Genomic DNA, 140675 nt, shown 5'->3' with positions numbered 1-140675 from the left:
TATATTTTTTTTTCAAGAAATATCCCCCTCTCAAAAATGCTCCTGTGTTTGCAATACAACAGAAAAATCAATAAAATGAACCTCCATCTCAAAGGTTAAGCAAAACAAACATGTCTGGTACTGTACAAAAAGGAGTGACCCAGACAGAGTCAGCACATTCAAGTGAAAGCAGAGTCCAGAACATAATGGCTCTTCCTGATATAAAAGTTTGGTTTTGTCTGGGACTTGCTGTCGTACTAACAGGTATGATATGACCGGGGAAAGTTGTGTGATCTGCTTGGTGGAAGAAATCTCTCAGACTGGTGGACTGGTGGTTGTTGTTCTTGTGTTTCTTGTCGGTCAGGTGTGGGGCGATCCGCATACGTTGGGAAGAGCCACAGCACAGGAAGAGATGATCCGGTGCTGCAGTATGTAGTTAACAACTCGCTGAGGGAGCATCCAGTCCTCACCAAACTCAGACTGGTAAGTAAGCCAAAGTCTCATTTCGAGATAACGCTGAAAAACTTAATTTTTAGTAACTAAACACTTTGATTATTGTTAATTTGTTTGTGTTTGTCAAGTCAGCTCAACCACAAGATCTCATGTCACATCCAGGCTGATAGCTTTGAAATTTGTTCCATATGAAATTCAGTTCAAGATTCTTTTGATCACCTTTAGTTTAGCATGGGAAGGCATGTTCTCACATCAATCTACATGCTGAAGCCACCAGCAGTCAGATGAAGGCTGGTTGGTCATCCAGTGCTCCAGGCTAAGGAAAGATGATTGCACCTTTGAAGTTGTTCCTTCTAAAACTTGGGTTTTACCATCGTTGGATTTAACACATGTGGCACACTGTGATAGTTTTTCTGTTTTTGTGTGACATTTTCTTGATATTTTATGCATTTTCTTTGTATACAACAACAATTACAGTTAACTGTGAAGAATTACCACAATGCCAGTTCAGTACAAATATTGACCACTAGAGGGCAGCACAGTGTTAGAGAACACCACAGAGCCAGTTGCAGCCTAAAAAGAAAACCATGCTGTTTATCCAGCAACTCACACAATGTAAAGATAAAGATTAAATGATTTTATATTTTCATTTCAGAGAACTCTTGAGGACCCCTGGAGTAGAATGATGGTTGCCATTGAACAAGCCCAGTTAATGGCAAATCTCATTAGACTGATCAATGGAACTAAAGCCATTGAAATTGGTGAGACTCTATTAGGCCCACAAACATTACACTGAATAAGAGACTACGGAGGCACAGAAATGTCAAAATGATTGGATTTTTTCAAAACAACTATTTAAGTGCCCTATAGACTGAATATTTAAAAGGGTTTAAAACTGTGCACAATAAAGAAATCAAACTACAACTAACACTGATCTCTACTGAGATCTATTGACTTTATGAAATTAACTCATCTTACTAGAGCCATGTATTGATAGTAGTAGAAGTTTTCTTTAATCTTAGTGTCTGAATTAATGTGTCAATTTTAAGCAACCGCCTTGAATGTAATTCTAAATTCAAATTCACCAACTAGAATGCCACTCTTCCAATACTGAACATGTGAAAATAAAACTTTGTTTTAAGGTTTTTGGAAGTGCACACAACCTGAAATTGTAGTAATTTTGACTTTAGAATTTCAAACCAATGTAATTTTGACTGATTTGTGTTTCTAAGAATTCAACAATATTCAAATCTCAGCATTAAGTAGGGTATTTACATCAGGCTTTTCTTTGCCCCCACAGCAGAAACGTTGTTTTGAAAGGACGACAAATATAATTGAATGACAATGCAGCTAACATTGGATTTGTTTTGCAGGGATGTACACAGGGTACAATGCACTAAGCATGGCTCTAGCTATGCCAGAGAATGGACATGTGGTGGCTTGTGAAATAGAGGAAAACTATGTGAACATTGCCAAACCATTTTTCAAAGAGGTGAGAAAATTTCTTATTGCATGTCTTAAAATGCTGTCTACACAAAGTAAAAGCAAATTGATACCAAAGTAGGATTTGTTAATACTAACCTTAATCTTAATTCCTAGTAGAACAGGCATAATGTCCATGTCCTGGCACGAGTGCAACATTTGGATGTGGCATTCTGCAAGTGTAGTAAGGCTAATTGTTGCCACTGTCAGAGCAAAATTGTGCAGCAGACAGCACACTGTGCATCTACCTTCTGTCAGTGGGTCTTCACAAACTGCTGCAGGCTGGAGGGGAAAAGGTGTCCACTCAGGAGACTGTGTCACATAAAGATGCAAAGCCAAGCAGCAAAATCAATTCCTGTTTAAACCTGCCTTAATATTCTGTTTGAAAAATAATTAAAGAAGTTTGAAACCGTGTACAATTAATTCATTCAATGTAACATTTTCCATAGGCTGGAGTTGAGAATAAGATAGATATACGGCATCAAACAGCCATGATGACACTGAGTATGTTTTTTTTATATATATATATATATATTTTTTTTTAAATCTCAGTCATGATTTCTGTGAAAATTTCTTAGTTGCTTTAGCATTGATCTCTGTCTCATCAGATGACCTGATAGCAGCTGGGGAAGTTGGGACATATGACTTTGTGTTCATTGATGCTGATAAAATCAACTACGACGGATACTATGAGAAATCCCTTGAGCTCATACGAAAAAGGGGAATCATTGCATTTGACAATGTAAGTACACCTTACACAAGCAGGTTGAGCTTCAGATTGCATGGGGAGTACAGGGAAGTGTGACATGTTTTCACTGTGAATGATTGTAACTGCTCTGTACTGTATTTGTAGGTGCTGTGGAGTGGAAAGGTGGTGAGTCCTGCTCCCGACGACATCACCTCCCAGACTCTGGATGCTCTCAATAAGAAGCTGCACAAGGACCAGAGGATTGATATTAGCATGCTTACTGTGGGTGATGGGTTGACCCTTGCCATTAAACGTTAAACTCACAAAAAGTTAGCCATATTGCATTGCTTTTTATATTAAATATAAGCATAGGCCTACTGTAAGACATGTGGGATACATTGCCTTCTGTACTTTGCTTCAGTCCTTTAAGCAGTGGGCGAGACTTATTAGTCACAAAAGCGTTAACTAAGACAAATACAATGTGTAATCTGTATATAAAGACACATGTGCTACACCTTAGGTTCAGGCAAATACAAAAAATCTATAAATATTTGTTTCTTTTCTTCATATCTTTAAACATATATGTGGATGTGATGAGCTCTATTCATGACTACACAAAGTACTAAATATACACAACTTAAGTCTGAAACTTTTTAAAGAAGCTACATTTAAGCATATGATTTGGTATTTTCAAATGTTAATTAATGCAAAGTGTTTGTCAGCACTTATCTTCTCCAATCAAGACGGAATTTGTTTTACCAGTTAGAACTTTTTTTTTTTTTTTTTTTTTTTTTTAAAACTATATCATGTGTTATCAAGCACATTTATTCTGCATAATGGCTTTTACTATTGAGATATTTTGATGCTAACATTAACACATTTCTACATGAGGGAAAATGTGAGTGCACGACTTTCATTTGTAAGGGAAGGTATTTCCTACATGTTGGTTTTGCTACCTAGAGGCCAAGTAAAGATTGGAGTGTTTCTACCACTGCTGATGAAATGAGAACATTTTCCTCCAAAATAATGTGGGAATGTACCTAAATGTAACAGGCTACTTCTTCTGTTTTCCTGGATATGAATACCAGTCATCAATTAAGACACAGCCAAGAAGGTGCGAGTTTAAATCTGTCTGTCACGTGGTCTGTCAGTGACGTCATCTGCTCAAAGCTGTGGAGCAGGTTGATCGCAACAATAATAATAATTCATGATAACAATAACACTAATAATAGCCTTAAGGTAATAAATTAATAATAGTAAAAGTGATGGCGTTGGTGATGATGGTGATCAAATGTTTTGGTTCAGTTGATCTACGTCACGGGCTCACTGCGACAAAATAGTGAAGCCCTCATCATTAAACTATCAGCTGATGCTTCACCTTTCAGCACCGCGGACAGCTCCGTTCTGCAGACCGTGCAGATGGCGACGGTTATAAAAGCGCGCGCGGAGTGTCTCTGCACCGTAGACCCACGCGGACAGACAACATGAGTCGCAGTACGCAGCGCAGGATGGCTCAGTATGAGTATTTACAAGACAAACTAAGACGCTCGGGCTTGAGGGGGACGTCGTCCGCAGACATGGATTTCACCGAGCCGCTATGTGGAAAGTTGAACGAGAAAGAACTGATGCACGGCCTGAATGATCGGCTTGCAGGATTCATAGATAAGGTGCACCAGCTGGAGCACCAGAATCATCTGCTGGAGAGAGAGATCCAGGAGATAAGAGGGAAAGCGAAGCCCGCATCTTGCCTGGAGGAGGAATATGGACCAGAGCTCAGGAGACTGAGGCAGATGGTCCAGGATATTACCCATCAGAAGCATCAGATCGAAATCGAGCATGAGAATTTAGAGGAAGAACTATCCAACCTGAGAAGACAACATGAACGGGAGGCGTGTAGTAGATCAGATGCCGAGAGCCAGATTCTGGTCCTGAAGAAGGACATCAGTGACGCCTATCAGGCTAAACTACAGCTGGACAAGAAAGCGCAGTCCCTCGTGGATGAGATCCACTTCCTAAAGAGAAACCATGAAGCCGAGGTGTCGGAGATGTCCGAACAAATCCAGGATCTGCAGGTGACCGTCAAGACGCATGACTTTGGCAACCCCGGTGTCACTGCGGCACTCCGAGACATCAGAGCACAGCTGGAAGGTCATGCGATGACAGACGTCCAGCAGGTAGGAGAAACTTTCCGATCTCAGTTTGCCAGATTAACAGAGGCAGCTGAGTCCAAGAGGGAGGCTTTAAAAGCGACCCAGCAAGAGATTCAGGAACACCGGAGGCGGCTGCAGGCCAAAAACATCGAACTGGACTGCGCTAAAGGCACCAGGGAAGCGCTGGAGAAGCAGCTGCATGACATCGAGGACCGCCACAAGGAGGAAATTATCCACTATCAGGTAAGAGGTTTTTGTAGGTGAACCAGAGGACTAGTCAATATACGTGCTTGTTCTAGCACAGATGTTATCCAGTTCTAACAAATATTCTCCCCTTTCTTGCTCCAGAACACAATCAAAGAACTTGAAAATGAGCTCATAAATTGCAAATTTGACATGTCGGGTTACCTGCGGGAGTACCAGGACCTTTTGAATGTGAAGATGGCTTTGGATGTGGAGATACTGTCTTACAGGTAAGCTGTGCTGAATCTATAAACTCACAGCACTGCAAACATATGGCTGAAAAAAATATTTTCTATAACTTTATTTATCATCCGCACTTGGCTCATTGACATTAATGTCACACAATACTGCTTATGCGAACTATCAGTGTTGAACTAATTGGACTCACACTATTACAAAGGTCAATAACAAATCAGTCTCTAATTGAAGACAACAATCACATTTCATTCATGTTAAGACAACCCCTTTGTATTTGTCAAGGCATTTACAGTCTTTTCAAGCATCAGTTGTGTTCAGACAGCATCTGTGTCTCCTTTCCTGGCAGGAAACTTCTCTGTGGTGAGGAAGCTCGGCTTTCCAGCGTCACAGACACCAACATGTCTCTGCCCTACATCTACCACCAGTCCCCTGTGTACCCCCTCCCCTGCCTCAGCCGGCCAGGAGGTCCTCACAGGAGAGCAGAGCCCCAGTACAAGTTTGTGGAGGAGATCATAACAGAGACCACCAGGGAAATTGAGATGTCAGAATTTGAGGAGACAGGATCAGAGGAGACAGAGGTAGGAAAGGACGAGCAGGAGTGTACCAAAAGGGACAGGCGGGGCTGTGAGGAGGAAGAGGAGGAGCATAATAAAGACAGTGGAGAGGAAGGAAGTGAGCAGATGTCTGATAGTCAGCAGAATCAAGTAGAGACAGTGAATGGAGGTGATGATGGGGATGGAGGGAGTCCTGGTGAAGTGGAAGATGATAGAAAAGTGGAAGACGAGTCCGATGTAGTCGATGCTGACGGAGACAGTGGCTTCGATAAAAGTAGTCAAAGCAACGTTTTACTATGTGAGGAACCTGATGAGAAGGAAAATGAGCAACAGGATGAAGCAGCTGAAAGTACAAAAGAAGAGAGAGATGCAGCGCTGAAAGATCTCTCTACAAAAGCAGATGATTTAAAACCAGAGGTCACTGTGGAGAGTGAATCTGTGAATGTTAAAAAAGAAGATGTTCAGAAAGAAAGCTGTATTTCAGTTCAAGTGAAGCCAGTTGATGAGACCTCAGCCCAAGTGTCGAAAGAGTCAGAGAAAACCCAAGAGTTAAGTAGTGCTGTTCAAGTCACAGATAAGAAAACCACTGATTTTACAAAGAGTCCTCTTTCCAAAGAGACAGGAGAGCTTTCAGAAAAGGCTCAAGTAACTTCAAGTACAACACAAAAGAGTGAGGAAAAGGAAAACAACCATGCAGAGCACAAGGAAAACAATACATCTGAAGCTGCAAAAGCTGAAGTAGTGAACAGTACTAAAGATGTGCAACATGATAGCAATAAAAGCCAAGATGAAGAGTTTCCCCTGAAATCTAATGCAGCAGTGAGTAGTCTCCCCGAAGGGACGGATCAGAAAGCAGAGAGTGCTATGTTGCCAAATGAAAAGACAAATGCCAATGCAGAAATCAAAGAGTTAGATCACAAGGCAGCAGGGAGCAGCCAGGCTCAGAAACCAGAGCTGGCCAAAGGCTCAGAGGAAACAAATGATCCTCAAAGTAAACCTGAGAATGTAGAGACCAGAAAGTCAGACAAATAAACCAAACAACAAACAGAAGTGATATCTGAGACAGCAATGATAAGATAAGTCCACCTTCAATACAACAAGCCAGCAGTTCATATGCAAATATCAGGGTTACACTGAAAATTGAGAATGGCTTTGGTGATGCAAATTCAAGGCCCAACCTGAGCCAAGCAAAGAGAGAGAAGACACCTGTGACGTCTCTTCAAACAGAGAGAGAGCATGATTCTTCTGTTTGCAACAGATTTGCCTTTGGACTTTAAATCAGCTTGGGATGTATTAAAATCTTTTGACTCACCTTACAAATATAATTATGAATGTAAATGATGCAAGGTGAATATTCAATTTGCATTGATCTTCATCTGCTTTGATATGCGCTGACATAATAAATGCAATATGAAAAAAACAACAACCTGCGAATCCAAATTATTTTGTCAATTAATTATTGTGTCTTTGCAAAGTACAACTGAAGTCAAATGTTACTATGTGTTAATATTGGTCCACTTACTACAATTCTGCTTTAATATATTTTGTAGTCCAACTGACAGATTGTCCTTTAAACAAACTCTGGATCGCAATCAGAACATTGATCACTGTGATGATCATTTTACACATAGACCACAGGCAGCACCAAAAACATTGATGAGGACAGACTGATACTACACACTTGGTTGATTTACTTCCTGTTTCTGTGTATTGTCTCTTTGGTCTCCTCAGTCCCAGTGAAGGACTGTTTGCTCACAGCAGCTTGTTTAATGTCACGTGTTGACTCTAATACCGTAGTTGTTTTGTATTAACTTTTTGATGCTTTGTAAGACAATGGCATTTCTCAAAAAACAAAACAAAAAAAACGGAATAGTTTGAATATAAACTGATCAGGCATAACATTATGACCATTGACAGGTGAAGCGAACAACACTGAATAACATTTCATTTTGACACCTGTTACTGGGTGGCATATACAGTACTCACAAAGAATAAGGGATATTTGGCTTTTGGATGAAATTTCAGAATGCACTATAATGCACTAAAACCTTTACAGGTAAACTTAATTTGAAACTTTTCAATGTTGTAGTACTCATAACACGTGTCTGATCCATGAATCGACCACTAGGTTCAATGACAGTTTGTATTCAAAGAGTCCTTTTCATCGTGCTGTTCACATTTTGACATCATGAGACCAAGATGACACTTAGTCGATCAATAGTACCTGGCCATTGCGAGGCTTCAAGCAGGATGTTCTCAGAGGGAAGTTGTCACAGAGTGTCATAAGCAGGTTGCAACAGGAACAGAGGCTGGAAGAGTCACAGAAAGGCAAAGAGCACGTCCTTTGGCCACATGACAGAGACATGTTTTGTTGTGGTATACCCACCACTGTTAACGGTTGTTTCAATACATTGAGATGAAGAAATGACCATCACTGTCGCAATACGTTTTTACATTTTCCATAAATATCACCCCAAACTTTCTGTGAGTAGTCTATTAGGCAACAAATTAATATTCTGTCCTCAAACTTGATGTGTTACAAGCAGGAAAAATGGGCAAGATGAACAATTTGAGCGAGTTTGACAAGGACCAAATTGTGACTGCGTCAGAGCATCTCAAAAACTGCAGGTCTTGTGGGGTGTTCCTGGTCTGCAGGGGTCAGTATCTATCAAAAGTGGTCCCAGGCAGGAACGGTGGTGAACTGGCGACAAGAGTCATGGATTCATTGATACACATGGGAAGGCTGTCCTGTGTGGTCCAATTCAACAGAAGAGCTACTGTTGCTCAAATTGCAAATGCTGGTTCTGATATAAAAGTGTCAGAATACACAGTGCATCACAGTTTGTTGCATATTTGGCAGAAAAAGGGGACCAACACAATATTAGGCAGGTGGTCATAATGTTATGTCTGATCGGTATGACTGGTATGAGAAGGGTGAGGATTTCACAAATGTGTTTTTCCATCTTTGGATGCAAGGTGCAGATGCAAAAATAAACTTTGACAGGGAAAATTAATTTACATGACAAATTTCTGAAGCTACTCTAAGGTATGACATTAACCAACCAAGCTAGTTTGAGTTGCTATTAGTTAAACCTCAATATCACATATTGAATCCACCTGTGGAGTTCAAAGACTTTATTGAAAACTTATACATACACATAAGGACCTCCAAGACTTCCTGTGGGCTCTGTCTCTGCCCAGTACAGAGAAGCACTTGCCAAGAGTGCATGCGTGTGACTGAGTTACACCTCTTTCGGACAATGATAATTTGGCATTATTGTGAACATTTATTATGTGCCCCCCAGTTGTCTGTTAGTACAGAATAAACAAAAACTAGTTTTGCTTGGTCAGCCAAGTGAACAGGTTTCTCTCAAATGTACAGACCCAACTTAACGCAACCCAAAAACTGCCTTGTTTAAGGGACGATCACGTGTGCAGCTGTAACAGAACATCACAAACCCCTGATGGCCGACGCAAAACAAAACATTACAGAGCTTTAGTTTGTCCTTGTGTGCATGAACAGGAAGGGTGCAGGGATATTTAAATAATAGCAGAAAAAGCCTAGTGTACTTAACAAGGTTTGCAAATGATGACAAAGGAATATCAGATGGTCATGATTGTAAGATCAGAAGGTATGACATCGCTCACACACAAAACCGTTACCTGATGGTCTCACAAAACGGAGTGTCTGGGATTATCACAATAAAGTCACACACAGTAGATGACAGGCAAAGGGATTGTATTGGATTTCATAATTATGGCAGTGCTGGACAGGAACAATGACATGACTTATAAATAGTACGCCACCAACTGTCTCTTGAATGGATGCAGCTACAAAGTAAAAAGCAACAAAGGTAAAATGACAGAAGCACCAACTTGAAGTCAAGTTAGAGTTTGTTGTCGTAGCCTTTGAATCATTCTCTCCCAAGATATTCCCTTGCTGGTTTGAGTTGGACATACATTTAAGGCCAGATTCTTCTGATATTCCCTAGTCCCTTGCAGTATAAGGAAAGTTTAGGCTTCCAGTTCCAAGCCCAGACCCAGCTTGTGGCCTCCTGCGTTGATGTTCTTTCCGTCGACCAGGGTAGACAGGGTGAGTTTCACACCTGCAGACAACAAGAACCAACATTAGCAAATGACATGCGCAAACAAAATTCTTAAGTGTTCAACTCAAGACTTATTTTTAGTGCACATGCTGCATCACATTCAAGGCTTCATGTCCATGAACCTGTAGGAAACCAACTTACCTGGTCTAAGGGTCTGGGTGTACCCAACGCCGACAAGGCTGTTGTTGTTCACTTTAGCCTATGGAGGGGAAAATAAATAAGTCAGCTCGAGATTTTTTGGCTTCAGTCATCTCATTCTGAAAGACTTTCCTGTACTACTTACACTGATGGAGGCATCCTTGTCCAGCTGGTATTTGGCTGCAATACCGAAGCGTGTGCTGTTGCTGCCAGCGGTCCAGGACAGGTTGACGGCTGTCTCCAGCTTGTCGCTCACCTTCTGGTAGATGGAGCCTCCAAACTCAGCCCCATCATTGCTTTAAAAATTGGCAAGAGAAAGAGAGATCTCATGCTACAGGAACCACAATTGTTCTATTGTTGGCATTAGTGGATTGCTGCAACAGGACTGTTGTGTTGAAAATAGATATCATAGTAAGGTAACGGCATAATTGTATCGAGTTCAGAGAACATTTTTCGGTCATAGCTTCAGCTTTGGCTGAAAGTTGATGCTCAATGTTTGTTGGCAATGTGCCATCATCCTCCCTGTGACATAAGACTGAGTTTTCCAACCATACACCCTTTGAAGGGGCTTATGTGTTTCATCAATTTATAACAACATTGATATAATTGGTGCTTTTTCCTACTCTTGTCATATGAGTTATACGGGTCAAAAGGGTTTTGCAAAAGTAAACAAAATTTCACTTCATTGCTGGGTTAAACATAAAAAAAAACTGGCTGTTAAAAGAAGACTGTTAAAAGCTCCTTAAGTTGCATGGTTGTTGTGTCACCTAGCACACTTCAGTTGGTTGTGTGGTTTGCTTAGCCCTAGATCTTTTGAACGTTCATTTTTCATTCTTTTTGCAGCCATTTCTTTATTTTTCATTCTGTGGGTGATCAGTCCCAATATACCAAAAAAACAAAACTGAAATGTTTTCAACTTACACATTGGTGTGCAGCTGGAAATCTCCTGTCTTGTAACCAATGGCAAAGTTGTTCTGGGTCATCTTGGATTTGGCAGTGTCAAAGCTCATCTGGTAACCAGCGAGCCACCCCTCGTAGCCAACGACAGCAGCTCCATGGATGGTGGGGCCGGCGAAGTCAAAGTCCACATCACAGCCCAAGTTGACGAACTCACGCTTGTAGGCGGTCTTAACTTTGCCGCTCTTCTTGCTGTAGATGAGAAACATGGCTTTGGTCAACCTCAAACTGAAATCCCAGTCCATTCAAAATAGTATTGGTACAATGCGTTTACTGCAGTATTAGCGCAGGCTACATTTAGAACTGCAAAGCCTTGATGTTTACAAATCTTGATAGCTCACCTCAGCATTTTTTAAATTAAATAAATCATACATGAAGGATTGCACACTATACAATTGAAGTTATAGCATTGCTTCAAATTTCAACACAAAGAATATTGACTGCATGCAATTCATTCAGTGTGAGACAACAAACATAAGTATCGGATGGCAATACAACATTACAAGCTTCAAACCCTGTTTAACCATGGCACACTATAGGAACTTCTGACATTTATATTTAGTCTTCTGTTTTCAAAAACATTTAACATGTACAAATGTTAAAATGCACGAATGAACACATTTTGGGGCACCAATGGTTCACCTGCAAGGTGACCCAGTGTGCAGAGACAATTTGGGATTGGACTGCCATATATTTACGGTTCCTCACAGAAAAGTCTACACCTTGGCCCAGTGCCAGCTGTCATCTTATATAGCAAGTTGGATTACAAATTGACTTTGCTTCAATGAGAACATTTCCGAAAATATGAAAAAACAAAAGATCAAAACTGAAATAAGGGTGACACAAAAGTATAAATGTGCCAGACTCCATAACGTTCAACTGAGCAGCTTTGTCACTACTGGTTTTCATTTACCCATGTGAGAATGACACTATACTTTAGAACATGCTGTCTCAGAGCCACAACACAACTCCACCCTCAACAACTGTCTTACACTAAATATGAAAGAGGACACATCCTCTGGGCCATGTGTCATATTTCTTATGTGATTCCTGATGGGTACACTGGTACAACTTGTTTTTTTGTTTGTTTTTTTTTACTTCCTCCCTGAACAACAAACTGCAATGCATTATTTAAGCAAACAAATGTGCACAACCCAACAGCCAATCACAGTTTGGTGCTAAAACAGACTAATTACATACTGAGGCTGGGGTCACATGGGCGCAAACTACACTTGTCAGAAGCATGTGCACAGATCAGGTTGCTCGTCATAAGTCTGGTGAGGCAATACACAGAGCAGGCGACACTTGTTCAGAGTTCAAAATAAAATTCACATGAAACCAACTTCAAATTAATAAATTATCACAGTGATCTTACCCGGTGTTTGGTGAGAAGGTTGTGTCAAAAGTCAGCTTCAGTCCCTTGGCGATCTGTGAGAAACAGCACAAAGCCAGTTTGACATTTAAAGCACTGAACATGGTCCTGTCACGTGGAATGTGTGAACACTTTGACACCTGTTGTTGAATAACAGGTGTAGGAAATGTGAAAATCTTTTCCTAACCTGATCCTCAACGGTGATTTCTGTTCCCAAGGTGTTGTCAGTGTTCCACTTCTCGGTAAAGGTCAGGCCGTATTCTGACCTCTTGTATTTGGTTTCCAGGCTACCTGCAACTTTGCTGGTATCAGTGTTGGAGGAACCGGATGTTTTGAATTCCTGCAAGGGACAGTTTTAAAGAGACGACAATCATTAAAAAATATAACTAAAACACATTTATAATGACAAGCAACTCTAATATATCAATAAATGAAATGAGACTTATTCAATGACTGAATTACATTTGGCAGTCAGATAAACTTTATTACCTTTATAACCTTATCTTAATTATAGAAGAGTTATCTAGGGTCACTTAAAGAAAGGACATAACTTCTGAGATTTGATTCAGTGATTCAAGAAACCACAGTCAAAGGTTATAACTTCTCTAATGTGGCTGTGAAACTCTGTTTGGTAACACTGTATGTGTGTTTATATTGGCCTTAGGTCTGAGAAAACAAACAATGTACTGCTGCCTTGGGCTTCAGGAAATTCAAACTGTAAAATAGATGAAGTCTTGTTAATAAAAATAATCCTTATTCGAGGTCCTAGTAAATTACATTGCTGAATGTTAAAATTAAGACGGGCACATTCATGTGGATGGACTTGATTATTTTATGGCTGTTGTTGCCATTAAAGTCTTTCCAAAGAACAGTCAAGAAATGTCATAAAGTTAGTTCTAGTTATCTATTCTGAAAACTAAAACAAAACAAAAAAATGACCTTACCACTCCACTGGCTGACTTTGTCTTGACATCGAGCTTCACCAGGCCAAATCCTGAAGAGGAGAATTGACAAGTTCAGACATTTCGGAGTTTCTATGGTGTCTACAAAAGGAAAATAAACAACACCACAGTGTGTGTAGTTATTGCGTGAGACCATACCATAGCCTTTGTTGAAGATGTCTTTGGCAGACTTGCCCAGGTCAGCGTATGTGGGAGGCACGGCCATTTTTTCTGTGGAAAGAAGCAAATTAAAATCAGAAAATTATTCTCAATTAGAGTACATTACCTGTAAAAAACAAACAACGGGTTTTACAATTCACCTTAATCTAGACTATATGAGTAATGTTGATCTTAAACCAGCAAATGCTAGCTGTCAGTGAAACTATTAAGTAACTAGCTTCTGGTCAAGTGTTTTGTTTGTATTGTACTGTGAGGTTAGACTAAACAAAAAACAGTGACACTGTGAGAGAAATGTTTGTGCACAGTGTGAATTTGTTTGCTATATACTAATCTAGAGATATGATGAACATATGCTCATATAGAAAGACATCTGTTGAGTGGGACTCTTCAACAGGCCTTGCATCAGTGGGTTTGACATAACCCACGGCTCTCTGCTATCCTGCTGATAACCAGATAGTCTTCCAGTCTTCCTAGCAGCACATGCTGATCAGCTCTTACTGTACAAAACTGTGAACTACCGCTCTTTAAAAACCCCTATATCTGAAATGGGAGCAGTTTTATTTTACCAAGCTGAGGCTGCCAAGTGCTGATGTGCACGCGTGGCAAATAGATCATATCATAATGTTAATTTCACTTTTCATTTTAGCACCCACAGTGTGACAGTGCTGCAGGTAGTCCCTGACGGGACAAGGGACTGACAGCCGGTGGACAAGGTTACCGAGTGAAACAGGAGCCATTTTGCCGCACTGGTGTGTGTGTGTCCAGCTTAGGCCTGGCTCTTATAAAAACTACTCCTTCACGTGAACTGGCAGTCACCGTTAGGCGTGGCGGGGGCACATGCCGGTGCCAATTAGCAAGATGTGTTAATCAACCGGTTCACTGGCATTACCAGCTTACAGTTGCTAACTAGGCCTTGGGCAGGCTGAATAAAAGCTCGCTAATAATGTAGAATTTAGTGGTAGATATTTTCTTTAAGTAGCTTAATTAAACACATTATGTCCTCTCAACAGCAAATACCATGTTATATAATGTACAGTTCCTCTGTTTAAACTTGATGTGAGAGGCGCGGCGTGCTGACTACAGCTAGCTTAGCTACCTGTGGTAGCCTGCAGAGTACCGGCGTGTGTAACGCAGGCTCCAACAGCGGCTCTTACATGTTATTAAGTGCATTAACGGTGTCAGGTTGAATAAATGGTTGTCTTACCAGGAGGAGACGGGGCTAACGGTACACTAAAGTGACTTTAAGAGCGATGTTCCTCACACCACACGGCCGAGGGAGGCTTCACCGGTTGGAGGGCGAGCTGAAGGAGACTGCACTGCAACGAAAGCCAGAGCTATCACACCCCCGGCGCAGGACCCCGGACGGACGTCCTCCACTGTGCCTGACTAGAAATGTCCTTACGTCATGTCGTGGTTGCGTGCGTCACGGTCATAGTGCTGGTTGTCGGGGTAACAGTCAGGCGATTAATTAGGATTAAAAAAAGTGGAAAATCTGTGCACGATTGTGACAAAGTAGCCTATGTGAGGAGAACGAAATTATTATTAAAAATAAGCCCATAGCCTAAAATTGCTTGCTTTGGATAAAATGTGAGTTTCGTAGCAAAATGATGTTTATTAACCCTCACAGGTCAGAGGAGCCGCCGCAGTAAAAGGCTCATCTCCCTGACCTGCAGAACTGAAAGATTTAAGAGATCATTTGTTCCTGCTGCAATCGTTTTATATAGGCCTAACACTTGTTAAAAAAAAAATTGTGTTCATCTTTTTTGTGTCATTGTTGTGTGAGCTACTGGACTACCTTGAATTTCCCTGCTAGGGATGAATAAAGTATTCTCTATCTATCTATCTATCTATCTATCTATCTATCTATCTATCTATCTATCTATCTATCTATCTATCTATCTATCTATCTATCTATCTATCTATCTATCTATCTATCTATCTATCTATCTATTGCTATATTCACGACTACCCTTTACATTTAGGCTACATGTATAAGAGAAGATAAGCAGGTATGTAGGTATGTAGGTATGTTGTTTAATTAGTTGGTGTGTGAAGACCAAATATTTGTATGGAAAAGAGCAACTTCCAAGTAGGCTACCAACATATCCATCCCCTGTGGACAGGGTAGGCCTATGCCCTAGACAGGGTGCCAGTCTACCACAGGGCCAAATATAAAGACAAACCAATAATTATGTTGTGAAAAAATTAATGTTTTATTAAAACCACATAATCGCCTAAATGTAGGCTAACTCAAGATTGCAGTTTTAATGCAAGCACACTAATAGGCTACACAACAAAAAACATCTTCATCAAACACATGCACTAGCCTACTCCATAGCTCAAGACATACAAAGGTCATGTAGCCTACAGTGCACTGACTGTGACAAGTAACATGTTTTGCATTGCTTCAGTACACTGGTGCAGGGGTGGATATAAAAGAATGGATATGGCAACACCCTTATATTTTCATCCTGTTGAAGAAACAAAGGGAAGAACAAAGTAACTACGCAAGACAAAAGTGATGCAAGTTTAAACATTTTTTTTTTTTACATCATCCATTTGAACTGTAGGTAAGAAAAAATAAACAGATAGGTTTCTGCTTTCTATTGAACCCAAATATGTTAGCAGCGTGGAAGCTCATATATGAAATAACATTTGAATATGTGTGCTTGAAGATTTACCTTTGTACTGTAGGCCTACACAGCAGTACCAGGTCTCATGTTCTCTTCAGCCTGTGTTGAAGGATCAAAGAAAATATAATTTACTATGGAACGCAGTGATATTTGGGTGGCTGATATAAATGTTTTGAACAGCAAAAAGCCACATTGACAAGAAAGTATTTCAACAAGCATTTTATATTCATACCATATTTATTTTCACTGCTACACTGTAGGCCTACTTTTGCTATAGGCCTACTCTTCCACACAGGGACTTCTCTTGATACCACTAAGATAAGCAGACTACCTTGACAGCACATCTTCAGTTGTGTGAGAATAGACTGAGAAAACTTCATTGAAAATGAATTATCTTACCGGAGAATCCGCTTTGTTGTTCCGCTCTAAACATGATATAGTAGAAAACAACAACAAAAAGAGACATTAGAGTAGGCTATGACCAGCATGTCTGAAAATAGGATGTATAATTTTTATTAACACTTACTGGATCTTTTGAACATAAGCCAGATGGACAAGGCCACAATGGCAATGATGAAGGTCAACAAGCTCAGGCGGATTATAAAACTCTTCAGGTGAATGGAAAGACTGCTGCATATATTTAAAGCAGACAATGCATTAGAATGAAAACAAACCTGTTACTGTCAACAGCCTATCAGTGTTAAATTGGTTCACCTTGCTTAGATGTTTACAGAAAATACTGTGCCTTTAAAAAGAGATTACCTCACATTTTCTGTTTGTTTGCTTCTTCTATATCATAGAATTGCACTGTTTTAGATGTTGTGTGTAAGGCTTCTAACCTGTGGTGGTCTGAAGGTTGAATTGTGGGTTCAAAAAGTCACATTGATTCCCAGAGGAATATCATGAAAATAAACATTGATTTAATTAAATTAAGAGTTTGACTTTATTTCTTATGGCAATATTTACAAATGGTTGTGATATAGTTAATAATACTTACGAGAAGGTCTCTCAGTAACTGTGACATGCACAGGCATCTGCAACTTTCCTTGAGCACAATAATACCAACCACTGCTGTTTGTTGTCAGTCCACTCATATTCACAGTGAAAACATGGTCTGTCTGATCACTGATGATCTCACAGTCTCCACCCAACCTGCACCATTTCATTTCATTTGTAGAGTTACCAGAGGTGCAGTTGATGGATACACTCTCTCCATTATACCCTGTGATCTCCTGATGGTCCACATAAAGGCCTGGGGTCCCTTTTGAGAAAACAAAATGTATTTCTTAGAAAACTGTGGGAAACTGCTGTTTTAAAGATACACATTTTACATATACAGTTATATCCAATGATTACTTAAGACCGCACATTAACTGTCTCGACTTTCAATTTACAAAAAACTGTGTCTTTACAGAAAAATGAACCCCTCAGTGTGTTTCCTTAAAGTTGTTCAAATTCCAGAAATTATTTGAAATGTGCTTAAAGTTGCCTTAAGAGCTCTTACCTCTGGTGACTGATAGGTGAAAATACTGTCCAACATCTGTCTCTCCATTCATTTCCACATTACACCAGTAATCAGTGTCTGTAATCCTCAGATTATTTATAGTCACATTGAAGATTCTTTGGTTTTTGTCATCAGAGATAGAAAACCTTCCTGAGCTACGTCCATTTGTTTTAACTTGATATGAGCAGGTGTTCCAATAATATCCTTTACACAAGTATTTCACATTATTCCTGTACTTTAAGTCATAGAGACATGGGATAGTGATTGAACCATTGACCTTTACTGACACTTCACTGACTGTGGTTATGCTGTTAACTCCTGCAACAAGAGCACAATACAGTATTTTAACACATACATTAACAACAACCTTCCTTATATTTGCCCCTACATTTTATTAATCAACAGAGAGATATAGACTTTTACAATGCTCATTTAATAACAGCATTTTTCATCTAACATGAGGTGAACAATAAAGATTAGAAAACGCCGGTGACTGACCTGTGAGTCCAGTGAGGATGAGAAGAATTGTGAGATGAGTAGCCATGTCTGGGACGGTCACGGAGCAAAGTCAGACAAAATGAACCAGTGCCATAGCCGGCTGATTTCGTACTTCCTAATTCCCCTCAACACATTATTTCATCTGTTACAAAGTGTCTTCCTCTTATGTGAACATTATTATGTAAGTTGTCTGAGGAAGTGAACACCCCATTTAGCCACATGGTGGTCTTTGTATTTAATTATAAGTGAAACTAAAAGTGTTTCATCCACCCATGATAGTGACTTGGTTGTTGTCTTACTGCAACTACTAACAACCTCTGCAAGATCTGTCAACATACTTATGTGAACACTGACAGGTGCTTATGATTACTGATTAAAAATGCCAATCATCAGGAAAAGTGGGAAAATGTAGAGTTTTATGATCAAAACTGGTGCATTAAGTTATTTAGCAACTCTAAAGTGCCCATAAGTGTGACTTTGTGTCTGTTTCATGTCATAAAATGTTAATATTGTCATCATCATATCAGCTGGGATTGGGTCCTGTCCCTCCTGCAACATGCACCACATGTATGTAATAGGCTACAACCAGTGGATGGTTTTGATGGTATTTCAGTGAAATCTTGGTTCCAAAGATTGGAGACATGGAATTAAAAAAAACAAAAACAAAACTGAATCAACAGATTTCCTTTTTAGCCATAAATAACAAAGTCTGGAGTGGTTATGATTGTTATTTTAAAAATATTTACTGACAATTTAACACCTTTTCGAACATTTTCCAAAACATGTCCTTAAAGATATCATTATGGCAATGGTATGAAAATAGTTATAGTTATGAATGAACATTTACAGGTTTTTGCTGGGATTTAGCCACTGTGCTATACACTGCAGATGCAGTGGCCTCTTCAACCTGCTGGAGAAGAGTAGAGAAAAGAAAGAACGAAGATCAACTGTAAAGCAATAGTCACAATGGTGCTTTGAGCTTAATATTACAGTAACTTTAGCATGCTGATGCACTGATGTTTTTGCAGGTATGTAGTCAAAACATCAAAATTGCTTTGATGCAGGCTGTACCTCAGAGCTGTATATCACTTCCACATTGCCCTTTGCATCTGACATCTGGGTGACAAATAAGCAACAGATTTGAAACAGAAATCCGTTCAACAGTTCAACCTGTTTTTCTTTATCTTATAAGAGAAAGAAAGAAAGAAAAGAAAAGAAAAGAAAATAGTGTACTGTATTAGACATTTGTGTATATTATTTGCTCCTCATCCTGATGAAAAGGCAAAGCAGATGTTATTACCAGTAAGGCTTTATATTATTTTACTGGAATATATCACATTACATCAACACGATCATCTTTTGTAAAATATTAATAATGAACTGTTTCAATTAAGGGAACACATTGCCGGTATTTGCAATAATGGTGACTTGACTTCTGGTAATGGTTTGTTTTTCTCTTCAACATTGCGCGAGATGTAAGACATTTCGGGCCCTAGTTTGGTGGCGCAGCGCAGGTGGCGCGAGGTAGCGCAGCCGGTGTATATATATCTATGGTGGTTGCGTGTGTCACGGTCATAGTGCTGGTTGTCAGGGTAACCGTCAGGCGATTAATTAGGATAAAAAAGTGGAAAATCTGTGCACGATTGTGACAAAGTAGCCTATGTGGGAGGAGAACGAAAGTAGAATAAGAAAAAATAAGCCTTTGGATAAAATGTGAGTGATACACCATACATTTAGGCTACCTGTATAAGAGAAGATAAGCAGGTATAAAGGTTTGTTTTAGTTGGTGTGAAGACCAAATATTTGTATGGAAAAGAGCAGCTTCCAAGTAGGCTACCAACATGGCAATAGTGACAGTTAATTGAAAAGATCCATCCATCCCCTGTGGACAGGGTAGGGGTACGCCCTGGACAGGGTGCCAGTCTACCACAGGGCCAAATATAAAGACAAGCCAATAATTATGTTGTGAAGAAATAATGTTTTATTAAAACCACATAATCGCCTAAATGTAGGCTTAGCCTTCTCAAGATTGCAGCTTCAATGCAAGCACACGAATACACAACAAATTCAGAAAACATCTTCATCAAACACATGCACTACTCCATATACAAAGGTCATGTAGCCTACATAACTTTACAGTGCACTGACTGTGACAAGTAGCCTAACATGTTTTGCATTGCTTCAGTACACTGGTGCAGGGGTGGATATAAAAGAATGGCTATGGCAACACCCTTATATTTTCATCCTGTTGAAGAAACAAAACAATTGGGAAGTAAGAGAACAAAGTAACTACGCAAGACAAAAGTGATACAAGTTTTAATTTTTTTTTTTTTTTACATCATCCATTTGAACTGTAGGTAAGAAAAGATAAGCACATAGGTTTCTGCTTTCTAGTATTGAACCCAAATTGTTAGCAGCGTGGAAGCTCATATATGAAATAACATTTGAATATGTGTGCTTTAAGATTTACCTTTGTACTGTACACAGCAGTACCGGGTCTCATGTTCTCTTCAGCCTGTGTTGAAGGAGCAAAGAAAATATAATTTACTATGGAACACAGTCATATTTGGGTGGCTGATATTTATGTTTTAAACAGCAAAAAGCCACATGGACAAAAAAAATATTTCAACAAGCATTTTATATTCATACCATATTAATTTTCACTGCTACACTGTAGGCCTACTTTTGCTATAGGCCTACTCTTCCACACAGGGAATTCTCTTGATACCACTAAGATAAGCAGACTACCTTGACAGCACATCTTCAGTTGTGTGAGAATAGACTGAGAAAACTTCATTGAAAATGAATTATCTTACCGGAGAATCCGCTTTGTTGTTCCGCTCTAAACATGACATAGTAGAAAACAAGAACAAAAAGATACATTAGTATGAGTATGAGTATGATCAGCATGTCTGAAAATAGGATGTATATTTTTTATTAACACTTACTGGATCTTTTGAACATAAGCCAGATGGAGAAGGCCACAATAGCAATGATGAAGGTCAACAAGCTCAGGCGGATTATAAAACTCTTCAGGTGAATGGAAAGACTGCTGCATATAGTATATTGAAAGCAGACAATGCATTATAATGAAAACAAACATAGTGTTATTGTTACTGTCAACAGCCTATCAGTGTTAAATTGGTTCACCGCTTAGATGTTTACGGAAAATACTGTGCCTTTTTTACAATTTCTATCAACACCTTATCATCTAATGTCTTTTAAAAAGAGATTACCTCACATTTTCTGTTTGTTTGCTTCTTCTATATCATAGAATTGAACTGTTTTAGATGCTGTATGTAAGGCTTCTAACCTGTGGTGGTCTGAAGGTTGAACTGTGGGAGGATCACTGACTGACTCAAGAGTGGGCGATATGTTTGTCCCTGCAATGCCTGTAATTAAAAAATAAAAACAAAAGTCACATTGATTCCCAAAGGAATATCATGAAAATAAACATTGATTTAATTAAATTAAAGCAGAAGTAAGTGGTCCGGTCGTTTTCGCTAATGCTGCGTTCCAGGCAGGCTTTTGAAATCGTAAATTACACCTTCAAGTCACAACTTACGACTTTGTAGCGTTTCAGGCAACCCACTCGTGTTTTTCCGACCTGTTTTACCGGTGAAAGTCACTATAACAGCCACTCGTAACTTCCGACCGGTGAACTCGTACCAGATCGAACTGGTACCACTTCACGGTCGGAAAAATACGAGTTTCCTTGAACGCACCATAACAGTCCTCGTCCCTACGTCGCCACATTCACGGCGTTCCTTGGCTGCACACACAGCCCTTCATGCCGTTCTCTCTCCTCATTGGATAAAAACTGTAGGATACGATAAATGTTTTCTCTTCGGCTCAGAGCAGAGCAGAGGGACTGACAGACCCGTTTTTCAGACCAAACACTCTATGTAAGTGATTGCTGTCGGAAGATATAACTATTTAAGACTTATATTAACACAAATATATCACTTACTTCTGCTTTAAGAGTTTGACTTTAATTCTTATGGCAATATTTGCAAATGGTTGTGACATAATAGTTAACCCTCTATGGTACGCATTATGATCCCAGTTGGTAAAAAAATGTTTTGGGTGTTTTTTTGTCTTAAAATAGACCAATTAAACATAATCAAGAGAAATTTTCAAAAAATATTATTTTTTTAGTAGTTTTTAGGGTTCGTTGCCATACGGCAACACCGTACGATAGTGGAAAGTAATGAAAATAATAGTTTTGTCTAAAATAGTAATAACATTTATTTTAAAACTCATGTTATAGTCTCAACAATCCCCAATAGCCTGAACAGTTAAGAATGCATCTCATTTGAAAGTAAAAACCATTTAAAAAGACATTTTTCACTGCACTTTACCCTCACTATCCTCGCTGTCCTCACCATCTCCACTGTCCTCATTGTCTCCACTGCCCTCTCTGTCTCCACTGTCCTCATTCTCTGGCTCATAGCCTTCATCATTCTCACTGTCTTCATCTTTCACTCTGTCCTTGCTATGTTGCCAGCTGCTCATATTCTTCAACACTGAATGCAATTGCTGTTAACTTTACTACAACAGTCAAATGTGTATCTGTCAAATTGATGGACCTGAAAAAATAACTAAATGATTCTACATGGTTGTGGAGCCTGAGTCCATAAAGTTTACAATATTATTTTGAAGAATTTAGGCCTATAACTAAATACAAAATGTTATCAACATGCCAGGCTAGCAATTCATAATGGTACGGTGTTGCCATATGGCAACATACACATTTTAACAATTTTCTAATATTTAATGATCAAGTACAGTGCAATAAACTACAGAATAATGAACTTAACTAATCTATTATTGAGTATATATTTTTTTCCCAGTTGAAAAATGTCATTAAAACACTTTTTTAGATCATTTTTGAGGGGTCAAATGGCGAGGCTCCTCCCTGTGAAGACGTCTGCAGAAAAGGGCTTCAAAATGGCCTCCAGTGGGTCATGTAATATATTTAAACACTGCTATTGGTTTACTTAGAACCCCACCTCTCTTTTAATGCATTGCAACATAACTGGGGATGTATTGTCTGTGTGTAGAAGGCTTAAAATGGGTTTGTTGCCATATGGCAACGCCGTACCATATAATACTTAGGTCTCTCAGTAACTGTGACATGCACAGGTAGTAGTAGTAGTTTTTATTAGACGCGGTGTCTTGCACCATAGGTGCCCAGCCCTCATGGGCTTACAAGACACACCAAACTCAAAACAAACACCGGCACACACAGGAGGATAAGGAATACATGCTCACACATCTACATATTTTTATACAGTACATATCCACACATGCGCACACATACACACACGCATGCATGTATGCATGCACGTACGCATGCATGCTCACACATCTACATATTTTTATACAGTACATATCCGCACATGCGCACACACACACACACACACACACACTCACACACAGAGCAAAAACAATTGCCAGAACTGAAAAAACTTCAAACATACAACACATCTTTACGCTGCTTAAATGCCTCCAAAATAAACTTCGCCAATGGGAACACCTTTTCTACAAATAAATACACATCAAGATCACACAGACAGCATTTTCGTTCCTCCTCTGAGATCGAGTGGAAGCGCCCAGTTTCTAGAGCCAGAGGCAGGATGCCACACCTCAGCTGAGCACAAATTGACCGCTGAGCTCTAGGTAGGTTGAGTGTGACATAGTTCTCCGGGCCATAATTATCCTTAATTAACCTATATGTTCTTAATTTTGGTTTGTGTTGAACTTCTTCTAACCATTTTTTTTTGTAATTTTCAAATAATAATTCTTTGATTTGATTAACAGAACACGGTAACTTATTTCTATATACATATTGAAGGTCAACCATACTAAATATTTTTTCAAGCTGCCTTGCCCAAGAATAATTGTTTAAAAGATCCCATAGAAAAATGTGTTTAGTAAGCCTGTTGTCGGGCATATTAATCAATCTATTCCACAGACATGCCACCTCCATGCCGTACCTCACATGGCTCCCAGCCCATGTCACCACATATTGCAAGTAGTGGGGCCAATTTGTGTACACCCAAAAAACAACGTATAGCTCTGTTTTGTACTGCTTCACATTTAGTATGTTTACCATAGCCCCAAACCCCTGCTCCATAGTCCAAAATGGGACAAACACAAGATTTAAACAGCTGGGTATACGTTTTGTAACCAAGATCCCTGCAGAATTTTACTTTGTTGAGAACCGCTCCCAAAGCCCTACCCGCAGAGTCTGACAGAACATTCACCCCTTCATTAAATGTAAGATGATCATCTAGGGTAAACCCCAGATATTTATATGACTTAGTATAAGATAAGGATACTGAGCCACAGGAGAAGACAAAATCAGATTGTGACTGTCCCTTCTTCCTAAAATGCATGACCTGGGTTTTGTCTTCGTTTATCCTCAACCTCCATCTTCCACACCAGTTATACACAATATCTAATAACATTTGAAGTTCATTTTCAGCATTTTAACAATTCTAATATCAATATTTACAAATGGTTGTGACATATGTTTACAATCACTAGGAATACTTACGAGGGTAAGTAGAAGGTCTCTCAGTAACTGTGACATGCACAGGCATCTGCAACTTTCCTTGGGCACAATAATACCAACCACTGTCCTCTGTTGTCAGCCCACTCATATTCACAGTGAAAACACCGTCTCTCTGATCACTGATGATCTCACAGTTTCCACCCAACCTGCACCATTTCATTTTATCCATAGAGTTACCAGAGGTGCAGTTGATGGATACACTCTCTCCATTAAACCCTGTGATCTCCTGATGGTCCACATAAAGGCCTGGGGTCCCTTTTGAGAAAACAAAATGCATTTCTTAGAAAGCTGTGGGAAACTGCTTAAGTTTTAAAGATATTTCACATATACAGTAGTTATATCCAATGATTACTTAAGACTGCAACTGTCTCTTGACTTTCAATTTACAAAAAACTGTATTTACAGAAAAATGAACCCCTCAGTGTGTTTCCTTAAACTTGTTCAAATTCCAGAAATGATTTGAAATGTGCTTAAAGTTGCCTTAAGAGCTCTTACCTGTGGTGACTGATAGGTGAAAATACTGTCCAAAATCTGAGCCTCCATTAATTTCCACAATACACCAGTAATCAGTGTCTGTATTCATCAGATCCTTTATAGTCACATTGAAGATTCTTTGGTTTTTGTCATCAGAGATAGAAAACTTTCCTGAGCTGGGTCCATTTGTTTTAACTTGATATGAGCAGGAGTTCCAATAGTATCCTTTACACAAGGATTTCACATTATTCCTGTACTTTGAGTCATAGAGACATGGGATAGTGATTGAATCTTTGATCTTCACTGACACGTCACTGACTGTGGTTATGCTGTTAACTCCTGCAACAAGAGCACAATACAGCATTTTAACACATACATTAACAACAACCTTCCTTATACCCCTACATTTTATTAATCAACAGAGAGATATAGACTATTACAATGCTCATTTAATAACAGCAATTTTCATCTGACATGAGGTGAACAATAAAGATTAGAAAACATATACAAACATTTTTAGCATCGACCCGGTGAATGACCTGTGAGTCCAGTGAGGATGAGAAGAATTGTGAGATAAGTAGCCATGTCTGGGACGGTCACGAAGCAAAGTCAGACAAAATTATATGAACCAGTGTCATAGATTTTGTACTATTTCCCCTCAACACACTATTTCATCTGTTACAAAGTGTCTTCCTCTTATGTTAAAATTATTATGTAAGTTGTCTGAGTAAGGGAACACCCCATTTAGCCACATGGTGGTCTTTGTATTTAATTATAAGTGAAACTAAAAGTGTTTCATCCACCCATGATAGTGACTTGGTGGTTGTCCTACTGGAACTACTAACAACCTCTGCAAGATCTGTCAACATACTTATGTGAACACTGACAGGTGCTTATGATTACTGATTAAAAATGCCAATCATCAGGAAAAGTGGGAAAATGTAGAGTTTTATGATAAAAACTGGTGCATTAAGTTAACTAGCAACTCTAAAGTGCCCAGAAGTGTGACTTTGTGTGTTTCAGGTCTTAAAATGTTAATATTGTCTCTATGTCAACTAGGATTGGGTCCTGTCCCTCCTGCAACATGCACCACATGTATATAGTACAACCAGTGGATGGTTTTGATGGTATTTCAATGAAATCTTGGTTTCAAAGATTGGGGACATGGAATTAAAAAAACAAAAAACAAAACTGGATCAACAAATTTCCTATTTAGCCATTAATAACAAAGTCTGGAGTGGTTATGATTGTTATTTTTAAAATATTTACTGACAATTTAACACCTTTTTGAACATTTTCCAAAACATGTCCTTAAAGATGTCATTACCGCAATGGTCTGAAAAAAAAATATAGGTGATAGTGTGTATGTATATACATTGGTATATTTTATATTTTATTTTATTCTTATACTGCTGCTACATCTGTCTGCATTAGCTAATTATTTTCTTTCAGAATATTTGGAGCAGCTGACAGATGAATTTCCTTCGGGATTAATAGAATAGAATAGAGAATACTTTATTCATCCCTAGCAGGGAAATTCAAGTTAGTCCAGTAGCTCACACAACAATGACACAAAAAAGATGAACACAAAAAACAATAAAGTATCTATCTATCTATCTATCTATCTATCTATCTATCTATCTATCTATCTATCTATCTATCTATCTATCTATCTATCTATCTATCTATCTATCTATCTATCTATCTATCTATCTATCTATCTATCTATCTATCTATCTATCTATGATATATTACAGTAATGCCGTATTCGTTTGTTACTGATTGACCTGATAGGCTTGCCGTACTTTAGTAGTTGTCTGCGCATGCTCAGTAAGGGTTCTTCTGAGAATACACACGTGCTACCTGTGTTGTTGTACTGTTTGCTCCGAGCTGCTAGTAAAGTTATTGAACGTGTGCAGCTGCCTCGTTATTGAAATACACCACACCAAGACCATTCGGAAAGCAAACAATTTTCACATTTTTAAAAATGGATTATTAATAGTCATACATATATTTTCAAAATGATTTGGTAAATTTTAAAGCATTTGATGTAGGCCTACATATTGGGGTCTATTATTGACAAAAAGCAGAAATTTAATGACAACACTGACATGCTTTGTAAAAAGGGGCAGCAGTACTTGTTTTGTTTGAGGAAGCTGTCATCCTTTCATGTGGACAGGTCCCTCATGACCTTGTTTTATAAATCTTGTGTGGAGTCTGTACTTACTTTTTCTATAATGTGCTGGTATGGGAACCTCAATGTCAAGTCCAAAAATGCACTCACGAAAATAGTCAAGTTGAGTGGCAAGATTCTATATAATGGTGACTTGACTTCTGGTAATGGTTTGTTTTTCTCTTCAACATTGCGCAAGATGTAAGACATTATATTTCATGTTCATCCACAATGGTGTTTTGCAGCCCATATTACTGTACTAACACTATCTTTTTTTTTTTGCTGCAAGAGATTGTTTCCAGACAGGCTTTAAAATCATAAACATTCATGAAGATTTGGATTTTATTTCAGCTATCCCTTGCAAGATTGAAAGGATTGTCTAGTAATTAACAGGGGAAACAGGCTGTAAGCCTATCAGTGATGTATCATATCATATCATATCATTTGTATCTTAGAAGTATCTTTTTCACACAGTTTTGCAACAAGCTTGCAGTGCTATCTCCCTTCTCTATCATTTGTGAAAGCACAACCACAGTAATGTTGAACGTGTTATTAGACTCATGAGCCTTTCACATGAAACATGGAGCTGACATTTCACTTCTGATGTGTGTATTTGTGGCTACTTTTCACACCACTATGCTAAAGTTCATAAGGCAGTAGTGCATCTTAAATAGTTTTCAAAGAAACTTTAAAGAGGTTTCTTTAAAGAAGATTTACTGTAAGAAAAAAACAAAACATTACTGGGTCTTGCTTACAGTAATAACAAACGTGATAGTATTGTTCATACTGGTTATTACCTGGTTTACTCTTGTGCTTCACTATGTATTTCACTTCCTCTACATCTCTAAATCTGGGCTATCTTCAACAGAAATCTTACAAAAAAGCCTTTGCCTGTAGTCGTGATACACTGGACAATAAAATAAGAAATGAAATTCACTTTCAATCACATCAAGATCACACAGACAGCATTTTCGTTCCTCCTCTGAGATCGAGTGGAAGCGCCCAGTTTCTAGAGCCAGAGGCAGGATGCCACACCTCAGCTGAGCACAAATTGACCGCTGAGCTCTAGGTAGGTTGAGTGTGACATAGTTCTCCTGGCCATAATTATCCTTAATTAACCTATATGTTCTTAATTTTGGTTTGTGTTGAACTTCTTCTAACCATTTTTTTTTTGTAATTTTCAAATAATAATTCTTTGATTTGATTAACAGAACACGGTAACTTATTTCTATATACATATTGAAGGTCAACCATACAAATGGTTGTGACTTTACAATCACTAGGAATACTTACGAGGGTAAGTAGAAGGTCTCTCAGTAACTGTGACATGCACAGGTATCTGCAATTTTCCTTGGGCACAATAATACCAACCACTGTCCTCTGTTGTCAGTCCACTCATATTCACAGTGAAAACACCGTCTCTCTGATCACTGATGGTCTCACAATTTCCACCCAACCTGCACCATTTCATTTTATTGGTAGAGTTACCAGAGGTGCAGTTGATGGATACACTCTCTCCATTAAACCCTGTGATCTCCTGATGGTCCACATAAAGGTCTGGGGTCCCTTTTGAGAAAACAAAATGTATTTCTCAGGATACTGTGGGAAACTGCTTAAGTTTTAAAGATACACATTTCACATACAGTCCAATGATTAATGTGCTTAAAGTTGCCTTAAGAGCTCTTACCTCTGGTGACTGATAGGTGAAAATACTGTCCAACCTCTGACTCTCCATTCATTTCCACAATACACCAGTAATCAGTGTCTGTAATCCTCAGATCCTTTATAGTCACATTGAAGATTCTTTGGTTTTTGTCATCAGAGATAGAAAACCTTCCTGAGCTACGTCCATTTGTTTTAACTTGATATGAGCAGGAGTCCCAATAATATCCTTTACACAAGTATTTCACATTATTCCTGTACTTTGAGTCATAGAGACATGGGATTGTGATTGAATCGTTGACCTTCACTGACACTTCACTGACTGTGGTTACGCTGTTAACTCCTGCAACAAGAGCACAATACAGCATTTTAACACATAGCCTATACACATTAACAACAACCTTCCTTATACCCCTTTTTATTAATCAACAGAGAGATATAGACTATTACAATGCTCATTTAATAACAGCATTTTTCATCTGACATGAGGTGAACAATAAAGATTAGAAAACATATACAAACATTTTAAGCATCAACCCGGTGACTGACCTGTGAGTCCAGTGAGGATGAGAAGAATTGTGAGATAAGTAGCCATGTCTGGGACGGTCACGAAGCAAAGTCAGACAAAATTATATGAACCAGTGCCATAGATTTTGTACTTCCTAATTCCCCTCAACACACTATTTCATCTGTTACAAAGTGTCTTCCTCTTATGTTAAAATTATTATGTAAGTTGTCTGAGGAAGTGAACACCCCATTTAGCCACATGGTGGTCTTTGTATTTAATTATAAGTGAAACTAAAAGTGTTTCATCCACCCATGATAGTGACTTGGTTGTTGTCTTACTGCAACTACTAACAACCTCTGCAAGATCTGTCAACATACTTATGTGAACACTGACAGGTGCTTATGATTACTGATTAAAAATGCCAATCATCAGGAAAAGTGGGAAAATGTAGAGTTTTATGATCAAAACTGGTGCATTAAGTTAACTAGCAACTCTAAAGTGCCCAGAAGTGTGACTTTGTGTGTTTCAGGTCTTAAAATGTTAATATCGTCTCTATGTCAACTAGGATTGGGTCCTGTCCCTCCTGCAACATGCACCACATGTATGTAATAGGCTACAACCAGTGGATGGTTTTGATGATATTTCAATGAAATCTTGGTTCCAAAGATTGGAGACATGGAATTAAAAACAAAAAAAACAAAACTGGATCAACAAATTTCCTTTTTAGCCATAAATAACAAAGTCTGGAGTGGTTATGATTGTTATTTTAAAAATATTTACTGACAATTTAACACCTTTTTTAAAAACATTTTCCAAAACATGTCCTTAAAGATATCATTACGGCAATGGTCTGAAAATAGTTATAGTTATCAATGAACATTTACAGGTTTTTGCTGGGATTTAGCCACTGTGCTGAAATTTGTGTAAAGCTCCCCTGGTGTGATCAACAGAAGTGTATATTATTTGCTCCTCATCCTGATGAAAGGGCAAAGCAGATGTTAATACCAGTAAGGCTTTATATCATTTTACTGGAATGTATCACATTACATCCACACCAACACGACCATCTTTTGTAAAATATTAATAATGAACTGTTTCAATTAAGGGAACATCATCGGAGAAATTGCTAGTATTTGCAATAATGGTGACTTGACTTCTGGTAATGGTTTGTTTTTCTCTTCAACATTGCGTGAGATGTAAGACATATATGTTCATCCACAATGGTTTTGCAGCCCATATTAACAGTATCTTTTTTTTTGCTGCAAGAGATTGTTTCCAGACAGGCTTTAGAAATCATAAAAATTCATGAAAATGTGTATTTTATTTCAGTCATCCCTTGCAAGATTGAAAGGATTGTCAAGTAATTAACAGGGGAAACAGGCTGTAAGCTGTGCTGTATCATATCATATCATTTGTATCTTAGAAGTATCTTTTGGTAACACTTTATTTTAAGGGGTCCTTGTTCCTGTGTATCTACCTAATTAATTACAGTGTAATTACCTATGTAACCAGGAACAAGGACCCCTTAAAATAAAGTGTTACCTATCTTTTTCACACAGTTTTGCAACAAGCTTGCAGTGCTATCTCCCTTTTTGTACTATTTGTGTGGACGTTTCTTAAAATTACACTGCTTGCTTTGGATAAAATGTGAGTGATAAATCTTAGCCACAGTTTCGTAGCTTTAATCACGACTACCCTTTACATTTATATGTATAAGAGGAGATAAGCAGGTATAAAGGTTTGAAGACCAAATATTAAGAGCAGCTTCAAGTACCAACATATGGCAGTCGTAACAGTTAGATACATTCGAAAAGATCCATCCATCCCCTGGACAGGGTAGGCCTACACCCTGCACAGGTCGCCAGTCTACTACAGGGCCAAATATAAAGACAAACCAATAATTATGTTGTGATAGAATAAGAAATAATGTTTTATTAAAATCACTCTCCTGTAGCCTAATGGTAACTCAATATTGCAGCTTCAATGCAAGCACACTAATACACAACAAATTCAGAAAACATCTTCATCAATTTGAAAACACATGCACCACTCAAGGTTTACAAATGTTGTCTACATAACTTTACAGTGCACTGACCGTGACATGCAGGCTACATGTTGTTTTGCATTGCTTCAGTACACTGACACAGGGGTGGATATAAACGAATGGCTGAATAGCAACCAACACCCTTATCTTTTCATCCTGTTGAAGAAACAAAACAATGGGGAAGGAAGAACAAAGTAACTACGCAAGAAAGGTGATGCAAGTTTAAAGACTTTTTTCCTCAAATTTGTTAGCAGTGTGGAAGCTCATATGAAATATGTGTGCTTGAAGATTTAGCTACCTTGTATTGTAGGCTACTGTACAGCAGTAGTACCGGGTCTCATGTTCTCTTCAGCCTGTGTTGAAGGAGCAAAGAAAATATAATTGACTATGGAACGCAGTCAGATTTGGGTGGCTGATATTAATGTTCTGAACAGCAAAAAGCCACATAGACAAAAAAGTATTTCAACAAGCATTTTATATGATATATTCATACTGTATTCATTTTCACTGCTACGCTGTATTTTCGCTATATAGGCTACTCTTTCACACAGGGAATTCTCTTGACACCACTAAGATAAGCAAACTACCATGACAGCACAGCACATCTTCAGTTGTGTGAGAACAGCCTTGTGAAAAACTTCATTGAAAATGAATTATCTTACCGGAGAATCTGCTTTGTTGTTCCACTCTAAACATGAAATAGTAGAAAACAACAACAAAAAGATTAGAGTAACCAGAGTGACCGGTGTGTGTCTGAAAATATGATTTATAATTTGTATTAACACTTACTGGATCTTTTGAACATAAGCCAGATGGACAAGGCCACAATGGCAATGATGAAGGTCAACAAGCTCAGGCGGATTATAAAACTCTTCAGGTGAATGGAAAGACTGCTGCATAAATTTAAAGCAGACAATGCATTACAATGAAAACAATAGTGTTATTGTTACTGTCAACAGCCTATCAGTGTTAAAACAATTCACCTTGCTTAGATGTTTACAGAAAATACTGGGCCTTTTTTTTTTTTTTTTTTTTTTACAATTTCTATCAACACCTTATATCATCTAATGTCTTTAAAAAAAAGATTTCCTCACATTTGTTTGTTTGCTTCTTCTATATCATAAAATCGCACTGTTCTAGATGTTGTATGTATGTAAGGCTTCCAACCTGTGCTGGTCTGAAGGTTGAACTGTGGGAGGATCTTTGGGCTGATATGCAGTGACTGACTCACTGATTGACTCAAGAGTGGGCGATAGGCCTATGTTTTTCCCTGCAATTAAGAAATAAAAGTCACATTGATTCCCAGAGGAATATCATGAAAATAAACATTGATTGAATTAAATCAAGAGTTTTACTTCTTATGGCTAAGTGCAGAATTAAATCGAAACATGTAAACATGGTTTTGACAAGTTGCTTTTTTCTTTTTCAGGACAAAGTGGTTTTTTCATACCTTGTTGATGGTTTAGGCGTTTTTTCTTCCGCCTTCCTCAGAACTCGTGAAGAAAAAACGCCGAAACCATCAACAAGGTATGAAAAAAACACTTTGTCCTGAAAAAGAAAAAAGCAACTTATCTATTCCATACGGACATAATGAACTTTCATAGTATAGTTTTGACAAGTTTATTAACAGCACTTACTAGTGATTGGTCTCTCAGTAACTGTGACGTGCACCGGCATCTGGAAGTTTCCTTTAACACAGTAATACCAGCCGCTGCTTTCTGTCCTGAGTCCACTCATTGTCACAGTGAAAACATTGCTGACTGTTGCATTGATGGTCACACTTGTTCCACCTATGGATCCCGTGGACCGTTTTACACAGGTTCCACCCAACCTGCACCACTTCCCTTCTCTAGAGTTGCTAAAGAAACAGCTGATGGATATACTCTCTCCAATAAATCCTGTTATCTCCTGATGATCCACATAGAGATGTGGCATACCTTCTGGAGAAAAACAAATTCAAGACAAAATTGTGGAAATTTTTACGACAATCAATCTCCGTGGCAAACAAACAAATCTTCCTTAGTGCTTTTCCTCCAAATTATTCATATTCCGTACATGAGTTCAAATGTACTTAAAGCTGTTTTAATAGCTCTTACCTGTGGTGACTGACAGGTGAAAAGACTTTCCAGCATCTGACCCTCCATCTATATTCACAGCACACCAGTAATCAATGTCTGTGTCCGTCAGATCTTTTATAGTCACAGTGAAGATTCTTTGCTTTTTGTCATCAGAGAGTGAAAACCTTTCTGAGCTACGTTGTTGATTTGTATCCACTTCATATGAGCAGGAGGACCAATAATATCCTTTACACAAGTATTTAAGATTGGTCCTGTACTCTGGGTCATAGAGACATGGGATAGTGATTGAATCTCCAGCCTTTACAGACACTTTACTGACTGTGGTCACACCACGAGCTCCTGCAACAAGAACACAATACAGCATTTTATTACATAATTCTTCGTCTTGTGTTAGCTTTCTACTGCCATCTATGGTGTTCGGGTCAGTTTTGACCCGTGTTTTAAATCAGCTGTAAAATACATTAAAAACATTTTTTTTTCATCCAATCTGTTTTTCTTCTCTTGGTTACATTGTGAGGCTTCCTTATCCATGAAAATTTTGGATTTAATATTTTTTGGTGTGGGCCTGTGGGCCTTTTTTGTCAGTATACCCCTTGGCTTCAATTGAACCTTCCTCTTGTCAGCTTTATGCTACCATGCTGTTCGGGTCAGTTTTGACCCGAGTTTTAAATCAGCTGTAAAACACACTAAAACAATTATTTATCATCCCATGTGTTTCTCATCTCTTAATACATTGTTAGGCTTCCTTATCTATGAAAAGTTATTGTTCTTATCGTAATAATCGGGTCAAAATTGACCCAAACACCACAAATGTCACAATTTTAACCAGAGCATTTTAAAAATTTGTGAAAAATTTTTTTTTTGCTTAATTTTGTTTAAATAAAGGTTCCTGACAAAGTCAAAAAGCCTTGATGCTATAAACAAATTTATGTGGTATTTATATGCATTTAAAACCTAAAAACGGGTCACTGGTGACCCGAACACAAGAGGAAGGATAGGTAAATCATCTATAATATAACCTATCTATTGAAAATGATTGCTTGTTTTAGATCATACATAATTATTTTCAAATGCAATTCAATTTAAAAAGAAGTTTGTGCATACTTATTTGACAAATGACAAAAAATAGGTTACTTACTCAAATGTGACAATGACTGATTAATGAGTCCGATAAGGAGTAGAAGACAGCTGAGATGAACAGCCATGTCGGTGAGGAGTGTCAAAAAAAATAAGACAGCTAAAACAGTTACAGACTGATGCTCTTCTTCCTGGTTATTCTGAATGTTGCAACTTTTTAATCTCCACCTTTTGACGCAGTCCGATGAATTTGGTTTCATGATGATGCACACACTCACAGTTACTTCATACTTTGAGCATGTGAACATTGTACACAGTAATCAATAAAATGTTTTGAAAGTTTTAAAGAAAATCCATTGGATTAAATATCGAGATGTATGTTTTAACATTGTCAGATTTTATTTGTACAGTAATAAAAATACAGTCACATTTGTTTTTCCAAAGAAGCATTATTATCATATCACGCAATGCGTCACGTGCAAACTGTTTATCTGCAAACTGTTCTGAATATAACAGTCCTCAGTTCAGTGATGATGAATATAAAGAAGTGGAACTGTATTGGTTATGGAGCATAAATATCCATGCAGTAAAACTTGGGTTTCAGGTTTCATTTCTGGATGCAAGAAAAGATGAGCACCCCAAAATATATTAATTTGTTTAAAACATGCCTGTAGCAGTAATTATAACCTTTTAGCCCACATGTATAAACAATACTAATAGAAATCGCAAAGCATTTTAATCATGTTGTGGGCTTTTCAACAATTTTGACTTTGATGAGCATTTTTCATTTGCAAATGATTTACAGTGTGGCTAAGCTGTTACCTTACAATATCCCAAGTTAGTCTCCTTCAGTTAATGATGATTTATTCTCTTATCATGTGATATCAGCAAATAGCTAGACATTAAGTAGGCTATGGAGACAGTTACAATTTCGAAAAATAAACAAGTCTATCTGCACAAAGCAACCCAACACTAGTATCCTTATTGTATATGATGTCATTAACCATTTAAACCAGTATGTCAATGGTCTTCAAAGTCAAAACTGACAAAGGAAGAACATAGATGATAACTAAAGTAAAGACACATGACAACAACATTTAAAAAAGTAGCATATGATGACAGATGAGTAATAGTTATGAATGAACATTTACAGGTTTTGCTGGGATTATGCAGTTGCTTCTTTAACCTGTTGGAGAAGAGTAGAGAAAAAGACAATTAGAAAGAAATAACGAAGATCAACCATGTATTGCACATTGTCACAATGGTGCTTTGAGCTGAATATTACAGTAACTTTAGCATGCTGATGCACTGATGTTTTTGCAGGTATGTAGTCAAAACATCAAAATTGCTTGATGATGGCTCTATGAAATCATCGGCATCTGGAGTGCCTGTATCATAGCAATCCAGTTGCTAGTTGTAATGAGATGGACCAAAAGTGACTGAGAGACCAACTGATGTTGCCACCAAAGAGCCATGATGCTACTGCTAGTGTTGCTGAAAATTGGGCCAAAAAAGTTTGACTATGTATAAGGATGGGATTGGATCTCTTAAAATTGACGCTCTGTACCGCTTATTGTACCACAGTGCTGTATATCACTTCCACGTTGCCCTTTGCATCTGAGTCCTGGGGGACAAAGAGGCAACAGATTTGAAACAGAAATCAGTCCAACAGTTCAACCTGTTTTCCTTCATATTTTCATAAATAGGCCTTTGCATGGTAAAAAATAAATAAAATAAAATAGTGTACTGTATCATATACAATTAGAAATTCAAAGGTTATGGCTACCTTGTGTAAAGCTCCCCTGGTGTGATCAACAGAAGTGTATATTATTTGCTCCTCATCCTGACGAGCAAAGCAGATGTAATCAACAGTAAGGCTTTATATAATTTTACTGAAATGTATCACATTACATCAACAAGACCACATTTTGTAAGATAGTAATAATGAACTGTTTCAATTAAGGGAACACGTCATCAGAATTGCCGGTATTTGAAATAATGGTGACTTGACTTCTGGTAATGGTTTGTATTTCTCTTCAACAGGAATTTACAACATCAGAGTTGCGCAAGATGTAAGACGTATACGGTATTTCATGTTCATCCACAATGGTGTAGTGTTATGCAGCCCATATTAACAGCAGATCTTTTTTTTTTTTACTGCAAGAGATTATTTCCAGACCTCAGTACAGGCTCAAATCATAATAAAATTCATGAAGAGTCATTGTCAAGTAATTAACATCAGGCAACAGACCATAAGCTGTTATCAGTGATGTATCATATCTTTTGTATCTTACAGTAGAATTATCTTTTTCACACAGTTTTGCAACAAGCTTGCAGTGCTATCTCCCTTTTGTACTATTTGTACAAGCACAACCACAGTAATGTTGAACGTGTCATTAGACTCATGAGCCTTTCACATGAAACATGGGAGCACTTCTGATGTGTGTATTTGTGGCTATTATTCACACCACTATGCTGAAGTTCATAAGGCAGTAGTGCATCTTAAATGGTTTTCAAGTGGATAATTAATTAATGATAATAGTTAACAATGTCAGGTGTCAGCATACAGTGTTGCAAGTTTCTTTAAAGATGATCTATTGTAAAAAAACAAACAAACAAAAAAATTGCTTAATTGTTATTGCTTAATAACAGAAGTGATAGTGGTTTTCATACTGGTTATTACCTTGTCTGGTCTACTCTTGTGCTTCACACTACTGTATTTCACTTCCTCTACAGCCTGTGTTGAAAAAAAAAATGAAAGGCAGAATTCAGAAGAAACACTTTTGAATCAAAAACCATAACTGGTTCATTCAGTAGTTGTAATCCTGCAGCTTCAAAAGGAGAGTCTGGTTATTTGTATAACAAAAAAAAAAATCATATTTAGAAATGATTCAGCATATCTTACTGTGCCTGTTGGTGATGATATTGCATCAGTCTGTGCTAAAAGTAAAGCAATAAAAGTTCCTTTAACTTCACATTTAAAGGATGAATAGAGAACTACTCGTGAATAGCAAATAGTTCGAGCATTGTTGGTTTTAGCACATACTTACTGTTGGTCTTTTTACACATAAACCAGATGAACAGGATCACCATGACAAGGATGATCAACACACATAATGGGATGATAAACCTCTTTTGGTCAACTGCAATGCTGCAGCATACCTTCAAACTACACAATATATTAACAAATTAAAATCAACATAAAGCTTTTGTTTAAAAAGTTCAACATTGTATCGTAAAGTCAACTCATTATTGTGATCAAATATGGCAGATAAAAACTGAATAAAGAGTTTTTACAAAATGGTCTCAGCTTTCTAAATGCTGCATGGTTATGCAAAGACTTCTGACCTGGTGGGTGAAACAGAAGTGATGCTGACAGGTTCAGAAGTTGGAGTTGGGGCGTGATAGTGAGTGGTAATGGGTGATAATGAAGAAGCTACAAGAACAAGAGCAAACGATTAATGCAATAACATGACAATAATGAAAATCTAGTCTCTATCAAATAATATCACATATAAATATTAAGTATACGCTTGATACTTGAAACTGTAGTACTTACTAGTGGTTGGTCTCTCCGTAACTGTGACGTGCACCGGCATCTGGAGGTTTCCTTTAACACAGTAATACCAGCCGCTGCTTTCTGGCCTGAGTCCACTCATTGTCACAGTGAAAACATTGCTGACTGTTGCATTGATGGTCACATTTGTTCCACCTATGGATCCCGTGGACCTTTTTACACAGGTTCCACCCAACCTGCACCACTTCCCTTCTCCAGAGTTGCTAAAGAAACAGCTGATGGATATACTCTCTCCAATAAATCCTGTTATCTCCTGATGATCCACATAGAGATGTGGCATACCTTCAGGAGAAAAACAAATTGTAGAAATCCTTAAGGGAATCAATTTATAAGCAAACAAACTGTTCATATTTCACAAAAGGATTTGCTACTTAAAGTCTCTTACCTGCGGTGACTGACAGTTGAAAATACACCCCAACATCTGGCCCTTTATCAACCTCTGCAATACACCGGTAATGAGCATCTTCATATGTCAGAGCTTTAATAGTCACAGTGAAGATTCTTTGTTTTTTGTCGTCAGAGATTGAAAACTTTTCCCCATTTAATTCATTTGTTTTAACCTTCGATGTGCAGAAGTCCCATAAATAGCCTCTACATAAGTATTTCACATTGTCAGTGTACTTTGAGCCATGAAGACATGGGACAGTGATTGAACCTCCAACCTTCACAGACACTTCACTGACTGTGGTTAAGCCGTCTTTACTGACTCTACTGGTTGCACTGTGAGCTCCTGCAACAAGAACAAATCCCATTTAATGAATATACTGTATACTGTAACACTAAAGACTATTCTTCCTCTTTTGTATTACATATTACACAATTTTTGTCTTCAAAATCTATGAATAACAAAACTGCAGGCTATAATACTTGTGTATGCAGCATGTATTATTATCATCTTCTGACATAAAATGTACACAATATTAAAATGAATCTTGTGACTGACCTGTGAGTCTAGTAAGGATGAAAAGTAAGCTGAGAGGAACAGCCATGCTGGTGAATGGGCTGATCTGATGGCTGAACTGATCTACTACTTCCTTCCCAACTTTACTAATAGAGCAGTTCTGTCTTCCACGAGGAAGTTACATGCATAGCATACTTTTAGTAAAGAGTGTGTAGTAGACTGTAAAATGACATGGGCACTACAGATGAATTGAATTAAATAGGTTCATTTATTTAAACCAGTTTACATAACAAAGTAAGGAATAACCAAGTTGTACAGATCCAGTGTATGTTAAAGGTAATATATATATATATATTTGAGTTCAAAACTACTTTTAATAGGTTTTTTGTTTTGGTGCATTACAATGACTCATTTTCTGAAAAAGACCCTCAGTGTGACTGCTGAGAACAAAGAGTAATCCACAAAGGAATATGAAGTGGAAGACGTGAGGGTGAAAATCTCTACAGCACTGTAGTCTCAACTGTTTTCTTGCTCTTCTTTTATTGTTACATTGATTAACAGTCTTAGCAATGCAAGCTTGTTCTTTTAGCCACAGTTAGTTGCATTGTATTATCACTGAATAAATATTTAAATTAACATCAATGATTATTAAAATACTCTCTAAGTAGTCAGCTTTGCACCTAATATATAGTATATTGAAGCCAAGTTACTAATGGTCTTACTGAGGACTTGGCTCTAGCAGGTCAATAGTTCTTTGTAATGTTGTGCAGCTTCCAGAGGAAATGAAGAAAGAAACAAGGAAGTAGCAAGAGCACAACCAAACAGTCCCCTGGTTGAGAGATTAAGCATATTTAAATATTTTGATGGATCTGAGCCAATGTACTGTATGTAACACCATTTTCTTGTGCTTCAACCTATTGAAGAACAGAAAAAAAAATCACAATCTGGAAGGAAGAAAAGTATTTGAAATCACAGACATAAGGATCACTGTGGTTGAGATAATTTGCTTTAATACTTGCCCGTCTCGCTGCTTTTTCTTTTGTTGTAACCACAGAGCTGTATGTGAGATCCATATCATTATCAGCATGTGCCTTTCTCACTGGTTGTTTTTTTGTAACTACAGAGCTGTAGGTCACGTCCAGGTCATTTTCAACATGTGCCTTTCGTGGTGATTGTTTTTTTGTAACCACAGAGCTGTAGGTCACATCCAGGTCATTTTCAGCATGTGGTCTCTGTGTGGGGAAGAGACATTAAACAGAGAATGGAATACTTTCAGTTTCTTGAAGTTGGCTTTTGTGTGTCTTTGAGTGTAGGCTACTTGTATTATTTAATACCGGCTTGGAAGTTTTTCTTGTGCACCCAACATTACAGTATGCTGCATCCTCTTCAGCCTGTGTTGGAAGGGGCAAGCCTAATGTCAGGATTTTCTCAAAATGTATTTTACAGTTTCAGGCACATGGATGAGTACATGACCACGGTACATGAAAAAAAAAAATGAATGTAGGCCTATTTATGTATGTATGATAAAATTGTTGGCGAGGTACTGCACCCCCCCCAAAAAGCAGATCTATGTAAGAACATACACTATCTGTATTTATAGTAGAGTCTAAATGGCTCAGCTTACCCTGGCTGTGGTTGATGGTGTCGTGTGGCTTTGCTCTAAAAGAGGAAAGTAAAAATTCCTGTTACTGACTCAACATTTTGTGATGAAAATACTCAAGAATTATGAACATATTTGCGGTTGGTGTAGACTTACTGTACTTCTTCAACATCAACCAGATGAACAAGGCAACTATTACAGTGAAGATTAACAAACTCAGAGGGATGACAAGGATCTTCAGGAGAAAAGTACTGAAGCAAACAAGGACACGATACAAATTAGTTAGCTATCCTATTCTTGAAAAAATAAATAAATAATCAAATTAAGTTGGATTGATTGATGTTATGGTTTTATATGCAAATTACTACTATTAAACATTAAATATTCATATAAACAACAAACACATAGCCTATAAAGAGTCCCTTTTGAGGATGGTTTTATTTGACCATTGAGTGGCCACTGTTTAAATGCTGCATGTAAATGTATAGACTTCTAACCTGTTTCCTGCATTTTCAATGTTGTGATCAGCGGTTGGTATGGTGGTTGAAAATGTTGTTGCTATAATGGAAAAAATAAATTAGAAGAGTACTATAACAATTCTAATATCAATATTTACAAATGGTTGTGACATACAGTATATTTACAATCACTAGGAATACTTACGAGAGTAAGTAGGTCTCTCAGTAACTGTGACATGCACAGGCATCTGCAACTTTCCTTGAGCACAATAATACCAACCACTCCTCTCTGTTGTCAGTCCACTCATATTCACAGTGAAAACACCGTCTCTCTGATCACTGATGATCTTACAGTCTCCACCCAACCTGCACCATTTCATTTTATCCATAGAGTTACCAGAGGTGCAGTTGATGGATACACTCTCTCCATTAAACCCTGTGATCTCCTGATGGTCCACATAAAGGCCTGGTTTCCCTTTTGAGAAAACAAAATGCATTTTTTGGAAAGCTGTGGGAAACTGCTTAAGTTTTAAAGATAAACATTTTACACATACAGTAGTATGAGCAATATCCAATGATTACTTGTACACATTAACTGCCTTGACTTTCAATTTACAAAAAACTGTTGTCTTTACAGAAAAATGAACCCCTCAGTGTGTTTCCTTAAAGTTGTTCAAATTCCAGAAATGATTTGAAATGTGCTTAAAGTTGCCTTAAGAGCTCTTACCTGTGGTGACTGATAGGTGAAAATACTGTCCAACATCTGAGCCTCCATTAATTTCCACAATACACCAGTAATCAGTGTCTGTGTTCATCAGATCCTTTATAGTCACATTGAAGATTCTTTGGTTTTTGTCATCAGAGATAGAAAACCTTCCTGAGCTACGTCCATTTGTTTTAACTTGATATGAGCAGGTGTTCCAATGATATCCTTTACACAAGTATTTCACATTATTCCTGTACTTTAAGTCATAGAGACATGGGATAGTGATTGAATCTTTGATCTTCACTGACACGTCACTGACTGTGGTTACGCTGTTAACTCCTGCAACAAGAGCACAATACAGCATTTTAACACATATACACATTAACAACAACCTTCCTTATATTTGCCCCTACATTTTATTAATCAACAGAGAGATATAGACTATTACAATGCTCTTTTAATAACAGCAATTTTCATCTGACATGAGGTGAACAATAAAGATTAGAAAACAAATATACAAACATTTTTAGCATCAACCCGGTGACTGACCTGTGAGTCCAGTGAGGATGAGAAGAATTGTGAGATGAGTAGCCATGTCTGGGACGGTCACGGAGCAAAGTCAGACAAAATGAACCAGTGCCATAGCCGGCTGATTTTGTACTTCCTAATTCCCCTCAACACACTATTTCATCTGTTACAAAGTGTCTTCCTCTTATGTTAAAATTATTATGTAAGTTGTCTGAGGAAGTTACCACCCCATTTAGCCACATGGTGGTCTTTGTATATAATTATAAGTGAGCAGTGTAAACTAAAAGTGTTTCATCCACCCATGATAGTGACTTGGTGGTTGTCCTACTGTCAATGGCTCTGTTCCATGTCCCAGTAGGTCACGGCAGAGTGACAGTGAGCTCGCATGAATGATACCACAGTTCTGAAACTGAAGCAGCAAGACAGAAATGAGCCATCGTCACTGCCGTTTGGTGCTATTGAATTGTCCCTTTAATGTCATATAATTTTTTTTCAAATCACCAGTCAGAAACAAAGAGCAAAAAATCCCTCAGATAAAAATAAAAGCTAAGAACATATAAAAATATGTCTGGTTTTATTTGTACAGTAATGAAAAAGAGGCAAAACATGTGTCATGTTGTTAGTACAAAGAAATATATAATGTCTGAAACAGTTATTGAATTTGATATTCATATACAGTATGGTTTCAACCTTGTAGTCACAGTCAGTCAGTTTTAGTGGCTCATGGTTCAGGTTCAGGCTTGCTCTGCTTTGATTCAATGAATCAAAATAACAGTAACAAATTCCCAACATCACAGATTTAACTGAGTCTCCCACTCTTCCCATTTTGAATAATCAATGATACTGTGACTGAAAGTCATCAGATTGCAATACAGAATGGAAGGCACACTTAGTAATTTAAATCATTTAAGTGAACATCAGAACAAATTCATCAGTGTCATTGTACTTGCAGAAATAATGTTCTCTCATGTATTGTTCAATATCATTTCCATCAGCCTGAAAAGCAAAAAGAGCCTGAATAATTATAATGCATCTGAGTTAACAGCTGACATACTAAAAAGCTTAAATTTAGTAACATACCATTTAATCCACACTATTTTTTACAATGGTGCTGTATATCACACTTTCCTCAGGAATGGGGTCCAGCTGGACAAGACACAGAGTCACAGTGATACATTTGGGGAATGGGGTCAAGTAGATGCGTATGCTTTTGGACACTCAAAACTACATCATCTCACCTGTTTTACCGTCTTCCAGGGTGCTACATGTTGATAGTGAACCGTGGCATAGAGCAGTTCAGGATCACTGCCAGTTTGTGAGGCCTAAGATAGATAGAAATAGAAATTTAACGATTATTGAAATAGGACAGTGGTTCTCAAACTTTTTACAACAAGTACCACCCCAGAAAATACTTGCCCCCACCTGAGGATGTAGGCTATTTATGCCAAATGAATAACTCATGGTTTTATCTTACCACAGTGATGTCAGGCTCCTCGGGTTTGGTCTTTTCTAAAACACATATTCAAAGAAGATGTTTTAAAATAACTGCTAATTTATTTCAGAATTTGCTGAAGAAGAGTTCGCAAAAGACTTACTATGTCTTATCATTCTCCATCCAAAAAAGGCAGCAGGAATGACCAACAGCTGGAAGACCAGGGTAGTGATGATAATGGTCACCCTGGTGAGACTGGAAGATAAATGTGGATTAAATGTACATTTGGGCAGGCAGAAATATTGGTTACATTGTTGAAGGAAAATAAAGATAAGGATACAGACCACTTGGGTTCATTCTTTTGACTCTCTCTGCCTGGTGGTGTGGTGGGACGAGCAGTTTGTGGCTCAGTACTCATGGACAAGGAGGAATGCTTGTAAGTGGTGGATTGAGTCCCTGGGAAGTCTAATGTGAAAAGTAATGTCAATGTGATGTCATTCTTCTTATATGATTTGCAGTATAGCCTTTTTTCTTTTGAAAAATTAAACAGATAAATGCCACATCAACGTATGCTCTCATGGTATTTCGTACACAGCATTATGGATTATAGCAACAGACTGTTTAATGACAGGAATAGACTTTATAGGCTACTACAATACTTTGTATGTTACCTTTGTAACTTTAATGGTTAAGATCTTACTTGTTGTATTGGGGATCATTGTAGCTGTAGGAGTTGAGGTTAATTCATAAACAGTTAGATGCACTGGCACCTGTAAGCCTCCACTGGTGCACCAATACCAGCCACTGCTCTCTGTCCTCAGCTCATTCATAGTCACACTGAAAACATTTGGGATACTTGTGTTGATAGTCACTGGTGTTCCATTGATCAGTCTGTTCTGATCCGTCACACAGTCGCTGCCCAGTCTGCACCACTGCTTTGTCTCTTTTGGATATTTATAGTGGCACATAACAGTCACACTTCCTCCTTCAAATGCTGTAAGTTTCTGTTGGTCCACATATAGACTTGAAACACCTTGAAACAAACAAAACAACGTGAAGTTGAAGAGACATTTTTTTCTCTCACAAAATAGTTCACAGAGAGGATTTCAAATGTGTTGTAAATTTAAAGGACAATTCCGGGCGAATTCAACTCTGGGGTGTATTTTCATATCATTTTAGGTCTAAAAGAATGAATCTGAAGATTTTCAGTTTAATCGCTCCTGTTTTGCGGTAGTTGCGTCTGTCCCCGCGTCCCCACGGCAGCAATGAATGGGAGTGGATGTAAGTTCCGCTGTTTAGGCTGTTTCCAGCCCTCAAAGCCGCAATTTTTTTCCACAGACAGCGTCAGATGGCGACTCAAACATGCACCGAGAAGTTTATTTACTTCAAGCAAGCCGACATGTTTGTAAAACTAGATCTAATTCAAAGTCTCCCGGAGTCTCGCGCGAGACCCAGTTGCCGTGCGCGGTGTGTTCACATGCAGTGGGAAAAGCTACCGTTTGTGTCATAAACACAGGAATATCAACTCTTTACTTGCTTCAAGTAAAAAAAACTTCTCGGCGCATCTTTGAGTAGCCACCTGACGCTGTCTGTGGAAAAAAATGTACACTTGAAGCAAGTAAAGAGTTGATATTCCTGTGTTTATGACACAAGCGGTAGCTCCGACTGCGCCTGAATACACCAGCACTGCAACTTCGGGCTCGCGCGAGACTCCGGGAGACTTTGAATTAGATCTAGTTTTACAAACATGTCGGCTTGCTTGAAGTAAATAAACTTCTCGGTGCATGTTTGAGTAGCCATCTGACGCTGTCTGTGGAAAAAAATTGCGGCTTTGAGGGATGTAAACAGCCTAAACAGCGGAACTTACATCCACTCCCATTCATTGCTGCCGTGGGGACGCGGGGACAGACGCAGCTACCGCAAAACAGGAGCAATTAAACTGAAAATCTTCAGATTCATTCTTTTAGACCTAAAATGATATGAAAATACACCCCAGAGTTGAATTCGCCCGGAATTGTCCTTTAAGGGGTTTTACCGTTAGTGACTGACAGATGAAAATATTCTTGGTCATATTTCTTTTGACCAATCCTCACAGCACACCAGTAATAAGAGTCCTCACTCGTCGTCAGATCATTAATTGATATAGTGAAGATACTTTGGTCTGTGTCATCACAGATTGAAAACTTTTCCGAGATGTTTCTTGGTTGGTCTGTTCCCACTACTGTTTTACTTAATACACGATACTCTCCTTTCCACAAGTATTTCACATGGTTTCTGTGGTGAGTCTCATACAGACATGGGATAGAGATGTAGCCGCCAGTCTGGACTGACACTTCACGCACTGTTATAATTCTACTGTGAATTCCTGACAAAACAACAGCAAACAGTCATCATACTAAATAACACAGGTTTAAGTCATAATCAGGAATTAACTTTATGAATGATTAATACTAGTGGTGCTAGTGGACTCAAATGTTATAAACAATCATATATATATCATTTATTAAAAAATATCATATAATTCAGATTAAAACTTAGCTGACTTACCCATGAATCCAGCAAGTATTATAAGGTGAAGAATATATGGCAAAGTCATACTGGCATCAGTATGCGTGAACACTAGTGCGAGTTTAACACTCATTTAAAAAGAGTTCCTTCCTCATTTCTGACACAGTTCTTTTGGTCCTGCCAGGTGCAGACTGAAATAGATGGCTCTATCACATGCCATTAGCCTACTTAAAAATCACCCGATAGACGCTAATTTTGTAGCAACCCTACTAAAGGAAAGTTATCCAAATTACAAAAGTACAAAAGTTAAGGGCTGAACATGCTTTTAAACCTTTTTTTCACAACTGCATGATCTTGAATGAGAAAGTGATGGCCACATAGCAGAAAAGCTACAATACAGCTAACAAAACGTTATGTGAGTTTTCCCACGTGCTCTCTCTCCCTCTGAAAAAAACCATGCCACTGTTTTATGGTTACAAATCTAAACTTCTTGATAACAAAATTAAATCAGTCCGTCATTGATTGATTATCAAAGGGAACACATTGTTGGAAGATTGAGCTGGCAGTAGCTATACTGTACATAAGAAAAGCAAGTTGGATTTATACATGACAATATAGGCTACAGGGTGGGAATAAAAAATTTAATTTAAGGAAGAAGTAGCCTACGTTCTTCAATAAGTATGTTCTTAACTATCTTTGTGAGGGACATAGTTCTGTACATAAATAAAATAAAATAGGGGTAAAATAGAACATTTTAATATTTGGACCGATGCCATTATCCGTGTGTTTGGGGCAGTTCTGGGGCAGTTTTTGGGCAAGAAGTCTCTGCATTTGCCTCGAAAACAACTGTCTCGTAACGTTCTGTTATTATCTCATAGCGTGGTGATTGTGTATTTGATAAGTTTGATGAGGGAAACCAAGAAATCCCATTAGCCTCTGTTGTGTAGCTCTGAGCAGCTCACGGCTCGGCCCCGCCGTTCTAAAAACATCTTACAACGAACCTACTCCTAACCATAGGCCAATTTGCCAAAATGTTGAACTATCCCTTTAACACAACTAGTTTTCCAGAAATGTTTTGTTGTGATTAGAAATTGACTTACTTACCAGGTTCTTGCCATTTTCGTTTTGGTACACTAAGTGTCCAACTTGAACTCCGCAGGCTACATACCTTAAAATTTAAACATTGTTTTACAAGGTAGCTTCCTTAAACAAATGTGTATTACTAGCAGTTAGCATTGATTCACATAGCCATAGATATAGAAACGTTTCTATATGGTTATGGCGGGTAAAGGACCTCACTCGACCTCACCCATGGATGTATTAGACCTCACCACTATGGCCGACGTAATGGCCTCAGCGGGATGTTTGTCGACTTTTGATGACGTTTTTATGTAACTTCGGGGATCCGCGCCAATAGAAAGCGACAGGAAGGGACCCGTTCATGTTTCGGCGGCGGCCCGTTCAACCTGAATATCTTTGGTTCAACTTCAGTAAGCATCCCCGGCCGAGGACGAGGTCCGTCGTTCTCGCTGACCGACCCTCTTGGACTGATGGATTATGGAAAAGAGAGAGTGGTGGCCTTAGTGGACATGGACTGTTTTTACGTGCAGGTGGAGCAGAGGCTAAATCCGGCGCTGAAGAACACCTCCTGTGTGGTGGCACAGTACAAGACGTGGAAAGGGGGCAGGTGAGTTTCTGACACAGAGACACTTGTTTATGATTAATGCGACTGAAGAGACACCAGACACAAGGTCGTTAAGACTGACACCAAATAGCAGCATTACATTGCTCAGCCACCCCTGGCTCGCCAGTCGCCCCTCAGTATAAGGTAAAGCAAAATCATGTCCCAAGTTTTATTCAGTGCTGTTTTGTGGTTATTGAGAGTCTACTTTGTAAAAAGCACCCCGAACAAAAGACAGAAGGTGCTTACATACTGAAATACAACAACTTTTTGATAAATAACTGACTTTCAAATCTGAACTCAAGCTCCACTTACTGCCATAGCAGTCAAATGTCATCACGTTTCCTAGTCATGATATCCTCGGGGGACATATCAACTCAATTCAAGGGTTATTTCTGGCATTGGATGTAAATTGTGTTGTTAATTTGGCGGTGTACTGATTCTTGGTCAGTGATCTTAACCTACCAGATGATAAAATGACCTGGCAGCATGAGTGTGCAGCTGTTAATACTCCTCTGCTCAGTACACATTGTTTTAACACTGCTCTCAGCTTGTGTCTGTTCATTTGCATTACTATTTAAACTGCTGTCTCTGTGTTGGCAACTCATCCGCCCCCATTCTTTCACAGATAAATAGTATGGACTCACACCATAGACTGTAAAAAAAAGACTCACACTCACTATTAATATGCTGTTAACGGTTTGTAGAAATGATTTGATGCAGTTCTCACTTAAATATCATCCTCTGTTAGTATCATAGCTGTGAGCTACGAGGCCAGGGCCCATGGTGTCACAAGGAACATGTGGGTAGATGATGCAAAGAAACTTTGCTCAGACCTCCAGGTGGCACGTGTGCGTGAATCTCACGGCAAGGCAGACCTCACACAGTAAGTGCTATGTACTGTTTAACTCCTGTACCCCCAGTCTTCCTTTCTTTGATAGCATGAATGGTAAATAAGTTATTATAATACATCCATTCCTGTAACGGTTTCAAGATAAGTAAGCTACTCACTCCTTGTGTAGTTACAGGGATGCAAGTGTTGAGGTGATTGAGGTCATGTCTCGCTTCGCTGTGATCGAAAGAGCCAGCATTGATGAGGCCTACATGGACCTGACTGCTGCAGTCCAGCAGCGGCTGAAATCCATGACACAAATAGACCCTCACCTGCTGAAGACCACCTACATCCAGGGCTACCCACAGAGTTCAGAGGAAGAGGAGCCATCTGCAGAGGGTGTTGTCTTGGATAAAGGTACTGTAGGTTATTACCAAAACTAACTGATTACTCAAGTAATAATAACACACCACAGACACTCTGATAGAACAGGTGCTACCAACAGTGTCATGTTTGTCTACAGAGGAGCGGAGGTCCAGAGGTCTCCAGCAATGGCTGGCATCCTTACCTGTCCCTCTGTCAGGGGATCAGAGCTCTACAGATCTGCAGCTAACAGTGGGGGCGCTCATTGTTGAGGAGATGAGAGCAGCTGTGGAGAAACACACAGGTTTCCGTTGTTCAGCAGGGATTTCACACAATAAGGTATGAAAACCTCACTTTGTTCCCTTGTTATAAATGTGTTTGTTGTACTGTATGTTAGCTTGCTGTGGTTACAGATAACTGTCTGTTTCTCTAGGTTCTGGCCAAACTTGCCTGTGGACTGAACAAACCGAACCGACAAACTGTTCTGCCTCTGGACTCTGTAACAGAACTTTTCGGCTCTCTACCCATCAGCAAGATGTGAGTTCTATGTGTTACTACAATGACTGTGTTCATCACAAGATATTTTACATAATCTGATTTACAGATGTAAGTGATGCACTCAACTCATTTCCTTCATGCAGCCGTAACCTGGGGGGTAAGATGGGTGCCTCCATCACAGAAACTCTAGGAGTAGAGAACATGGGAGACTTGACTCGCTTCTCTCAAGCCCAGCTGGGGCAGCACTTTGGAGAAAAAACAGGGTAAGATGATCCTCCACATATTCCGCATAATGTTGATGGGCAAACGGAAGTCCTGCTCATTCTTCCTCTTGCATGCATGGTACGTAACCCTATGCATCATTTAACATAAACCTGGGGAAAGGTTTTCTTTTTTCTCAAGACCTGTTTCAAAAAAGTCCACCACAAATAAACTGGACTTAGTATTTTCTTTATACCTGATTAACATGTGCATGTATCTCTATGAATGTCTTTGCCTTGCAGTCAGTGGCTGTATGATTTGTGTCGAGGGATTGAGTTTGAAGCAGTAAAACCGAGACAGCTTCCTAAGTCCATTGGCTGCAGTAAAAACTTCCCTGGGAAGACATCGCTGGCTACAAAAGAGCAGGTATGAACCTTCAATCTCTGCTAATCCAGTGGTACATCAGGGCTGGAAACGTATTATCAGTAATCTATGATTTTGTTGCTCAATTTGCTTAAAATCTAGAAAAAGATATTAAATTTTTCATGTCTTTATCTGTGTAGGTACAGCACTGGCTACATCAGCTGGCTCTTGAGCTGGAAGAGAGGCTAACCAAGGACAGAGAAGTGGTGAGAAAAATAAGTACTGTGGTGCTTAGATTTTCCATCATTACAGCATGTTTAACTACCGGTACTTCCTCTGCTGAGTTCCACATTAGTGACAGTAATTTCTCCCAACATTACAGAATGGCCGAGTGGCTAAGTTGTTGACAGTTGGTGTACGTCAGCTTGGGGATAAGAGGCCGAGCAGCTTCTCTCGATGTTGTGCGTTAGTGCGCTATGAAGCTGCCAAATTATCCAGCGACAGCTTTGCCATTATCAAGAGTCTCAACACAGCAGGAAGCCACCAGGCTACATGGTAATAATAATATAACGATTCAATATTTCATTTGATGAAGGAATTCTGTGACTTATTACTTTTTTTTTTTTTGCAACGTGTCCGCAGGACCCCGCCCCTCACCCTATTACACCTCTCAGCCAGCAAATTTAGCGATGCTCCATCAGCAGGAGGGATAGCTGGTTTCCTTTCCAGTGATGTCACTGCAACTCAGAACGTTTGCTCCACCACACAGCCGCCCTCTGAACTGACACGTGACTCAACATGCAAACAGCCTGGCACTATTCAGTCTTTCTTTCAAAAGGCAGCTGGTAAACAAAGACAGAAAGTACGAGACGATGATGATGAGGAGGATGAAGAAAGAAGCTCCTCAGGAATTCACCCATGTGGCTTTACCCCTGCAGCTGGAAGTCAAGTGGAGTCAGATACCAGGTCAGGTACGAGCTCTGTTTCTTCAGTCACGCCCTCCTCTTACTCTAAAAACGGTTCATCCAGCCCCCGGCCAGGTATTTCCTCTTTCTTCCACAAGAAGAGTCTAGAGAGAAGCTCACAAGCCTCAGTATCAACACTTGGCGAACCTGAAATGGGGCACAGAACTGGGACTGTGAATGAAAAAGAAGTCTCAGAGGACACTGTCGCTGTTGGGTCAGGCCTGCTGGATAAGCCTACCTCAGAGTTTACACCTAACCAAACACCATGTGAAGAGTTAAAGGACGAACTCAATATTGATCCACAGGAAAATCCCCATCCTCCCAATGTGGCCACAGAAGACCTGTTGAAGTGTGAACGCTGTGGCCAGGAGGTGTCAGTGTGGGAAATGCCTGAACACAACGACTACCACTTTGCCCTGGACCTCCAGAATTCTCTCTCTTCATCTGCGAGTTCAGCAGCTGTTTCTGCCTCCTCCTCCTCTTCCTCCTCTGCATCTCCTCTCAGAGTGGGAGCAGCAGGCACAGCCCAGTCCTCCAGGGGAAAGACAAAGACAAGAGGCCACTCAGGACCCCAACCAAAAAGACACTGCTTTCAAGGAAGCAGCGCAGGCACTCTGGATTCTTTTTTCAAGAGGAAATGAAGATGTGCTCTAGAGTGGCACCTTTAACTAAGTATAATACAAATTTAAGATAATAGTATATTTCACAGATGCGTAAATAAATGAAAAGTGTGATTGTAACAGGTTACACTAGGACTTATTGAAGTTTGTGAGCTTTATACTAATTTATGCATATTAAAGACAGTGTTTATGGAATTTATTTTTAACATGTTTTTTATTTTATCGATAATGGTGGTATTTTTAGGAAAACACTTTGTCAGATTGTGTGTATCATCATGTAATATTCTGATGTACCAGCAGGTGCCACTAGTCGGCTAAATGTAGAGCAGAGTTACGCAGTTAAACTACAAAGTTTTCAGGTGAACCAGAGAAATACAGAAAATGTTTTGTAAGACAAGAGGATGTATATTAAAAATTATGTTTACTGCAAATTACACTTGTGTATCCTTAGGGATCCAAATAAAAGTGAGTATAATTTCTTCATTCTGTTTATGCTTGTTGCAAGGCACCAAAGCTAATCAGACACACACAGAACACCAGCCCCACTGATAAGGCTGTCCCAATTTACTCTCGCACAGACTGACATTTTAATAAAATTAGTACAACATGGTAAATGTCAACCTCACATTTTACCATAAAAAAACCACTAAACATCATAGGGGAAATAACTAATAAGAGTAAATGTAATATGAAGGCATCTGCATTCTTTTATGATTTAATAACATACCTTATGTAGACCCAGGGTGTTTGATGTGACTATTAATGTGACTGTCAGTAGGATGTGTCGTTTTGTTTACACTTCTTTACAGCAGTGAGCCTATTGTCCTGCAGTGTATGAACATCGACAGACGGCTAAATAAGTAAAGTACTCTTGCATCATCTTGCGTCAGCTGGACTAGAGAACAGAAGAGGAGGAGCTGTTGTAGGAAAATAAAACTTAATTGTGTCATGAGTCATGGCTCTGTGATGTGAGCTTATAGAAAAAAACACTGGATGTATGACATGGTTTAAAACATTATGTAACTTTGTTTAAAAGACAACAAGGAAACACCGATTAAAGAGACAATAAAGGTTTTATTCATGTACATCATGATACACAAATTTGATCTGTACATAAATATTGCATTTCACCCAAAAAAAAAGATCAAAATTCAGTTAAAAGGAACACAGGTCTTAAACGTGCTTTCAAAAAGTGAAGCTGCGTTGGTAATTAAGAGGACTGCAGTGAAAAGAAAGTGAAAAAGGTGTTTGGATGACTGTAAAATTCAGAACTACTAGAAATCTATAAAATACTTCTCAGATGCTTTAAAACAAACTTAAACCCCTGATATAACTTCATAAATGCTATAAAATATTTTGGTTGAAATGCTTTCTAAATTTTCCTATCTTTGAATGCACAAAAACTGTGCACAACAACGTGGGTGTAACAAAACGGGGCAAACATCTCAGTTGTCCTCTGTATCACTGATGTAAGTGGGACAACAATATGTGTATAAATCACATCAACATGCAATGATAAAACAGACTGAAGGGCTAACAGCAGCCTCAAACAGAGTAGCAATTAACATTCATTTTCAAAGTTGTCTTTTTATATCAAAAACTGTTTCTAGTAGTAGCACCGACTTAAATAGATGTTACTGTTTTATTTACTAAGTTGTAAAACTTCGGGGTACAATGGAAGGCTACTAAACAGTAGCCCCATTAGGCACTGTGTTAAACCCCTTTAAAGTTAGTGACATCAGTAACTCAAGCCAAGAGACAACGTCAAGTACCTCAAACAGAATTGCTTTTAAACAAAGCTGCATTAGTTGGCAGCTTCACATACTATATAATGCATAATCAAACACATCTCTTTGGGAGACACCTCTCTCCCCCAAGTCAGCAACAGAAACATTCGCTGGAGAACTTCTGTGTGAGTGGAATGCTGTCTAATACAATATTGACACTGACCTGAGTAACTAAAGCACTTAAAAGATAGGCAGTGAGATCATCACCATCTCACTGTGCTATCGTGAGGCATTATTTGTGAATTTAACAAAACAAAACAGAATTCTCATAGACAGATGTGACAGTTATAAGGTAATTGCCAATGTGAGTTAGCTTGGCAGGCAGACATACAAACAGGGTCAAGTTCTACCTTTGCATACCTCGCAGTGCCCTCCTTCACCTTCATAAAGTGCCTGTGTCAGTAATATAGCTTGAAGCAAGTTGGTTAAGCTTATATACGACTGACAAGATGTGTCTGAGAACCACGAATGCAACTTGTTGCTTTTAAAATTATCTCACAATTCATTAGTAGTTCTTAAGAAACAGATATGATGTGAGAGTTTTCAAATATAGATGAGATCAGAGGCTTGTCCCTATTAGTCAGGCACTGTGCTGGTATCACAGACAAGCTGCTGTGGGATGATGACAACAATGACACTGGTGATACAGGTTATACCTTGATGTCCGAGCATTTCATACTTGCAGTTGTTGAGTTTGTAAACGGTTATCTGCCAAAGATATGTCAACACTGGCATTTATGTTTCAGTGCAAGTGTGTGTGCATCTTTTTTGAAGTGTGTTAGGTCGTGCATTCAGGTGTAAACTGTGCAGGCAGCGCACTTCAACATTGGTGTTCCTAGTTGCCACTTATTGATCTGTGCGTTGCAACTATGTGGTCTTGACACTCAATATCACTTTGGTAGATGTTGCTTTGAATATTAAATTTTCCTTTCATCAGTGCCATGAAAAGCAACACTCTTTGAACCTCAACCAGAAAACAGATTTAAGGTATTTAAAAGGCTGAAGAGGACATATGATCAAGACGGTGGCAAGAAGGCGTTTGGAAAAGGGTGGTAACACAACAAAATCTGGTGGAAGGCGTTTACTGTGCAGAGAACAGGGCAGAGAGGCCTTTGGAGAAAGCAGGAGGGGTTTATAGAGCACCTTGTTTGGGGTGGGACGGTGTTTTCTGTTGTGGTTGTCTGAGAAACTTCAGGCTTCCTCATCCTCGCTTTGAGATGGCTGGTACTGGCCAATGGGCAGCAACTTGGTTACGTGGCCGATACCTTTCGTCACGCCCTCTCTAAACAGCACCTTAGCTCCAACCTTCAGGTATTCTGGGTGCTTGATGAACTTAAAGAGGACCACTGCTTTCTCTCCTGTCCTCAGCTCCGCCTGTGTACAGTGACGTATCATAAACACATCTAAGAATAGTCGGACATAATCTGCTCAAGGCAACTAAGTGGGATAAAACAAGCACAGATTTTAGAAACAGAAGACAATTTCCAGACAGCTGTATCCTGGTGGATGAACTTACCTTGTCATACACAGCTGCCACAGTGGCTGTCTGTCTCACATTGCCAATGTGCACAGTAACCTGGAAGCCCTTGTGGAAGGTCTTAGCATGGAAGAGCAGGACAATCTCAGCCTCAAACATCCAACAGATGGTTGGATCCATCTCTGGACTCACCATCACCATACCCTGAGTGAGTGCAAAAGACATGATTGTATACATTAGATTACAATTCAGTGTGTGACATGTTCTTTTGTTATAATGACATAAATGTCAATTGATTAAATTATCTAATGCCGATTACTTGCATGATTTCCATAGTTAAAGCAGAAGTAAGTGGTCCGGTCATTTTCGCTAATGCTGCGTTCCAGGCAGGCTTTTGAAATCGTAAATTACAGCTTCAAGTCACAACTTACGACTTTGTAGCGTTCCAGGCAACCCACTCGTGTTTTTCCGACCTGTTTTACCGGTGAAAGTCACTATAACGGCCACTCGTAACTTCCGACCGGTGAACTGGTACCAGATCGAACTGGTACCACTTCACGGTCGGAAAAATACGAGTTTCCTTGAACGCACCATAACAGTCCTCGTCCCTACGTCGCCACATTCACGGCGTCCCTTGGCTGCACACACAGCCCTGCATGCCGTTCTCTCTCCTCATTGGATAAAAACTGTAGGATACGATAAATGTTTTCTCCTCGGCTCAGAGCAGAGCAGAGTGACTGACAGACCCGTATTTCGGTCCAAACACTCTATGTAAGTGATTGCTGTCGGAAGATATAACTATTTAAGACTTATATTAACACAAATATATCACTTACTTCTGCTTTAACTGGAAAAATATGTTTGCTTATGCAAACGTATGTTTATTGTTATTGCAACAATCTGAAACAAGGACAAATACTGTCCAGTGTATTCTCTAGAATAACATCTGATGCTGCTGGTCTTTCAAAGGGGGGAAACTCATTTTCGGCCTTCATCATAAAACTCTCCAGTTATGTATAATATATAGTATTAGTGGCATTTAAAGTAATTTTGCATTTACTTATTATCGCGTCAACTTTGGCAGCCCTAATTAAAAGTATACAGAAAAAATGTTTTGAGTTCCTGTCTGCTACATTGACGATAACGGCTCATGCTAATTACTCTGGTCTGTTTTCTCCATATGAATAAGAGAACAGTGATCCAGACATTTATTTTCATGAACACACTTCCCATAGATAGAGCAGTCTAACCTTGCGTAGTAATGAGCGGTCAAAGTCCCCCAAGGCGAGTGTGGCAGCCTGGCCGGCCCTGAGTACCCTGCATGCCGAGCGGTTCCTCTGGATGCTCCCGATGGTCAACTTGTGGAAATGGCCTGAGTCTGTGGGCCCTACTACAAGATGATCTCCCTCACGGCAAATACCACTGCACAATCAAAGAGAACAGCGGCTCAAAGAGAGTCCATGCCAAACAAACCAAATAATACAAACTGAATAGATGATCATGAAGAAAGCATTTCAATACACTGACCTGTAAAGAGTCCCTCCCACCACAGTCCCCACCTCTGGCACTGTGTAGATCTCATCCACCTGTAATAGGATGTTCACTCTTGTCAAACTCATTGTCAAAGGCAGAATATACAGGAGCTATCTGATCACTTATGTGCCAACACATGCTTCATCTCAGACCTACCTGAAACTCAGTTAGTTGTTGCATAAGCTCCTCCTGCTCTTTGCTGTTGCTGAGAGGAGGAATGATGTTGAAGAAAACCTTAAGCAAGTCTAAACTCTCTCCAGACACACTGGACAGGGTGAAGATGGGTGTGATGCTGCCAGAGAGAGCACAAACGCAAAATCAGGGCACACAGAAATCACCGGCTAGTTTCTGCGCTCTCTTGTGATAACATAATCTAGAAAACGTTAAAAATAAATCAGGTTCATATACTTGATCAATTATGTATATGTGGTTCTTTTCATACTTGGGTGACTGGGCGAACTGTTGAGCTGCTGTGACAGCGTCGTCCGTGCTGCTTACAACCATGGGCACCTTGTTGCAGCCCGGCTGTTTCAAGACACGCTCCAACTGCCGCACCGTGCGCTCCACAGTGGCCCGCGTACACAGGTCCACCTTACTGATGACGATGAAGATTGGCACCTTCAGGGCCATGGCGAGCCCAAGATGCTCTCGAGTAGTTCCAGCTAGAAAAGGGTAAGAAGGAGAGGATAAACATTAATAGAAAAAAAGCATTGATGCACAGAATATTGCCTTTGGCAGAATCAAACCTCTCAACCGCCAATGTTCATTTGATGTATAGAGAAATAACATAGCTAGACAGTGCTTCATATAGATAGGATATCAAAAACAATACAATAGAGTCAGGGGCAGAGAAAGGACACTTTTTATGTGTACAAACACAATGCCTGTCCTCAGTCCACAGCTGTGACCTGAGATAATATTGCTTATCTTCAAGCCACCACTTAATGTCTGACTGAGGCTAAAGAAACCACGTAAGTAGACTGATAAGGCCAGGTAGAATTTCCCATGACGTACGATTATTATGGCATCAGAGTACGAAGATACAACAGCATGGAAGAGACTATTCTAATTATGTCACTAATGTTTGGGCTGTCCAGAATGCAAAACAAGACCCTTTCCAAACCAGATGATGGCAGACATGCCTGGTGGATCATATTTCTTTGTAAACAAGTGTCACGTGAGAGAAAGTGATATGTATAGCAGATAATTTTCCAGACATAGGATATACTGTAGGTCTCAACTCAGCCTACTTCATTTAAGAGGTCAAGGGTACTGAGTACTGACCCTTTTAAACACACTTTTAAAGGCTGACAGTGACTCAAAATGCCCTGACCCCTCATCGGCTGAGCTGCAGACTGTTTTCCAAGCTGTGTTATTTCCAGTGCATTCAAGGTAACAGTGCAAATAAAAATTCAAAGTTCTTCATGCACTGTAAATAACGATGAGTGAAGAGGAAGTGTCAAAAATATTAAATAATGCATTACGAAATGATACAAGATGATTTCCCTCCCCTTGGGTTTTTGGCTTGTCACAGATACAACGTAAGACGAGGCCTATGCATTACACGGATCCATTACTCCGTTTCATAATTAAAGCAGGAGCTCTTGGGTTGCAGACGCTATGTCCCCTTTCTGTCACTTGCATAGCTAAGGTGGTTCTCATTCTTGACCCTATTTCCCCTGCATGCCCCATTTTAGAACAGACAACTACAACACAGCAATGTCTACAGTGCAGACAGTACTATGCTGTAGACTTCAAAAGATGTGTAGTATTGCAGATTGTGCTTTATTATAAAATTTCAGATTGTTGTCTTTGAAACCCATTTAAATTCTCCTCTGCACTGCAGTAGATGTTGTTGTTTTTTTGACTGTATATCCATGCAGATGAGGCTAAAAATACTTACACAAGTGTATTTTTTTCTCACATTTTTCAAACATGACGACTGAACAAATATGCTAATTGTAATGTTATAAATATGTTATAATTTTGATTATCAGCTTTCACTCTAATGGACAGTATATTGTCATAGCGGTTATATATGTTTCAGCTGTGCCTTAATAAGCAGTCTGCTGCTTGTTTATATTCTCTACCTTGACTTGGCAGAACTCATCACTTAAGATTCCTTGTTATTAATTTTGATGTGTGAAGAAAACTCAACACTTAAAGATAGCATTGAATAAAAATACAGTTTATCAGAGACTCTTGAACACAGGACTTAGGTCTGTATGCGTGTGTTTGTGTGTTTTCAAAATAACCTTAAAAAGAAGTACTACCAGCCATGCATTAGCAGCAGATTTTAGTTTGCCTAATAACTCCGGCAGGATGTGAGCTGGATTGTTAAATAACCAGTCCTGTCTCCAGGGCGTAGATTTCCGCATTCCTTTTTGCCATTTGAATAAAGTTATTTACAGGTTTTACTTTCAAAAGCACAGCAAAAACAGGTTCTCTTCAGATCAACAGGGGGCTCTTATCTGAGCACATTCACTGCGTCTGTTGAGGCCCCTCCCCCTCCCACAGTCATGAGAGAGAGAGAGAAGAAATAGCTGCATATCTATGTCAGGATGGCCGAGCGGTCTAAGGCGCTGCGTTCAGGTCGCAGTCTCCCCTGGAGGCGTGGGTTCGAATCCCACTTCTGACAATACTTTATTTTCTATACCCCTACAAACTAAATCAAATGCCGTTCCTCTTTCTCATGAACACAAGTACTCAAATAATACGTCTTGACAGGCATAACAAAGCAAAGAAAAGCCCAGCCTGTCACACAAGTTTACAGAGCTCAGGTTTCAGTGTACGTCATTCCTGGATCTCAGTACTGTTGTTCAAGCTTCCTGTACTCTGTTTCACTTCATGTTATCATAAAAGGTCTGGGTGGTGTGGATGGGTGTGATGCTGCTTTAGTAATGGACTATAAGAGAATCTATAATTAGAACAAGCTGTCCAAATACAATGCCCAAGCCAGTCAGATTATAAAATATTAAAATGTGATGAGAAGACCTTGTAAAGTATTCTCAAGACAGGAAACTCAAAACTTGAATGGAATTAAGTCTTGATTCACTTAAGTTTATTTCATTGCAGAGATCAATAAAATAGACTTACTCCTATGCAAAGTTCTGCAAGTGTTTGGGTAATACCTTCAGGTGACTGGCAAGTGCTATATACTGTACATTCTCAAAGGTTAGTGGTGTCGATGTGCACTGTAGCTTGCTGACCCATTTCCAGGTATCAGGTTTACCAAATCTGCTTGAAATCAACCACAGAACTACTTCAAGTGGGTCAGAGGACTCTGACATGAATGGATGGAATTTGAGATATTTTGGGACCAGTAGTGGCGGGCAGGGTCAGTGAGGGGGGTAAAGTGGCTGTGGTTGGGAGGGTGGTGTGTTACATAAGATCAGATATCACATGCTTCCCAAGTGCTAAGCCAGCTGATCAGACCTACTACTACTTTCTGAAGTGTGGTGTACACAAACATAGACGTCCTGTCAGACTGGCCAGGCAAGTGTTTATTACCAGCTCCCTGTCCCTGTGACTGAGCCACTCTCAACTTGTTTAATCTGAGTAGTGACCGGAGTGAGTTACTGGATTAAGTGCACAGAGACAGAATTACATACAATGTAGGACATGTTCTCATCAAACATGTAGAAAATGAAAAGAATCAATCAACACTCACCAATGCCAGTATTTGCGCTCACGACCAGCATAGCGAAATCTGGACAGTAACTGGTGAGGCCAAAGATGGTAGTCTTCAGGTACTTGTGGTGACCCGCCAGATCGATGAATGTGATCATTTTAGAGGCACTCTCGCAAATCTCCTCTGCTGTTCGAGACTCGCTGTAATTCACAACCTACGAGAAAAGAAAGCAAAAGCAAAAGCACCAAAATATTCCTGTTAGAACTAGTAAAGGTATAGGTCAGATATCAGTCACAAACATTTGTTCTCTTTCTTACCTCTCCTTTACTGTTGAAGCCAAGGATCTCGAAGCTGATGCTTGAAGTTCGACCAGTCTGGATCTCATGAAGGTGCCTGAAGAGGTTGAGCCGCGCTCTCCCCCGTCCATTGTCAAGCTCACCCTGTGTCAAAACACCCAACAGAGTGGACTTGCCCGAGTCCACGTTACCCAGTACAGCTACTCGCAAGTCCAAGAACTGTGGGAATAATAACAAGGGACAATTTTTTTATTTTTTTAATTAAAACAAAAACAAATCAGCAACAAAAGAACATCAGCCAGAAAACAGCATGCCTTCACAGTAGGCTCACTAACCTGTTGGTCGTCTGGCACCTTGCGAATGAGAACTTCAGCAATCTTATGAGGCTCATCAGAGTCATAGTCCACCTCTCTCTCTCGGAGGACAGTGATGTCAGCTCCAACTCTGTCGATCACAAAATTTCCACTTGCACGTGACTGACTATTTGGGTTAGGGTTAAGGGGTATATTAAAACTACAGAATGTAAAGCTGGGATAATATCTAGTATGTAACACATACAGTAAATAACACATTTCACTGCGTATTGTAATATGTATAATTGTGTATGTGACAAGTAAATATGACCTCATCTTATCTTAATATGTAACTTAAAAGTAAATAAGGACACTTTCTGAACTCACTTCTCTGCAAGACGATGGAGTGTCTTCAGTGATGCCCTCATGTCTTCCTCTGATAGTCCCACAAGCATGCCATTGTCCTCAACACCTATTTGATAGACAGCCTCGCCTCGGCCCTCCTGCAGTCGCCATTTCATTTGCGTTGCCAGGTGCTCAAAGCGGTATTGTGTTGGGTTCACCAGCTTTAGCTGAAGAAAGGAGAGAATTTAAACATCAGTGTTGAAATTACACCAGCATGATGGAAAATCTAATCAATTATTAAATAACTCTGAGCGATGCAAAAAAAAAGCATTTTAGAGGATTACAGAGGACCTGAGGCAATAAAAAAATCTTCAATAAAGTCTGTGTTAATGTGGTGGGCAATGCAGCTGTCCAAAGACTAAAAAAGATCTTGCTAATCCTATGGGGTGTTGGTTTCATAGATCATGTGAGACCACACTTAAATATTCTGACATTTTACCTACATATTACTGGAAGCTTATTGGTATGATGATTGACCTAGAGAAGCTGTGTTAGGTGAGGCAACTAGCTCACTTTGAAGAAAACCAAAATATCCTTTGAACACAACAAGGTCTTTTGCATGACATGACAGCTAATTTGCTTACCTTGTACTCTATATTTCCCTCTTCAGCCTAAGAGACAGGGAGGGAAAACAAAGAGAGACAGACAGACAGAGAACAGAAACAACAGCTGTCAGACTGCAGAGAAGTGAGACAACAGGCTATTGATTTGTTAAAAGACACAAAGAAAAGCAATCTGACTGAATGAGCAGTCAGTGCTCTACTATGAATAGGTAGTCACTGTGAGCCGTACAAACCAACTAACTGTTTTGCTTGCCTTAATACACAGCTACTTAATGTGATATAGGACAAAATGAAAAGGTAATATACATTTAAAGGTAACTTGTCACTATTCCTACAAGTAAGACAAAATATACAGTTATGATTATTACAGGAGAGTGGAGCTAATTAGCTACATACTAGAGGTCAGCTGAAACAACAACTGAAGCTATGGGATATGTTGAGACATGCCCATTAAAAGGACTCAAGTTTATAACCAAGATGCTAAGTGCTAATATATTTAAAAATGGATGCCTGATATTAGCCATAATAAATAATAAAAACGCAGTCCACCACTTAACCTTTAGGGTTCAGTTCATTAGCTAGAGATTAACCAACACAGTTCAATAATAATCCCATTAACTCTGCGTAGTGTTATAAACCAGATGTGGGAGTAACGTTAACCTTTTGTTACTGTGTAATAACTTGAGTGAATATCTGAGGCAATAATAACATTAGCTCCACGAGTCCAGAGTATACCCCCGCCCCCTCCCCCCTTTGCTAGATATTTACAAACACAGCTGTCCCTCTTTTGCTGTGCTAGCTAGTGAAACACTAGCCTGCTTTAGCCCGCAGCTTGTTACTACTGTACACACATTTAACCTAATGCTGCGGCGAAAACTACTGTGCATACTGTTTAACATCAACTCTTAGCTTGTTTAATGTTAGCCTAAAGGTCTCTGCATCTCATTCATTTTCCGCGGCGTTTCCGACTAGCTACGTGTCACTGCAAGTTTAAATACGATACAAGTCGGGCTGCTGATAGCTAACTCCCCCGCCATGGACAGGAAATGCAACGAAAAATGTACATTATAAGTTATAAACCCCACAACATGCATGTGCAAATACTAATTTATTAAGTTAACGTTGTTATTATTAGAGGACACTATTGTATTGTGTGCGTGTATTTTTCCTGCTTACCTCTGGAGGTAGATACGGGGTGTTATTGCTCGGTTTGAAGGTGCGAGAGAAGCGAGCAGCTTTTGACTTCTTGTTCTTTGCACCAGCTTTTTTGGGGGCTACGCCAAAGCCGTTTCCAGGCTTGACGTTGGAGGCGACACCTGGAGATCCGGAGCCGTGTCCATTTCCTGAGCCGAATAAGTCCGATACCCGCGCATCCATCGGCTTACTCTTGGACCTAAGTTGTTAGCTTACCACTACCTTGGATGTAAAATGATGCTACCGGTATGTTGTTCAACTATATCTCGACTTAGGCAAGCAGGTGGTTTGCATTTGAGTGTTATTAACCTGCCTGTGGTAGCTTACAGCCCCCGAAAGCAGCGCCAGAGCATCGGCCAGCCGCCCCCCAAACTCTTCAAACCGAACAATAACAGCACCGTCCGAGGCTGCAGCTTTGAGTTTACACGGTGTTTACGTCACAGTCCTGCATGTCTGAGGGTGTGCTTGATTTGAATCGCGACAGAGCCCAAGCGGGCGGTTCCGCTTTCTTTTCTAGTTTAAGGGATTTTTTTTTTTTTAGAAACATTATTAAGACATCATGGTGCAATACAATTCAATACACCAACAGAACATCGCCAGGGGGTTTCAATACAGACAATGCAGAGACAAGCTTTCATACAAAAACATTATATAGTGTACATAAATTCAAAGTCTTTATAGCTTTCATGTTGATGGATTTTTTAATAGACTTAATGTATTGTTTGGCTTCATTTTCAAAAATAAGAAAAAGTGGATTTTGATTAGTGTAACGAGTCGACATTTATGAATGTGCCATTTGGCTAATTGTATAATAAGATTGATGATATAGTATTGTTTTTCTTTAGAAGATGGATTGTCAGTGAAGCCAAACAATACATGTTCAAAGCACAGGGAAAAAAGAGGTTCAATCGAAAAACAAATCAGGTTACAAATATCTTCCCATAATTTAGTTGAGAAAGGGCAAGACCAAAATAAATGAAAAACATCTTCAGGGTGTCCTACACAGAAAGAGCAGTTTAAATCTATATCTTTTTTAAATCGTTGTAAAAAAAACTTTTGATGGGTAAACTCTGTGGATTATTTTAAAAGATACTTCTTTTACAGTTTAAGGGATATCGAATGGTGGGTTAAACACCGCCCGCCTCGCTGCCTCGGTCATAACAGCGTACACACACAGACACCAGTTTACAGTTCTTTGCATCAGTCGAAAAAGGAAATAATTACATGCTTGTTGACAAAGACTTTAAAAAGCGTATCGTTTGCAACATCTGATGCAACAAGACAGAAAAATGTGTCACCAACCGAGACGTATAGATCATAGAATAGAATTTGACCTATGAGTTGGCTTTTAATTGCTGTACAGGACAACAACTCTCCAATCGTGTGTTCATATTAATATAGCGCAATAAAAATATCAGTCAAAAGCCACAAAATGATACAAAGCCTGGATCATTAAGGTTTTGCCTAATTCATTTGCCAACAAAAACAATGATTGATAGTTCCTTTAACTCTTTAATAATAAGGACTGAAGTTATTCTCAGAAGTCAGCACTGACTTTATAGGCTACTGAGTTGATAATTCCTATCACACTGTATTAAAGCAAAGTATTACACCATGAAATTCATTCAAAACAGATAACTAATAAATTGTTAACAACATTGACACTTCACACAAGTAACCAACTTATTTGACTTTAATAGTGCAATCTGTTGACCACAGCAAGTGGACAATACTGCCACCAGCTGTTTGGATGGAAATATGACTATATGGGTCCAGTTTTTTTTCAAGTTTTTTTTGTTAAGGTAGCCTATGTAGAGGAGATGGAGGGGATGCAAAAAATAATTCAACAGTTTTTGACACTATTTGAAAGTGGGTCTAACTCCATTAGTCTGACAAATCCTCATTGTGTAGACACTTTTGAAAATGTTAATTCGACTAGGTTTGGTTGCATTTTTTTTTTTTTTGCAAATGTGTGGGTCACATCTGAGCTAGATTTCAAAGTGAGCCAGTTGTCACTAGCAAAGTTAATTCCACTGCATTTGCTTTGTTATATTGTTAATGGTAAAATATTTAAATATAAATATAAATATTTGCACTTCTACACATAGTAATCGATATATTTTTGTTATGGTCTTATGTGTTAGGAGTTATAGAGTTATAGTAGCCTACTGCCTGTTCAAAAAGTGTGGAACTTACTGAGAGCCGCAGAGGCCTGTTGAAAGAGCACCATGCAGTGTTTATACGCTTGAAGTTTACAGAGCTACACAGCTCTCATGAACTGTGACTGCTTGTTTGCAAAGAGACTAAGATTTGAGAAGTTAAAAAAAACAGTCAGCCAACACCCCTGTGGGGAAATGAATAGTTCCAGAGTGAAACTCAACACTGATTGGCCAAGCGACCTCTGATGTAGGGGCTCAGCCCATTCAGTCCTGGCTGAGAGAAGTGTTTTGGAGATTTTTACAGCCTTAAGTTACTTCAAACGTCCACTTTCACATCCACACACACAGACACAACACTCCCTTGGTTCTACTCTTTCAGCCACCATGAGTTATCCCCTTGTGTTTCTGCTATGTGTTGGACTACTACAGCAGACTGCAAGAGCCGTCATCATGGATAAGTTAGCAGACAGCAAGATTTGCGGAGATGCAGAATGCTCACGTAAGTCAGAACATGAAAGATATGAGAGCATGCAGTTCATCTTGAAATGCATTATGTGTTATAATCATGCAGTAAAATTTAATAGGTTTAACTTCTCGAGGATAAATCTTAAATAGTTTTTCTCTTTTCTGTCTGTGTCTTATCAGACGTTCTCTCCATGGCCACAGCCTTGGATGACTTCATTGCTCCTGACTGCAGATTCATCAACATCAGGAAGGGTCAGATGGTGTATGTGTATTCTAAACTCGTACCAGAAGAGGGCGGCGGAGTCTTCTGGTCTGGAAGTGTATGTGCATATTTTTCTCATTATGAGTTATTTAGCAGTGTAGCACCTGCAGTGAGTTACAAAAGGAGTTACAGAGGATGTGCAGCAGCTGGGACAAACACATGTTTAACTGTCTGGTCTTGCTGACAAGAGCAAAATGTCAAATAAAAGAACATTTGGTAAATATTTCATTGTATCTAAAATGAGCAAGCATTTACATTATGCTTATTTCAGTAAGGAAGGTTAAATGCATACAGCATATATAATGTGATGCCTGTTAATTTGTGAGAGAGGCCATATTATTTTCACTGGCAGGTTTACAGTGACCGGTATGTGGACCAGATGGGCATCATTGGATACTTTCCTGCAACTGTGTTGAAGGAGACTCACAAGTTTACGCAAGACACAGTTGTGATTCCCACAAATGTGAGTATTATAGGATTTTTAGTTGCTAAAGTAATAGGTGTTGGTCAACTATTCCAGTATCTCATTTAGTGATTTGTTTTTGTCTTTCTTTCAGAGCATGGACTTCTACTGTGATTAAGACATGACTGAATGAAGCCTCTTTCATCCCAAATTGTGCTTTTAGAAACTCTGGCTTTTATTAAGAATAATATACTGTTCTTCTATTATGCCAGTGTGTCAGACTGTTTGATATTACATCCTGTGGTTTTATCTCCAGCTGAAATGAAAAGCTGGGACACACTTCAGCCACTCATAATCCACAGTCTGACACCACTGCGTGATGAGCTAGTTCCATCTTTGCTTCGTCTTTACAGGTCCTTTTCAATAAACCCTTTCTCACATCAATCCTGTTGTTTCTTTGAAAAGACAACCACTTGCATCCCCACATAAGTACTCTGACTTGTAATGAATGGTTGCATAATATTTACATATTGATTCTCCTTTTGTAGCCTAAATTTATCATCAAATTACATATAGCATTTTTATTTCAGATTTGTTTGATACTGTTCAATAAATTTTTCGTTACAGTTCAAACTGTCTGCATTTCACACTGCAAGTAATGATTAATTCTAAAACAGCAGGCAAAGAAGTCTGCTTATTTTCTTTTGAGTGCAACCTCCAAGAGAAATAATCACATAATAGCACATTTGCTTATGAAATCCATTCAATAGCACAATTAGTCATGCTGACACATTATCAGGTCTTTTTTATTACTATATTCTGTAGCCAATTAATGTGCCCCTGTCCCCTTTCTCTCTGACACTCATTCAAAAACACATGGAGATAATACTGCACTGCACAAACCCTTCTGAACTAAATGATAAATCCAATGAAATGCATTAATACCGGTGAGTTATAGTGATATATTGTACAGGAGCAAAGAAATAAATCTAAGGTAAATGAGATAACTTTTGTGATTAGAGTGACACTGGCAAGACACTCATAAATAAAAAAAAAAAAAGCAAAGGGGCACCCTTTCTCCCTTTTTTACGAGTCTTCATCTGAAAGGAGGTTTAGAGTGATGACAGGTTGTTTTTTCTTTTTTCAGCCAGACTCATGACTCATGTCTCTCTGTCAGTTCATTGACATTACTGTTTCTTAAACATGCATCCAGCTGAAATTACAGCAATCTACACACTGTGTGATTATGTGTGTGCATCTGTTTGTTTAGGATTGACTGTGATTTATGTGTCGAGCAGAGCACCCTGCAGGAGCACACATAGTTTCGTTTTATATTTTCAGTTATTATAGACCTTCAGACCTTAGTTGTGATGAATATATTTAACGTTTATGTCAAGTGTTGTTACGTCATTGCATACATGCCAGCCATTAGTCCTTTGTTTTAAATAAATAAAATATTAGATCATTCGATATGATGACATCATTTGCCCCAATGTCTCTCGGCCTGTCTCACATGTACGGGCGCGCTTACACATATATACACACACACACACATACATGCCTCTTCTCATGCACAAGCAGCTTCCAGTGAGCTGTTATGAATAAACATGGGCTGACGTCCGTCATAGTTAAGACTCTTTCCACGGAATGATTTGAATCTCTTTTTGATTGGTTTTGAATCGTCTGTATGTCTTCTTTATGCATCGCAGCACCCACCCAGATAGAAAGATAGTCTGAATATAACATCTCTATCAAACACTCTCTGATTATTAAACCCAAAGTCCCTTTGTTTGGATAAAGGAAGACTCAGTGATTTGATGTTTTTTCAGAGCTTCCATTCCACTTCTCTGCAATTTCAGGAAGTCTCTCACATGGCTGCTGCATGCATTGATTTGTTTAGACACTGCAAACAGGTCATTTTCATTAGCTTATTTTTCTGTCTGACCTGCAGGCATTCGTAGAAAAGCAGGCTTATGAGGTTAGGAAACAGGTCTGCCACACACTGCGATCAATCCTCTGTCCCATTCTCAGCCCAGATCAATACAAACCTTTTTCAAATGGGGACATCCACCATGAACTGTTGCTCGAGAAATACATGCCTGGCACATATCTGAAGAGGTCTGTTAAAGAGAAGAGAAGAAGAGAGAGAAGGGAATAGAAGATTTCAGTTCAGAACAAATAGCATGATTCAGAATAAATAGCACCAAATTGTAATGGAGCTGGCAGAGGCAGAAGAATTAGTTTCTGAATCCAGTGGCCAACAGTTGTCCCAAAGGTTTGAAACACTTAACTTCTTTTCCTCTGATTGCAAATTGCAAGTTCAGAACTATGTGTAGGGTGAATTCAGGTAATGTGGGACAGTTTTTGGTAGATGCTCCAGTAGACTCATATAAAAACTATTAACTTGCTCCAATGATGTTTCATTGAATCATTTTAGGTCTTATTAACATTTTATGTTTGAATTAAATGGGAATATAATTTTCTTTTAGAAGCTACACAGCTTCAAACACAACATGACACCCTTTTTCGTTCGGACAACATGTTCAGGTAATGTGGGACAGTTTGTTTGGTAAAGTGGGACAGTCATTCTTAGATTAAAAAAGCAGGCAGAACTACTGAAACAGTAAATTAAAACACTAATTCTGGATTGTTGTTGTTACATTCTGAAAACACTGGTAACTCTGACAGATTATTTTTAAATGCGCTCTGTATTTGTGTCGTAACAAAGTAGGGACTGCTTGATAGCTAACACTAGCTAGCTAGCTTGTGTTAGCTAGCTAGTTAAATGATGGAGTAGACCTTGTAGTTCTACAAAGGTCAAAACTTGGTAGAGTTAGGAGATGGTTAGGATTAGGGGTTAGGTGGGTTAGGGTTATAGGGTTATAGGGTTAGGGCCAGTTTTTTTTTTTTTTTTTTTTACCATAAATAAAGCATAAAATGCTGTCCCACTTTACCTGAACGATGCCGTCCCACATTATCTAACATGTTCAGCTAATGTGGGACAGTGACATAAATCATGTTTTTATGAAAACAAAAGATTATTTTAAACTTTTTTCTCCTGCTTTTCAACCAATGTTTAAACTACTTCATTATGAAACAGTAGTATAGATTCTTACCTAATTTAAATTCCATTAAAAGCCTTAACACTGAGAAATAGAAACCAACATGCCACTGAACTTACCAAGTATTTTGACTGTGTTGACCTCCTGTGAAGATAGGCCACGCCCACTCTGATGATGTCAAACCAACTCAAACCATTGTTTAGTGGCAAGAGGTGTTGTAGCAACAATTCAAGATCAGTTTTGACCATTGTATATTAATTTTGACCATATTAAATCATCGCAATGTATAAACGTCCCACATTACCTGATGTCCCACATTACCTGAACTCACCCTATGTGTAGGCCAAAATTCACAATTCACATCAAGTGAATCTAAAGTCAATCTTCCATCAGACAGCTGTTAGCTTTGGGGTGTTACCATAGTGACAAGCAGGGATTGTGTGTCAGAAGAGATTGATGTGTGTGCATGTTTATGTGTGAGCTTAAAGGAGCAGCTGCCAAATGCAGGCTACAGCAGATGCATTTTTTTCCCTTTCCCCCCCCTTCCGGTGTCACACCCACACCTCTACCACCCGGCAGCACAGCGCCCTGTACAGCTGAGAAATCAACAGCCTCAGGTCTGGTTAGCATCTGAGTGTGACATGACTCCTTTTATTTTTTCTTACATCCCCAAAAACTCATGTGTGTATGATGCAACGAGCTGAGATACTGTTGAACAAATGTGGCTGAACAGCTCTTAATCTGAACAGCCAATAACTGCGGCAGATTTGATTTATTTTCTTTAATTTGAAGCAATTATAAAAAGGGAGACAAAATTATAATCAGCAAAAGATCAATTCAATTGTGTGAGAGAGGTTCCTTGATAAGCAAAACACTCCAGAGCAATTTATTGGGAAAATATCTCCGTCTTGTCTGCCTCTGAAAAGCTATATAAACTTAAATTGAGCAGAATTGTGGCGAGAGCGAAAGAAAAACAAAAGAGAATGGGATTGGAAGAACATTTGAGGAGCAATCACAATGGTCATATCGAACATGGGGTGACTCACAGTGAATGTTTTTGATGAAACAGCTAAGTTCTTCTCATGGACAAACAAAGGGGCAGAGAGAGTGAAAAGTCCATGTTTTATCTTCACCTGTGACGTACATGCATGATGAGGGGCTAAGCATGTGTCTATAGCGAGTGACTTAATCGGTAGTGTCTTAAAGGTGCTTGAATGACAGGGTTTGTCGGCACAGATTTTCTTCAAGAGTGTCAGTAAATGCCAGCTCACTGCTTGTTTGAACTAAATCAATCAATCAGTCAGTACAAATCAATCACCACCGTAGCCTGAAGAGCACCAGTGTCCTTCTCATCTGATATCCTATATATTTAAACAAACAATGCACTTTGTCGGTCTAGTTTGTGTCACCAACTGGCCATGTCTTGTCTGATTCTGTCGTACTCCAAAGAAAAGTGATTCATTGAAAGGAAAGTGCAACTTCAACAATATTCTTTCTCTTTCAGTGTGTTTATCCATCTAACCTCTTGTTCACTGTCTGTCTGTGTGTGCGTGTGTGTGTGAATGTGTTATATCTCTGACTCATGTAATTGCACAAGCAAGTGTAATTCCACCCATTTTCTCTGTCACACAAGCACACAAAGAAACCATTGATTTCATTTTTGGTGTGTTCAACCCTGCAAACAGCTCAGCACTCCATTATATCTCTTACTTGAGGGTTACAATGCTCTTCTGTTACAAAAAAAAAAGACATTTGCACATTTGTACCTAGAAACACCATACTACTGTAATACTAGGTAGGTTAATGCTTTGCTCTTTGCCTCAGTCCTCTGTGAAATAGATTCCACAAGATGTTGGAAACATTCCCCTGTGTTTCTGGTCTATACATCCAACTGATGTGTGGGGAGCAGGGGTTACACCCTTAAAAGGTCACCAGTCTCTCACAGGGGTGACATATAGAGACAAACAACCTCACACACTCATATTTGCAATAAGAGCTAACCTAATGTGCAATTACCCTAATGGGATTGCTGCAGGCTCAGGGGGAACATGATGCAAACTCCTCACAGAAAGAGGGTCCAGGGTGTGAATCCCTGTCTGTGAGGAAACCACTGCTAACCACCCCACCACAGGTTTAATGGATCTAATGCATGAGGAATAGCCAATATCAAACCAGTTTGAGATGAATTTAGCTTTGAGATTTGGTGCATTATCTTACTGGAAGTAACACTGGAAGATGGTAAAATGTGGCCATAAAAAGGTGCACATGGTCCGCAACAATACAGAGCTGGGCTGTGGCATTCAAACCATGATCGATTGGTATTAAGGGGTCCAAAATGTGCCGAGAAAACAAAGCTGCCCTGCAACATTACTCCACCAGCAGCAGCCAGGACACATGGTTGTTTCCACTATATTCATGCTGTTGAGGTCAAACTCTGACTCTGCGTACCTCAGTAGAAATCCTGATTCTGTTCTTCATCGACTGGAGTGGTACCCACTGTCTTCTGCTGTGATAGCTTCATTCATGGTGTGAGAGGTTGTGCATTCGGAGATGCGTTTCTTTGTTCACCACAGTTGTAAGAAGTGGTTGTATGAGTTACAGTGGTCAATCTGTCCATTCTCCTCTGAGCTCTCTTACTGTATCAACAAGAAATTTCCATCTGCCGAAATGCTGCTCTCTGAGGGATTTTTTCATTTTTTGGGTCCAGCTGGATTAAAAACTCCAGGGACTGTGTTCAAATCCCAGGAGATCAGTAGCACTTTTCCTGCCAAGCCAATGTTTGATATGGACATAAACTGTAGCTCCTGGCCTGATTATAGTCAGTTCAGGTGCACAGGTGTTTCTAATAAAGTGCTTGTTGAGCACTTTATTAGAAACACTCTTCACTCCTCCAATAAACTGTCTGCTGAGATGTGTCTGTATGTCGTCTGTGTGTTTGTGTTGATAAATTGCCTCAGTGGAGGTGGAGAAGTGGACGATGTCTGATTGAGTTAAAAGTAAAACATTTTCCCAAGTGGAAGTGAATTTGGTTTTGATATTATTCTTCTCTCCCTTGTCTCAGCCGACACCTGAATAAACCTCCTTTTGCAACCTCACCTTCCCCATTCAAGGAAACCCACTTCCTTCCATTCTCCCCCCCCTCTGTGTTTTGTCCATCACCGTAGTTACCAATGATTCAGGGAAAGGTAGGTAAGGGAACTGTGCATGTGCGTGCGTGTGTGTGTTTTCATGATTAGCAGTGTAGAAGACCTTCAACAATGACTCAAGCGGTGGTTTAAGCAATTATCTCTATTCTGCTAATGATGTTCTTGTAAGTCAAAGGTCATAAAGCTAAAAGAAAAAGACAGGAAATGAATAGTGCCATGAGGAAATTAGGTGCAGCCATTAGCCTGTAATTTTTAACAAATGAAAAACAAGAGACCTCATCCTGGGACTAGTTTGATAGATGTGTATGAATTAATATATAATTAAAGGTCCAGCAAATGGCTGGGTGTAATAATAAAATGATAGTGTGTGTCAAAACTGGCTAGAAGAGAAATCATCCAGTCATAAAGTTCATCTAGTTAGTAATTAATTAGCTTTGTTTGGATTATGAAACAACTAGACAATAACTATAATTGCATCCCTAATGGAGCCAGATTTGCTATTGCTACATACAGTAGCCACTGTTGGCATCAAAAGTTAAAGTTGTTTACAAGTCTTATAGGTTCAGCCATTATAGCATTCATAATAAGCTGCAGAGGTTACAATTTAATTCAATGCCAAGTGTTTAAGACAACAAGATAGTCACAAGATACGGAGACAGAGACAAGTTATTTGGATCAACCTGAAAGTTTTGCTCCATGTACACAAATCCTATCAGCCACTGTCTACATGTTTGGGACCAGGATCCGAAAACCTAACACCGAGCTATCAGCTAGCTAGCCAGTTAAGCAAAGAGGTTACATGCTGCTATTCAGACATGCCGCTATTTCGACATTAACATTATTTTTCAAACGTCCCACTATTCCGACATTTTTTTTTTCATTGTCGGAGTAGCGGCACTTTACTATTTTTCAAACGCCCGTTGTCTTCGTTGTCACTTTGTTGTCACTTTGTTGCTGCTCCACAGAGCGCACATGGCTAATATGCACGTGCTGACCATATATGGTTGTGTCTAGGCGTTCCGGGGCGGAGGTGTGTTCAAGTGCGCAACTGCGCACCATTCTTGGATCCAGTTTGATTTATCAAAGAGAAATTGCGGAGAGTTGTGCACGCACAGTTTGATAGATCTGAAAAAGGTGTAAATATTTTGTGTCTTTTCGCCTAAGCAAAAAATTTAGTAGCAGCAGTTGTACACTGCTTACTTACAGTTTTGGTAAATGAGGCCCCAGGCCCTAAGCCCAGAGCCCAGACGCTCACAGCTGCAGCTTCTCCGTGGCGCTGTCCGTGGTGCTGAAGGTGACAGGTTGCTTGACAAACAAACTGCAGCATAGTTCTGTTTGTTTATCATGTGTGTCAGTTTTGTTTGTGACTTGATAGTTTAGTTGTTGAGATTAAGAACATCACTCTCTCATCAAACCGGTGATAGGCATGCTGAAAAGAAAAGAGAGAGAGAGACGCGCCTGGGTATCTCAGCTGAAAAAAAAAAAAAGATGACATGTCGGAATAGCGGTATCAAAAAGTGTCGGACTACCGGCATGTCTAGATAGAGGGATGTCGTAATAGCGGGATGTCTAAATAGAGACATGTCGGAATAGCGGGCGGAGCATAAATCAGTCCGACTGCCCAAAAGAAGCGAAAAAGAGTATCGTGTGGTTCAACTCTAATACTGATTTGGACGTTGACAGACTCTGTTTTCCTGTCAAAACATGCAGGAAAACACACACTACTACACATTAAAACTGATTCAGGAGGAAACGATAAAACACAAAATAATAAATGACAGAAAAAAAACTGTACCTACAATCCTATCTCCACAATTAGGCTACCGAGAAAATAGCAGAAACATGACTGACTCAAAACGATGAAGAAGTTAGCATTTTTGAATGACTGTGTTTAAACTGGCAAATAGCTCCGCCTCTTTTAGACGTTTTCAGAGATCACCCTCTCTTTAACTAGTCAACAAATATTTAATCTAACAGAGAACTTGGTATTTTCTGAGCTTTGTGAAAAGAATATCATTAGATATTGTATGCACATATTTTCCTTCAAGCGCTTCTATGTTTCACAAAGCCTTGAAAAGTTTTATTATGTGTGTATCTTTTAACCTTGTTGAAGAACCTGAAAGTGATGAAGCTGTGACTGATACCTGCCAACAAAAGACCTCCTCTATTTATTCCTGGTTATATGATTGTGACTTGGAGGTCGCGGATAGCTCATAGTTTTCTCTATTCATTTCCTTGTACCATAAATAATACATGTGTTAAGGTAATACATCGCCAGAGGTCTTGGAGAATGCCGTCTGCTGTGTTTGATGCTTACATGTCTTGACATTGTCTACACCTTGCAGAGAAAAACACTTGAAATCTCTGTGGAGTCACGCTTTCCAGTGTGTTGGCTTTATATCAGTGCACCACATGGCACTAATGATACTAATCAAACACAAATGAGACACTGTATTTTGACACAACATTTTCTTCATTTTCTCTCTGTATATAAGCATCAAAAAAGCTATTTACCTTTGCTCAGTAGAGAAAGAGAAAATGCTTTAGTCCCCATTCAATACAAGAGCATATTATCAGGCCTCATATGTAACCAAAAGGTTGGGTGCATTTTGTCCTGAGGAGTATCCTTAGATGAGGCAGATTACTCAGGGAGAAGAAGAAATAATAGGCTATCATTTTATTTCATCATTTAGCTTTTGGAGTCGTGAAAAGCTTCTTTCAGAATTCTTCTATGTCCTGATTCAAACGTTTTTGCAGAGGGGTTTTTGCAAAAGCCTCTGAGCTATGAATAGACTGAGTGTTTGTCATGACAACCAATTACCCATTACAAAAGCAGTGAGGCTAAGTAAGGCAATTAAGTGGTGAAACAAAATTGTGTGTAGTAGGATTTCTCTGTGTGTTCCTGCCCGCATGTGTATATGTGAATATGTGAGAAAAAATGGTCTTGTGTGGAGTTTTATATGAGAACATTTTCCATGTTGTGCTTCACTTCTTTCATCTCCTGGTACTTTAAAAGTAAACTAAACTGTCTACAATTTTAATAGTGGTAGTGTTCATACACTGTTATAAGCAATATATTTACAGTAAATAGGCATTATCACGCGCAAAAAGCAGCAATAAAACCCTTAGCTGACTCATTACATTACAAGACACCATTATGAATTATGATTGATCAACAATAAACTGTATTTTTTTTTTTCTCGCTGTGCAGTCCTGTTGCCAGTGAGAGTAGTAACTTTTGATCATGTAATTATTATTTTCAGTGGGTCTAAGCAAAACAGCTCTTATTTTTTGAATGTCAGATGTTGATGTGTTGTGTCAGTGCTGCATGAGGCTATGCTTCGACCATTAGGTTTTGTCCTGTTTCTTTCAAATTCCATATCTCAGTCTTGCAGCTACCCAGAGCTTGTTGGAAGAGAGTGACATGATATATATATATATATATATATAGTTTTTAAAACTGCTGTAATATAACTGCTTATTATGGAATAAAAATGTCCATGTATCACTTCATTTGTTACAGTAAATGTCAAAACAGTGTGGTATAAACAGGGCACATGCAGCTACATGCATTAGAGGTATTATTGCATGTAACTGGGAGGTTATCTGTATCACGGCACCTGAATGTGAAATGTTCTTGGTCTTAAATGGTAAATGAGTGTCAGAATACAGTGTGTGTCAGAATAAAATGACATCCCGCCTCGTACAAACCACCTGCGTCTGATCCATTACAGGTTGGCAGGCTGTCCCAGAGTACATGTTGTCGCTTTGCAGAGCCTGTGGACAGTTTATAGACGAACCAGGTTTGTTAAGCCTAATGGTCCTTGTATTGATTGGCTGGGGTATCCTTGCAAATCGCAGGGGCAGAATGAACAATGAGGATCTCTAAATGCATTTCAGCTTACCGTTTTATTGACCCTCTTGGAGCGGCCAGAGCAGAGTTTATTTACACACTTTGCTCGCAGCCTGTTTTTACAATGGCAGTATGGATCTGTGAGGAAGGTGTTGGAGGGAGTATTGCACATCATCCACTGCACAGTTGACTGGTTATAATGAAGTGAACAGCTTTTAGTAATATGTAACATAAAGGGGCTATGGTTAGTAAAGTTGTGAAGTGAAAAACAATTAAACTCTATGCAAATGAATTACTTTTACTCGATTAAATAAATGAGGCTACACTAAATAAATTAATCAGCACAGTACAGAACTGCTAATTAGCAGTGCTGGCTTCACAGTCAGTAGGCAGAATGGCAGGCTTATTGCTTTTGCTCCTGTCAACTCGGTGCAGTTGCTCAGCCACAAAGAGACTGTGGCCATCACTAATCTCAGACTGGATCAAACGGTGCAGGTTCACACATCTGTGTTAAGAGTCTAATGAAAGGTGTTGAACTCCCATGTTTCCGTGAGAGTCACTGCTTCTTTCAGCCGAGCGGCATGGAAAAACATGCTCATCCAGGCACACGTACAAAAGGCTGTTTTTCTTTTAGGTTACACAACATTTCTCTGCATCCATTGTAACCTTTGTTCCTACCAACCAGTGCTTAAATGTCAAATGGTCATAATAATGACTTTGTGTCTAGATTCCTGGAAATATTTACTCCTTATCACTGTTTTCCTTCAATAACATTTTCCTTCATTCTTTAGTTGGCTGTTGCTTTGTGTTATTAAAGGATCTGTGTTTTTTCCCCCTTGTATTTAGAATTATTTTAAGCATTGCTAAATCACATGATCTGTTGCTAACTGCTTGGGGCACAGTCATGTTTACTCTGTGCCCTGTGTGTCCTATGAAAAATAGCCATGATTGTTTGCTTTCTTAATGGACTGTGCTCTTTGGCTGCTATAGTGTATAGGGCAGTACTGGAAAGAGGCTTTGGAACCTCTAAGATACCATTACCATTAGCCCTAATGTCCTTTTAAAATGGAAAGAGCATCACAGCCCACACAGAGGGACTGCTGTGTATGCTGTTTGCGTGATGCAGCTCCATTGTCATCATCTCCTGCCAAGGTCACTTGGCCTGTCCCCTTCCTGTAGTCACAGTCAGAAATTAGCCTCTTAGCAAAACAGGGCCATTTCTCCAACTGATGAGCTGATGCCAAGCATTTTACACCCCATTCCCAATATTTAGCTAATTTTAGCTGTGCAGTCATGATACAATCCCTGAGGTTAAGAAGCAATTTAGATTTTTGGGAAAATAAGAATCAAGTGGTTGTTTCCTCTAAGCACACACAGTTTCAAACTGAAGGTTTCTAATGACGGTAACCTGTAACAGAAACAGATGGAAAGGATGGCCTCTCTCACTAAGACATGGAGCTCAACACGGTTGTGCCTCAAAGGTCAGGCTGTCTAATCATACCCTCTAAAAAGTCATGCGACGTTGAACGCGGCATCATCAAACGTCACAGCCCAACAGACGAATGAAGCTGATAATTGCCCAGACATCAGATTGGAGGTGGCTGACTTCACTGACGACCTAATGGGTGTATGAAAGGAAATGGGAAAGTTGGCATGTGCTGTGAGGACTGGGACCAGCTCACGAGGCTTGATTAGAAAAAATTAACTTTGAGGTAATGTTTTCCACAGTGTCCAATCCAAATCATCAGCAGCAAATGTGTCTGAGGTGTTTGATTGTGGCATGTTGGGGGGTACTCAGCATGATACTCTATAATGGCAATTAAACCACTGCAGTCAAGACATCGACATCATTTTTGGATACATGCTGCGCACGAATGCTCGCCTTAGAGATGAGAGCCTGCACATTCACAAACTTACTGTAAACTCTAAAGCACCCGCTGATATCATTTAGCTGATTACTGTTGTGCTTTTGACAAATCATCCCATTATGTGACACAGAGCTGTAGCTGCTGATAGATGAGCTCTGCTCAAAATAAAGCCCAAACAGTATAACACTGCTCTATCTCAGAGTCAAGGTCAAAACACATTTTCCAAACTGCTAGTCTGACGCTACTACTACAACAACAATAACATTATTACATCTTGGTGCTAACACTGTTTGAACATGTTTTATTAGCAGCAAAGAGGGAACTCAAAGACCTTGGAGATGGGGTAGACCTACAGTATGTGCAGACAGAGGAATACATACAGTAAATCCCCATGTTATAATGCAGGTATTAATATTTTCTGGCAGTGCGTGAAAGATGCTGTTTCCTTCAAAGTCAAAGCGAGTTTGTTAATTAATCAAATCAGACTGCATGTTTTTTCATCCTCTCTCTCTCACTGAACATGATTCATCTCTGAAGTTAATTTGCATGTTCTTTTATTCCCTCCTAGGTGGTGCATTCATTAGACAGCACAGCATACTCACCTCGAAATAAGTAACACACAGGGGGAAATAATTATTGTGATTACGCATAATCTTTGCCCGCACAGTTGTTTTTCTTTTCCAATTAAAACAAAATTTATATTCGGAATATGCTCTGTATGAGAAAACAGGTGGTGCCATTCTCTCGCTGCAGCTCGCCACCGATGCTAGTGAGGAAAGATGAGTGCAAGCTGCACTGCTACAGGCTGTGATAGAGGATTGAATCCCAAATACTATTAATAATATAACAACTTTTGCACCTTATAATTTGGCTCATGGTCATTTTGGTATAAACATCATGTTGATTGATATTTTTGATGGTTAATGAAGATTAAGATAACCACTTATTTATTAATCTAATTTATGTTATAGACAGTATTTTAATATTAAAGACAAAGCTACAAAGAGTTAGTAACCAGCTCTGCAGTTCCCCAGAGCACATTTGAGCTTTTTAACTCATCCTTTTGATTTCTCTGCATGCATCTTTAATGTTTTTGTTCACTCCAACTGCTCTCAAAGCAAAAGAGAAACACTCCACTGCACACTGCCTCCTTAGCACCAAACAGCAGCCAGGTAAAGAGAGAGGCTGACTGGCCAACATCATCCAAATGTATGCAAATTCTGTTCAGTAAAGAGGCAATTTTCTGCCAACAACTTAAATGAGAGGCAATAATGTGTCAGTGTTGTGTTTACAGCTAGTTTCCGCCAAGCTGAAATGGGCAAAAAATAAATAAATAGATAGAAATAATTAAATGGAAATTTTAAATATGACACATGCAAACAAATCAGCTCTGGAGAGGAGTTTAATTGCACAATTAATTAGGAAATAAGCACGTGTAGTTTCAGTGCAACACACTGATTTTAGCTTTTACCCTATTTACTTAAGTGTATGACAAGATACATAATGTGCAGGGTAAATGTCTCGTGGTACTTTATGAATAGACTGCCTGAGCTTTCTTAAGCATTATAGTACTTTAGATTTTCTATTGTGGACATGGGCAGTTCAAGGCGAAGCAGAGGCACAGGCAGGAATATCAATAGTGTCCATATTAGTGAGCACCCCCGCCGAGAGAAAAATCAAAACATCACAGCAGTGTTGTACTGGACCTCACAAATAAAAGCTGTGGGTTGTGGTAACATGAATTAAAATGTTACCCAGTCTTTCCTGATGCTGCCTGAGACCTGCAGGGGGGATGTAAACAGTGCTTACATGGCAACACGACAATTTCAGGAGATGGAGGAGAGAGGAAATGTTAAATGATACACTGATTTGCTGAAGAAAAGAGACAGAGTGAGAGGACAAAGGAATATAAAAGCTGTGGATGAGTGAGGTAGAAGATGAGTGATGAGTTCAATTTAATCTTCCTCTCTGCTGGGTTGTGTGGTCCATGACAAATCGAGCCGTGTGTTTCCACCTGAGGTGGCCTTGCTGTCTGCCACACCTCACAGCACATCGAGCATCAGCGTAACCTCATGTCGTCCCTCTGCTCCCTGCTATCTGCCTTTCCAGCTGGCCTGATGGAAGTAATAGATCTGTACAACACTGTGTTACCGCTCCAATCTGTTTATAGGGATGCTGCAATTAAATCCTCCTTCCACAGTGACTTTATTCCAGCAGCATTGTAGACAGATTACTCTTGAATGGGGAGGCTTCATCCAACATCTCCTGTGCACACAACCCAAAACTTGCAATTGACATTACGCCGGTTTACGCAGGAGTTTGTATTGTTGTCCACATCTGATGATTGACTCAAGATTTGCTATATCTGCTCTCATGTGTAGAGGAAGGCGCAGCTAAAGGCAAAAGTGAATGATCTAGAGCGAGTGACACTGGGGTAATGATATGTCATCACTTGTCAGCCTCTCTGACAATATGAGAACCAGTGTTATGTGTGGGTTGTGATAAGCCATCTACCTGTGAAGGCCGGCATCTTATCTCACAGAGCCAGAGACAGGCGGCAGCTTTCTATGATACAGAGAGAGTGGAACAGAGAGGAAGCGACGGAGCGAGAGTGTGAATGAAACCATCAGAGGTGCAGCCCCTGACACTATCCGCACTGCAATCAATGAGGATAAAGTCCCCAACACCCCCCAAAGACACACACACACACACACACACACACACACACACACACACCTCCACCCCCAATCCAGACAGGCATCCCATCCCACAACATCAGCAACGGCACGACTGAGCAGCAGAGTACAGAGCTGCCTCTGAAATGACAGCGTAAATACATGGAGGGATGAGAAAGGCTTTTTGCTTTTGTCTTCTCTCTCTCTCTCTCTCTCTCTCTCTCTCTCTCTGTGCTGCTCTTCATTTCTGTGACACTAATAGAGAAGGAGACTATTACATACAGACTCACAGTTCCATTTCCAAGTCTTTCCTTGAGGTTTCCCAGGTCAGTTTCTACTCACTTGCTCTTTGATATAAAGGCATGAGGGTGGATCAACATCAGAATAAATGGGATCTCTTATAAACCTTTCATGCTGTGCTATATGCATATAATTTAGTTTTATCTATTTATTTTTATATTATTGAAAGTGTTTTTATATTGTATTTTTATGGTATTGCTTGTTTGCACTCTAATTTCATTATACAGAGTATAATGACAAATAAAGGCATTCTATTCTATTCTATTCTATTCTATTCTATTCTATTCTATTCTATTCTATAAAAACAATGTTTTGTTGCTGACTTATCAGGAGTTTCTGGTTTGATCTGATTTCACACTGAAAACTCAACAAAGTCCAGGTGTGAAAGATCAATACCCTCGTCTGTCAGGGCTGATGAACAATTCCACTCTGGTTGAAAGGCTGGTGGCAGAGGTTGCAGGGGCTTTGTCATGTTTGGGGGATCTGTGTGTTTTGGTGTGTGTGTGTGTGTGTGTGTGTGTGTGTGTGTGCTTGATTATCTGCTGAGTATCAGCTTGTACGTAGCTGCCATGGCTAATCTCTCCTGCTGTTTCTGAAACTCATAGCAGAAACACTGACAGGCAGCCTGCTTCCACTCTGGCCTCAGGCGTGTATGAAAAATTAAAGATCTACATTTTTCAGCTCCTCCTCCAAGACTGCTACAGCTGCACATGCAGCTCCGTTTCTGTTATGTCATCCCTGTGCTGCCACATGGGTTGCTTATACTGTATGTTACAAAGCAACACTGTAAGATATCCAATGTCCAAATGCTGCGAAAGCTTAGGCAAATGAGGAGGATGCTGCTGACTCTAATGTCATTACAGACACTGTAAAGCCTCATTAGAATAAAGTGAAATTTGATCATTAAATAAAAGGGAATGGAAACCCCCCCCCCTTCCTCAGACATTACTACTACTAATAAGATAATAATTTGAATGAAAATTTTAATTAAATCTTATTCAAAATCAAATTTGTTTCTTTAGGCGGCCTAAATAGATTTATTAGATATTTCCCAGGACGCCATGTACTTAATTGAAATGTGAAAAAATTGTCTTTGTTCATCTAACTACTGATGTAATACACACTTGTGTTGAGAATTAATCTTTGAAACTGCTATTTTCAAGGGAATGAATGAAACAAACAAACAAAACAAAACAATAATGTCCACATCACTATACAATTACTATGCACAACAATGGGTCTGCTTCTTGTGCAGCAGGAGTCAGCTCATTTCTTTAACCAGCATGTCTCTCTCACAGGAGGTATTCAGGTTAAATATTTTATAATGTTTTAGAAATAATTGGCAAATTAATCTCTGTGCTTTTGCTCCACTTTATTCCAGCTTGGTGTCCCACAGAACTTTACCTCTGCATGACTGAAAACAATACAGGAAAAAACTACGTAGAAATAAGGGAAAGGGTGAACACTTCCCGTTCAGAAATGATCATGAACTTGATATTGCTCTTCATGTTTTGTGTACATTAAAAAAAATGTGTTACAGTTTTTTTCGATTGCTAACAAGCAGTGGTCGAAACTGAAGTCACATGTTCAAAACTCTTACAGTGACACAGCTAGCATTTCCATCAGGCATCTCAGCTAAACAGTTCATCTCTTCCCCAAAACGGTGCCTCACCAACAAAACACTTCATACATGTCTCAAAATAAGCTCATTCAACCACAACACTAGCACATAGTATCACTTTGGAAACAAACACTGTCACTCTTAGCACACTGAACTACAAAACACTAACAACAAAGAACATTACTTAAAATAAATTTGATCTTTAAAGTTTGAATGATTTTTTTTCAAAATCAGTAAATCAGTTTTATTATAAAAATAAATACTGCAATACAGTATCTTTGCACTTTAAGTGTTCTAGATAATATATTGCAACAAGAATGAATCAGGAATGCAGCAATTTACATCAAGAAAATGTATTTTCTCTGTGCCCTTGCATAGGTACTACTGTAAGGGACCTTACAAAAAATAAAAAGTTTACTGTAAACAGAAAAATGCAGAATCACCAGAGGTAGAACACAAAACAGGGGAGATAATGTAACTTCTCTCTCTACCAACCTCAACAAAGAACCAGAAGTGCCCCCCCCCCACACACACATTTTATATGGTTTCTAATGAGGCCAAACACAGATCACCTGGATCGGTTTTGAGCTGGAAACTAACCTCACCTGTGTTTGGAGTTGCATAATTACTGTATTTATGTTATTCAATAAAATATTTTTGATTTGACATTTTATATATTTCAATGTTCCTGCAACAGTTTCGACCACTGCTTGTTAGCAATTGAAAAAAACTGTAATCTTGTTTGTAAAAGGGTCACAGACCATGAAAATTATAGTTTATTAAGGTTAGTTATTCAACATAGTGATGTAAAAGTCAATTACAAAACAAAGAGGAATGATTTGGTAAAACTGCCTTTTAAAAGCTGTGGTCTCTGCATCTCCAAGTAGAATGATGTCATTATTTAACAGACTTATGAAACATGTAATCAGCTTACAGTAATATCAAGTGCAGATGCAATTCTTAAACTTTTTAGACATAACTCAGTGTTAAGGAGGTCCTGAATCATGGCTCCCATCCCACCGTCTTTCACTTGTGTGACTCAATCACCATAATCTTAAAGGCCAACAAATGCCACAACCAGATTCTATATTGCACAACTGTGACATTATTTTCACCATATCAAATTCAGTAAATTTCCTTTTTGTAGAAAATGACAGCATGGAAACACCTGCCAGAAGCAGAGGTGCCATAGTCTTGGAGCATTATACTTGTTACAGTGGGAACAAGGGAACAGCCTGAGAGCCATTTAAACACTAACTCCTCTCACAACTGCTATTGATTTGTCAGGAAACCCCCTCACTGCCTAAAAGCAGCAGATGCTGTGGTTTTTCTTTCCAGGTTTTCTCAGACACAGAGATGATGAAGAGGCTACGGTGTATGTGTGAATCAACAGTCTAAACAGCACTGTGGATCGGTCACGAGGGCCCAGAGCTGAAGAATAGCGTACTGATGGAGAAGGGAAGGATGCTGGCTTGCCCAAGCTAAATAAATAATCTCTGGGCTGCAGGATGGCAGGAGTGTGGGAGGAGGTCTGCAGGGAGCATGGAAACAGTGATTAGTAAAGTGGATCCACTTAAAGAAAATCCACCCTCATTATTTTTCCAGACTTCTGTGATAACTGATTCACATACTAATGCACTCCCTTGTTAGCACAACTTTTTTTTATGTATATAAAAGCAAACATTGCATTTGACAGTACACCATTATAGTGATAGATAAACATCTTTATAAATAAATCCACAGTGACTCAACAGAGATGGACACACAAAACATGGCATATGCATATTTTATTAAGCTGTTCCTATTCCCATCATGTACCGTTTTATCTAATGTTTTACCGAACAAGTGAAGCAATTTACCAGTAAGACCGCAGAGCATGAAAACTAATAATTTCTCATCGCTGAAATCATCATTTAAACTGGTTTTATGAAGCTGTCTCTTGAAATTAATGCAACATTGAATACTTGAAATATGGGAACTAGTGAGAGAAGTGGGATCATTTTTGTAAATCTAATTTTTGCTCTTCAGACCGTTTTGTTGCGACAGCTGGATACTTAAAGCGTGCAACCATGAAAACAGTTTTATGGACAATGTGGGCTCTCAGGGCAGAGCAAATTTACGACAGATATTAACACATCTTATTGTGGTGTTATTCAAAATCAGAAACCTCCCGTTGCACTCAGACTAGATGTTTACATAGATTCCTGGTAAAGGGATGTTTATGTAAGACAGGCCAATGACCTGTCCTATTAGGTGCCTATACTATGATGCTCTCATGGCTGAACTGACAAGAACACAGTAGTAACAACATGCCAGCTGTGCAGCAGTGAGCACCTGTGGCTCTTTTCACTGAACCTTGTCTGAATAAAGCAAATTAGTAGTAACACCCTCACGGGAGCTCATTTCTCCCTCTCGTTCTCTACTTTCTCACATATGCGCATCATTGTTAAATGTGTCCACAGCAGCTCTGGAGCCCATTCATGTACCATATAGCAGCAAGGGAACAGCAGGAAGGCAACCGAGCAGGAGAGCTTTAATGAGCAGCCTTAACAAAGAGCAGGCTTCTGCCTGACAACCTTCCCATCCAAATGAGCAATTACCATCCTTCAGGACAGGTCTTACATTCCACTACACATGGAGGGTCAGGTGGGTCAAAAAGTGAGTGTAAAACCTACAGACCTATTGTAGTATTGTAGTGTACTGTACTGTACTGTATTCCTTTACAATGGCCACCATAACTAATGGCACATTGATCCTTTTTATTTGGGTGAGGCAAGCGGCAAGATGCTGATCAATAAAAACCCTATCAACTCTGAGGATGATGGAAGGGAATTCTGCAAGGTGCGGAAAAGTGTCCCCGAGCTCATCCGGGGGGAGGAAACAACGGGACACACCCGCCGGAGCCCATTGGTACAACGTCACGCGCAGAAACTACCCGAGCGAGGAAGGTAAATGAATTACAGATGAGAGGAGGAGGAGGAGAGATAGAAAGCTGAGGATGCAGGTTTGCTCCCCAACACACAAACCGCACATCAGGAGCGGCTACACTTCGGTGAAATCCAACTTCCAGCGGTCTCAGTCAGCTGACAGCGAGGAGATGCGTCCGCAAAAGCTTTAATTCGACCCCTTAACGTCCTCCTCTTCTTCCTCTCCTCCTCCTCTTCTTCCACCTCCTCCTCCTCCTCCTCCTCCTCCTCCTCCTCCTCCCACCACCACCACCAGCGAGGAGCATCCCGCACACTGATCTCACTCCGACGGGCAGGCAGGCAGGCAGACAGGCGGACTGACACAAGCCAGACACGATGCGTGGATCTCCCCGACATGGGACAGCCGTGGGATTTATAGTGCTGCTGAACGCGCTGCTGCTGCTGCTGCTTGCGACGCAGGCTGCAGAAGGAGCCTTAACGGACCATCTTCTGGTTCAGTTGCATGAGGACGCACAGGATGAGGCGCACCAACTTGCAACACAACATGGGTTCCAGAGTGCCCGAAAGGTAGGGATGCTCGGATCAAGCTGCCATAGCTTTATTTATTTGTTTATTTTTTTAGAATGTTTTTTAAATAAAACCAAACATTAATGAATCATTCATTAGAATTTTCACATTAATCAATGGAATGAATCAAAATGAAATCACTGAAGATACTGTACATGGTGAAACATTTGCAATCTTTCATCATAAATACTCTGTGTTTAGTCACATAGAGAGTCCTGCGGAAAAGATGCTTAGGAAGCTTTTCAGGCTTTTCCATTATTGGCACTTCATTACACTTTTTCTTAATTTGATGACGTCATTCCCACTAAAATGCAGGCTCTAGTAAGCAGGTTGCCCATTGGCTCAAGGCCCATTGGCTGGGGACTCAACTCTACTCAGGCCAAATTCATTTATATTGTTGAAACAATGAAATGATCCCATGCCAGTGTCCTACAGAGCAGAATCATCTGTGAGAGCTGGAGAAAAGAAAAGAAAAGAACAACCTGTTTTCTCTCATAACATGAAGTTGTGGTTTGATGTCACCCTTTAGAATCTGATAGATTTCATCTTTGTGTGTTTAGTCATTCAATCCCATTTTTAAATTGGCGAGAACAAGCGTGTGTTTTTGTTGAATTACTGTGAGTACCTGATGTAACCCCCTTTCTTTTACATTGCCGCTTATCAAAAACAAAACACACCTTGCTCTGAGTATTGTGTTCCTGCTGCTTTTCGTGACATGCATGGCCTCCCCTGCAGACATTTACACACCTGACACAATACGTCTTATTAAAAAGCCTGACAAATACAGCACACATCACAACATGTCAAGAGACGGTAACAAGCTGTTGATGGCAGACCAATAGAAATAATTCACCGACACTGTGTACGCCTTGTCACATGTCAAAATAAATGTGTGGGTGAAATTGGCTGGAGCCATAGTCAGTGAGGCGTAGCAGTATACAGAGAGGTGCTCCAGCTGCTCTGAATGAGGATTTTCTGTTCCTGTTTTTTTTTTTTTTTTTTTTACCTCCACAATGATGATGATAATAATGATGATAATAAACCCTGTTTCAATATGTGTCTCATGATATTGTGATATCTGTGTCGTGGCCGTGCAGCATCACCTGTTCTGTGATTGCTAGTTCCGTTTCTTGTAGGCACTAGACCCCTCCACCCCTCTACCCCCCAACTCACACCCCCATCTCCTGCCTCCCAGGTTATGTAATCTGCAAGCTATATTTGTCATGATGGGATATGCATCATTAAACAATGTCTGTGTTGTTTGAATTATATTCTGTTGTTGCTTAATTAACTAGACCAGGACACCGAACTGCAAGACACGTCCAGATGTGCATAAAAGAGAGAGATGAAAGAGAGAACGGCAATCAGCCAGCATAAGCAACATTAATTTGAAGCATGTTTTTCTTGTCATTTTTGTGTTCATCTATTTTTTTCAAAAGAATTAAAGAACAGTATAAGATAAGAATAATCCTCGTCCTCCCATAAGAATTTCATTTTCACATTAGATCTGACAGCCACATCCAAGAGCATTTATTTTGAGGATTGACCTGTACCCTGACGGTTACTAAAGCATAAGGGGGTCTTTAATCTGTGCACAGAGCCGGAGGGAAAGCTCTGGATCATGCATCTCATTTCTCTGCCCTTGTGATTTATTATGGTTGATTCCGGCACTGTTCCTTAAAATAGACCCTGGGTGAAAGCCAGAGAATCTGTGCCCTTGCTCCCACCTGGAGGATGACCTGCTGTCCTTTTCCTCCTTTTATGACATACTGTATTTTTGATTTATAATAATAATATTTGCCATTTGCCACCATTTGCCATTCAGGCACTTTCTGATTGCTGCCTCTGTGTTTGTTTCTCGTCTCTGCCTCTACTCCTAAGCCATCTTCCTCATCTTTATTTTTACCCAGCTTCCTTTTGGAGAGGGACTCTTTCACTTCTATCCTCAGGACACTTCAAAGAGACGAAGCAAACGGAGCACCCGCAGCAGACAGCGGCTCCAAAAAGACCGCAGGGTAAGCAGACACACACAGAGATAGACACATAAAGGAGCGCACACTGTGTGTTTCATACATATATGTGCCTACAGCAGCATGGTCACGGTTATTCTGAGGGCTGTTTATGTAAAACACAGTGGGGAGTCAAGGCTTATATGTTGGATGCATCTTGCAGAGAGAAACTGCACATTGTGTCATTCCCATATTTCAATCTAATTTTGTGACTGTCTGTGCTACAGACAGTGCTGAGCAAGGATTTACAAATACACATAAAAACAAAACTGTTTTATTTTTTAGAGAGATAGAGAGAGAGAGAGAGAGAACAGTGAACTGTAGGAGTGGTTTCCGTAATTGATGATGTCAGGTGTGCTGGTTGTACAATGTCAAGACGTAACATCAGTTATTGACAGGAAATCATCCCACCAATCTTCAGGGACTAGGTTTCCTTCCACTTGCTTTGAAAATAAAATGAAATATGAACCTCTGTCTAGAAAAAAAAAGTCTCTCAAACACAAATAAATGCATGTGACTTCACAACACAAGTAAAGAAGAACACTGTCAGTGTTGGTCACTGCTGTTGAGATAGATAGGCAGATCACTGCATGGCCTGCATGATCCCTACTGTGCACATTCAGTAATACTATCATAGACCCTTGGTGGCTCTGCTTTTTTCTTTCTGTTTAGTCCAAGCAAAGACAAACTGACTGTGTTCCTCCTATCAGGGCAACTTGAAACCCTGTGGGCTGCTGCTAATTCATTATCCAGCTTTATATCACTCACTGAATATCTCTTAGAGGCTTACCTTTTGCTGATAGTTATCACATAACGCTTTGGATGCGTTTTCAAAGCTTTTTTATGCTCCTCTTTTGTACTTTGTTATGATTTTCAGGGTTTTTACAGTGTCTTTCCTGAAGCATTTTTGATAAGATCCAGGCCAGGGTACAGCTAAAACACAAGGTGTAGCATGGGCACTGTATTTGCATTAGAAATTCAATTAAATAATATAATCAAGCTAGGTTTTTATATGCCATCATGTTACCAAAAAGTGACACCAGCTAGGCCTAAATGGAAATTATAACTATGGACAATTATTCTCTCAGTTAATCATAAATCATTTGGTCTATACTGTACAAGGTAAGAAAATCAATCAGTCAGTACTCAAACAAGGAAAACTGTGGTTTCCCACATTTTTGAGACTCTTGAACTACAAACCTTTAATGATTCATTGATTATGTGGATTTGTTTTATATTGATCCACTTACAATTAAATGGTTCTTACTTGTGTGAAATACATGAGAAAGACTCGCTTTGTCTTATCCAAATAAAAGCTCAGTGTTTAGCTCTGTCCACCGTTGGGGGTGGGGGGTGGTGGTGAAAGTGGAGGTCTTACTGCAGACAATGAACTAACCTCTCTAATTGCGGTTGTGAGAGGTGCTAATGAAAATAAATGTGAGCCACTCCACCGAGCTAATACAGCTAATGGAAGAGAGACAGCACGGACACGGGCAGGTCCACATTCCAGATGCAGGGTTATAATCAGATGCTTGACATGCTCATATGCAACACTGCAGTTATTGATTTCTGCACATCTCTGAAATTGATGAGGTCAGCTAGTCTGATTTAATGTTGCCTGTTTGTCATGCTAAAGTATCCCAACCCCCACCCCCTCACATCTTTCAAGATAATAAGGTGGACATATCTCAGGTTTACACCTGCGGATCTGTCAGTGAGGACGATGAGGCTAGCTTGTTGCATTTGAGCATTTATGAAGAAAATTGATGCACATAAACACTAAATGGTATTTTACAGGTAAAAATAAGAACGCGTACTGTACCTTTTGCAGTAGTTTTTTATTTTAAAGGAGCAATTGCACACTTGTTCAACATGTTAAAATCCTGTCTCTAATTGAGTGGCAGGACTGAATGTACTGTTGGATGGATTCCTCAGTGTCCCAGGAGACTTGTTCTATGTTGGACTCTATTAGTGGAGCATGTTGACCCACTTCTTACTCACCCACTATCTTTTCCTTGTGTCTCTCTGCATCTTTCTCTATGCTTACTCGTCCTTGTCCTCTCCTGTCCTTTTACATTTCCAGTCCTGCATTGATCGATAATGTGACATGTATTTATCCCCAAAACCGTGCCCTCATCCGTCCATCCATTCATCCATCGATCCATCCTACTATGATTCCTTACTCCAATATTTTCCTCTTTTTTCACACGAGATAAATGCATCAAAACCTATTTTAGACACACTAGGAGGTGAATAAATAAACATTGAAAAAGGGAAATTGAATACATCTTTTTGAATCAGCAGCATGTCTTGACCCTGAAAGACACATGCCGGGAAAAGCCAGGAGGGAAATGAGGACGAGGAGAAAGGCAGCACAGCTCTTTTATTTGAAGTGAACTGGAGTGTTGTGAGTTGCGAGCAGGCAGCGGGCAAAGGCGGAGAATGATGGTCATGCATGGGCACTGTTTGATGTTGTGAGTGGGCAGTATGACATGCTGTCTCAAGGGAAATACCAGCTCTTCTGCCAAGTGATGGAATAAATGGATGATGGATGGAGAGAATGTGCAGGAGATGGGGAGATAATGTAGAAAGTCCTGAATATGTAAATTATACGATGAGAAACAAAACGTGAGGCTAATTCAAGCATCGGTCTAATTATTTTCACCAGTTTGAAATCCTCCAAGATAGAATACAAACATGGACATCTGGTTTTACTTCTTATTTTTCCTGGACTTGTCATTTAAAGGACTTACTGATGTGTTAATTTACGGCGTGTGTGCCCTCTGATTGCTTAGAGTATGCCATAAAGGAAAGATGTGGATGAATAGGCTTTGACCATTTTAAAAGGCCTGTCTTAAGTGCTGCACTGCTCTCTTATCTGTGGTGGTAAACACGCCAGACAATGCCTGTTCCTCTCAGTCACACTGGAGTGAATTTGCTAAGGGTAAGCACAAGAGGAATATTTAGGCAAAACGCTGCTTTGAAACTGTTTAATAGCATCACTAAGTCAACTTTATTGGAATTAAAAGGTTTTTTTTTCATCAAGCCATTTCAGGTATAGATTTATTTTTAGTGTTGACAATTTCATAAAGAAAAAAAGTCAATTTTCAAGCTTTTCTTGTACACCCCCACCACTCACACACACAAACACACAGACACAAAGAGACACAGAGACATAAAAGGACCTTTAAACCTTTAAATGAAGTCATTGTCCTTGAGACCTCAGTGACAAGCAGATTGTTGCTCATACGTTTCAAACTGAGAGCTTCACTTCAGGCTTGGTTTAGCTGTACTGGCAGACTCTAATAGATTAGATGACTCGTACTTAACCTCACGCGTGAAGGTGCTTATTTGATGAAATTCACTCAAAGGGAGTACAGTTTCAAATGAGAACGGCTGAATTGATAAGCTATACCACTGATTCCTGTTGACCCAATATCTGGAGACAAACATGAGGGTGGTGAAAGACATTTATCTCCATTATATTATGTTATCTGGTTTTGCAGCAGATTTCAGTAAGCATATGCAATCCAAAACACAGCTGTTCATCAGCCTTCATGATTCGAAGAAACACAAGGGTAATTGTGAGAGTAATTACTGCAGCTTTCTGTTGTACCAAGAGGAGAAAACAACAACAACAAAAAACATTTGTTAGGCAGGTGAATTGAGAAAGCCTTGGCTCCAGCTGCAGCTGCTCTGATTAGGAGAAAAAGAATAGCTCCTTTTATGTTCTGTCTTCTTGATACATTAGAGATATGATCCCCCCCAAAAATGTGGGACAAAGACATTTTTTATGTGGGACAATGATTACCAATGGAAAGTAATTGAAATGTTGATAGATTGTTTGGGTTTGGTCTGGGTTGTATCTCATGCAACATGGCACTGCGTGTTAAGGACTCGTCTAAAGAAAGCGGGCGGATGGGGAGCCTACTGCAATCTCCTGCCTCTAAAGGAGTGGTGGAGGGCTCAACACATCCAGCTGGATAGCTCAGTGGGTAATCCCTATGACTTCAGAGTGGGAGGCTGGGGGTTTGAATACCAATCATGGCTATTAGTTTGCCTGAGTCAACAAATTCTGCAGAAGGAGAACGTTTTTTTTTCTTTTTATAATAAATTGATGTGAAAAGTATTTGCTTTGAAATCAATAGCAGAACATTTCAGTTGTATGACTGACTTTGTTCCATCTCACAGTTTTGACAAAGTGACACGCTTTGGGGGGACTGCTGGATGGGTCAGTATGTAATGGTATCGAGGTCAGTACCTCGGAGCATTGTCCCCGTGGCACAAATTAAACAATAAATAAATGTAAATACGAGGGTTAGGGTTATTGATTTGTGATTGATTGACGTCGCTCACGCACCTCTGTAATAAAAGTGTTTGTGTCTGTCTTTCTTCACAGCCATTAGAGCAAGATTTTATAACCATGTCAGTGCAGTGGTGTTTTTTTGAAAACTAGCTAGTTAGAAAAAGCAAAGAGCCAATCAAAATGTGGGACAGTGTCAATATGCGTGATGTTGGACAAGGATTGAAAGTGCTGTGCAGTCCTGCACAAAGCAGGACACCTGGTGGCCCTCAGTAGAGAGCATCTGGAGTTGCTGACTTCTCATGCACAGAGGTAGAATAACAAATCTGTCACGAGAAATCGGATTTCTAGTTTAACTTACGTGCTCCAGCACAGGTGCCACTATCTGGGTTTTTATTATTGACTGACGACGAGCTGATATTTCTTTTGCTTTCTTCCTCAGGTGAAGAACGTCTATGAGCAAGACGGTTTCAGTCGTCAGAAGCGGGGCTACAGAAATATCAATGACATTGAAGTCAACATGAGTGACCCTCTATTCACCAAACAGTGGTATCTGGTGAGTAATCAGCCAAGCGGCTGTCTGCCTGCTGCCTGACCTTTAGCACCAACTGCACATTCTTCCACCTTAATGAATCAGAAGCCAGGCATATTCCCTTCCACTTTCTGAATCAATGTTGTTATTCATTCTTTAATTAGCCTGTCCAGTACTGTCGGTGCCATCTCAGTGCTGCATTCATGCCGCCTAGTTTCCTCCCCTCTTGTTTACCCTAACTGGCAAGCGTGACTTTAATGCCATGGCAAGCTTGCGTGTCTGATGAATGTGTCGTATAGCTGACATTTACGTCCCCTTCCTCTCACCTCCACTCTCCCACCCCCAAACACTCCTTATCCATAGCCTCCCCTTCCCACAAACATGCATCCTCCACACTGACTAATTTCCTAATGGTGGCTCACCTGGGTGCCATGAGTCATGGATGTTCTCCATATTGTCTGAATGATTAGATAAACACAGGCCAGGCAGACGGGACCCCTGGGCTGGATCTTAATGTGGCTGAAGCTTGGCAACTGGGTTACACAGGCAAAGGAGTTACCATCGCAATCATGGATGATGGTGAGTATGAAGTGCTGTTGTTTTGTGCCCTAGGGTGCTGTCAGAAAGCACTCAATTATACCTGCACATATCCATTACAATAATTAAATGAACTACTTCGTTCACATCTGTTTAATGAATAATACAGTGACTAACTAAGGTTACTTTGAACATGTATCGTGACCACTGATAATGTGTTAATGTCCGTGTTTTGTGTTTTGTCTCTTGTACGTTCAGTTAGTCTGTAACTTTGTGTTTGCTGCCACCTACCCGGAACAGGTCTCTCTTGTAAATGAGACCCTGGGTCTCAATGAGATTTTACCTGTATAAATAAAGGTTAATAAATAAATAAATAAAAATTGTGTAGGAATATGGATTGGTTCAGATTGACATTCTCACTAACTGAGAACTGATTGTTGAGACATTCATCTTACTAATGAAAAAGTGTAATGAAAACCAGTTATTTCCAAAATGTCAGATCTCTCTTTTCTGACCAACACTTCAATATTTGTGGACCGTCTCCCTCTGCTTCATCCGATGGTAAAAGAGTATTAGTAAATTAGTAAAAGAAAGTGCAGCAACCAGACGTGACAGAAATGTGAATGCACGGCTTTTGTCTATTTACTGCCTTGACTGACATTTTAAAAATGATATACTTTCTGCAGCGAGCTTAAATACTTACTGCAGGTAGCTATTTACAACAGCGGTGAATAGTGACGGGAGATTATTGGCAATATGGAGTAGCAATAAAAAGATAGCAGAGAAAATTGCACACATAGCAATAGGTAAAAGAAAATGAGCCAAATAATCTTGGAAATCGACAGGCACATTGACTGGCAATATTTTTTTCTGTCAACTGTCATGGATGATAACGCCTGAACACACAGAACACAAAAAGACCTGCTTCGATTTACAGTTAAGATATAAATTATAACTGATGAAAGAAATGGCAAGTCATTCAATTTAAGAAGCTGGAAGTAGAAAAAATTCATAATCAAACATTAAATAAAATCAATCAATTCATCAACAGATTGATAGTTTCACGGCTATTCCATACATATCTATTTTTATTTCCTTGTTTTGTGTTAAAATTAGATTAAGAACAAACTAAGTGTAATAGCAATAGGACACTTAAGGTCATGCTATCCTCCATAAAGCACTCCCTCTCATTCTTAATCACTTATTATTGTCAACATTTCAGGCATTGACTACCTACATCCAGACCTGGCATCAAATTATGTGAGTACCTCAGTGTTATTGAATTTCATACTCTCCTTCATTTCTTTGAGCTGCTGTTAATAGGTGAAGCATGGGTTCAGGTGCTGGATTTCACGGGCTTCATGTGGCGTGCCATTGGCAGTGACAGGTGCTTTCCAACTTGCCTTCATGGCTGCCGAGTCTCCTTGTATTCCTGGAGGACGCAGAAACAGGCAGACGGCCAGCCAAGCTGTTTAATGTTAATGCACACTGCACTGTGGCAGGCACAATGGCAGGCCGATCTGTCACAAGCAGAGATAATGCCAGGGTTGGCGCTGCATAATGTGATGCTCTATCTCCAGAATACTGATAAAACCTTAAAGGACAAGAGGCATTGCTAAATGGAACAAGGAAATGCAGAAGGCTTAGTTTGATTTGGCTGTAAAGTTGCCTGGTGCTGTCAGTGTGACTTCATTGGGCTGTCGTTGAATCCAAGGATGCACTAATGCAAACTCTTACTGTCACAGACACGGAGGTGTTGTGAACGAGTGAGTCATGATTCTTTGTTGGCCACACAAAAAAAAAACCTGAAAGAAAAAAAAAATTACAAAAAAAACCCCTTTTAACAGTTACACCCATACTTCTTTTTAAACACACTTTTTCTTAAAAAGTGTCAGTAATTTGCATACTTATCTATCTACCCTATTAGTTCATATATTGTTGCAAAGAGATAATGAAGATGATCTGGGAACAGTGTGCTCTTTGTTTTTCTTTTCCACCTCAGCTCATGTGCACATGGTGTGATTAATTTAAATGCGGCTTGCATAAGTGTGTGTTTTTCTCTTTCTGTGTGCATGTATGTGTTCACTTACCACCATGTTTGCCTGCATTTGCATGCTTCTTGCCTGTGAACAGAGACGAGCCGTGGCCCAAAAATAACACTCAGCCTCAGCTGGGGTGATGCAGGAGCATGCTCCGCTGGATTGATGGATCATGCTGTGCATAGATCTAAAGTGTGTGTGTGAGTGGGAGAGAGAGAGAGAGGTAGATAGAGAAAGAGAGAGGGACAGTGTGTACGTAATCCTGTTTTGTTACTGTCGTCATGGTGTTTCACAGACCCACAAAGACCTCCCACTGCTAGCTGAATAAAAACAAAACAAAACAAAAATTCGGAATAAAGGTCCTTTTGGTATCATCACATCTCTGTTGGATTTGAACTGATTGTGTGGTTGTGGTTGATCTATGTGTGTGTGTGTGTGTGTGTGTGTGTGTGTGTGTGTTGGGCAACCAAATGTCAGTTTATGCGAGGGTGCTGGATTATGTGCCTCTTTGTTTTTTCAAGATTTCCCACTTGGAGTGGTGATCATACTGCAACAGCTCATAAGATACATTCTGACATGGTGAATTAATTGTGAGATTGTGTGTGTCCTGAAATGAGAAGTTGTCCAATTTCATGGCACATTTATCTGCAAATGCCAATAGTTATTGTAGTTTGAATGAGTTTTACATAAATAAATACATTTATACAGATTCTAGTATCACACTGCTAAGTGATATAATAGCAGACACACTGTAATGCTTATTTCCTGCCTTTAACAGATCACAGTATTTCAAATTTCAAATCTTGTTGTCTCGACAAAACAATTATCACGGTCTGTTTGACCTGATTCCTGCACAGGAGCTATAAGTGTGCAGGTACTCCTTTTGTGTCTCTGCTTGCCTGCCTCTGATCAATACTAGTATTGTGTTTGGGGCGATTTTAAATAACAGAAACAGCGATGAGGGGATGAACTCTTTGTTGTCTGTCTTAAAGAGAGGAGCAGGACCAGAGGTGTATTATGGGGTTTTTATGTCCCTTCTGTGAAATATGTTGTTGCAAGTGAATCTCTCCACCCCCTTGTACGCCCCGGCAAGTTACCATGACGACACGCTATGAGGTCACATTACCGAGAAGTTCCTCTCATATGTTGCTTTTATTTGAATTTGTATGAGAGATGGAGAACGGGATGTTGAGAAAGGGGACGGTGCATAATTATTGTAGAGAGCTGTTTTAGGAGGGAAAACAGCGATGTGACATCTTTATATTGGTTTGATCAGATATTAATCTAGCAGATAAACTAAGCTGTATCTTGTATCTAGGATTGTATTGTAGTAATGTTATGTTTTGATATGAAGAAGCAATCATCATCACTTAGGACACAGGAAGTTTATATCATTTCACACCACTGAGGCTGCATCTAATGCGTCATCTTTTGTTGTGGAGTATATGCGGCTGAAAAGAGAAAAGAGATTTGCATTATATTGCCAGGTTGATGTTCACAGCCTTTTTATTAGAGCAGGGCTATCGAAGGACAGTAGGCCTATCCGTCTTCACTGTAGTTTCTTTAAAGTTGGCTTGGACCTTGTGTTATAGATTCTTCAAGGTGCTTTTACCTTGTAGCATCTTGCAGTGGACTTTCAAGCAAGGTTACATCATATTCTGCGTCAACTCTCCTAGATTATAGATAAAGTCAGCACCAAATGAATGATTGAATTGAGCCAAGCTAAAATGATGAACGGCACTGCATGATAATATTTTGTCTGTGCTTGGTCTACATCAACATAAAGTACTCCAGGACATTTAGTCTATGACAAACCTAAAGGTTGATTTAAATATTTAACCTTTCAGGAAGAAGAACTGACATTTGTTACTTTCAACAGTGTAGCCCACGCTAACATATGCTGCACTGAAAGGGATAACAAAAATGTGCTTTCTTAAGTAGAGGAAATTCTGGAAGGTACGATTAGGCCTAACACACAAGCAGCCACTACAAGTAGAAAGAAGCAGAACATGTAAAAGGTAATTTGTTGCTCTCCATCACTGTGAAATGTTTTTTATTTTACATTCTCGTCTACTGTCAAGGTGATGACATCGCCCTCAACCTCCATGTTGATATGTCTAAATGTAGAGAAACAAGCCATGCTGGCTCCTGCTATAGCAACTTTGAGTCATTGTTCTTTGAAGGGCCATTTGCTCAGAGGATGGCGACCAGCTGAGGGGTACTGGGGAAAGGTGAGGTGAGTGACGGTGGGCACAATCCATTATTATCACCCTAAATTTGTCACAGGACACCAGAGGAATTGGAGGGTCTGATTGATAGCCGAAGATATGAGCTTGAAAGGCACAGCAAATGATTCATGGACATGCCCCTGTGTCATTTATTCTCAGCACATATCACTCCATTTAATGAAAAAGATTAAAAAACAAAGCAACAACAACAAAAAAAAAACACTCACACTCACACACCTGATGTGAGCAAAGCTCTGTTTGGGAGCGATGTGTTCTCTCTTCACAAATGTGCTCTTCTGAATAATAATAACATTTTGAAGCCAGTTCTTAGACTTTTTATGTCTTTAACCAGTTTCACAGATTGAGTTGTTCTACTTGTACTTATTGCTCCTTTTACACCTACATTTGAGAAAGAGAGAGAAAACAAATAGGTACAAAGGTATGAATATGTCCCTATGGGCATTTTCTCATGAAGGACCAATCGCTGTAGTATTTCTACATTCCTCTAGTTACCTGCCCCACATCTGAGTAATTACAGTGTTTCTCTATTGGGTCAGTACGCTTTAGCCGCCTAGCTTTCTCTGTGTCGTTGACTGAGTCATCTCCTCTAAATGCCAGCCAGCAGGGCTGTCATATACCCCAGCATGGAAACAGCCCCCAAAATTGATCTGATGAGTTTTTGGCCTATGACTGATGAACAACAGTTGTGGTTTCTCCAAAACTGTGACCACGCAAACCACCTGTTACTGGCTACACAGAGCTGAATAGAGTGACATGAGTGACAAGTGACGGAAAGCTTTGGAAGTGTGCTACAGAAGGCACAATAAATGTGAGACGTTCCCCCAGGATGTCTGTTAATTCTTAATGTGTGTGCATGTGTGTGTGTGTGCGAGCAGCGTGCACAATGTCCTCCAGACATGGCTATCCTGATAATTACATTGACTGCATTAATGTCTCTCTGGCAGATGTGTGTCTCCTGCATGATCTTCCTCCTGCTTTTCTGCTGCTGGTCATTCTGATCCTATTACTTTTGGTCATGTGGAATTAAATGCAGGCAATGTTTGGTTCATTATTTTCTCAGCTTGAAATCCCTGCTGTGACCACACATTATACCAGTGAGGCAGCAGAGTTAAGATGTGTAGTAAAGTAATGTATCATCATGGCTTTCAGCTCACAGTTCATATGTGTAGGTTACCACTTGTAAAATATAATGCAGTCTAACATATCATTCTGGAAGTTGTAGTTAAATGTGACAGTGTCTGTCAAAATCCCTGAAACAGTTTGAACACAAGTTGAACACTGTAACCTCTGTCTATTGCACACCTTTAGTCTTCAAGTAATACTTCAATGTTTTTTTAATGCACTTATTTATCTTCTTGCATATACCACTCTCATGCACAGGAAAAGTGAAGCTATAGTCATCGGATAGCTTAGCCAAGAATATAAACTTGGGAAAACATTGAACATAGCGTACCAGCACTTCCACAACTCGTACAAAAACTTCAATGTACATATGGCGAGTTGTGGTTATATGCACCATGCTGGCTGATTTGGTTTGATTATTTCCTAGATGCACCTAATAAACTCTAAGTATGTCACACTAGCAAGCCATGTTTGAAAAAAACTCAAAATCACTCCCAACTGGTGCATCCAGATAACAGAACAGACTGTGGTAAAGGTCAGCACTTCACTTTGAAATGCTCCTCTCTGCCTTCTCTGCTTTTGTTTTTCTGCCTCAGTGTTGTTGTTTTTGTAAATGCATCCATTTGGTCCTTTCAGAATGCCGATGCCAGCTATGACTTCAGCAGCAATGACCCGTTCCCATTTCCACGCTACACAGACGACTGGTTCAACAGGTAAAGCTCACCCAGCCAACCCCTGTTTATATGCTCAGTGTGTTTTTTGTGTGCATGTGTGTGCTCTGCCTGTAGTCTGGCAGCTTCCCTACTATTGATTTTCTCTTCACATAGTTCCATTAAGACATAATGGTGCAGCATAAACAGAGCTGTTGTCCAGCACAACAAAATAGAAAACATAATGCCTATTTTTACCTGCTCACTTGGAGGAGATAAGGTAGATAAAGGAGGACTAACACAAGTCTAGTCTGCTCTCAGAGTTGCAGTGTTCACAGTGGTGACCTGCTGTCTGATAACACCTTATCTGCCTCCCATCTCCCAATCACACTGGGTGATCCACTGCCGCTGCAGCACATGTCGAGGAGCGGAACAAAGAAAAATATATTCTTTCTCCGCCTCTCCTCCTCCACCGTGCCTTCATCTGCTCATATGTATTGTGTAGTGCATGTGAGTGTGTGTGTGTGTGGGAGTGAGAAGGGAATATTTGGGTTTGCCAGTGTAGCAGTTGCTGACTGTCGGGCACAACTCGCTGGCTAATCAGCTGGTTGTTATAAATAGCTGCCTGTCTGTAGCAAAGCATGCTGGGAGAGAGGGGTTGACTTTCTGCAGTGTCCCTGTGGGGAGCGGAGGATGGAGAGATAGACACATGGTGCACACGAAACACTGATATGTGCAAACATATTCAGTCGGACACAGATGAGTGATGGGAAAACGAATAGATAAATCATAGCTTTCCATGAGCTAATGTTCATCAGGTCACAGAATTAAAGAGTGTTCATGCTAATTTTAATTGATTTGTGGCTACGAAAATGCTTTTTTCCATCAACAGTTTTCTCATTCTCGTCAATAAAAACAGGGGATATATCTAATCTGTGATATCTTATCTCATACTTAATCCACAATATACCCATTGTAAATTCATGCAAATCCCCTATTTTCTGCTCTTTGCTGTCACCAGTCATGGCACCCGATGTGCTGGAGAGGTGTCTGCGGCAGCCAATAACAACATCTGCGGTGTGGGAGTCGCCTACAACTCAAAGGTGGCAGGTGTGTGTCATATTAAAGCCGCAGATTGGACAGTGAGAGGAATAACAATGAGCAGAGAGTGATGATCATAAATGACAGTTCTGATAGCAGTATGATGAAAGGATCAAAGATGATAATTCACTCTGAGGGAGTACTGTATGCAGCATGTATAATACATTTCCTCAGGGCAGAAATAAGAAAATGAGTATTGACTACTTGATTTCTGTCCTGTGATGAACCTGACATCAATTTCTTGCCATTTCTAAGGGTATGATGCTACAAATTTGTGATATTGTACTGCCGTGACACGATAGATAGTGTAATCCTAACCAGCCAAAACAAGTTTTATCCATTGATATATATTGATATAACTACGATGTATTCCAGCAGCAATAACAATACAGTAAACCAATGTTAACCTGAATTTGAACGTCAGATTCATATGGAGGTGTTGTCGTGTCAGGTATCAGGATGCTGGATCAACCCTTCATGACTGACATCATTGAGGCATCGTCCATCAGCCACATGCCCCAGGTTATTGACATCTACAGTGCCAGCTGGGGACCAACAGATGACGGCAAGACGGTGGATGGACCCAGAGAGCTCACGCTGCAGGCTATGGCTGACGGCGTCAACAAGGTGAGGGTGCATTGTAGGCTAGGAGGGTTTGATGATAATGTGAAAGTGTATGAGTAAATAATTTTGGTGGTTTTTATAGGCTTTCTATTCCATCCATTCATTTTTGCAAATCTTTAATATTGCCTGATGAATGAGACCACCAAATTAGTACTGACTGCAATCTCACAATAACCATTTTTACATATTAATGGTTCCAAGAGGATGGATCTTAATGATCTTTCCCTGATGTGTAGCTCATTTTATTGAGTTTGAGTGTAATGTGTCAACACCTATATGATGGATTGGCACACAATTTGGTAGAAATATTCATGTCTGCCTCTGTTCATAAATTGTAATAACAATGATGATACCATGATTTTTCATCTTGTGTTACTATCAGGTTCAATTTCAAATTTGAAATTTAAGTTTAAGTTTAAATATAACTTAAATTTTATGGTGACACCCACAAAACTGATGAAAAAAGACAGTTTAGAAACAGCCAGTCCATCCCAGCACCACTATTGTGCGATACTCCGATATTCCACAGTAGACATTCAGCCCTGCTTTCTCAAGGACACCTCAGCAAGGTGAAGACCTGCCAACTGGGGCTTAGATATAAGCCCTCTGGCGGAAGGGCAGTCCTTTTGGACGCGCACACAGACACACAGAGTTGCCATGCTAACAGTGCCACTGCCAATTACTTGCTTGATTAATCATCATGCACCGTTACTGGCAGGTGTGGGTTGCTCTGAAGTGACCCTCTCTCAGGCAGGGTAGCTGAGTAGGAGCAAAGCTGACTGTAATCTCTGATCATGTAAACACACCCAATCAAGCAGCCACTCTGCAATTTGCCTCTTAGATTCTAATGATCGCTTATATAGGATTATGCTGCCACTACAACAAAGGGAAACATTTAAAATAAGAAATCGCATTATGATATATTAACAACCGAGCCACACAGAGTCGCTCTAAGTCGGCATCATAGACATTACTGTGTGGTTTAGCAAATTGCCACCAATAATGGAAATGAATTACCCCATGTGTGGTGTAAAATTAAAGCGCATTGTTTTACTTGATGGAAGGCAAAAGTCCTGAAGCTTCAGAGGTGAGCTCAGGGATGCTCAAACCTCTCTTTGCAATTCAAATAGAGAGACAAAAATAAGTGCTGTGAAGGGAAGGACATGCCACTCCTCCTCCACTTGATCCTTTGTTTTGTAGGGAAACCTTTTGTAGAAACAGGTGCAGTGTTTGGTGAAGAGGATGCTCTCTGCATGGAGCCACAGTCAGTTGTTTCATGCTTCCAGGCACACTATCAGTAACAAAGATGACATTTTAATCCGTGCTTCAATATATGGATGGTATTATTCGCCACCTCAAAGAAAGGGTAAAGAATGCTTTTAATATTGTTTTGTGCCTTCACTACTGTAATGCCTGTTTATCCACTGTAACTAAAACAGGTTTATCTGTAACATCACACCTTGCCTGTTGAAACAACAGCTTGTCTGCCAGGGTATTTTATTTTTACACTGAAAATTTCTAATTTGTCGCGATATATATTGTTATGCAAATTGTTAGTATTAATAATTTCATTATTATAGAGGTTTACTTATGATTTCACCGCTGCTGTACTCACTCAGCAAGAAACCAAACAGCAGCCATGTACACAAAATAAGAATTCCACACCTCTCTGTTTTCACCCTGCAAAGTGTCAAACAAAGACAAATGCAATAAACACACACACTATAACTCATCATAAGCCTGAGCACCTACAGTACCTCAGGCGGTTTGTTCCACAAAGCAAAGTAAAACTAAAAGTGGTATCACCATCTAATTTTTTCATATTCTTTTTAGGTGCAGTTGACAGCTACAGTAGTTAGTAATCATTTCCCTCTCATTATTTTGACATCTATACAGTTTAGCTCTCGTGGCTGCATGATTTTGATTTGTTCTTTGACCATTAGGCATTAGATTATGTTGATGATGGTAACACACACCGACACCTATTGGGTAATACACCGCCCTGGTGAAATTCCCTAATTCCCAATTCTCAATTCTCATTCTGGCTATGTAACTCCCACTGGTAATAAGCGTAACACATTGCTAATGATTGGATGGTGATTTTTTTTGTTCTTGCTTTAGGGCCGTGGAGGAAAGGGCAGCATCTATGTATGGGCATCAGGAGATGGTGGTAGCTATGACGACTGCAATTGCGATGGTTATGCCTCGAGCATGTGGACGATTTCCATCAACTCAGCCATCAATGATGGACGCACCGCCTTGTATGATGAGAGCTGCTCCTCCACCCTGGCATCAACGTTCAGCAACGGACGCAAGAGGAACCCAGAGGCTGGCGTGGTGAGTGTGTTTGTGTACACAACATGTACATTGCATGTTTCATGTGACTGACAAAAACATCATCTGAAATGCTTGTTGTGGAGTTGTTTTTTTACACTTTGTGTTCTTTGAGGTTGTCCATTTTAGTGGGTATATGCACTTTCACCGTTCAAAGATGACTTGTTTTGTGTTGTTTTGTGTCTTCCAAATATCTCCTCCTTCCTAGATTGATCTGTAAATAGCTTCCTTTCAGTTTGCCCTGCAGGCAGTGCATCCTAGGCCTTTCAGGAGATTGGATGAGACCAGGGATAAACCCTTAGAAGCTGTTACACTGTAATTTATGGTTGGTGGTGGGAAAAAAAATGACTTCCAGGTGGAGGAATAGCTTCTTTGATTACCTTCCTGGACATGCCTAATTATGCTATAGGTTCTAAAAGAGAGAGGCTGCCATACTGTGATGAAGAGTTAGAGCATAGTGGATAAGGAGGACATATTATGCTTTTGCTATAATGTACTGTATTATTTTGCTTTTTGTGTGTGTAAAAGTTCTACAGAGTCACAAGGCTCAAAGTACACACCACTGTCAGGGCAAAACCCACTTTTCTCATTTGCACGAATTATTGCCTTGTTGGGGATCCATGAGTAACTTCGTGTCAATATGTTCTTTATTGCCACCCACCAGACACTCCCTGCAAAGTATGTTTTGTAGTCGTGCCAAAAAGACACAGCGTTCTCAGTTTCCTGGAGACTTTATATCCTCTTACCAAAAAAAAACCTCTAAAGAATTTTTCACGGTTCCCTCCATTGTTCCTAACATTTTACTGTGAGTCTGGCACCACATGGACATCTTCAAAATCATGCACAGCTTGACACTGGATTTTCACAGTGATCTCTGAAGGAAGCAACAGTTTTCACTCCATTTACAAGCGAGCACGACACAATAAAGGGCGAGGCTAGGGTTATGTAAATTAGCAAAATGGCAAAGTAATGGTGACTCCCTACCTTTGCAATGATAATGAAGTCAAAATGTCTGTCTGTTATTCAATTATTGCTATTTGTTTAGCTTGAAAGTGTCCATAGTAACAAAAAGCATTCCAGGTTATGAATATTATCAAGTAGAGGTAGAAGGGCTGACCTTAGTATACATCATTGAGCTATAACTCTAACTGATGCATGGCTATTTGGATATTTATTTGCAGAATTGTATCACCGGTTGATAACAGCAAAAATGAATGGATGACTGAGTCACCAGAATCAAAGAGACCCAGAGAGCATATGCTCACAATAAAAAGAAAGACAGCTAAAGCTTTAATAAAGATGGTACTTTCTCATTTTTGTTGAGGACAGACACCTGCAATTGATAGCGACCATTTCAGTAATGAATGCTCTTATATGTTAGCAAGGCTACATTGATAATATGGGCTGACATTCTATAACATGCGTGTGAATTTCCCAGTGTACAAAGGCAGTGGTGTTTATGTTTGTGATTATGCAAATCACCTTTGGCTGTTGACAGAGGCACAGATCTTCCCTAGGGTTTCCTGTCTAATTGCAGTCAATCTGTTATCATTTCTAATTAAGAACCAAATTGAATAAATAAACGCTTATTCAGTAAATATAAACACAATTTGTCAGCCGATGCTATATGTGAAGAATTCAGCCAATGTTTAGTTTTTAGTTTTTTCCAGGTTAAGAATTATAGATTGGAGGAATGTCCTTAAACTTGTATCTTGAATATATCAGTTAGTGCGAGAGGGTGCTTGGCTTTGGAAGAGAAGAGAGCATTTGACTCGAACTTACTGCAGCTCACCTTCACCTTTACTTTATTTTTTAAAATTTGTTTCATTAATCCTTTACAGAGAAATTGTTGCAATAAATTCTGAACAGTACCTCATAATAAATGCATCCTCTTTCTTTCTTGTGATTTGGTAATTCCAGGCCACTACAGACCTGTATGGGAATTGCACGCTGCGTCATTCTGGTACATCAGCAGCAGCTCCGGAGGCAGCTGGTGTCTTTGCTCTGGCTATTGAGGCTAAGTATGTGATCTACTGCCCCTTCCATACACCTGTTATAATTGGGATTATTGATTTAGATGGGCTGTTTGTATAAAACATTATTACATTACCACATTTAACTGTTGAAACATAACAGTTCTTATGCTGTTCATTTATGAGCTACTGTTTCTTTACCACACCGGTCTTTCACATCACATTGAAGTCTTTGACTACCTTTGTCAATCTCTATCCACAGGTACTTAATTTTAATACCCTGTGCCCGCATACCTCAAAAGCACAAATAATGTCTCCACTTTTCACAGAATTGCCTATTTATCAAACCATAAGCTGAATGAAAAAAAAAACAGCACTTACTCCGTCGCCCACAAAGTACAGACTCTATGTGCTTATGCCAAGGACACAAATCATATTTGGATCAGTGCTCTTTATATCTCAGCGCGAGGCTTGAAAATTCAGTTTATATATTGTTAGAATACGCTCAGTGCTTATGTTTTATTTATTACTGAACTTCCTATATGCATGATGCAGATACTGCACTGGATGATGAAAGGGTGAAACACACTGCAGTAATTGGTCATCTCAATCTGATGAAAATGTTGCAAACTATACGCTAATGGTGAAACCAGAGCTTCAGTCATTAATGTTTATGATTACATTTGTGAATCATGTCATATTAATGTTACAGCACAAGCTATATCTAAAATCCTGGAGAATTCAGAACAAGTAATTCCTTGTGGATCAGAGAATAATTGAAAAAATTATGCGACTTAAATAAACCCACTGCTTTTTTAGATAAATATGACAGATCTAATAACCTGGAGAATATCTGCTTCTCCAATCCCAGAAGAGAGACGCTCCATTCTCTCAAATGCTTCATTTCTCACATTAAAGGCTGACAGGGCCCTGCTGCCATTACCTAACACCAGCTAGTGGAGTTGAGTAAAGAAGCACTGTTTGCTTTGCACACACAATAATGATGTTGCTATTGGGAGGAGCGGATACTCACCCTATCCGGCGGCAAATAACCCACCGGGCTGTTAGGACGAGAGCATGGCCTTTTTACTGCCCAAACACACTTGAACCATACAACAGCAGTGAGTCAGACAGAACAAAGCTTTCACTATACACAGACAACATAATGTAGGGAAACACAGACAAAGCCAACCATCTGCCTCAAAGTACTGACCCTATGATGTTTAGATAATTGAAGGGATGTCATTGAAACAAAACCATGAATCAGAATAGTTTTACTATTTTGTTCCTGCTCCTGCCTGCCTGATATTTCTAGCTTACAAAATTGTCTCTGCTCCATCACTCTGTCACTCTGGCCACGTTTTGTCTTCCCCAGCCCTAACCTGACATGGAGAGACATGCAGCACCTGTCAGTCCTGACCTCCAAGAGGAACCAGCTCCACGACGAGGTCCATCAGTGGAGGAGGAACGGCGTGGGCCTTGAGTTCAACCACCTGTTTGGTTATGGCGTGCTGGATGCTGGAGGCATGGTGAAAATGGCCAAGGACTGGAAAACTGTGCCTGAGCGTTTCCACTGTGTAGCCGGGTCCATCCAGGAGACCCAGTAAGTTACATTTCTATTACACAAAGCATAATACATGTGAGCATTATGCATTCTGCAATGTCAAACTGTACCCACCAAGATTTTGAAAGGAAAACACAACTGAGCACAAAAGACACGCTCATCTAATTACTGGGTAATCCCAATAAGGCCTAATTCAATAAAGCATCTGTGATGGGAGTGTCCACTTCGTAACCCTGTAATATTTAGATTAGCTGCTCAGTCTGTCTGATGGTGCTGTAGATTTATAATGACATAGTCTATTATCCTGGCAGCCGCTCTTTGTGGTCTAATGCATCAGTCATTTTTTTGACATTTGAATTGGATTTGTGCATGACAGATAATGGTAAACAAACCCTAACAATTCTGCAGAAAAGCTATTGAGAAGGCATCTGGTGTCATCTTGTTTTGATTAAAAGTAAAAATTGCGGATAAGTCATTTCAGTTTCATGAGAAGAGATACATAAAGTTAAGCTTTTGAGAGAAGTAATAACACACTTGTCTTATTGCACATAAAAATTCATAACAATAAAACACACAGTTGCTGAGTTTAATAAAATCACTGGTTGTGCTGCTACAGTCTTCGTCATGTAAGTCCTGTTTTGAAAATAGATCACATTCTGTATATTTGACGAGGATCCCTTTAAAAGATTCAGTTATATGAGGAGTATGTAAGTCTCTGCCCTCATCTTTGTCAGATGCAGCTGCAGTTAGCGTCCTTCATGTCATCTTATCCCCTCAGTGTCTGCTCACATTAAGTAGTATCTCCCTTTGCTTCGTCCTATCTTCCCCCCTGCATCTCCTCCATCTAGCTTTCACCCGCCTCCAGCCGCTCTCGCTGTCATCTTTTCCTTTTTCACTCTCACCCCCCCACGCCCATACCCCCTTCCACCACCCCTCGCACCCTTCAATGCCTCACAAGGGCTTTGCTCCCTCCATCCATCCATCATATCCTGAGGCTTTGACTTCCCTTGTGTGACGTCTGGTGGTTTCCTCTGGCTAGCCCCCCTCGTTCACTCTAATTAGACCACCATAAATGGCCCGACATGGCATGCCCCGGAAACACTGTCAATTAAAGTGACTGACAGCCAGGAAGGGACTCCAGGTGGAGGTGTTCCTGTGTGTAAATGCGTGCGCGCCTGTGTATGTATGTGTGTGTGACCTAACTGTGAGCTTTCACATGCATTGTGAAAGTGTCAATGTGTGGGTGAAGATAAAAAGACTGTGCTACGTCTGTGGATTTCTTATTTTAGCCTCTAATCAGAGCTGCACAGACAACGCAGACACAACAACATGCTGTGTGTGCCTCCCCTGAGTGCGGTGCCAGATAAAAAAGGGAGCATCCCTGAAGAGTCATATAGCTTTTAGTGCATCCTTGAGGACATAACACGGAAATGGTGGCGGTGACTTGCCCTCATGTGGACCTTCCTTGATCATTTAGGTTTCCACTGTGTAAACTTTAATCAGCTCAGTCATGGAGTAATGTTAATTATCTGACTAAATAACAGCTCATTAGTGAAGTGTTTATGAGGGAGAAATACCGTATTCATATTTCAAATGTTTTTGAGCTGTGACTTAAAAGCTGTGTCGCAGGCTGTCATATTTTTCATCGGCTCCCTGTTTCCACAGCAGCACCGCAGGGCTTCTGCTGCTTCTATTGTCGTAGAGATATAATTACAATGAGCCCACCTCTGATGATAGTGTATCACCAGAGAAAAGCAATAAACACCAACATAGCCATGCTCGTGAGCTCACCGCTCAGCACCGACCTGATAGCTGCTCTGGCTGGCTGCTGCTTACTTAACTGGAGGAGAACTTCTCATTATTCGTGGAGCTGGCATGCAGTGCCCTACTGTGTGGTGGGGTTGTTTTTAATCTCTGCTGGTCGTGCCCATCAGAGGCATCCCTCTCCCTGATCTATGACCGACTGCTGTAATTACTCTTTTCACATTATCCGATGGGAACCGTGCACCTGCTGCACACAAATGGCTTTGGGTGTCAGGAGTGAAATCAGCACATATTCGCTTCCAGATTTAGCTATACTCACAGTCGAATGAACTAATGATACCAATCACGAAGAAATAATGATGAGACTTTTACGTAATAAGAGTAAAGATAAAGATAACAAACAAAGTTAAAATGGCAAGTTTGCGAAAGGACTTTATGTTGTCCCTTTACACTTAACATTTGCACATAACAACCCACATACAGTATGTTATGTTATTAATAAAAAAGAACAGTTAAATATTTGGTTATGTCAGATTTCTCAGCATGCACACTCCCACTGTGAATTGCTGTGTTTATCTGGGAACAGTAATTCGCCTCGTCAGCCCTTACACTCATCTCTCTGTGCACAGCATAGTGCTCAATTAATCATTTTTTGAGTCGACTGCTTGTTCCACACGTCCACTCTATCACGCATTTCCCATATCTTGTCTCTGTTGCCTTTTCTCCACCTCCCTCTCGCCCCAATTTCCCACCGCCGGCAATGTGGCTTTGGCCTTTAATAATGTTATTAAGCCTCCTCATAGCCTGGGGTCGCCACCCCTGTCCTGCTGTGTTCTCACTCTTTCTTTCCATCATCCAAAGAGATGAGAACAGCAGTATGTCCTCCCAACCGCAAAGTCGTAACAATACAGGGACCAGCCTGCTTTTACACCCTGTTCTGAACAAATCCATCTGGACAAAAAAGAAAAACAATCCCTTCATGCACAGAAAAAGAACTAGAATTCAGGATTTAGATTTAGAGTAGTGCAAAGAGATGAATAATATTTATGAATGTATTTTGGAAATTTGGTTCCACAATTTTTTTTAAATAATTTACAGTTCTAATTCTTTTTAGACTAATAAATAATAGAAACAATGATAATATAGCTCCTACAAAAGGGTACTGTGTAAAAACTGATGATACTGTTGCAACACAATCATTTCTCCTGAAGGTCTATTCAGTTGCTGCTCTGTGGCTTTTCAGCACAGCACTTGATCTTCTGACTTACTAATGAGACAGAACTTAAAGTGAAACATCTGTCTTTTTTGTTGTTGTGTGTGACATGTGTACAGTAAATGATAAATGGTAAAATTTGAATGAAACCATAGGAGTTCTTTGAGTTTGAAACTTTTAGAAAACAGATACTATAACAAAAATGATTTCAAATTTGTGGCAGCTCAAAGAAATATGTGACCAAACAAGACAGATTTATCGCCTCCTCTAGAGAGAAATTATACGGTGAAGCAAGCAGACATGACAATCATCACTGCCATAAAGGAGCAGGTTCAAAAAGAGGCTTGATGCTTTTTCAGGGTTGGATGGTTCTGTAAGAAAAGTAGGTCAAGTACTGTATTTACTGGGGTGTTTCTAAAAAATAGCAGAGCAGGGTGTAAGTAGATTGAACGTAACTTATAATTCTTCCACCTGCTGCTCTCAAACCGTCACAATGACTTTGCTCTGTCAGTTTCTACACAGTCTTACTGTAGCTTGTTCAATCTGTTTCTCCTCCTCCAGTAAAATCCAGTCTGGCAACAAGCTGGTGTTGGCCATCACCACCGAGGCCTGCCAGGGGAAGGACAACTTTGTCCGCTACCTGGAGCACGTCCAGGCCGTGGTCACCGTCAACGCCAGCCGCCGCGGCGACCTCAACATCAACATGACCTCGCCCATGGGCACAAAGTCCATCCTGCTGAGCCGAAGGCCCCGCGACGATGACTCCAAGGTGGGCTTCGACAAGTGGCCCTTCATGACCACCCACACCTGGGGCGAGGACCCCCGAGGGACCTGGGTCCTGGAGGTGGGCTTTCAAGGTGAAGAGCCACAGCGCGGGGTCCTGAAGGAGTGGACTCTGATGCTGCACGGAACACAAAGTGCCCCTTATATAGACCAGATAGTGCGTGATTATCAGTCCAAACTTGCCATGTCCAAAAAGGAAGAGCTGGAGGAGGAGCTGGATGAGGCTATAGACAGAAGTCTGAAGAGCTTGATGAGTAAAAACAACTAAACTCCCATCTGCATGTTGCCAACTCTTTCACTTTCTCTTATCTCTCTCCCTCTCTGCAATCTCGCTTTATCCTCCTCACTGCATCTCCTCAGTTCTCTCTCACTCTCTCGTTATCCTCCCTTTTGTCTACCTCTCTTACCCTCTTCACCCAGCTTTTTGTTATCAAGTGTTTCAATTAGCCCCCAACCTTCAATGAATGTTTCTTGTAATCCATGATTAAAAGTGTAACCTTCAATAATCTGTTCTACATAGAGAAAGCAAACTATATCACCTGGATTTTTACACTCTACAGAATTGTACATAAACCAAATATAATCCACTCTTTCATGCTCTTGCTTTAACTGCCCTGCACCTCTCTTCTGCCAACTGTTATACAGTTTGTGACTGTAAATGATTTTCTGTGTCATTCTACTTAAAGTTTAATATCTTGCAAACAGAGCAGTGATACTTCTTTCTGTTTATATTTTTGTGACATACACTGTTTATATAAACAAGGAAAGGAATGTGTGATTCATTTTGCAGCCTGTGGTCCTCAGTTCATATTTCATAATCTTTGACGTATACTATAATAAATCTATTCAGCTGTTTATTAAAGCACTTGAGTGATTTGCAACGCACTACTGAACATGCTGAGGAAAAGTAGAATTATCTGTCATTTCAATACCCAAAACTTGGGACAAAATATGTTCTGAAAGGAATAGCACAAGCAGCTTCTGGGTCTAGTAAAACCTCCTAAACATAACATACATAGGGTCTATAAATAATTCTGTGTTATATGAGACATGCAGTGATGATCACACCTAGAATTATCACAGTCTTTTGCAGTTCAGCTGCTTTAGTGTTTCAATGTTTTTGCTTTACCGCCCACAACTTTACTGTTTTGGTTTAATGTCGCTCCTCTCACCAGTATCGTTTCCAGAGGCAGCAGGCTGCTGTCGTCAGCAAAAAAGAAAGAAAGAGCTCCAAAAACCCACTGCACTCTCCCTGGGCTTCACCAAACAACAGATGCAGAACGCTGAATATTTTGGCAGATAACGTCTAGTGAGTTGAAGGTAGATCATAAAATACAACAAATGTTGGGCACTGCTAAGTGGCCAGAAACAAGGCTCAGAATAAATGCAAATGTTGCTTAAGTAACTGCCATTTCAGTGTAAAAGGTGATAAAATGTCAGTGAACCTGTTTTTCAAATGGCCCAATAGGTTAAATTAACAAAAGTTTAAAGCAAGAGAGGGAGAAGAACATTTCTTATATTACGTATTAGACACGTAGTAATACATTTTAGGGACTCAAAAGCAATATCACTGGCACTGGGGGCTACATATTATCTCAAGCTTCATCTCATTTGTTTCAAAATAATGACAACAACAAATCTTATTTGTTGTTGCTTTTTAGTTATCCTCTTTCTAATTTATATGAATTTACGTGTGTTCTTGTCTTTGGACTTTCAGTATTGAAACATATTTTCTTTCAAGCAGCTTATTGTTGCTTGAGCAGGTCAAATATTTTTTATTAGTCTCACCAATCTCTCCTGACATCTGTTGCTCATGTCATCTGTGCCATCTAAATTTTCCTACCTCTCATCCATTGGATCTGTTACTACTCTCCTCTTGGAGACAGGTTGGATTATACAACATGCAATGGACACTATGACTTTGTCAAGGTCACATAAATTATTCACAAGTTTCCCATGGATGCTGCAGCACTGGAAAGAAGGATACTGTGACAACCATCTGTAAATTGTTTGGTTAAGAGATTATTGTACAAAAGTTAAGATAATTATCATACTTAAGCCCATACGTACACCCGCATCACTGGTTTTATGACTTTTTATGAGGTTTTATCATCAGGTAAATGTGTGAGGTGCTTGCTACACAATATGTGTCTAAAATCAAACAAGACAATGTGTTTTGATGATTGAATCTTTTTTATTATTCAATATATCAAAGCAAATTAATACACAGCAAAATTGTGCTGAGGGCAGGCAGAGGCATCCAATTAAACAAATGAGCTCAAAGGGGGAAAGCCTGAATTCCAAGACAGAGTTCAGAAGGGTGGCACAACTTCTCAGTTTAATTTTTTTTTTCTTATTTTTTTTTTACTGGTGGCATGGAGCTTGGAGTTTCATTGTCCCAAGTTTTCAGACAGTAAAGGACTAGCATGATCATGGGTGTTAAGTCGAACAACAACAGCAGTACTTATGGAACCAGCAAAACGTATTCTGGACGCAAGACCAGAGACTGCAAGCAAATGGAAGAGCATTGAATATTAGAGCAGGAATGTGTAGATGGTCTTTAAGCATAGTTGGTCTCCCTCAGAGACAAAACACTGGTCTTGATACAGTCGTGTTGAGGAACAGTGGTTTTATGTGGCCTGATACCAACATCAGTATTGTCTTCTTGTTAGAGGACCTGGACCATGTAGGACCCTGGTGGAGTTTACTGACTCTTCATGTCAGGTGACGTGGTTTCAATGTTTCTTCTTGCTGGACTTCTCAATCATGGTCTCCACCACCATGGAAGTCTCTTCATAACCTTTAACCTTGCGGCCATTAGAGAACTTCTCCACAGACTCCACCACCTCCACCTTCTCATAGCTCATGGCGTCTGGGCTGTAGCTGCCAGAGCTGGTGCTGGTGCTAGTGCTGGTGCTCGTGGTGGAACTGGAGCTGGAGCTGGTGCTAGCACCACGAGGGGCTGGCTTTGGGGTGGGCCCGTTGTCATCCCTGTTTTTCTTGGGCTGATCAGGAGCTGGGGTAGGATCTTTGGGGCATGGTGGTGGAGGGACTGGGCTTGGATCTTTAGGTTGAGGATGAGGCTCTCCACCCTTGTGCTTACCTTTACCTCCATTATCTTTTCCTTTCCCGCGATTATTATCATCCTTTCCTCCTCCTCCATTACTGGGCCGGGTGGGACTGAGAGGCCTGGGTCCTACTATGGGATGAGGGGGTTGAGGAGGGGGTGTTTTGCGCCCATAAGGCTCATAGGGAGACATCATTCCATCTCTGATAGTGACGTAGATGTGGCCGGCTGATGGTGTGGAGGTGCAGAAACATGGATCTGGGTAGCTGCCTTCACCTGTGACAAGGACGTAACGACCCTTGGTGTAGAAGTCAGCGATTGGCTCAGGTTTCTTGTACTTCCTCATTCTGTCTCTGACAATGTTACAAAGGGTATCAAAGGCTTTGCTGATCTGAGCTCCATCTGGGACGTCCTGTGGAGACACTCCAGTCAGAACTGGTTTCTGCTCTTGTCTCTTCACCCTCTCCTCCTGCACTTGCTCTGATGGGATCCCCTTGGTTTCTTCATCTGGAGCCTCTCCATGGGCTCCTCCATTTCTGTCTTCCTGGCCACTGTCTATCACATCTTTAGGGGTCAGCTCTTTCTTCTTCAACACCTTCTTAGCCATGATCTTCTGGCGGGGCTTGATGCTGGTGATATCCTGGATAGCCTGGGTGATATCTGGATGGAAAGTAAGTCAAACGTGAACTAGTAAACTGAGAAACCACCAAATTTGTGGGAATAAAGGTATTGCTTTAAATGGTAAGGAGATTAATTGGCTTTGCAAAACTATATCTCTAAGAGAGACCGCAGTTGTCTCTAACAATGGCTGCTGATTGCATGCTCACTCAATAGTAATTCTCAGTGTAAACCAGCTGTGATGTGCTCATTTTGCCCTTACCTCTCCCCCTGCTTGATGCAGTGGGTGTGTGAGTGTAGCGGTAATTAGTGGTGAACAGGGTAATGGGAGTGCCAATTATCGCTGAATTCAACCTGCGGGAGAGAAAGCAGCGAAAAATGTCACCCGTGCAGCATCTGTGCATTGAACAGCTTTTCTATGCACGAAAATCTGGTAAGATAATCACAATTTTTCATCAAAGGAGACATGAGGTTACTTTGAATAACACAAATGTAGCTGATCTGACATGAAAACAAACCCACTCTGTTGTTTTTGTGCAAGTGCAGAAGGAAAACATTTGCTCTCATACAGTGACACCTACTGGCTATTTTTGCACACTACATCAACCTAGTTAAAGCAGTATGTACCTTTTGCATAGCAGACAGGGAGACAAAAACTTAAAGATAGCAATTGAAAATCAGTTTGGGTAAAGTGTTTGAAGTAATGTAATCACAGCTTCTCAACACCTTCTTTGGTTGCAAGTGAAACAAGTGACATTTGTATGTGTGTGTGTGTGTGTGTGTGTGTGTGAGAGAGAGAGTCAGTAATCATTTGGAAGCAGCCTACCTGTTATCTTCGTTTTCGATAATCCTCTTGTACCTCTCCAGCTCATTCTCAAGAGATGTCTGGTACATGGCCAGGTGGCGACATTCACTGGTGAACTGTTCCAGGGACCTCTCGGCCTCCTCGATCTCCTTTCGCAGAGATTCGATTTGCTCGTTGTACATCTGGATCTCATCATCATAGATCTCCTGTGCGTTTTTGATGGCTTGCTCCAACATGGTAGTCTGAAAATGGAGGAAAAGAGGCAGGAATCAACAGTGAGATTACAAGGCCCTTTGAGAAAACGTGTCTTTATTGTCATTGGTCATAACACTAGTTGATATTTGTGTTAATAAAAGCAAGAAAGTAAGAAAAACAATTAGTAGAATTTAAATAGAAGCAGAATGTGAACAAAAATACTTAAATAAAACAGTCCTGTGTTTCTCATTTCCTATAGCCTATGTCAAACACTACCCTGCCATAACATGGTCATGGCTGACATCTAGTGGTAGAGCTATCACCCCATTATTTAGGCTGAAGGGTGAAGGCCTATTTACAGTAATGTCTTGCTCAGTGAGAATTTATATTCACTGAAAAAATATAAAAAAGTTAAATGAAAATAAATAAATAAACTAAAAAGTTAAATGAAAATAAATAAATAAATAAACTAATAGCTTGAAACACTTTAAAAAGAAACAAATTAGGACTGAAATTGTGGCTTAAACAAACCAGATTTAGACCATAGGACTGCAGTAACAGTCTGGCATTTTTGTTTATGTCTGACAAAACAGGAAATGGTTATCGTTATTCCCAATTTTCTGACACCCTAGATCAATTCATTTTGAAAAAAAACAACAAAAAAAACATGCTTATTCATTACTGAAAACAATTATTAACCACAGAAAATATACATACATAAGTTCTACTTTTTTCTACTTTTTGTGTAGTTCTTCTTATGAACGTGCATTTTAATCCTTTGTTTTCATGTGTCTTTCTGTGAATATTGCCCCAGTGGGGGCTGGAAACCGCTGCATATAATCAGCATGGAACCTCTTGTTGTCATGGTGACCATGTGACCCACCTCAGTCTGTAGGCGATGTTTCTGGGCCTGCAGCTGACAGAGGGCGCTCTTATACTCCTCCAGTTGACTCTGCAGCCCTGGCATTTTCCTCTGGGCCAGCAGCTTCTCCTGCTCCTTCACACAAAAATCAATGAGAACATCCAGAGAACAGCAGTGTGTTTTTGAAGTATGACGGTTACACACCACACAACAAAACACGCACAGCTGGCAATCAAGTCTTTATCAACAGCTTCACTGTGGGGTTCTTACATTTTAGTTTTTTGTGTGTGTTTTTTTGTTGTTGTTCTTGTATGAAATAACATTTTTAAGTTTCTGATTGAGCCAAGGACTGCTCTCTGATTCTTTTTTCCATGTTTGAGATGCACTATTACCAATAATCTCAAGAGATTTAGTCTGCTATACAACTATTGGCATAGAGAGTTGAACAAAATATGATGCTTATCAAACTGACTGTCAAATTTGTGAATGCATGCAATATGCTTCCTAAATTTGAAGATAATTAGACCCAATGTAATTAACATCTACCCTTCCACAGGTGTAGAAGCCCAGACAAGCAACATCTCCAAGCTCCATAACAAAAACTCTCTCCTTACTTAACTTTAGTTTAGTTTAGTTTTTCTCTACAGGGTTTTAAGTCTAAATGAATGAATAAATTCCTTATTTGGCATTTTAATGCTGATGGTAACGAGTGCTGTCGAACATATTTGTCCAGTCTATCATTCGTGTTTAAATGTGTTGGATTGTAAAGGTCATAGTGTAGCCTATTATATGATTGTTTCTACCTGTCATTAATTTAGATTTGTTCTTTATTTGCCACTCATCTCTTTAACAGTCCTCCAGGGACAAGCGACATACTGAGACTAAAAGCTCCATAACATTAACCTCTTCCTCGCTTTTCTTTTGTTTTGTTTTTTTCGCTTTTAGTGATTTGAATTCAGCACTGTAGCTGTATGAATTGTAGCTATTTAATATGGATTAACAATTACATTATTTTGTGCATCCGGAGCAGCTCTGCTCCTGAGAAATGATTTGATAAATAAAACTCTAATTTGCTATACAAATGCCAATCAGTGCGGCTGCTGTTTCTCAAAGATTAGTATGCACAGTCGTTCTTCCTGGCATTTGCTTCATCGTCACTCTGACACTTTTAAACTGCTGGCCTGTCCACGTGTGTTCAAGGACTGCTGGACTGTCTGTCTTTGCTTTTCACACGTGCACGCACACACGTATACAAAAGCACAGGCGTGCAGACACAGGCAACCAATTGCACTGAGAAGCCAGTAACCTCGTCAAGCCCAGACACGTAGGCTGGGCTGACACACATGCAAACACCATCTTCTTCCCCTGGGGGAGGCAGTACACACACATACGCACACACACACACACACACATGCGCACACACAAACACAGTGACCTCACCTCGGAGATGCCCACTGACACATTGGGAACAAGGGGAAGTGTCTGGTTGATTTGCTGCAAAATGTTTACATAGGTCTGGATCTCTGCGAGGTTCTGTGTGGGGGAAGATCACATAAAAGAAAATGTAAATTCCACAATTTAGCAAAAGGAAGAACGTCCTTTAACTAATACATGTGGAAACATCCAATCTGCTCTGCTCCAAAACCTTCTACTCCTTTGTTAAACTACAGAAAAGGCTCTTATTTAGCTGAAATATAGTATTTATAATGGCGGTACTATTTGTAAAAGAAGATCCCAGACTCAGTAGCTAATAATAAGTAGATGTGTGCTATTTGTCTTTCAATTGTGTATATAACAATGTGTTACCTTTTTTATATGTGGTATTTTATTGTTGCTGAGGGACTGCCGATGAAAATTAGCCTCTTAGCTAACTCGGGTACATTTACATTTGTTTTTACAATGTTTTACTAATGTACACTGTCCCATTTCAAATAAACTAATAGATAAATAAATATGTGTCCTTTCACTAGAGGGATATTTAAAAACTCAGAGGCATCATTCATTTTAGACAAATCCATATAATTTCCCATACAATATAGTGTGACTAGTGGCCTCTGATATGCTATCTCAATAACTGCAGAGTCACAGATTTATTCAACACCACCAACAGTGCTGAATGAAACTAACAAAGAGGGAAATTGCTCAGGCATGAAAGTCTATCAAAAGTGTATGCTGGATGAATTTTGTAACACTCATTTTTTCTTTTTTTTTGGTCTAAGCACTTTTGTGGCCACTGCACTGCAACTTGGAGCTATTTCTCTTACACACAGGGTAATATTTCTCTTCTTTTGTCTTCTCTCTGTCATATGTCGGTGCCTGTGAAGAGCAGTGTTACAGCTTCCCCGCAATCGTTTCCTCACTCACATCACAGGAGTTAAATTGTTGCTAAAGCCCGGGGTACATCATAACACATCCTTTTGCACCTATGTCAAGATTTTATTCCTTGACATTTGAAGAGCAGGGGCCCGAAGTCGACAGTGTTCAAAAGCAACAGAAAGAAAACCACCTACTATTGTGTAAAATACCTTTTTTAAACTAGTAGCTATTCTTTGATGTAGATAAGGTTTCTTGATTCACGCAAAATGTATGGTTAAAAAATCAAAGACTCTTGTCAAAAAGAACAAGATTGTCATGATTTCTGGATGTTTGTAGCCATCACAGAGTGATATGAGCTGCTTTGAAAGGAAAATATTACAGCCATTTCTCAGTGAGTGGTTTTCATTGGCCCACTTTGCAAAAGCCATCAATACGAGCAGTAATTGCACAGTGTCACTTCTGTATGTTTCCAACACACACTCACATACACTCTCCCCTGTCAAAAGAGAAATGTGTAGTGTCTTGTTGACTTCAATTTTGAATCACGTGAACCTGCTTTTGACTGTCGTATTCTGGAAGCATGTGAACAAATTGGTGGTATTTACACATAACTCACCAGAGACAAGGTTTCTACAAGTGTATATAAAAACACATATGTTGTGCAATGAAAATTTATATGCAGTTACATAAAAAAAGACAATAACCATAAACTAGATGCTGTAAAAAAAAACAAAAAAATAGATCAAATCCTGAGAGCTTCGTATCCTAACCCCCTGAGAGACTGCTCTCTGCTCAGAAGAGATTGTACTACTGTAATGAAGTTTGGTTCATAGGTAGACAAATAGAAAATACAAGTTTTATCAAAACTATTACACACAACACAGCAATGATGAGTTTTCTTTTTCATAAATATCCTGTATCATTTTACTATGTCCTACTATGATAAGGTATGAATGCTCAATTTTGTTCTGATCATTTGTCACTGACCTTCTTGTGTCTCTCTCTGGTGGAGCTGATGTCGTCCTGCAGGAACTGTGATTGGATCTGGTACTCTAGGTTTCTCAGCAGAGTACTGTCAGCTTCCTGAGAGGAGAGGACAGAGGACAGGAGGGGAGAGGAGAGGAGAGGAGAGGAGAGGAGAGGAGAGGAGAGGAGAGGAGAGGAGAGGAGAGGAGCAACAATAGAGGACTCAAGGGAGACAGACCGTGGTAAAAGGTACAGAGTAAAATGTATCGAGTTCAACAATTGACATAAGTACCCTGAAGTTACACAATGCACTATTACAATGAAGACTCTTGAAAGTTGAACCCAGTCTCACATTGACACACATCTCACATCAAAAATGAGTGAAACTCTCTTTTAACACTCTTCAACTCCTTTTCTTTGAGCAAAATTTCTGTATTTCTTCAATCAATATATCATTGGAGTAAAAATATAAAGCTATACTCTAACTATCTCTTATTTCACAAACACAGTTTTTTTCCAGGTTTAAGTGATGGACATCTCTGGTGTATTATCGTTATAAAATGGCGCTAATTTACATTTGTATGATTGTGTAAACAAAATAAATTTCATCCATACAGTACCTTGTTTAATTGTTCCAGTGTCCCCCGGAGCTGTTCTTGATAATCACATTCATTTCTGTATCTGAAACATAAAACATTATAATTACTATTGCTGCCAGAGTAATTATAAAAAGTTGTAATTATAAAAAGTAACGTGCATTGTGATAAACGTTGCAACTTGGTGTGTGTTATTTGAGTCTAATTGCATGTTTGTGTTGTGTGAGCTCAATATGTTTTTTTTTTGATACGATGTGATGAGTCTAAACTAGGCATGGTGACCTTCTGTTGTCTTCACCAGCTCATACAACCACACTCCCCCAATACTCTTCTCAATACATTAATAATGTATTAAGAATTTTCTGCCCACAGACAGCTGATTACACCATGTTGGTAGATAGTTGTAATTAAAGCCATGCTTCACCACCATAATAAATATTTTTTCCATCTTTCTCTAAAGGCATGTAACCACACCGATAGTTAATTATCCAGGTGTTGAAGGCCTGTCTGATTTGTGCCACCACATTAATACAATGGAAGTGAATGGAATTCTGTTTGTGGTGTTCACAGAAGAAAATGTTTGCTCTGGGTAATTCACCAACCACATTGTGAAGTGTTTTCAAACACAATATGTTCCATGGATGATTCAGAGTAATACTTTTCTAGATTTTTTATATGAAATGCTGATTGACATTACAAAAGCACCACAAACAAAAGTCCATTCACATCCTTTGTTTTTCGGAGGAGGCAGAAACCTAGCAGATGGATTTCTGGAAAGCGCAGCGTTTGCTACCTTTGTGTATGGAAATAATGGAATTAAAAAGTGAGCCAATTCGCTTTTGTTGTTGCAATTTGTGTCCTGTTTGATAGTTTAATTACCCACTATTTTATTCAATGTCTAACATCTTGTGTTATGGAAGCTTCAAACAGAACACAAAACAGTATTAAGTAAATTAAAACGGGAGCGTACCTATGTTCCCCGGGTCCTATGTTTCCCGACCCTCTTTTTGAAAAAGGTTCCCTATTTTTCCCAAAATGGGTCATATGTTCCTATGTTCCCCGCTGTTGCTGGTCGATGGGCTCTCTCTACTTATCTGGACTCTCTATCGATCTGGCCTGTCTAAGTTTTACTAAACTTAACCAACTCCTTTCTTCATTGCCTAAACCCAACCAATGGGACAATTCCACTTCTCGCTCAAAGTCACAACTCAACTTCTCACTCAAAAATAGGCAAAAATCTGCAAAGTCACAACTCCACTTCCAGGTATGGGACCAAAAATTGCATGTTCCCCAGGTCCTTTTGGGAAAAAGCGGGGAACATTTTTCTAAAAAAGAGTTATACGTTCCCCGGTCACATACACAGTGGGGAACATAGGACCCTTTTGGGGAAAAGTGGGGAACATAGGACCTGGGGAAAATAGGGATGATCCCAATTAAAACAAAAGAAAATTCATCTTTCAGCATCTTTTTCATGATTACCTAACTAATAAATACTACAAGTATAATTATTGGAAATCGCATGTGTTCTGATATTGATTTTCTATTGAGTTTCCTTTGTTATCTGCAATGTTTCAGTTATCTTGTTTTTGCAACAAACATTGTCACATTTTCAGCATCTTGTTTCTTTATCATCTTCTATTAATTCTGAGCACACTTCTGTATGTTTCTAGCACTCAGACCTCTGAGGAAAAAGTTTGACCTTTGACACACAGGTGAGACCAACCACTGCCCAAACTCTTACTTGCTGGTAAATTCATCAAGCATGCGGCAAGCATCCTTCAGCTCTCTGTCCAGTTTGCCACGGTCAGAGGACAGCTCGTGGATACGTTGCCTGTTGACATCGATCTGCTCTGTGAAGGCCTCCTCCAGGCCACTGGCCTCTTCCATTCGCTGCAGCGTCTCTAGCTGCTTGCGGAATACAGCATTGCGTTGCTCCAGGACTCGAGCTCTGTTGATGTACCGGGCAAAGCGGCTGTTGAGCTCCCGAAGGCTCTCCCAGCCCTGGATGGCTGAGATGCCTGCAGAGGTTTCAGAGTCCTCTGGTTCCTCGTCGAAGACATCTGAACGCTCATATTTTTCCTTGCGCACCTCGCGCAGGTAGCTGGTCTTGAACATGGTGGTACACTTCTCTCCCTGGGCTGATGGTATCCCTGGAGTGCTCGGTCCCCTTCGGCACCTTTATTGTGTGAAAACTCGGGTGCTCACCCTTGGCTGTCTCATGCTAGACTAAACGCAGCACAGCAGTGGCTGGTGGCGAAATAGCCCCCAAAACCTCCCCCTGGCTGTGGCCACACGTGCTGTGAGCCTGGGGCCTTCTAGAGGGCATTGTTGCCTTTGTGATGGAGATTAGAAAAGCCATGCTGTTGATGACAAAGCAGAACCACAAATACAAACAACTGACTGGCCCGCGAAAGCACTGGGTTGTCAAACACCATTATTTTGGTTCTTAGTCAGCTGCTTTCTAGATCCCTGTTTGATATGGTACATTGGATGGTGGCCCACCACGGGACAGAGGGGAAGTTTCGTGCAGGGCAATTTGTGTGGACTGTGGAAAACATTTTCTGCCTAATGTGAAGCTAAGTGTTGACACACTGTGCCCTGTGCATAAAAAACTGTTGCTTTTTGTTTACAGGTTGATACTAATTGTATTTTGGTTTGTATTATCTATATGAATCATGACCGAAAGACATTCATTTGTGATTACCAGAGACGCCCAAATACAAAGATACATTATATTGAAAAGAGTTAAATATGTTTTTATTAGTGTAGGCCTATAGCCAAAACATGATAAAAAAAAATAATAACTCTGGAAACAGCAAGAAATAGGGTTGGAACTGAAAATAGAATCCTGATGTAAATACTTATAAAATTATCAAGGTTTCTGCACATTAAATTGATTGTTTTAAGTGAAACAATTCAACAGCAGAGCCCACATTGAAATGCAAAGTATTTGTTTTGCTAGAAAGTTGAAATGAAAAAATCGGAACAAAGGGAGCCTCCACTTGTTTTTACCAAGGTGTTTTTAGCCAACATTTTCCTTTTTGTGTTTTCCATCCATTCTCTTCCACTTACTATAACATCAGCAAAGATGCAAAGACGAGGATGAGACAGAGTGATTCAAGAATGACGAGGAGGCAGAGGACCTTCTGCTCTAGCTTGCTCTCTGCAGGCTGTGGTACAAGGTCAGTCAAAACGTCCCTCTGGACAGATCCAGCAAGCTGTCTGTAAAACGGCTGAATGAAACACACGTCAAATGGCTTTACATCAGCATTTCAGCATATTTTAGCCCTAGCAAAAAGCATGGCTCGACAGCTTACTCTGGTAGTTAAGCTAGAGCATGAGAATTAAACTACTTAATAAAACATTTAATGATAGAAAATAATGCTATAGCTGAATAGATATAATCATATAACCACCAAAAAGAAGGCAATCTTGCATGGGTTTAAAACGCAAAAGCATTCTTTTGCCTGTTCAGACTATTTTTCTGTTATTAAGCATTCAACAATTGTCAGTTTCTACAGCACCTTCCAACTAATAAGCAAACTCTCCAAGGACACCAGACTCCTTGCCTACGTTAACCGCATTATGCATGGACTGGTTTCTGTCAATGCATAGAAAGATACATACATTACAAATCAGTCTGTCTTTATGAGTGCTGGGACGCCTCCTAAGGAGTATGCAAGTGACATTTCCACAACATGCACTGATTGGACATAATAAGCACACTGTGACAATGGTCATTTAGAGGTTGGATCAGCAGTTATGCAATATCATGTTACACAATTATACTGCATGGCATGTAATGTATTTTATTCTTTCGGACAAATTCCATTGTGCATCAGATATTAATCGTTTTCTACACTGCTGAGGACAAACAAGAGGTTTCAATACAGTGACAGCTCCACCTTCAATATGCAAGGTTATTTAGATGGTTAGATGTTATAGTGTTTGTTCTGTAAGCACAACCGCATTCACTAAGAGAGACAGGACAGACAGAAAGAGAGTTCATGAGAGTTAATGAAAAAGAAAAACAAGAGAACAACAGTTTGAATGGAGCGCATGATTATGCGGTCGAATACTGGCAGACTGTTTCGACAACTACTGACTCACAAAATCAGCGCCCCCAACAGAACCAACAGTTTGCCAAAACAGACTGCCTCTTTTCAGATTTAAACCCCTCATACAGTATATATGGATTCTGTTTCACCGCTGCTTATTCCACCGTAACATTGTCATCAATAAACTGCCTCAGTATCTGCCCAGGATCTGTTAACCAACACCATAAATTGTATGTCTTGTGCATATTCTTCATGGTTGAAGAGAGAATGCCAGGATCACACATCCCCCTTTTTCATCTATATTCATTGGTTACGAGTAGCAGTAAATCTAAGGACTGGGTGAGATTAGAGAGCTGTCCAGAGTTGGAAATGAAAGCCCGGTGTTTATCTGATGCTCAGGCCTCTTGGACTCCAGTGACAGACACTGGCAATACTGAACCAGTACTGCTGATTATATTTAAATGGTTGTAAAAACAAACTGAAACATACAAAGACATTAAAAAAAAAAAAAAGCTGTCTATGTCCATCATACATGACCAGAAATTTTATTGATGGTCCTCTTGTGTCTCTTTCTATCCGTTACTGTATTTAAATTGTGCTGACCATCTCTGCCAGCCTGCAGCTTTGAATGTGAAATCACACAAAAAGCCATCTCACAGCTATCGACAGGTGATTGTCACAGATGATATAAAACCCAGTGGTGCTAGCTCTCCAGCACAATAAGAAATTGATCCTAAAACGTTATCAGCCCTTCTGTCTGTGCCTGTTTATCTGCTGTTCGGGATGGTTGACCACAAAGATGTAGTGGTAACAGCCACCAGCACCCCCCAAAAAGAAGAGGAAAGAGGAAAAAACATCAAATTAAACTCAGTCTTGCTAATTAGTCCTATGGATGTTTATCATCAATCCAACGCCATCAAAGGCACATCAAAATGGAGAGATATATGATCATTCTTTCACAGTAGAAAATCAGATTAGATTTATTCTTGATAATGAGAAAAACATATTCCCAAACATCTCTAACATGAAATTCTTTGCACAACCCGTTATGCAGTCATTGTCAGTAATGGATCTGAATATCAAATGTGGTTTCTTTTTCAACCGGAGACTGGCAGAGACGACGGCACTTGGCACCAGTGAAGACAAAGAAATGCTAACATAACATCAAGCATCAAGTTCACAACTAGATTCCCATCATCCTGGATGTTTTTTCAAAATGTCTGGGGGGCGAAAAAAAAGGCAAGATACAGTTGTATAATTCTATGAATCAGATACACAAATTACATTTTTCTTCCATTTTCAATCTACATTGAAATTTGGACAGCTGTCACAGTGATAAACCCAGTGAACATGGCTCAATATGACATGAAGTTATTCCCTATTCATTTTCTTGGGTGCACAAACAAATTGCTTTGGAAGCCATTACGCACAGGCCATGCAGGACTGACCAGAGATGTGAAAAGTAAATAAATGACAAAGTCAAGTTTGGGATCAGAGGTTGAAACATTTCAACTTTATTCAAAATGGCAGATACAGTAGCTGCAGCACTCTCCTGGATTAGTTTTTACCTCCCAAGGAAAATGTATAAGACCTCTTTCCTCTATAGTTTCCCTCTTTACATCCCTGCTCTCCTGGATTATAAATACACACAAAAAAATAACATGTCACTTGTTGGTACATGTGTAAGTTGTTTATTGTTTCCTCATGAGCAGGAGTGAAGTCACTAACCTGAAGACATTTACATGTTCACGGCATCAAATAAGCGGAGGCAATTTGCTCGCTCCCATGGATTTCAGTGATAATGTAAATGCCAATGTGCATCCTGTGGTCAGTGTATGTGGGGTTAAAATTAAGCTCAGTTAAATGCCTGAATGCATCAATACCTGGAAAACAAGATAAGCCTGCTTGGTATAATGTTGGACTTTATGTGTGAAGCAACCGATAAATCTCTCACAGGTTGGTGGAGACCACAACAGAGCTCGTGGAAAAAAGTACATTGAGCTTTCATTCGCTACATACTGACTATACTAATTCAGCTGTATGTGTTCATGAAGTTACAGGGCAATAATATATCAGTATTATGTAGACAGCTTGTTTCAGCTGATCACAACTCATCCCCCTTTCAGAGATAATGAATTCAGTGATGATCACCCACCCCCCACCCCTCCACCTCTCCACCCTCCTCAATCATGTGTGAGACACGAAGGGTTAACACGATCTTTAAGGTAAATAACACCCTGCACCCTATAGGCTATTTATGGACATACACGAAGCTGTTGAACTTTCAACCATTTATAAAACCTTGCGACCACCCACATGTGCACGCGCACACTCGCGCATCACCCACACCACCTGCAAGACGCGAGGTGGAATTCCTTCTTCTCCTCCTTCAGCGCTCGTCTTCATCGTGTTTGTCACTTGAGGCGGAGGAGAAACAGAGACAACTTTTTTCTCTCCCATCTCCATTCAAAGACTCGGTCCAGTGGAAAGCGGAGCGGTACAGGAGATACAGTGACGCTGATGTAGCGACCTTCTGTCAGCACAGCTGGAATAGGATTTAGATTGCATTTCATTATTGTCATTATTACTATTATTAGCCTACTGTTAGCTCAGAAAAAGTTGCGGAATCTGCATTTGTTGGTGAGTACCCTATGTTATCTGTTTCATTTTTGCTGGGTTTTATAAATGCCTCGCAATAAAGAAAGAGAAAGCGTCTATCACCTAGAATTATATTTTAGTCAGTTGTGAGCCTACTCTTAATCTATATTCACAAACTGTGATACCTCCTGCAGACTGAGACGGTAAAGAGCTTAATATACTGGGACATGTGAGACCTCCTGCAGTTTATAGAAACAATCTAAAGTACATTTTTGCTATAGTTAAGTTTGGTATGCTTTTCTTGTGTTTTTCTTGTGTTTTTTCTTTTATTTGTCTATTTATTAATTAATGTATTCATTTGCATGCTACAGTATGATATTTTATAGAGATATCCTTTTTCTTTTCTTTTTTTAACATCAGTGGATATCAGTCATAGTTGTGAGAGCTTGATATTGGAGATTTTATCAGCTCTGTCTTGATTTTTGATCTCTCTTCTCTGTGTCAGTGATAGTGTGCTCTGTCAGATGAATTGCCTTGTGCATCTATATCAATACAGATCTATTTTCATCTGGTCCAATGTGCTTGTCTTTCTGATAAGTGGCATTATATTATCGTTTGCTTTCCCTCTCATGCATGCTGGGGGATTTAAGTCACAACTTGCAGCAAATTAAAAAAGCCCTGTCATCACCCTGAGACTAGTCTGTGACGTTGGTTTGCTGTAAAGTGACATGGTCTTAATAAATTACAAGAAGGCCATTGCTAGATATAATGACCTCACCCACAAACGTTTTTCATCAGAAAAGATCATAGAAATGTCACACATGCCAGCATGGTTGCGCCTGAAGCACTGAGATCATGTAATATGTTTTGACTATATCTTGTTGCCATGAATCCTGACCCAGCATGAGTAATGCTGAGATGGGAACTTTCTGTTCCAGGTGAAGATGTGCTTCAGTGTCTGACTCAGACTGCTATCAACATCGCACTAACAACTTAATTGAGGATGTATCAAAAAGCATGACCTTTTTGCACCTCTTTCATTGGATCAAATCATTTCTGTAAGTTACTGTACCATAATAAGAGCGCGGCTTCAGACATGGGGGACTCCAACATCAGCCACATGGTTGCAGCCTACACAGAAGTGCAGGAGAATCTCCCGGCAGGCAAGTTGGATCATTACATGGACAGCTATGATATGGACTATGGCATCTCTCCTGATGACATCCCAGACACCACACAGGGCCAGGCCTTCTTTGTGGCCACCATTGTTATCGGTGTGGTCCTTGTCTGCATTATGCTTGTCTGTGGTTTGGGAAACTTCATTTTCATAGCCACACTGACACGCTACAAAAAGCTCCGCAACCTCACTAACCTGCTGATTGCTAACCTGGCCATATCAGATTTCATTGTGGCAGTGGTGTGCTGTCCATTCCTGGTGGACTACTACGTGGTAAAACAACTCTCCTGGACTCATGGACTAGTGCTGTGCGCCTCTGTCAACTATCTCCGGACCGTGTCCCTCTACGTGTCCACAAACGCTCTGCTCGCCATTGCAGTTGACAGGTCAGTCAGTTATGGCTTTCATCTCTTTGTTGAATATGTTAAACACTGTCTAAACACTCTGCTCCACAGTTGTCATTTATAATTACATGACTCTTTCTGTTTTGGCAATCTTTTCATTACTGGACATCAGGCGTTTCAACTCTGTCAATATTACCTCTCTTTCTGGCTGTTTGAACAAGATTTAGATTTAATGAGTTGCTGATGCAATACTTTCTTCAATCATTTTTCAACAGATTTGTAAATTGAAACTTGTGACAAATGTAAACAGTCTTGTTTTTAAAAAAAGACGACTGCTGTGAGTGGATATTAGAAATACCCCTACCATGCTGCTGCAAAATGTCTCCTACTGCAAGCTAATATAAAATAGCTCGTCTGGTTCACAGCTGCTTGTTATATTTAAACTGAACTGGGTACATTACCTTCATCAAAGATTCAGTCCTTTTCTTGGCATAAACTGGCACCATGCTGCAACTGAGATTTGGGGTCTCGGATTTGTCTTGATGTATAACTTATCCAAATGAAAGATTCGTGTTTGTGTACATTATTACCAGTAGTTCAAAGAACATGTAAAATGTGTCTTGGTTCATTTTTGATTGCAAATTACCTCAAAAGGCTCAACAGGAAACAGTCTCTATATTCCTTTCAGCGTGCAACAGGCAGAATATCTTCTCATTAAGGTCCTATGGCACAGGCTCAAACAAACTTGAAGCATGCCTCAAAAGCAGATGGGTTGACATAGAAATATACTGTATGTATTGCATTTACATGCAGAGTTTACTGTACATCCTATGCTTAAAAAAACATTATGCAAATAGGGAACACAGAAAAATACAACCAACGACTACCAATACTCACAATGCCTTCAAATACAGAAATGTGATGCACGTATAGCATAGATGACTTCAAAGGGGACACAAAAGTTAACCCAGCTGGGATGTGCTTGCTGTTCTGTGCTTGTAACTTCAGGTGTCACAAAGCATTAAGCAACAAGTGCTTCCCAGCAGGATTCATTTTATTTGTGTTTCATGGAAATATTTCACATGTACTATATGCAGTGAGTTTCTGTATTTGCAGTACATGTATTGTCAAATTGATGAATTTATTCTATTTGCATATGTTTTCTTATGTTGTGGTGCAATAATCAATTGGACTTGGCTTGATAATGAGTTTTTTTTTTATTTTGTGTTAAATTGCTAAAGGGTACAAACAATGAGGCAACAGCAAACACTTCAATCCCTCAGATGTGCCGTTGCTCACAGAGTCGTGACTCGTGAGGGCCTTTAGTACACATGGCACAGGTGCAATCAATGAGCATGTTCAGTTAATTAGTGGAAGTAACACTGCAGACACACACACATGTCCAATAGGCTCAATAGGACATTTTGACATGGGAGGAAAACACACAATAGATTGATGATGGTTGACTTTGGTTTGACTACTTTCTTGCGGTTTATGTCTTGTTCATGTATAACTGCAGAGCCTTTGTTAATTCTGTTTGTCTGTGCTTTTCCTGCAACAACAAGTAAGACTATCTCCTATGAAAAAGGCCCTTATTCACAAATATAGGCAACAAGGAAAAACACAAACAAAGCTTGAAAAACAATAGAAAAAGGCCATGACTCTATAACAATGCTATTGATAGAAGTGCAGATCACAGTAATTCAGTGTAAATACTTCCTCTCTTTGTGCATGAGTGCACACAACACCCACAGATTCACAAAGAAGTATGGTTCCGATTTTAGATGCTTGTCAGGAGTGTTGTTTGATTTGTGTCCAAAACATAACATTGGGGCTGGATAATGTGTTCAGTGTGTGCCAATGTAATAATTATAAATTATTGTTCCGTCTATAATCTTCCAGACATTGTAGGAGCCTCTTAGTGTTGACAAAAAGCAACAGCTTACTGAGTGCAGCTTATTGTTCTGGAGAATCTACAGGCTGCCAAACTACTGGGTGATCATTCACTACTTTGTCGATAGTGCTCAGTATGTTAGATATTCTAGGGATGAACAGTTGTGCACAATAAAGTTGTGAAACGGGAATGATTTTTTTCTGAATTTTTTTCCAAATATTTTTCTGTCATTTGATCAGGACAGAATAGAGTAAGGATAATTGTGGAATAATTGATTAGAACTATTAACAAAGACATTTAAAACACATTTCTACAAATTAAGCACCAAACAAATTTAAGATTGGACCATTTATAATCCAAAATTTAAATTGCAGTGTTCTAAATTTTAATCAGGAACATAATTATGTAGCATCCTCGGCACAGAGAAACGTCAGCGGTGAGGATGACCAATTGACTTTGAAGCAGGCAATTTTGTCTCTCTAGTAAATGAAAATAGAACTTGATATATGGGAACACGTTAAAAAACATGAAGAATCATTCGTGTTGGTTCATGCAATTATGTGACCTGCCAATCAGTCATACTGTAGCAATTATTCAAGTGTCTTCCTCTTAATAACAAAGATTGTGCCAGACTCCCTAAAATGCCCTTTCTTAATATGAAAAATTCAACTCCCTGAATAATGGAGCATGGTATAATGAACTTTAAACTTCCATGAGTGACTGAGAGCCATTTGCCAAATCTATTGGGTGTGCACAGCATTCATACTGCTAAATAGGCTGTTTGGTGGCATTGTATTGTCTGTATGTGTCCTGAGCCTCCTCGATGCAACAGCATGTCTTTGTTTTTCCAGGTACATGGCGATAGTCCATCCTCTCAGGCCTCGTATGAAGTATCAAACTGCCTACTGCTTGATAACAGGAGTCTGGATTGTTCCCATTCTGATATCAGTTCCCTCTGCCTACTTTGCCTCTGAGACGAGGTACCCCCAAGGCGGCAGCGCCCCAACCACTCACAAATACTTCTGTGCCCAGATCTGGCCTGTGGACCAGCAGGCCTACTACCGCTCCTACTTCTTGTTTGTTTTTGCCGTGGAATTTGTTGGGCCTGTCATCGTCATGGCGATGTGTTACGCCCGGATTTCCCGCGAGCTCTGGTTCAAGAACGTCCCGGGTTTCCAGACGGACCAGATAAGAAAGAGGCTGCGTTGTCGCCGCAAAACAGTGATGGTCCTGATCGGGATCCTGAGCGCGTACATCCTGTGCTGGGCGCCATATTACGGCTTCGCCATCCTGCGAGATTTCCATCCAACACTAATCTCCCGCCAGAAGAACTCGCTGGTGGCTTTCTACATCATTGAGTGCATTGCCATGAGCAACAGCATGATAAATACTTTCTGTTTTGTCAGCGTCAAGAACAACACAGTTAAGCACCTGAAGAAGATTGTACTCCTGCGCTGGAGGTCGACATATGCCTTAAGTAAGACTGTGGATGAGATGGATATGAGGACTTCCTCTATGCCTGTAACAGAGGAGATCGAATGTATTCACCTGAGGTGAAGAGAAGAAAATCTACCAATCATTGAGATTTGGACTTTTGATATACAGATGCTTTGTAACTGACAGGTGATTTTGACATGGGGCATCATCTCCGTCTGAATCAAATTTGGAAAGATGACATGAAACACGAAGCAGCAGCAAAGGTCAAACCCCTGTACACAGTACAGTACATTGATTAAATGATAGCTTGCTCAGTAGTACATGTAGTACTTCTATCTGGGGTATTATAAGAATGTCATTGTTGTGTATACTGTGACTATACAGTGTATTGTGAAATGTTCAAGTGTAGTGCATGTATACTGTAAGATATACTGAAGACTTAAAAATAATAGCAGCTGCTACTGTTTCTGATCTATGGTGTTTGCTACCTACTGCTCATACTGTAAGGTTAATGTTTGTATTCCGCTATCTGTTCTGTAAATTGATTTACAGTTAGGTCAAGTAACGGTCAAATTATGGTCGATACTAAATAAATCTTTGCATTGGCCATCGCTGTTGTGTTTAAATTTTTGTGTTTTCTACCCATGTTTTTGCCTCTCAGAAATTGGTAAGATTTAATTTTGTGGAGTGAAGAGTAAAGTGAAGGTTCCTTTGAAGATGCAGCAAAGACATATTCCCATGTCTTGTGAATGTCGTAAAAAATGTCTTTTTCCTCTTGATTTTTTGTCTTTGAAAAGAATCAGTATATTTGCTTGCATGTCTTCTTTGTAGATTAAAACATCTCATGTGTGTTTATGTTAATAAATAATGAGTCACTTGAAAAAAAAGTTACTTTTTATCTAAAAGCTGTACTTTCCTTTCTCCTGGGTTGTATGCAGCTGCCTGTAGACGCATCCTGTTCATTATCATAAACCTTGTTAAAACCTGAAGTGAGAGGCTGAAGAACAGCTTTCAAACACCCCAGGTTTCTCACAGATTTGTTTGTACCTTCAAGGGAGTCGGAAGTGTAGGATTTACCTGTTACTGGAACAAGTGCCACAGAACACCCAGAAAAACACAAGCGCTGTTTCCATTGCTTGTGCTAGCTCTTTATAAATAATGTATCTAGATATTTTTGTCTGTCATAACATTGAGATGCACGGTGAATGACATGGAGAACTGTTGAAGTGTACAGCATCCAAACAACTACAAAAACGTGTTTAAAAAGAAAATAAATAGTAAGCCACAGGTTGTTATGTCTTCCTCTGAGAATCAAGACGCAGGGATTACTTAGATGATCGTTATGCACTGACATTCAGCTGTTTTTAATTTCAAATCCTAGTGTTGAACATGTATCAACAACTCACGTAGCTCATGAATTGTACATGTCCCTGTGTAACTGCTGAACATCCCAAATAGTGTAGTCATTACTGTGTTATTAATGTGAATGGATCAGTATTCACACATTGGTGTTGCATAATTCAACAAAACCTTGAAATTGTGTAGTTGAAGTTTGAGGAAACTCAGGGTGAGTTTAACAAAAAAGTCACTCTTAAATGACACTGCCACCTGCATGAAAATCTGATTTTCAACACACTAGTCCTCCTCCTATATTAACAGCATAGAGGACATATTACTCCACATTGACACTTTACTTATATTATGAGGTGCAGCTTCCACTGGGACTGAACTTATATAGGAATAAGAGCTCGATCACTACAGGACTAACAGGTAAAGCAGGGGAATGACGGCATTACCACCACTGAACCAGGCCTCCCCTGTTGTGCAGTATTTTGTGTGACATTTGTCTGTTTTGTCTTCCAATTGTTGTTTGGTGACTGCAGGTGGGACTTGTATTAGTGACTCATAGTATAGTCATCATCAAGAAAAATAAGTCTTCTGTGGTGGGTTTTATCTCTAAACTGCATCATCTCACTAATATCCAAGTTCTTGCCAAGCAACATCTGAGCTCTTCTCTCTCATGTGGTAAAGGTTGGAAAGATGCACTTTCATGCTGGAAATGTCACCTGGGGCTTTCAAGGGGGGAAGCTCTTGATGACAGCAGGCCACACATGTTGGGCAGAGACCAAAGATTGTTTTGAAGGAGGACTGAGGGTTGCAATCTGTACATCATTGACCTACTTTCACTGATCAGGGTTTCACAAGACATGATACTATCAAGACACTCAAACATCCCAAAATGAGGACACTGTTTATCAGCAGCTCTTACTGACGTCCTGCCACCCCTCAGGCAATGATTGTAACAGAGATAATTCTCACATGACCATGTGACCTTAATGACTCACTTGACCTTGATGACTGGCCTCTTAATTGCCCACAGGTATGAATGCGAGTGTGTGTGTGTGTGGGGGGGGGGGGGGGGGCATTATATGCTCACTAAACCTATATTTAATTAAATTTAATGAAAATATATCTGATATAGGATATACATCCTCTACATCAGACTTAAAATAATGACAACATACAAAAACACAAATATACCATTATGTTTGAGACACTAAGTTGGATTTAATCACACAAGGAAACAAACAACATATACCACCATATCCCAAATATGATGTGGTTGAACCCTTTGTTTGTTTTTGACAGTACTTTGTGTGACTGTTTTGTATCATTTCTGTTTTATTTTGAAACCTCTTCCCTTTGTGTGTTTTTCATATTACTTTACATCCTATCTTCACCTCACACTTAATTGTCTTCCCAGAATAATGTGTTGCACTTATGTTCTTCACCTCTGTCTTTCTCATTCTGTCTTATACCACAGTGATCCTGCTGATGTCCCTTTTGTTCCCCAGTTTGCCTCTGTGATGTTACTTTTCTGTTGTGTTGTAGATGTTATTGCTTGTTTTGTAATTCATATTTGTTAGTAAATCCCTTTTTATCACCAATTCCCTTTTGTTCTCTGCATTTGGGTCCAACCTTATACTTCAAAATCTGACAATTTCTAGATGTTTATGCAACTATAACGACTCAACTCATGAGTTGCCAGCACAGTCTCAGGTGATACTGGGATACACAAACTGAATGAAGCACATGGAGCCACACTGGTGACTACTGGACTGAATCACAGAGGAGTCATCTTAAGGTTGCAGCCTATTTTATTGATGAACAGTGGAAACTGCACTCATGCTGTAGCTTTGAGCTATAAACATGCTGAAAACATTTGAAGGCACAGGCTGGACTAACACACTGTAGGTTTTGGTCATTTCCTGGACTTGTGTATTACGGTATACTGTTACCATCTGGTGTAAATCTGCTGTGTAGTGGAGCGCCGTAGAAATAAGCAGTGCCGGAAGAGGGTTGAAAGTTCCCTTATTTACTTCCCTCCTACGCTGCGGTGTTGGTGAAATCAGCATCCTGAGCAGCTGACTGCTAATAACAACTTTATATGAACCCACAACAGTGGATTAAAAGGCCACATGCACTCTGAATCCCATATACAATTTAACAAGCTCAAAACTATTAGCCTGTAAAGTAGGAGCAGTAGTAATGAGCTGTTGTCTGGAACACATCTACTTGCATATGCTGACCTTTTTTTCTTATCAACCTCATTCTATAGTGTGCGTCACTCTTATTGTTTTGCAGTGAGTTTAGTCATGCTTCTCTTGATCAGGCCATTAGGTCTCTGGTTACTATGTTGACAGTTTATGAAGATTGTTGTCTTTTATGCAAATTTTCTTACAGGCCCTTGTTTGACACAAGGAAATGTTTATTTCTCCATTATCAGGGTCCTTGCTTATTGTTCCCATTACTTTCCGTGCTCTGGCCCCTGTGGGTGAAGTGTCATTTAGCACAAGGTTGGGTTTTTTTCCCCTCAGTACCTCACTTTCCTGGGGAACCTGCTATTAGGTTGCACAAATAAACAACATTTTCAAACTCATATATTTTCCTGCCACTGGCAGCTCAGCTTTTCATTAGGCTCCAGTGGGTTCTTTCCCAGTGAGGCAAGTGTTTACACATCACTGTTTCTCCTCAAGATAATTTCCCATGTGCTCTTAAGGCACCTATTTTCTATGGAAGCCCATTTCCGCCTAAATAGTAAATTATACGGGAACCGGGATTTGAAACTGATGAAAACTCCATAGCCATCCTGCTACCGAGGAGCTCCTCTGTGCTCCTTGTTTTGACTTATCTCAAAATTTTGACTTAGTATCTCATAATTATGACTTAGCTATCTCATAATTTTGACTCAGTATCTCATAATTTTGACTTAGCATCTCATAATTTTGACTTTTAGTATCTCATATTTTTTTTCATCAAGTAGTGGAAATGGGCTTCCATAATTTTTATATACTTCAGAGACATTCACAATGAGTCCACCAGTCATACATCCCCTTTAATTGGAAGTTTACCTTCAGTACAAAGTTCATTGCAAATAAAAATGGTGATTCCTGTAAAATGTTGAGACTAAAATTTGTCAAAACCTGACTACAAGATAAAGTATGACCTTTCACCAGCCTGAGCATGTTTGATTTTTATATTGTTTAAATGCAGCTAACATTTTAGTGAGTCTTTAAATGTTGCACATCTCATATGGCAACTCTTTCATTATTCATTCATTTCTATTTCCATGGTTTTGTTGGGCAGCTCGCAAAAATCTATTTGTAGCTGGATGCACTTCTGCCAGGGAGACTAGCAATCATGTGTTGATAGGCATTTTGCTAATACTTGACCTTTATCAGTGTGCTCAGTCTGCCACAAATACACACTCTATACCATGAGTAGGCTACCAATGTATTTAGATCCACCGCATGGTATCTAAAGATAGGAAGGACTTCATTCCTTTTACCAAATAGCAGGAGCTTGGTCTGATTCCTTATATGCAGCGATTTTCAAACACATTTATTCTTAACTCCTCGGTCATAGTTAGTTTAGTTTGGCTGGACCAGAACAGCAAAATATATGAACGAGAGCCTGTCAGTGACTGACTGACTGATGTATCTCCATTGACTATTGCCAATGGTTGGTCTTTGCCAGGGGTTAATTTGAGCCGGATCCTGCCGGAACAAGATCCGGCACCTCTTAATTTTGGCCTCCCTGTGTTCCGGTACTTATTTGGGCAGATCCGGTACCTCTCATAAAAAGAAATGTTTTAAAAATGTTTAAAAAAATATATATAATATGTATATATTAATTTACAGAACAAATCCCCATAAATCCATGTTGTTTATTAAGATTTAAAGTCATTTGAAAGAGTCGGAGATCTGTTGAAGTTGACGCACTGACCGGGCCGTATTTAGTTTCGCTTTTACCGCGCTGTGCACTGCTGCACTCGTCCTTTCCTCTCTCCCCCCTCTCTGTCTGTTTCTGTGTGTGCGCGTGTAGCCTACTTGCGTGCGTGTGTGTGTGTGTGTGTGTGTGTGTGTGTGTGTGTGTGTGTGTGCGTGCGTGCGTGCGTGCGTGCGTGCCAATAACGGCGAAAGAGCGTTATGCGGAGATGAATGAACGGAACAATATTGCCGAAAAATGTATTCGTGGCGGACGTAATTTATTTGAAACTGTGGGCAACAGTGGCCGGAGCAACAGGCGGGACCCTGGCATCAGCCCCTTACAGCAGGAGATTCAGAAGAAGAGGAGAGGCAGTGAGCGGAGAGTAGCCTAGTGTGGGACGTCCAGCGACAGGTCAGGGATGCGATGCACAACTGTTTGGACAGCAGCTCAGTTCAAGGTGAAGCAGACTTACCCCTGGCTTCTTATGGAAAATTGAGGTTTTGCTGCACAACTGAGCTGAGCATACTGTCTATTAATAGGTCGCCGTGCCAGTCTTTGAATAATAGGAAGATTTGTGTGATTTTTTATAAGCTCTTTTTTTTTTTTACAAGTTAGACCTGTTGAGAAAATTCCTGACTGTAAAGCACCGATAACATGGATAGCCTATTATTTGAAATTGAGGCTTGTGTCCCACAGCATGGCCTGTCCGCCGCCGCCCCCCCCCCCCCCCCCCCCCCCCCCCCCCCCCCCCCGACCCCCCCCCCCCCCCCGACGTGCGCCGCATACGTTCCGGGACCTCTGCCCGTCTCGTCATCCCCGAGCTGTCATGTGTACTTTGCGTTCCGGCACCTTATGATTTACAAATTAAGCACTGGTCTTTGCACAAGGAAAAATAATACTTGCAAAATCAAGTGTCCTTTTGGTCAAATCTTATAGCTAATCTAATAAGCTAATAATGGCAATATTTGAGGCTGGTACACCTCATGACAGCTGATGTCAATACAAGCCAATCTGTTTCTTTTTTCTTTCTTTTTTTTGTCTGTATCACCTGCCTGTATCGGAATAAGCACACAAACTGAAACCAGCTGATGCCAGATAGAGTGCAAATAGCCTAAGATGTGTCCCAACCATACTAGGTTTTGAAGTCTTATTTTGAATAAGAGTTGACATCATCTGATATAACTGTAAACAATGCACACATGTCAACTTGCAACTTTATAGTTCTTCTATTGGATCTAACTGAGTAAATGTGGCGTCATTTCATAAGCTGCAACCTTCCACCATCAGTTGCTTAGAACAGTCTGAGTCATCCTCCTTTGACATCTCACAGCCAGTTAGTCATTTTCTGCTGGACAGGTTCAAACTACTGTCTCCTCATAGTTACAGTAAAACAGTGATTATCACTGTTGATATGATGAAGGGAACTTTGTTTAATGGATCAATCAAGGGCGTTATGCAAATTAGTGATGTTGATAATTCACTTCACACGTAAATGGGGGATAATTTTATCCTTGGGCTGTATGCAGTCTGATTGGTGTGTGTGTGTGTGTGTGTGTGTGTGTGTGTGTGTGTGTGTGTGTGTGCGCGTGTGAGAGAGAGAGTGTGTGTGATGCTCATCTGTGGGACAGTGATGGGTTTGTCTCATGACCTGTCTGCCCAGCTCCTCTCAGTTTGCCCAGCCATCAGGGCCGATGCAGCACACTGAGTCTATCCAGAGGGCTAAATCTGACGAGAATGAAAAGTTACGGTATAATGTTGTCTCTCCTCCTCTTTCCAAATGTGTTTGGCTTGAACTTCACAAGACCTCGTGCTACAACTTCAGGCTCTTTGGTGCAAAAGAGCTTTCCTTAAATGGTTGAACAGTTTTACTGTCATCAGAAGCAGATCCAGCAGCAGCAGCACTCTGTCTAAGAAGTATTTGATATAAACAAAAGAGTGCTTCATTCTTTCCTTGTTAAATGTAGCTGAGCCATTCTGCAAACAGACACAAACCTAACACAGACATCATTCCTTCCCTTAAATAGGAATTAAACCTAAAAATTATCCATTGACACCTACATTTTTGAACAATATCTCAACATACCTTGTGAATGTGATATAACAGCTATCTCTGCATTCAACTATTTCAAAGAAACGACTCCACTGAGAATCAACCCTTGTGGATTGAAAACACAAAGCCTACTGTAGATGTGAGCTCAAAAGGAGGCTCTGAAGATTTGTAGTTTGCTTGCTCTGAGAGGACAGCTGCAGTCACCAATGGTGATCCAGACTCTTGGCACAGAACCCTGTCAAAACACATCAACATGTACAGTACATAGGTTCCTCTAAAACCTCCTCTATAGCCTAATCCGCTTCTCTGTTCCTCATCTGTGTGTTCAGTACACTCACTCCACAGCACAGTAGAACGCCATTACTGAGGGTTTCTCAGAGCTTCCAAGTAGCACACCTAGTGGTTTGAAGACAAAATAAGGAATGTCTGGAAGTGATTACATAATTCTTCTTTTTTGTGCTAATCCAACGTAACCATCTCCTGGCTGTAATTGTAAGACAGATAGTATATTGATCTTCCTTGATGGGAAATAAGCATCTCTATTTCACGGGCAAGAATATTCTCTTGTATCAGCAGGTGGGCTTAGCATGTTCAAAGAGCAAATGGCCATTAGACGTTAAACCAGGGCACTTGAGGCCAACTTCTCATGATAGCGCTTGTGTCTTATTCTACCTTCATATGCCCCAGAGCTTTCCAGACATCCTGTGACAGCAAATCATTGGCTGGTCATGAATAATGATTCTGATTTCAGGCTCAGTTTGTGCTCACTGGAGAACAATTTGATCAATACTGTTCCTTTAACAGCTTAAATGAATAAGTGCCCATTTGTCCAATGACCTTTGTTATACAGTGTTGCCGGTGTCTAAACAGCAGGGTGTGAGCTAAGAGGAAGTTGAGTGTTTTTAATCTTTCCTTTGAGTTGCATATACATAATTCAAAACCAACTGATGGGGCACAGCATTTGCATAACACCATGGCTGTTTTCTAATTGACCCCATTTCAGCTCTTAATCATCAATCATGAAACTGACGTGATTTACAAAGCCTCAATAAAATCTCCTCAGCATGGCTGCAGATACCTTAAGCTTAATAACAACTTGCTGTCTTGCCTTTGGTGCACCAAGAATGTTAATTATGTGCTGTAAAGCAATATTTTAAATTATTATGGACATGTGCCAAAACATACTATAGGGCAGCAGGGAAAAAATCTATTTAATAAAGCAGTTTTACGTG

General features: G+C 39.8%; 16 protein-coding genes, 2 long non-coding RNA genes and 1 other non-coding gene across 19 annotated transcripts; 7 read left to right on the top strand and 12 right to left on the bottom strand.

Moving 5' to 3' along the window:
- Positions 1–87: 87 nt before the first annotated feature.
- Positions 88–2935, top strand: LOC146973408 (catechol O-methyltransferase domain-containing protein 1-like). The gene is made up of 7 exons (XM_085799900.1): positions 88–243; positions 344–462; positions 1088–1193; positions 1806–1924; positions 2364–2418; positions 2523–2656; positions 2768–2935. The coding sequence occupies exons 1-7, from the start codon at positions 111–113 to the stop codon at positions 2918–2920; spliced, it is 819 nt and encodes a 272-aa protein (XP_085656026.1). The 5' UTR covers positions 88–110; the 3' UTR covers positions 2921–2935.
- A 987-nt stretch (positions 2936–3922) lies between these two features.
- LOC146973407 (neurofilament medium polypeptide) lies at positions 3923–6920 on the top strand. The gene is made up of 3 exons (XM_085799898.1): positions 3923–4995; positions 5101–5225; positions 5540–6920. Exons 1-3 carry the CDS (start codon positions 4087–4089, stop codon positions 6777–6779), a joined length of 2274 nt encoding a protein of 757 aa, XP_085656024.1. The 5' UTR covers positions 3923–4086; the 3' UTR covers positions 6780–6920.
- A 1947-nt stretch (positions 6921–8867) lies between these two features.
- Positions 8868–14754, bottom strand: vdac2 (voltage-dependent anion channel 2). The gene is made up of 9 exons (XM_085799899.1): positions 14646–14754; positions 13421–13492; positions 13265–13314; positions 12508–12660; positions 12324–12376; positions 10913–11140; positions 10137–10287; positions 9995–10052; positions 8868–9853 (listed from the first exon to the last, which is right to left on the bottom strand). The coding sequence occupies exons 2-9, from the start codon at positions 13485–13487 to the stop codon at positions 9762–9764; spliced, it is 852 nt and encodes a 283-aa protein (XP_085656025.1). The 5' UTR covers positions 13488–13492; positions 14646–14754; the 3' UTR covers positions 8868–9761.
- A 1367-nt stretch (positions 14755–16121) lies between these two features.
- LOC146973405 (uncharacterized) lies at positions 16122–16804 on the bottom strand. The gene is made up of 3 exons (XR_015037674.1): positions 16601–16804; positions 16474–16499; positions 16122–16173 (listed from the first exon to the last, which is right to left on the bottom strand). It is a non-coding gene; the product is annotated as an uncharacterized LOC146973405 (long non-coding RNA).
- Positions 16805–17057: 253 nt separating this feature from the next.
- LOC146973404 (CMRF35-like molecule 5) lies at positions 17058–18155 on the bottom strand. The gene is made up of 3 exons (XM_085799224.1): positions 18077–18155; positions 17579–17896; positions 17058–17335 (listed from the first exon to the last, which is right to left on the bottom strand). The coding sequence occupies exons 1-3, from the start codon at positions 18120–18122 to the stop codon at positions 17058–17060; spliced, it is 642 nt and encodes a 213-aa protein (XP_085655350.1). The 5' UTR covers positions 18123–18155.
- Positions 18156–20294: 2139 nt separating this feature from the next.
- LOC146973401 (polymeric immunoglobulin receptor-like) lies at positions 20295–33959 on the bottom strand. Its single transcript, XM_085799223.1, has 7 exons — positions 33614–33959; positions 33146–33454; positions 32685–32787; positions 32307–32410; positions 20893–20918; positions 20547–20591; positions 20295–20321 (listed from the first exon to the last, which is right to left on the bottom strand). The coding sequence occupies exons 1-7, from the start codon at positions 33957–33959 to the stop codon at positions 20295–20297; spliced, it is 960 nt and encodes a 319-aa protein (XP_085655349.1).
- LOC146973403 (polymeric immunoglobulin receptor-like) lies at positions 21314–25764 on the bottom strand. Its single transcript, XM_085799093.1, has 4 exons — positions 25670–25764; positions 25152–25469; positions 24639–24911; positions 21314–21459 (listed from the first exon to the last, which is right to left on the bottom strand). The coding sequence occupies exons 1-4, from the start codon at positions 25713–25715 to the stop codon at positions 21314–21316; spliced, it is 783 nt and encodes a 260-aa protein (XP_085655219.1). The 5' UTR covers positions 25716–25764.
- LOC146973402 (polymeric immunoglobulin receptor-like) lies at positions 28583–29615 on the bottom strand. The gene is made up of 3 exons (XM_085799092.1): positions 29515–29615; positions 28991–29308; positions 28583–28869 (listed from the first exon to the last, which is right to left on the bottom strand). The coding sequence occupies exons 1-3, from the start codon at positions 29558–29560 to the stop codon at positions 28583–28585; spliced, it is 651 nt and encodes a 216-aa protein (XP_085655218.1). The 5' UTR covers positions 29561–29615.
- Positions 33960–36242: 2283 nt separating the features above from the next.
- LOC146973400 (polymeric immunoglobulin receptor-like) lies at positions 36243–39238 on the bottom strand. The gene is made up of 6 exons (XM_085799222.1): positions 39193–39238; positions 38635–38946; positions 38232–38531; positions 38050–38108; positions 37356–37409; positions 36243–36296 (listed from the first exon to the last, which is right to left on the bottom strand). Exons 1-6 carry the CDS (start codon positions 39236–39238, stop codon positions 36243–36245), a joined length of 825 nt encoding a protein of 274 aa, XP_085655348.1.
- A 450-nt stretch (positions 39239–39688) lies between these two features.
- On the bottom strand, positions 39689–41004 carry LOC146973399 (uncharacterized). The gene is made up of 3 exons (XR_015037752.1): positions 40907–41004; positions 40775–40809; positions 39689–40382 (listed from the first exon to the last, which is right to left on the bottom strand). It is a non-coding gene; the product is annotated as an uncharacterized LOC146973399 (long non-coding RNA).
- Positions 41005–41399: 395 nt separating this feature from the next.
- LOC146973398 (polymeric immunoglobulin receptor-like) lies at positions 41400–42594 on the bottom strand. Its single transcript, XM_085799221.1, has 3 exons — positions 42464–42594; positions 41936–42253; positions 41400–41683 (listed from the first exon to the last, which is right to left on the bottom strand). The coding sequence occupies exons 1-3, from the start codon at positions 42507–42509 to the stop codon at positions 41400–41402; spliced, it is 648 nt and encodes a 215-aa protein (XP_085655347.1). The 5' UTR covers positions 42510–42594.
- A 904-nt stretch (positions 42595–43498) lies between these two features.
- On the bottom strand, positions 43499–46478 carry LOC146973397 (uncharacterized). The gene is made up of 8 exons (XM_085799897.1): positions 46422–46478; positions 45910–46239; positions 44575–44907; positions 44219–44339; positions 44038–44129; positions 43917–43951; positions 43681–43764; positions 43499–43588 (listed from the first exon to the last, which is right to left on the bottom strand). The coding sequence occupies exons 1-8, from the start codon at positions 46468–46470 to the stop codon at positions 43526–43528; spliced, it is 1107 nt and encodes a 368-aa protein (XP_085656023.1). The 5' UTR covers positions 46471–46478; the 3' UTR covers positions 43499–43525.
- Positions 46479–47788: 1310 nt separating this feature from the next.
- Positions 47789–52088, top strand: polh (polymerase (DNA directed), eta). Its single transcript, XM_085799895.1, has 10 exons — positions 47789–48069; positions 48815–48949; positions 49086–49312; positions 49419–49597; positions 49692–49795; positions 49900–50019; positions 50260–50383; positions 50521–50586; positions 50703–50875; positions 50963–52088. Exons 1-10 carry the CDS (start codon positions 47933–47935, stop codon positions 51924–51926), a joined length of 2229 nt encoding a protein of 742 aa, XP_085656021.1. The 5' UTR covers positions 47789–47932; the 3' UTR covers positions 51927–52088.
- An 871-nt stretch (positions 52089–52959) lies between these two features.
- On the bottom strand, positions 52960–63480 carry gtpbp2a (GTP binding protein 2a). Its single transcript, XM_085799896.1, has 12 exons — positions 63067–63480; positions 61912–61938; positions 61310–61494; positions 60965–61073; positions 60651–60848; positions 60373–60547; positions 57145–57364; positions 56859–56994; positions 56697–56755; positions 56420–56591; positions 55209–55373; positions 52960–55066 (listed from the first exon to the last, which is right to left on the bottom strand). Exons 1-12 carry the CDS (start codon positions 63265–63267, stop codon positions 54884–54886), a joined length of 1830 nt encoding a protein of 609 aa, XP_085656022.1. The 5' UTR covers positions 63268–63480; the 3' UTR covers positions 52960–54883.
- On the top strand, positions 59258–59340 carry trnal-cag (transfer RNA leucine (anticodon CAG)). Its single transcript has one exon. It is a non-coding gene; the product is annotated as a tRNA-Leu (tRNA).
- Positions 63481–65491: 2011 nt separating the features above from the next.
- LOC146973393 (otoraplin-like) lies at positions 65492–67720 on the top strand. Its single transcript, XM_085799894.1, has 4 exons — positions 65492–65742; positions 65889–66028; positions 66323–66433; positions 66528–67720. Exons 1-4 carry the CDS (start codon positions 65628–65630, stop codon positions 66549–66551), a joined length of 390 nt encoding a protein of 129 aa, XP_085656020.1. The 5' UTR covers positions 65492–65627; the 3' UTR covers positions 66552–67720.
- Positions 67721–85818: 18098 nt separating this feature from the next.
- pcsk2 (proprotein convertase subtilisin/kexin type 2) lies at positions 85819–112051 on the top strand. Its single transcript, XM_085799893.1, has 12 exons — positions 85819–86392; positions 88303–88407; positions 93147–93260; positions 93707–93815; positions 94996–95033; positions 99820–99896; positions 100855–100943; positions 101386–101561; positions 103680–103895; positions 105813–105913; positions 107241–107468; positions 110968–112051. Exons 1-12 carry the CDS (start codon positions 86201–86203, stop codon positions 111455–111457), a joined length of 1935 nt encoding a protein of 644 aa, XP_085656019.1. The 5' UTR covers positions 85819–86200; the 3' UTR covers positions 111458–112051.
- Positions 112052–113363: 1312 nt separating this feature from the next.
- On the bottom strand, positions 113364–122937 carry bfsp1 (beaded filament structural protein 1). The gene is made up of 8 exons (XM_085799892.1): positions 122356–122937; positions 120639–120699; positions 120040–120135; positions 118177–118269; positions 116758–116871; positions 115701–115921; positions 115137–115228; positions 113364–114916 (listed from the first exon to the last, which is right to left on the bottom strand). Exons 1-8 carry the CDS (start codon positions 122727–122729, stop codon positions 113925–113927), a joined length of 2043 nt encoding a protein of 680 aa, XP_085656018.1. The 5' UTR covers positions 122730–122937; the 3' UTR covers positions 113364–113924.
- A 5276-nt stretch (positions 122938–128213) lies between these two features.
- On the top strand, positions 128214–132999 carry prokr1b (prokineticin receptor 1b). Its single transcript, XM_085799004.1, has 2 exons — positions 128214–128833; positions 131537–132999. The coding sequence occupies exons 1-2, from the start codon at positions 128367–128369 to the stop codon at positions 132240–132242; spliced, it is 1173 nt and encodes a 390-aa protein (XP_085655130.1). The 5' UTR covers positions 128214–128366; the 3' UTR covers positions 132243–132999.
- Positions 133000–140675: the final 7676 nt, after the last annotated feature.

Source organism: Trachurus japonicus, chromosome 15 (genome assembly GCF_045865225.1).
Source record: "Trachurus japonicus isolate A0001 chromosome 15, Traja_1.0".
NCBI lineage: Eukaryota > Metazoa > Chordata > Actinopteri > Carangiformes > Carangidae > Trachurus > Trachurus japonicus.
This window is presented reverse-complemented; position numbering and strand designations above follow the sequence as displayed.

Coding starts and splice junctions, on each gene's coding strand:
- LOC146973408 (XM_085799900.1), top strand. CDS start 111: ATGTCTGGTACTGTACAAAAAGGAGTGACCCAGACAGAGTCAGCACAT. Junction 2,419..2,522: donor AACAGCCATGATGACACTGA/GTATGTTTTTTT, acceptor CTGTCTCATCAG/ATGACCTGATAGCAGCTGGG. Junction 2,657..2,767: donor GAATCATTGCATTTGACAAT/GTAAGTACACCT, acceptor CTGTATTTGTAG/GTGCTGTGGAGTGGAAAGGT.
- LOC146973407 (XM_085799898.1), top strand. CDS start 4,087: ATGAGTCGCAGTACGCAGCGCAGGATGGCTCAGTATGAGTATTTACAA. Junction 4,996..5,100: donor AGGAAATTATCCACTATCAG/GTAAGAGGTTTT, acceptor TTCTTGCTCCAG/AACACAATCAAAGAACTTGA. Junction 5,226..5,539: donor GTGGAGATACTGTCTTACAG/GTAAGCTGTGCT, acceptor CTTTCCTGGCAG/GAAACTTCTCTGTGGTGAGG.
- vdac2 (XM_085799899.1), bottom strand. CDS start 13,487: ATGGCCGTGCCTCCCACATACGCTGACCTGGGCAAGTCTGCCAAAGAC. Junction 11,141..12,323: donor ACCTTCTCACCAAACACCGG/GTAAGATCACTG, acceptor TCTCATCTACAG/CAAGAAGAGCGGCAAAGTTA. Junction 10,053..10,136: donor ACAAGGATGCCTCCATCAGT/GTAAGTAGTACA, acceptor TCCCCTCCATAG/GCTAAAGTGAACAACAACAG.
- LOC146973404 (XM_085799224.1), bottom strand. CDS start 18,122: ATGGCTACTCATCTCACAATTCTTCTCATCCTCACTGGACTCACAG. Junction 17,897..18,076: donor CATCCTCACTGGACTCACAG/GTCAGTCACCGG, acceptor CTCTTGTTGCAG/GAGTTAACAGCATAACCACA. Junction 17,336..17,578: donor TCACCTATCAGTCACCAGAG/GTAAGAGCTCTT, acceptor TTTTCTCAAAAG/GGACCCCAGGCCTTTATGTG.
- LOC146973403 (XM_085799093.1), bottom strand. CDS start 25,715: ATGGCTACTTATCTCACAATTCTTCTCATCCTCACTGGACTCACAG. Junction 25,470..25,669: donor CATCCTCACTGGACTCACAG/GTCATTCACCGG, acceptor CTCTTGTTGCAG/GAGTTAACAGCATAACCACA. Junction 24,912..25,151: donor TCACCTATCAGTCACCACAG/GTAAGAGCTCTT, acceptor TTTTCTCAAAAG/GGACCCCAGGCCTTTATGTG.
- LOC146973402 (XM_085799092.1), bottom strand. CDS start 29,560: ATGGCTACTTATCTCACAATTCTTCTCATCCTCACTGGACTCACAG. Junction 29,309..29,514: donor CATCCTCACTGGACTCACAG/GTCAGTCACCGG, acceptor CTCTTGTTGCAG/GAGTTAACAGCGTAACCACA. Junction 28,870..28,990: donor TCACCTATCAGTCACCAGAG/GTAAGAGCTCTT, acceptor TTTTCTCAAAAG/GGACCCCAGACCTTTATGTG.
- LOC146973401 (XM_085799223.1), bottom strand. CDS start 33,959: ATGCTGTATTGTGTTCTTGTTGCAGGAGCTCGTGGTGTGACCACAGTC. Junction 32,411..32,684: donor CAACCTTCAGACCAGCACAG/GTTGGAAGCCTT, acceptor AAATTTATGCAG/CAGTCTTTCCATTCACCTGA. Junction 20,919..32,306: donor GCTTATGTTCAAAAGATCCA/GTAAGTGTTAAT, acceptor TGTCATGTTTAG/AGCGGAACAACAAAGCGGAT.
- LOC146973400 (XM_085799222.1), bottom strand. CDS start 39,238: ATGGCTGTTCCTCTCAGCTTACTTTTCATCCTTACTAGACTCACAG. Junction 38,947..39,192: donor CATCCTTACTAGACTCACAG/GTCAGTCACAAG, acceptor GAGTCAGTAAAG/ACGGCTTAACCACAGTCAGT. Junction 38,532..38,634: donor TCAACTGTCAGTCACCGCAG/GTAAGAGACTTT, acceptor TTTCTCCTGAAG/GTATGCCACATCTCTATGTG.
- LOC146973398 (XM_085799221.1), bottom strand. CDS start 42,509: ATGGCTACTCATCTCACAATTCTTCTCATCCTCACTGGACTCACAG. Junction 42,254..42,463: donor CATCCTCACTGGACTCACAG/GTCAGTCACCGG, acceptor CTCTTGTTGCAG/GAGTTAACAGCGTAACCACA. Junction 41,684..41,935: donor TCACCTATCAGTCACCACAG/GTAAGAGCTCTT, acceptor TTTTCTCAAAAG/GGAAACCAGGCCTTTATGTG.
- LOC146973397 (XM_085799897.1), bottom strand. CDS start 46,470: ATGACTTTGCCATATATTCTTCACCTTATAATACTTGCTGGATTCATG. Junction 46,240..46,421: donor AATACTTGCTGGATTCATGG/GTAAGTCAGCTA, acceptor TTGTTTTGTCAG/GAATTCACAGTAGAATTATA. Junction 44,908..45,909: donor TCATCTGTCAGTCACTAACG/GTAAAACCCCTT, acceptor GTTTGTTTCAAG/GTGTTTCAAGTCTATATGTG.
- polh (XM_085799895.1), top strand. CDS start 47,933: ATGGATTATGGAAAAGAGAGAGTGGTGGCCTTAGTGGACATGGACTGT. Junction 50,384..50,520: donor CGCTGGCTACAAAAGAGCAG/GTATGAACCTTC, acceptor TTATCTGTGTAG/GTACAGCACTGGCTACATCA. Junction 50,587..50,702: donor TAACCAAGGACAGAGAAGTG/GTGAGAAAAATA, acceptor CCAACATTACAG/AATGGCCGAGTGGCTAAGTT.
- gtpbp2a (XM_085799896.1), bottom strand. CDS start 63,267: ATGGATGCGCGGGTATCGGACTTATTCGGCTCAGGAAATGGACACGGC. Junction 61,939..63,066: donor CCCCGTATCTACCTCCAGAG/GTAAGCAGGAAA, acceptor CCTGTCTCTTAG/GCTGAAGAGGGAAATATAGA. Junction 55,067..55,208: donor TGGCAGCTGTGTATGACAAG/GTAAGTTCATCC, acceptor CACTGTACACAG/GCGGAGCTGAGGACAGGAGA.
- LOC146973393 (XM_085799894.1), top strand. CDS start 65,628: ATGAGTTATCCCCTTGTGTTTCTGCTATGTGTTGGACTACTACAGCAG. Junction 66,029..66,322: donor GAGTCTTCTGGTCTGGAAGT/GTATGTGCATAT, acceptor TTTCACTGGCAG/GTTTACAGTGACCGGTATGT. Junction 66,434..66,527: donor CAGTTGTGATTCCCACAAAT/GTGAGTATTATA, acceptor TCTTTCTTTCAG/AGCATGGACTTCTACTGTGA.
- pcsk2 (XM_085799893.1), top strand. CDS start 86,201: ATGCGTGGATCTCCCCGACATGGGACAGCCGTGGGATTTATAGTGCTG. Junction 86,393..88,302: donor GGTTCCAGAGTGCCCGAAAG/GTAGGGATGCTC, acceptor ATTTTTACCCAG/CTTCCTTTTGGAGAGGGACT. Junction 101,562..103,679: donor TGGCTGACGGCGTCAACAAG/GTGAGGGTGCAT, acceptor TTCTTGCTTTAG/GGCCGTGGAGGAAAGGGCAG.
- bfsp1 (XM_085799892.1), bottom strand. CDS start 122,729: ATGTTCAAGACCAGCTACCTGCGCGAGGTGCGCAAGGAAAAATATGAG. Junction 116,872..118,176: donor TGTCAGTGGGCATCTCCGAG/GTGAGGTCACTG, acceptor TTTTGTGTGAAG/GAGCAGGAGAAGCTGCTGGC. Junction 114,917..115,136: donor TGCATCAAGCAGGGGGAGAG/GTAAGGGCAAAA, acceptor CTTTCCATCCAG/ATATCACCCAGGCTATCCAG.
- prokr1b (XM_085799004.1), top strand. CDS start 128,367: ATGGGGGACTCCAACATCAGCCACATGGTTGCAGCCTACACAGAAGTG. Junction 128,834..131,536: donor CTCGCCATTGCAGTTGACAG/GTCAGTCAGTTA, acceptor TTGTTTTTCCAG/GTACATGGCGATAGTCCATC.